Raw genomic sequence first — 144179 nt, 5'->3', positions numbered from 1 at the left:
TTTTGTCTGGCGATCACATATGACGACTACACAATTCTTATATACTTGCCTCGCTATTACAGGATCACCAACTGGAGTGAATACCTCGAAAGGTTTAATTGGCTCGGGTTTCAGCCCAATAAAATCAGTAACATACGGAGTAATATAAGAGAATGTAGAACCCGGATCGATCAGAGCATATACATCACGGGAAAATATAGTCAATGTACCTGTAACATCTGGGGAGGACTCAAGATCCTGTCGCCCAGCCAAAGCATATACGCGGGGCTGAACAACACCTGAAGTAGATGCTCCCCCTCTGCCTCTACCTCTACCTGCTGAAGTCTGGGGAATTTGTGTTGTCGGGCGTACCGAAGAAGAACCCGCTGCCGAACCTGTGGGCTGAGTCCCAACTCTATCTCTCGCTGACGGACAGTCTCTCATCATGTGTCCCACCTGTCCACAAGCGCAAGCGTCCGAACCCTGGCGGCATTGTCCGGAATGTAACCTACCGCACTGGCTGCATCGCGATATGTCTGGCCTTGTCGGCCTATATTATGTATATCATGTACACCCCCTCTTGGCAAGACACCTTAGGCATTGAGCACTCTCTCGCTTCGATAAATGAACTCGAATCACGAGCACACATTTTACTCAGTTAACAACATCGGATCGCAGACTCTCACCTCTCTTTCACGCTCTCCGGGTAAGACCTCGAAGTCTACACTCTCTCACTTACCTTCATGTCCAACACAACTCACATCAAATTATTAGATGAATAAGAATGTATGCCATGTATGATATCAACATCGAAAGTGTCACGACCCGTCTAGGAGGCCACCATGATAACCCGGTGCTAGCCCACCCGGGCACCCCTTGGCTTACACTTATACTTACATCTAGGTGAGCCACATAATTAAACATACATTTCTATTCATCATCCATGCTAGCCCCATTGGACGACAATGCTTTTATATCATTATTGGCATTTATGCCACATCCATGTACATGAGCCGACAAGGCTACAAAAATGATATACATAATATAGGCCGACAAGGCCAGACATATCTAACCATATACACATGTCTACGAGCCTCTAAGGAGAGTATAACATATCACATAAGCAGTACAGGACCCCGCTATGCCCATAATTATGTACACAAAAGAATAAGTACCCAAAAGCTATAGCTCCGAATGAAGTGGAGCTCTGCTGTGTAGTCTCTGAGAAATGTGGCTATTGATCAAGCCTGTCTCCCTGTGCACCTGCGGGCATGACGCAGCGTCCACAAACAAAAGGACGTCAGTATGAAGAATGTACTGAGTATGTAAAGCATGATCAATATCAATATAGAAGCACAATAAGCAACATAACAAATAGCACAAGATGGGAGACGGTGTTATCATCGTCATAGGCACTTACTTGCCTTACATAGGACCTTTCCGTTTCTAATGCGTATTTACGTACATACATCCATATCCATATCCGTATCCATTCCATATCTGTACTCATATTCATATACATACCATTATTCACATTCATATACATAGCATTTACGTAACATACCCGACCATGCCGGATCGGTGTTTCATACATACTTGGCCAACCAAGGCTCAAGGTTACTCATACTTGGCCCTACCAAGGCGTCAGGGTTACATCTACCTGGCCCTACCAAGGCATCAAGGTTACATCTACCTGGCCCTACCAAGGCATCAGGGTTACATCTACCTGGCCCTACCAAGGCATCAGGGTTATCCGTACCATCTGTAGAGGTGTGCGCACATTACGTAATCATATACATACTTACTTACATGTCTTACCCGGCCTCATAAGCTCGGGGCTCCATAATAGTCATACATAGATACATATACATAATAGCTCATAAGCATCTTTACTATTTACATCATTTTCATAATCGTCATCAACATCATTATACTATTATCGTCATTCATCACATTTAACTTTATAGGCTTACTCGTCATACGATGGATTTAGTACAATCGTAGCGTACCAAGAATCGTGAGCTTACTAGCTCGGAAGATCAAATCATTTGAAGGATATCATAGTCTCATAGAAGATTTAGATATTTGACCAAAGAACCATGCCTTATGAAAAAAGGGTTAGCCTTACATACCTTTTTCGTTCACTATTTTTACACTTGCGCGTTCTCCTCCAATGCTAGCATTTCTACCTTCATTAAAGTCATACTATCATTAGAATCGATAGCTAGCATATATGACTAAAACTAGAGAAAATCAGACAGCATCTCCTTTATTTATACGACATTCCTCCGTAACGTATATCAACTCCCAAACGTCAATAATACATTCACAATACCATAGCAATAGTCATTATTCATCTGCATTATCCACATTTCTTAATTTGCTTTCAATTACTCATATCCATGGCTATAACTCATGACTAATCCCATTCACGTACATTGCTCATCTCATGTTCTCAACATCATTTATAACATATTTACATCATAATACAGCAAGACTCGTAACTCAATTCAAACTATTTCTCAAAATGGCACTATTCCACATTCATGACCTATTTTGCCATACCTTTCTACAATCCAAGTATTTCAACTCTTAAATACCTTAAACACATAGAAATATCATAAATCTTACCTTAGATGTTGTAGGAACAATCCTTGGTTGATAATACTCCACTTGAGTAAAACCCTAGTTTTATCTCCAATGAGATTTCTTGACTTGAATGATCTTCGATGGTTTTTCTTACACTTGATTCACTTTGTTTATGTTGTTGATCACTAATAACTCTTGAATCCTTATGGAATAAATGTAGAGAGATATTTTAGAGAGAAGGGGTGTCATGTGGAAATGAAATAATAAACTCGGTCCCCTTTTTAATAACCCAAAACCTGATCTGAAATGAACAGTCAATGAAGATGTATCATGACCTCAGATGCTTGTATTGGTGGGATGGCATGAAGAAAGATATAGCAGAGTTTGTTGCTCAGTGTCCGAATTGTCAACAGGTTAAGGTCGAGCATCAAAAGCTCGGTGGATTATTGCAGGAGATAGAGATTCCGACTTGGAAATGGGAGGTAATTAATATGGACTTCATCACAGGTTTACCTCACACTCTGCGAAAATATGACTCTATTTGGGTTATCATTGATAAATTGACAAAATCAACCCATTTTATTCCAGTCAGGACTACTTAGTTAGCTGAGGACTATGCCAGGTTATACCTCAAGGAGATAGTGAGACTTCACGGGGTTCCCACAGCTATTATCTCCGATAGAGGAGCCCAGTTTACAGTTAACTTCTGGAGATCCTTCCAGGAGGGATTGGGGACACAAGTGAGTCTTAGCACAGCATTCCATCCTCAGACTGACGGACAAGCTGAGCGTACTATTAGACACTACAAGATATGTTACGGGCCTGTATTATTGATTTCAAGGGTAGCTGGGATGATCATTTGCCACTTATTGAATTTGCCTATAATAACAGTTATCATTAGAGTATTCAGATGGCACCGTATGAGGCCTTGTATGGGAAGAAGTGCAGGTCACCTATTGGCTGGTTTGATGTTGGTGAGACTAAGTTAATATGCCCAGATATGGTTCAGCAGGCTGTTGATAAAGTGAAGCTCATTCAGGAAAGGTTACTGGCAGCCCAGAGTCGACAGAAATCATATGCAGATAATCGACGTCGACACTTAGAATTTCAGGTTGGTGATTGGGTGTTCTTGAAGGTGTCACCCATGAAGGGTGTCATGAGATTCGGCAAGAAAGGAAATTTAAGCCCGAGGTACATTGGGCCTTATCAGATTATTCGTAGGGTAGGACGGGTTGCCTACGAGTTGGACTTACCATCTGATTTAGAAGCAGTACATCCAGTCTTTCACGTGTCAATGCTTCGCAAATGTATAGGCAACCCTTCCAGAGTATTTCCCATAGACGATATCCAGGTGACAGAGGAGTTATCCTATGAGGAGCAGCCTATAGCCATACTTGATCGGCAGGTCAGGAGGTTGCGAACCAAGGACGTGGTTTCCGTCAAAGTGTTATGGCGAAACAACAATAGACAAGATATGATCTGGGAAGCCGAGGAGGAGGTGAAGAATAAGTACCCTTACCTGTTCCGTACGCCTACAGGTAACTTAAGCTCCTCACTTGATTATATTGATCAACCGATGAAACTATATGTTATAACGATAAGGGAGACTTCCCCAAAATTCTTATAAGACCTTACGGGACCAATTCGACATTCGAGGACGAATGTTCTAAAGGGGGGAAGGATGTTATATTGTTATGTCCCGTGTTTTCGTACAATTGGAAATCGAGAAATAATTATGACTTGGGTGTTAGAATGGTATAAATTAATTTGTGAGAATATGACTATGTTGGTTGTGAAATCTTTAATGCTAAGACCTCGGGGAAGGCCGAGGATAAATTTGGAATTTCGGAAATTAGTTTCGGGAATTACAAAACGGGACTTTTCTCGAATTGGGCCAAGGAAATAAAATGACACAAGGTTAGGCCCAAAGGACTTGGGGTGGCCGGCCATATACATGGCCCAAGCCCCTTGTTTAATGATCATGTGCTATGCACATGATCAATATTGTGGATACATACTAGGAGGACTTAACAAATTCTAGATCAAAAAAATAAAAATCAAGAACTCACCACAAAAAGGGGTTTCGGCCGAGTGCAAAGGAGGAAAGAAAGAAAAGATTCCAAGCTTGTGTGTGATCCAAAAATCTTGGCTTCCACATAATTAAGAAGTACTCAAGACGCTCTCCGACGTGGTATAATTGGTTTGGCACGAGGATTTCGTTTGCGACAAGTCGGAAAGTTAGTAAAAGGTAAGAATCTTGCCCCTCTAATGTTATAGAATTGCTATGAATGTGTTAAGGATTGGAAGTAGACGAGAATCCCGTAGTTTGGACATAAATGGAAACGTGTGGGTGTGTGTTTGTAGTGAGTTTGGCCGTGAGCCATAGATAGGGAGATTGGTGTGAATTGATCTTGGTTAAGTTGGTATAATGTGTTGTGGTGATCCTTATATTGTAAATGATTAATTGGTGAATGAAATTGGCGTCGAGAAAATGATTTTGAGTATTATCGGAAAGCGTATACCTTCGGTATTTTTATGTATATCAATGTATATCTTGGGTGTTATAGACTTTAGATATGAATCTATATCAATGTTGATGAATTCGGAATGAAACGACGTTAGTTAGAATGTTCGTTGTGAATTTTAGCGTTTGAAGAATTATGGAAATAAATCGATTTTGGTGCAATTTCGTGTATGGCTTAGATTGAATTTGGAATGTGTTTGACTAGTGTTGGATGGTTAAATGAATACAATTATGTGAATATAGAATCGGGATTTTGAACGTTTGAATGGAAAGTTGCCAACTTTAGAAGTCATGTAGAACTTTAAGCTAGAATGGTTTGATTGTTGTTTGGTTTGGTTGTTGATGTGTGGGCTGTTGTAGTTGGTTAATTTGAGCCGAGCTACGCCTCGGGGATGTTAGATTTATAGGGGAAATGCTGCCGAAATTTCGGTAGGCAAATATGGAGTTAAAGGCATTTTTCTAAGCCTAAGGATCTCATTTGGTAACTTTGACCATTTGCAGATTTTTGACGAAACGGGACGAGGCATTTGGAGGAGCTTACGACGTCTGTGAGGTATGTAAAGCCTCCCACTCTTTCATTTGGCATATCTTAGTGTGTCAGTCGAATATGAGACCTTCCGGAGCATTTCTGCTCCTCGAAACCCGATCCACAGAAAAGTTACTATTCATTTAATTCTAGTGAAGCCTAAAGGCTCCAATTTGGCTAGAATGCCACTATTCGTCCGAAACCTATCGAAATGTGGTCGGGTAACCTAGAAATGATTATGTATGACCCTTGGCATATAAATGCTCGTAAAAATATGCTCGCCACCTCACTTCGACTCGAGGTGGGTCCGCTACCCCAAAATGCCCGATTTGCCCTTCGGGCCATCTTTGATAATAAAGTTGTAAATATTACTTCGGATCCTTGAGACATCTTCCTACGGGGTAGGTTTGGACAATTCGATACGCTAACCTATGTTTTGAATTATATGGACCATTTTGGAAACGTTTTGCGAAATGAAATTTTATGTCGACTAAGTATTCGACTATTTTGTAATAGGATATGATTTATGAGTTTACTTTGTTTTGAAACACTATTTTGAAATACGATTTGCATTTGTTTGCTCACGACTCCGCTCGTGCCTTATTATGACTTCGTTCACCGGTTCCCGGGCCGGTTTTGATTCGTGCGCATTATGACAATTCGGACGTATGCTGTGTTACGGTTCCCGAGGCTTCGCCATAGGGCCGGGTTCCGTTTGGAGTTATGCTGTGATATGGCTCGTGATGCGATACGCTCACCGATGATTATGATTATGTTCAGGGATGTAAGGAGATTTGAAACCTTCTGGTGTTATGCTGTGTGTGGCGCCAGCGTCGGAGTGGCGACCACGTTCTTAAGCGTCTGCATGATTTGTTTGCATAAAATACATGTATATTATTTCGACCCAGATTTTGACATACCAGTTTGTACCCCACTTTGACATTTGATTTGCTTTCGGTTTTGATCCATAATTCTGTACTCCGTGCTTTACATACTCAGTACATATTTCGTACTGACCTCCCTCTCTCCGGGGGCTGCGTTTTATGCCCGCAGGTGCAGACATCGGTGATCCTCCGCAGTAGGCTTCACTTCTTGCTTTTCGGAGTACTCTTACTGGGTCCGGAGTCCACTCTTGGTACAGACTCCTCTACTCTGTATATCCTTTGTATATTTGACAGTTTGGGTACGGCGGGGCCCTGTCTCGCCATATGTTATGTTTTGAATTCGTAGAGGCCTGTAGTCATATTTGTGGGGCGAGGGTCCTATGTGTATGTTGTCTGATTTTGCTTTCGGGTCTTGAAGCGGTCTGTTTGATATGATGGCCCCAAATGGCCCTTCTGTATATATTTGTATTTTGACCGGCGATGCCTATTCCGCCGCTTTGTTTGAGTTTGATTTGATATGACAGCTTAAGACATACTTTCGATATAAATTATGTATGATATAACTTCTTGAAAATTCTGAAATAAGTTTGGATTCGGAAATGAATATGCGATTTGGTCTGGGTACCCAGGTAGGGTGCCAGTCGCGGCCCACGGGGCTGGGTCGTGACAAAAGTGGTATCAGAGCAGTTTGTCCTCGGAATGTCTACAGGCCGTGTCTCGTAGAGTCTTGTTTATCGATGTGTTGTGCACCACGTCTATAAGCAGGAAGCTACAGGGCATTTAGGATGTTACTTTCTTTGTAATCTTAGATCGTGCGATAGAGCTGTGCTATTAAGATGATTTTGATCTGACTCGCCTTCGTGTTTGCAGTGATGCCTCCGAAGAAGGCAACGGCAGCCCAGAAGGGCAAGGCGAGGATTGGGGAGACTAGCCAGGCACAGCGAGCTACCCGGGCTCGTGTTTATGATTTGCCTGAGGATGTGCCACAGTCTGAGGGGTCTGCTACACCCCCACTAGTACAGCCTGGAGCAGGACCATCGGCAGCTCCAGAGGTCCGTGTACCCGCACCTGAGACTCCAGCTCCTCAGCCAGGGGCGGAGGACCGGACCCTGAGAGAGGCTGTGCAGTTGCTGACTACGTTGGTAGCAGGGCAGGCTCGCAGACGCGGGCGGAGGGATGATGATGATGATGACAGGCGGGACAGCCTGCGAGTTCGGGAGTTTCTGCTATGTGGCCCTCCAGAGTTCTTCGGGTCTAAGCCCGACGAGGACCCCCATGACTTTATTCGGGGGATGCGACGCTCGCTGGATTTGGTCAGGGCTTCTGAGACCGAGTCAGTTGAGCTGGCTTCACACAGGCTCCGAGATGTGGCTACTCATTGGTACGAGACTTGGGAACTGTCTAGGGGAGTGGGAGCCCCTCCATCCACTTGGGATCAGTTTGTGACAGCATTCACCCGCCACTTTTTGCCACCAGAGTTACGGCGGGCACGGGCTGATCGGTTTTTATGTCTGCAGCAGAGGGGTCGGAGTGTTCGCGAGTATAGCCTTGAGTTTGATTCTCTGGCCCGATATGCACCGGCCGTGGTAGCAGATATGTCCGATCGGATGCACCGCTATGTTATGGGATTGGACCGGTATTTGGTAGACAGCTGTATGGCCGTATCACTGCAGGCGGACATGGATATTTCCCGGCTTCAGGCCTATGCGATGGGTATGGAGGACCGTCGCAGATCTTATCCTGCTGGCAGAGATAGAGACAGGAGGCCGCCCAAGAGGGCTAGATCCGCGGGTTATTCAGGGGATTCTAGAGGCGGACAGCCTCAGCAGCAGCAGCAGTCTGACAGATATTTTCCTTCTTTCGGCCGGGGTACTCAGTCAGGCAGCCGGAGATTCGACAGTACGGGACCGTCTGGGGCCGGTCAGAGCTCCAGAGTGGCAGGTTCGCAGGTATCTAGGGGTCCCAGTCAGGCCAGACCACCTAGACCCCGTTGTCCACACTGCGGGAAGTCTCATCCCGGGGAGTGTTACCGAGCGACGGGAGCTTGTTTTACTTGTGGTGGTCAGGGCCACTTTATGAGAGACTGCCCATTGGCCAGTGGTTCGGGTAATGCGGCTCAGCAGACAGGGTCAGCCGCCGGTTCTTCCTCTGTTCCATCTGTTGCACGCCCTGGAGGGCGGGGTATTTCAGCACCGGCAGGGCGCGGTCGAGGCCGCGGTGGCGCTTCAGGTTCTAGCGGTCCCTCGAACCGCATATATGCTTTGGCCAGCCGCCAAGATCAGGAGGCTTCGCCAAACGTTGTCACAGGTACATTGCTGGTTTTCTCCAGATCTGTATATGCATTGATTGACCCTGGTTCTACTTTATCGTATATTTCCCCGCTCGTTGCTAGTAAAATTGGGATAGTGTCTGAGCCTATAGAACCGTTTGAGGTAGCTACGCCAGTTGGGGATTTTATTGTAGCGAGACAGATTTATAAGGATTGTTCTGTGACCATTTATGATCGTAGCACTAAGGCTGATTTGGTAGAGTTAGACATGCTCGAGTTTGATGTCATTATGGGCATGGACTGGTTGTCTTCCTGTTATGCTAATGTCGACTGCCAGAAAAAGGTAGTCCGTTTTCAGTTTCCAGGGGAACCAGTCATAGAGTGGTTCGGATCTACTGCATCGCCGAGGGGTAAGTTTATTTCATACCTCAAGGCTAAGAAGATGATCCAGAAGGGTTATATTTATCATTTGGTTCGTGTGCACGATACTGCCGCGGAGGTACCTACCCTTCAGTCTGTTCCGGTCGTCAGTGAGTTTCCAGATGTTTTTCCTGACGAGCTCCCTGGCCTTCCGCCTGAGCGGGAGATTGATTTCTCTATTGAGTTGATGCCGGATACGCAGCCTATATCTATTCCTCCCTATAGGATGGCACCAGCTGAGTTGAAGGAGTTGAAGGAGCAGCTGAAAGATTTGCTGGATAAGGGTTTTATCAGGCCCAGCACATCACCCTGGGGAGCGCCGGTATTGTTTGTTAGAAAGAAGGATGGGTCGTTGCGGATGTGTATTGACTACCGGCAGCTGAATAAGGTGACTATTAAGAATAAATATCCCCTTCCCCGGATTGATGACTTGTTTGATCAGCTGCAGGGTGCTAGACACTTCTCCAAGATAGATCTGCGCTCAGGCTATCACCAGGTGCGAGTACGGGAGTCTGATATCCCGAAGACTGCTTTCAGGACCCGGTACGGGCATTATGAGTTCAGAGTTATGTCTTTCGGGCTGACTAATGCTCCAGCGGTGTTTATGGATCTGATGAACCGGGTATTTCGGCCTTTTCTGGATATGTTTGTTATTGTATTTATTGATGATATCCTGATTTACTCGCGATCAGCCGAGGAGCATTCAGATCATTTGAGGACGGTACTTGGCATCCTCCGTCAGCAGAAGTTATATGCTAAATTCTCTAAGTGTGAGTTCTGGTTGACTTCTGTGGCATTCTTGGGCCATATTGTCGGCGCAGATGGTATTCGGGTTGACACGCAGAAGATTGAGGCTGTGCAGAATTGGCCCAGGCCTACTACACCGACAGAGGTGCGTAGTTTTCTTGGATTGGCTGGGTATTACCGCAGGTTCGTGGAGGATTTCTCTTCTATTTCAGCACCACTGACGAGGCTTACCCAGAAAGCAGCAAAATTCCAGTGGACAGATGCTTGCGAGCGCAGCTTTCAGATGCTGAAGGAGAGATTGATTACAGCACCAGTTTTGGCTCTTCCAGAGGGAGCTGACGGGTATGTTGTCTATTGTGACGCCTCTGGTATTGGGATAGGATGTGTATTGATGCAGCACGGTCGAGTCATAGCCTATGCTTCCCGGCAGCTCAGACCGCACGAGAAAAACTATCCCACTCATGATCTTGAGTTGGCCGCGGTGATTCATGCTCTGAAGATTTGGCGGCATTATTTATATGGGGTCCATGTTGATATCTATACGGACCATAAAAGTCTCCAGTATATTTTCAGACAGAAGGAACTAAATTTGCGGCAGCGGAGGTGGCTTGAGTTACTAAAGGACTACGACGTTGATATTTTGTACCATCCAGGGAAAGCCAATGTGGTAGCTGATGCGCTTAGCCGCAAGTCCGTGGGCAGTCTGGCTGATGTTCCATCTGATAAGAGAGATTTGGTTTGTGATATTCATCAGCTGGCCAGCCTCGGAGTTCGTTTGGTGGATTCTGGAGATTCTGGGATTTCTGTTCGTCCAGTTGCTGAGTCATCTATTATTCAGGAGGTAAAGCAGCGCCAGTTTGAGGATCCTCTTTTGATTCAGTACAGAGATGTGGCCCTTAGTAAATCAAAGACTCAGTTTGAGATCTCGCCTGACGGAGTATTATTATATGACGGCAGATTCTGTGTACCGGACGTTGCGGGCTTACGGCGGCAGATTATGGGCGAGGCCCATAATGCACGGTATTCTGTTCATCCTGGTTCCACTAAAATGTATCGGGACCTCAGGTGTTTGTATTGGTGGGACGGCATGAAGAAAGATATTGCTGAGTTTGTTAGTCAGTGCCCGAACTGCCGGCAAGTTAAGATCGAGCATCAGAAGCCCGGTGGATTATTACAGGAGATGGAAATTCCAGCCTGGAAATGGGAGATGATTAATATGGATTTTGTTGTTGGATTACCGCGCACTCCACGCAGGTACGACTCTATCTGGGTTGTTGTTGACAGGCTGACGAAATCAGCCCATTTCCTTCCGGTTCGGACTACTTATTCGGCTGAGGACTATGCCAGATTGTATATCAGAGAGATAGTCAGACTTCACGGAGTCCCGATGTCTATTATTACTGACCGAGGTACCCAGTTTACAGCAAATTTCTGGAGGTCATTTCAGGAGGGATTAGGGACTCAGGTGAGTCTCAGTACAGCTTTCCACCCTCAGTCCGACGGGCAGGCCGAGCGCACTATTCAGACGCTCGAAGATATGTTGCGGGCCTGCGTTATTGATTTCAGGGGCAGCTGGGACGATCATTTGCCGCTTATTGAGTTTGCCTATAATAACAGTTATCACTCCAGCATTCAGATGGCTCCGTACGAGGCCCTTTATGGCAGGAGATGCAGGTCTCCTATTGGCTGGTTTGACGTGGGCGAGACTAAGTTGATTGGGCCAGATGTAATCCAGGAGGCTGTAGATAAGGTAAAGCTTATTCGAGAACGATTATTAGCTGCTCAGAGTCGACAGAAAGCTTATGCAGATAGACGACGTCGACCGTTAGAGTTCCGGATTGGCGACTGGGTATTCCTGAAGGTGTCGCCCATGAAGGGTGTCATGAGATTCGGTAAAAAGGGTAAGTTGAGCCCCCGGTACATTGGACCGTATCAGATCGTGCGAAAGATAGGCGAGGTCGCCTATGAGCTAGACTTACCATCCGACTTGGAGGCCGTACACCCGGTGTTTCATGTGTCTATGTTGCGGAAATGCATTGGTGATCCTGCCAGGATATTCCCAGTTGACGACATTCAGGTGACGGAGCGGTTATCTTATGACGAGCAGCCTATATCTATTCTGGATCGACAGGTGCGGAGACTACGCACTAAAGAGGTGCCCTCCGTCAAAGTCCTGTGGCGCAACAATAATCGGGAGGAGATGACTTGGGAGGCGGAGGACGAGATGAAGAAGAAATATCCCCACTTGTTTCCGACATCCGCAGGTAATCTAATTTCTTTTTCAGTTTGTTGTGTTGATTGATAAAATGAATTATGTATGTCATCATTAAAAAGGGACACTCCTGCCTTGATCATAAGACCTTATAAGACTAATCTAACATTCGGGGACGAATGTTCTTAAGGGGGGGAGAATGTTATGTCCCGTGTTTTCGTACAATTGGAAATCGAGAAATAATTATCACTTGGGTGTTAGAATCGTATAAATTAATTTGTGAGAATATGACTATGTTGGTTGTGAAATCTTTAATGCTAAGACCTCGGGGAAGGCCGAGGATAAATTTGGAATTTCGGAAATTAGTTTCGGGAATTACAAAACGGGACTTTTCTCGAATTGGGCCAAGGAAATAAAATGACACAAGGTTAGGCCCAAAGGACTTGGGGTGGCCGGCCATATACATGGCCCAAGCCCCTTGTTTAATGATCATGTGCTATGCACATGATCAATATTGTGGATACATACTAGGAGGACTTAACAAATTCTAGATCAAAAAAATAAAAATCAAGAACTCACCACAAAAAGGGGTTTCGGCCGAGTGCAAAGGAGGAAAGAAAGAAAAGATTCCAAGCTTGTGTGTGATCCAAAAATCTTGGCTTCCACATAATTAAGAAGTACTCAAGACGCTCTCCGACGTGGTATAATTGGTTTGGCACGAGGATTTCGTTTGCGACAAGTCGGAAAGTTAGTAAAAGGTAAGAATCTTGCCCCTCTAATGTTATAGAATTGCTATGAATGTGTTAAGGATTGGAAGTAGACGAGAATCCCGTAGTTTGGACATAAATGGAAACGTGTGGGTGTGTGTTTGTAGTGAGTTTGGCCGTGAGCCATAGATAGGGAGATTGGTGTGAATTGATCTTGGTTAAGTTGGTATAATGTGTTGTGGTGATCCTTATATTGTAAATGATTAATTGGTGAATGAAATTGGCGTCGAGAAAATGATTTTGAGTATTATCGGAAAGCGTATACCTTCGGTATTTTTATGTATATCAATGTATATCTTGGGTGTTATAGACTTTAGATATGAATCTATATCAATGTTGATGAATTCGGAATGAAACGACGTTAGTTAGAATGTTCGTTGTGAATTTTAGCGTTTGAAGAATTATGGAAATAAATCGATTTTGGTGCAATTTCGTGTATGGCTTAGATTGAATTTGGAATGTGTTTGACTAGTGTTGGATGGTTAAATGAATACAATTATGTGAATATAGAATCGGGATTTTGAACGTTTGAATGGAAAGTTGCCAACTTTAGAAGTCATGTAGAACTTTAAGCTAGAATGGTTTGATTGTTGTTTGGTTTGGTTGTTGATGTGTGGGCTGTTGTAGTTGGTTAATTTGAGCCGAGCTACGCCTCGGGGATGTTAGATTTATAGGGGAAATGCTGCCGAAATTTCGGTAGGCAAATATGGAGTTAAAGGCATTTTTCTTAGCCTAAGGATCTCATTTGGTAACTTTGACCATTTGCAGATTTTTGACGAAACGGGACGAGGCATTTGGAGGAGCTTACGACGTCTGTGAGGTATGTAAAGCCTCCCACTCTTTCATTTGGCATATCTTAGTGTGTCAGTCGAATATGAGACCTTCCGGAGCATTTCTGCTCCTCGAAACCCGATCCACAGAAAAGTTACTATTCATTTAATTCTAGTGAAGCCTAAAGGCTCCAATTTGGCTAGAATGCCACTATTCGTCCGAAACCTATCGAAATGTGGTCGGGTAACCTAGAAATGATTATGTATGACCCTTGGCATATAAATGCTCGTAAAAATATGCTCGCCACCTCACTTCGACTCGAGGTGGGTCCGCTACCCCAAAATGCCCGATTTGCCCTTCGGGCCATCTTTGATAATAAAGTTGTAAATATTACTTCGGATCCTTGAGACATCTTCCTACGGGGTAGGTTTGGACAATTCGATACGCTAACCTATGTTTTGAATTATATGGACCATTTTGGAAACGTTTTGCGAAATGAAATTTTATGTCGACTAAGTATTCGACTATTTTGTAATAGGATATGATTTATGAGTTTACTTTGTTTTGAAACACTATTTTGAAATACGATTTGCATTTGTTTGCTCACGACTCCGCTCGTGCCTTATTATGACTTCGTTCACCGGTTCCCGGGCCGGTTTTGATTCGTGCGCATTATGACAATTCGGACGTATGCTGTGTTACGGTTCCCGAGGCTTCGCCATAGGGCCGGGTTCCGTTTGGAGTTATGCTGTGATATGGCTCGTGATGCGATACGCTCACCGATGATTATGATTATGTTCGGGGATGTAAGGAGATTTGAAACCTTCTGGTGTTATGCTGTGTGTGGCGCCAGCGTCGGAGTGGCGACCACGTTCTTAAGCGTCTGCATGATTTGTTTGCATAAAATACATGTATATTATTTCGACCCAGATTTTGACATACCAGTTTGTACCCCACTTTGACATTTGATTTGCTTTCGGTTTTGATCCATAATTCTGTACTCCGTGCTTTACATACTCAGTACATATTTCGTACTGACCCCCCTCTCTCCGGGGGCTGCGTTTTATGCCCGCAGGTGCAGACATCGGTGATCCTCCGCAGTAGGCTTCACTTCTTGCTTTTCGGAGTACTCTTACTGGGTCCGGAGTCCACTCTTGGTACAGACTCCTCTACTCTGTATATCCTTTGTATATTTGACAGTTTGGGCACGGCGGGGCCCTGTCTCGCCATATGTTATGTTTTGAATTCGTAGAGGCCTGTAGTCATATTTGTGGGGCGAGGGTCCTATGTGTATGTTGTCTGATTTTGCTTTCGGGTCTTGAAGCGGTCTGTTTGATATGATGGCCCCAAATGGCCCTTCTGTATATATTTGTATTTTGACCGGCGATGCCTATTCCGCCGCTTTGTTTGAGTTTGATTTGATATGACCGCTTAAGACATACTTTCGATATAAATTATGTATGATATAACTTCTTGAAAATTCTGAAATAAGTTTGGATTCGGAAATGAATATGCGATTTGGTCTGGGTACCCAAGTAGGGTGCCAGTCGCGGCCCACGGGGCTGGGTCGTGACATATATCCCGTATTTTTATACGTCGAGTTATTCGCAAGAGAATTGACTCAAGTTAAAGACGGGATCATTCGGATACGAAATAGGAATTTTTAATTTTCAATTTTAATTAGAACACAATTGTTTATAAATTTTATTTAGTGAAGAAATATTATTAGAGATTAGGGACTAATTAATTATGATTATATTATTAAGTGAAGATTAGTGATTAATTAAGATTAATTAAGTTAGCCAATTATAAAATTAGTGGGCCCCACTCGATAATTATTTTAAAAAAAAATTAAAATCAACACAATGACTCACCTTGAGGGGCATGTGGAAGGCTTAGGGGCAGCAAATAAAATCATGCTTTGATGAACAATTGATTCATCACAAATTCATTTCATTCCAAGTAGTTAAGTTAGAAAGAGAAAGAGGCAAAGTTAGAGAGGGAGAGAGAGGCTTTCGGCCATGGCATTTCTAGCCGAGAATGAGCATGAAGAAGAGAGGAATTAAAGTGTTAAGGTGTTGTAAACATCCAAGTGATTAGCAAGGTTAAGGAGCTAAGCTTATTAAGGTAAGATTTAATCTTTTTTTTACATGTTTTGGAGGTGATTTAAATGTGTATAAATTGGTAGGTGTGTGATGAATGTAAGGAGTTGTGTATGTTGATGTAATGTGTAAAGTGAGCCGTGTAGGGGGCTGTTCTAATTAGGCGTGGAGAATTGATTTTTTAAGTAGCATTATGGTTGTTGTTATTATGGATGTATGGGAAAAATGAAGGGATTAAATGATTAAAATTGAAGTTGTGTTGTTTGGTGGACAGGTTGTTATCCTTGTTGAATTGAAGGTTTGATTATGTTCATATATTGTTGTTGGTATTTTTGTGATAACAGGAGGCTAAATGAAAATTTGGGTTAGGCGAATATAGGGAAAATGCTGCCTGATTTTCGTTAAGTCCTTAGATAATGAAAAACCCTTAACGAGAAAGTATTAGGTAAACAATAAGTTCTATAAGCGATGGACTACAGATTTAAGAATTAGAAAATATAGTTACTAATGATAGCGTTAGTTTTATATTAAATAGGCTAAAGGGGCGACGAAGCGAACGGGTTTGCGATCAATCGTTAACAGGTATGTAAAGTTAACCCTTCTTTCTTTTGGCATGATCTTTATGAAACAAACAGACGACGTATATCTATGATTTCAAGGAAGCTCCTATTCTTAGAGCCACTAGGATGGCTAATGTTCTTGACTCCCAGAAGCTATTTCATTATGCCTTGATACGTGTGTATGATTCCAAAAGTTCTATTTTGATATAATCCATAGTGATATTCAAAAGGTACTTGATACGACTATTGCCTCGATTTTCAAATGATAGATCGTTTTGATTATTCTATCGAGTCTCAGATGTGTTTTAACTTGCATATGGTTTCTCACTACTCTGCTCGTGCATGCCTTAATATATGTTTCACTGAGTCCCGGGCCAGGACACGTTTTCGTGCACAGTTTCACTGCATTGTTCACCGAGTCCCTCACTAGCGGTCCGGGACACGTTATATATATATATACATATATATATATATATATATATATATATATATATATATATATATATATATATATATGATGATGTGATGATATGATGATATGATGATATGGTGATTTGATTATGGCCCCACGGATGACTTTATTCACAGAGGGCCGGGACACGTTACATATATATACATGAAGATAATATAATTATGTCACCGAGTCCCATAACGGGTCGGGTATGATCTATGATATTGACATGCATGATTTATGTTTCAAAAGGCAAGTGTTTTGGTATTCTGGATGTTATCCTTGTCTCCTGTACTCCCTACTTCAATATGATCCTCTTTACTGTATTTCATGCTTTACATACTTAGTACATATCTCGTACTAACCCCCCTTTCTTCGGGGGGGCTGCGTATCATGCCCGCAGGTACATATACTCGCTTTGGTGATCCGCCAGCTTAGCATTCCCTTTCTGCTGCCTTGGAGAGCTCCGTTATTCCGGAGCCTAGCTTTTGGTACAAACTTTCTGATATATATATCTATATATATATGTTTGTTTAGGGGTACGACGGGGCCCTGTCCCGTCATATTTCACGGTTGATACTCTTAGAGGTCTGTAGACATATATGTGGGTTGTATTGAGATTTGATCAGGTGTGTCTATATGGTTATAGTGGATGTTCTGTCGTTGTAGCAGCCTTGCTGGCTTGCATATATTATCGTTTTGTAGTGGCAGCCTTGTCGGCTTGCGTAATATAATGATATGTACTGGCAGCCTTGTCGGCTTGCGTAATATACTGATATGTAGTGGCAGCCTTGTCGGCTTTCGTAGTATAATGATATATACAGTGGCAGCCCCGTCGGCTTGCGTATGTTATTACGATATGATTAATTGAGGACCTATAGTATCAGTCCGATTAAGTCTGACAGGTACATATGGGTGTCCAGCTCGGGCACTGGCCATGGCCCACGAGGAGGGGTCGTGACAAAAACTGGTATCAGAGCAGTTCATTCTTAGAGTGTCTACACACTGTGTCTAGTAGAGTCTTGTTTATCGGTGTGTTGTGCACCACATCTATAAACAGGAAGCTACAGGACATTTAGGATGTCATCTTTCCTTCTTATCCTAGATCGTGCGATAGAGCTATATTATCAGGATAATCCCTTCCTAATAGACTATTATGTTTACAGCTATGCCTCCAAAGAAAGCGACAGCTGCCCAGAAGAGCAAATCAGTAGCAGGGGATACTAGTCAGACTCGGAGAGTTACTGGGGCTCGTGCCCAGTTTATGCCTGAGATTGTGTTCCAGTCCGCGAGTTCTACTACACCGCCATTTTCGGAGGAACCTAGGGCAGTGGCAGCTCTGGGCCAGGGGGAGGCTCCACCGCCAGCTCCCGAGGTTCCAGCACCTGAGCCTCCAGCTCCTCAGCCAGGGGCGGAGGATAGAGGAATGAGAGATGCAGTTCAGTTGCTCACCAGATTAGTGGCAGGACAGGCTCGCAAGCATGGACTAAGGGTTGACCAGACGGATAGACATGACAGTTTGAGAGCCCATGACTTTCTAAGTTGTAATCCTCCAGAGTTGTTCAGGTCGAAGCCCGAGGATGACCCGCAGAATTTCGTTTGGCAGATGCAGCGTACATTGCGGATAATTGAGGCTTCAGAGACTGAGTCTGTTAAGTTAGCTTCGTATCGATTGCGGGATGTAGCTGTCAATTGGTATGAGTCATGGGAGTTGTCTAGGGGCGAGGATATTCCTCCAGCAGTATGGGAGGAGTTTGTGGAAGCCTTCCTTGGCCACTTCCTGCCTCCAGAGATGCGGCGAGCTAGAGTTGATAGATTCTTACAGTTGAGGCAGAGGGGCAGGAGTGTTCGAGAGTATAGCCTTGAGTTTGACTCGTTGGCTAGATATACACCTACTATCGTAGTTGATATGGCTGATAGAGTGCATCGCTATATGATGGGGTTAGATCGTTATTTGGTTGATGGTTGTATGGCAGTGGCTCTTCAGTCAGGTATGGATATTGCTCGGGTACAAGCATATGCACAGGGGGTGGAGGATCGACACAGAGGACGCCAGCCAGATAGAGATTATGATAGAGGTCAGCATAAGAGGGCCAGATCAGCTGGCTATCCTGGCGAGTTTCGAGGCGGGCAGCCTCAGTAGCATATTAGATATCCGTCCCAGCCAGCACAGAGTGCACCTCCACAGTTCACCAGTAGGAGGTTTGACAGCACAGGATATTCAGGATCCGATCAGAGCTCCGAGGCTTCGGGTTCGCAGTCGAACAGAGGTTTGAGCCAGTCGAGGCCATCTATGCCTCGGTGTTCTCAGTGTAGAAGGCTCCATCCTGGGTAATGTCGCCTCGTTACAGGTGCTTGCTTTTCTTGTGGCCATCAAGGCCATATTATGAGAGAGTGTCCGTAGAGCGGTGGTTCAGGCGGTGTGGTTCAGCCCACTGGGTCGGTTGCTGGTTCATCTTCTTCTGTAGCTATGCGCCTTATGGGGCAGGGTGTTCAGGTACCAGCAGGCCGTGGTGGAGGTCGTGGCGGAGCTTCCAGTTCTAGCGGTCCTTCGAACCGCATATATGCTTTGGCTAGTAGACAGGATCAGGAGACATCACCAAATGTGGTTACAGGTATACTATCGATTTTCTCCCAAGCCGTATATGCATTGATAGACCCAGGCTCCACTTTATCGTATATTTCTCCCTTCGTTGCTACTAGAATTGGGATAAAACCTGAACCGATAAAACCATTTGAGGTAGCTACACCGGTAGGAGATTCTGTTATAGCAAGGCAAGTATATAGAGATTGTTCGGTAATTATATATCGTCGTTGCACCAAAGCAGATCTGATAGAGTTAGATATGACTGAGTTCGATGTTATTATGGGTATGGATTGGCTAGCTTCTTGTTATGCCAACGTTGATTGTTGAGGAAAGGTGGTTCGTTTTCAATTTCCAGGAGAGTCAACTAGAGTGGATGGGAAGTACAGCATCGCCGAGGGGTAAGTTTATTTCATACCTCATGGCAAGGAAGATGGTTAGAAAGGGGTATATATATCATCTGGTTCGGGTGTATGACCTGAAGGCAGAAGCGTAGACTCTTCAGTCAGTGCCGATAGTTAGGGAATTTCCAGATGTATTCCCAGATGAACTTCCAGGCCTTCCTCCCGAGCGGGAGGTAGAGTTTATTATAGATGTGCTGCCAGATACGCAGCCCATATCTATTCCTCCCTATAGATATGGAGGAATTGAGAGATTTATTAGAAAAGGGCTTCATCAGGCCCAGTACATTACCTTGGGGAGCACCGGTACTGTTCGTGAGAAAGAAAGAAGGATCGCTGCGAATGTGTATTGATTATAGGTAGCTGAACAAGGTGACAATAAAGAATAGATATCCCCTCCCCAGAATTGATGATCTATTTGACCAGTTGCAGGGTTGTAAGTGTTTCTCAAAGATAGACTTACGGTCAGGCTACCACCAGGTGCGAGTAAGGGAGGCAGATATTCTGAAGACTGCATTCAGGACCCGATACGGACATTATGAGTTTAGAGTAATGTCTTTTGGGCTGACCAATGCCCCAGTAGTATTTATGGATCTAATGAACCGAGTGTTCAAGCCATTTCTAGATATGTTCGTGAGTGTATTCATTGACGATATTCTAGTCTATTCACGATCAGAAGAAGAGCATGCAGACCATCTGAGGGCGGTACTTAGAGTGCTCCAGCACCAGAAGCTGTATGCTAAATTTTCTAAATGTGAATTCTGGCTGACTTCGGTAGCATTCTTGGGGCACATTATTGGAGGTGATGGCATTCGGGTAGACTCACAGAAGATTGAGGCGGTAAAGACTTGGCCTAGACCTACGACGCCTACCGAGTTACGAAGTTTTCTGGGGCTAGCAGGGTATTACAGGAGGTTTGTAGAGAAGTTTGCCTCAATTTCAGCGCCTTTAACAAGGCTAACACAGAAGGCAGCTAAGTTTCAATGGACCGATGTCTGTGAGCGAAGCTTCCAATTATTGAAGGACAAGTTGACTACGACTCCAGTTCTAACACTTCCCGAGGGGCCAGATGGCTATGTTATTTATTGTGATGCCTCAGGCGTCGGGTTAGGTTGTGTGTTGATGCAGCATGGCAGAGTTATAGCCTATGCCTCCCGACAGCTCAGAAAGCACGAAAGAAATTATCCCAGCCATGATCTGGAGTTAGCAATGGTGATTCATGCCTTGAAGATATGGAGACATTATTTATACGGTGTGCATGTTAATATTTATACAAATCATAAGAGTCTCCAATATATTTTTAAGCAGAAGGAGCTAAATTTGCGACAGAGGCGGTGGCTAGAGTTGCTGAAGGACTATGATGTTGACATTCTATACCATCCAGGGAAAGAAAATGTTGTAGCAGATGCTCTTAGCCGTAAATCTATGGGTAGTTTGGCTGATGTACAACCAGAACGGAAGGAGATAGTCCGGGCGATTTGCTAGTTAGCTAACCTTGGAGTCCGGTTGGCTGATTCTGATAATGGCGGACTTTTTGTTCGGGGAGTTGCTGAGTCCTCTATCATAGAAGAGATAAAGAGATGCCAGTACGAGGACCATATTCTTGTACATTACAGAGATGCATCTCTTCAAAAGGAGGAGACCCCATTTGAAGTTGCACCTAATGGAGTGCTACGATACAGAGGCAGATTATGTATACCTGAGGTTGCAGGGTTGCGGCAACAGGTTATGGGAGAGGCACACTATGCTCGTTATTCAGTTCATCCAGGGTCAACGAAGATGTATCATGACCTCAGATGCTTGTATTGGTGGGATGGCATGAAGAAAGATATAGCAGAGTTTGTTGCTCAGTGCCTGAATTGTCAACGGGTTAAGGTCAAGCATCAAAAGCCCGGTGGATTATTGCAGGAGTTAGAGATTCCGACTTGGAAATGGGAGGTAATTAATATGGGCTTTGTCACAGGTTTACCTCGCACTCTGCGAAAATATGACTCTATTTGGGTTATCGTTGATAGATTAACAAAATCAGCCCACTTTCTTCCAGTCAGGACTACTTATTCAACTGAGGACTATGCCAGGTTATACCTCAAGGAGATTGTGAGACTTCACGGGGTTCCCACAGCTATTATCTCCGATAGAGGAGCCCAGTTTACAGCTAACTTCTGGAGATCCTTCCAGGAGGGATTGGGGACACAAGTGAGTCTTAGCACAACATTCCATCCTCATACTGACGGACAGGCTGAGCGTACTATTCAGACACTACAAGATATGTTACGGGCCTGTATTATTGATTTCAGGGGTAGCTGGGATGATCATTTGCCACTTATTGAATTTGCCTATAATAACAGTTACCATTCAAGTATTCAGATGGCACCGTATGAGGCCTTGTATGGGAAGAAGTGCAGGTCACCTATTGGCTGGTTTGATATTGGTGATAGGCCCGGATATGGTTCAGCAGGCTGTTGATAAAGTGAAGCTCATTCAGGAGAGGTTACTGGCAGACCAGAGTCGACAATAGGCCCGGATATGGTTTAGCAGGCTGTTGATAAAGTGAAGCTCATTCAGGAGAGGTTACTGGCAGACCAGAGTCGACAGAAATCATATGCAGATAATCGACGTCGACACTTAGAATTTCAGATTGGTGATTGGGTGTTCTTGAAGGTGTCACCCATGAAGGGTGTCATGAGATTCGGAAAGAAAGGGAAGCTAAGCCCGAGGTACATTGGGCCTTATCAGATTATTCGTAGGGTAGGCCGTGTTTCCTACGAGTTGGACTTACCGTCTGATTTGGAAGCAGCACATCCAGTCTTTCACGTGTCAATGCTTCGCAAATGTATAAGCGACCCTTCCAGAGTATTTCCCGTAGACGATATCCAGGTGATAGAGGAGTTATCCAATGAGGAGCAGCCTATAGCCATACTTGATCGGCAGGTCAGGAGGTTGCGAACCAAGGACGTGGTTTCCGTCAAAGTGTTATGGCGAAACAACAATAGACAAGAGATGACCTGGGAAGCCGAGGAGGAGGTAAAGAATAAGTAACCTTACTTGTTCCCTACGCCTACAGGTAAGTTAAACTCCTCACTTGATTATATTGATCGACTGATGAAACTATATGTTATAACGATAAGGGAGACTTCCCCAAAATTCTTATAAGACCTTACGGGACCAATTCTACATTCGAGGACGAATGTTCTAAAGGGGGGAAGGATGTTATATCCCGTATTTTTATACGTCGATTTATTCACAAGAGAATTGACTCAAGTTAAAGACGAGATCATTTTCGGATACGAAATAGGAATTTTTAATTAGAACACAATTGTTTATAAATTTTATTTAGTGTAGAAATATTATTAGAGATTAGAGACTGATTAATTATGATTATATTATTAAGTGAAGATTAGTGATTAATTAAGATTAATTAAGTTAGCCAATTATAAAATTAGTGGACCCCACCCGATTATTATTTAAAAAAAAAATTACAATCAACACAATGACTCACCTTGAGGGGCACGTGGAAGGCTGAGGGGAAGCATATAAAACCATGCTTTGATGAACAATTGATTCATCACAAATTCATTTCATTCCAAGTAGTTAAGTTAGAAAGAGAAAGAGGCAAAGTTAGAGAGGGAGAGAGAGGCTTTCGGCCATGGCATTTCTAGCCGAGAATGAGCATGAAGAAGAGAGGAATTAAAGTGTTAAGGTGTTGTAAACATCCAAGTGATTATCAAGGTTAAGGAGCCAAGCTTATTAAGGTAAGATTTAATCTTTTTTTTTACATGTTTTGGAGGTGATTTAAACGTGTATAAATTAGTAGGTGTGTGATGAATGTAAGAAGTTGTGTATGTTGATGTAATGTGTAAATTGAGCCGTGTAGGGGGGCTGTTCTAATTAGGCCTGGAGAATTGAATTTTTAAGTAGCATTATGGTTGTTGTTATTATGGATTGTATGGTAAAAATGAAGGGATTAAATGATTAAAATTGAAGTTGTGTTGTTTGGTGGACATGTTGTTATCCTTTTTTAATTGAAGGTATGATTATGTTCATATATTGTTGTTGGTATTTTTGTGATAACAGGAGGCTAATTGAAAATTTGGGTTAGGTGAATATATAGGGAAAATGCTGCCCGATTTTCGTTAAGTCCTTAGATAATGAAAAACCCTTAACGAGAAAGTATTAGTTAAAGAATAAGTTCTATAAGCGATGGACTACAGATTTACGAACTGGAAAATATAGTTACTAACGATAGCGTTACTTTTATATTAAATAGGCTATAGGGGCGACGAAGCGAATGGGTTTGCGATCAATCGTTAACAAGTATGTAAAGTTAACCCTTCTTTCTTTTGGCATGATCTTTATGAAACAAACAGACGACGTATATGTATGATTTCAAAGAAGCTCCTATTCTTAGAGCCACTAGGATGGCTAATGTTCTTGACTCCCAGAAGCTATTTCATTATGCCTTGATACGTGTGTATGATTCCAAAAGTTCTATATTCATATAATCCATAGTGATATTCAAAAGGTACTTGATACGACTATTTCGTTTTAACTTGCATATGGTTTCTCACTACTCTGCTCGTGCATGCCTCAATATATCTTTCACTGAGTCCCGGGCCAGGACACGTTTTAGTACACAGTTTCACTTCATTGTTCACCGAGTCCCTCACTAGAGGGCCGGGACACGTTATATATATAAATGAAGATGATATGATTATGTCACCGAGTCCCATAACGGGCCAGGTATGATCTATGATATTGACATGCATGATTTATGTTTCAAAAGCCAAGTGTTTTGGTATTCTGGATGTTATCCTTGTCTCCTGTACTCCCTACTTCAGTATGATCCTCTTTACTGTATTTCATTCTTTACATACTCAACACATATCTCGTACTGACCCCCCTATCTTCGGGGGGGGGGGGGGGCAGGAAGGGGCAGGGGGGGCTGCGTTTCATGCCCACAGGTACAGATACTCGCTTTGGTGATCCGCCAACATAGGATTCCCTTTCTGCTGTCTTGGAGAGCTCCGTTGTTCTAGAGCCTAGCTTTTGGTACAGAATTTCTGATGTATATATATATATATATATATATATGTGTGTGTGTGTGTGTGTGTGTGTGTGTGTGTGTGTGTGTGTGTGTTTGTTTAGGGGTACGACGGGGCCCTGTCCCTTCATATTTGACGGTTGATACTCTTAGAGGTCTGTAGACATGTATGTGGGTTGTATTCAGATTTGATCAGTTGTGTCTATATGGTTATTGTGGATGTTCTGTCGTTGTAGCAGCCTTGCCGGCTTGCATATATTATCGTGTCGTAGTTGCAGCCTTGTCGGATTGCGTAATATACAAATATGTAGTGGCAGCCTTGTCGGCTTGCGTAATATACTGATATTTAGTGGCAGCCTTGTCGGCTTGCGTAGTATAATGATATATACCGTGGCAGCCCCGTCGGCTTGCATATGTTATTAATATGTGATTAATTGAGGACCTATAGTATCAGTCCGATTATGTCTGACAGGTACATATGGGTGTCCAGCTCGGGCACTAGTTATGGCCCACGGGGCGGGGTCGTGACATGTCCGAATTCTAGAAAGAGCTCCCACCATCAGGGATAAAATAGGATAAAGGAGTTTAAAATACCAATTTTAATTGACTAGATACCAATTTGAATGAAGTAGTACGAAGGGAATAAAGGGATGGTAGTTTCCCAAATGTCTTATAGCCTCTCGCAGATAAGTACAGAGCACTTCGTACTGTCCACAAGACTCTACTAGATAATGCTCTTGTAATTCTAAGACAGGTAACTTAGGGCTCTGGTACTAACTTTGTCACGACCGTACTCATGGGTCGAGCAGGCACCATGTTAACCCCCGCGATACCATATAACCTACACTGTATATCTACGAGCCTCTACTGGAGTGCTAGACATTAGAACGGGACAAGACCCCGTCATGCCCAAAATATACATGTACACAAAAGAATAATCATAAGCACTTCCGAACAATGGAGTGCTCTCAAATCATCTGCAGGCTCCTATGAGTCTGGATCAGGATCACCTCCCTGTCTACCTGTGGGCATGAACACAACGTCCAAAGAAAACGGACGTCAGTACGAACATTGTACTGAGTATGAGAGGCATAAACAATGAAAATACGTGAATGAGATAAAGGAAGCATCAATAAGGTGCAATTTTATATGACTGTCACTTATAAAAGAAATGACACAAAGCACTTACTCATAACCATCATCATATCATTTATGCAATAATGTATAAGCTGCCTGTCCATATAGGTACGGTGTGATAATGTATAACCTGTGTCCAGGCCTCCCGCGTCCGGGGTATAAGCTGCCCACTATAGTGGTGTGTATGTCTGCCCGTTCATATAGGTACGGTGTAATATCATCCACATATACTCATCATAATTCATGTATAATAACTCCAAGATAGCTATGCTTTATCGAGGTGACATAAGGTCGTGAACCCCCGATTCCATTATGGACATCTATAAGCTTCCTGCATCACCTTGAAAGAAATAGTATATAAGGTGAGTGTATACAATATCTGACATCATTAACTTAATAGTATCCTGCCTCACCTTGAAGGAAATAGTATGTAAGGTGAGTGTATTCATTAAACAACATCATTATTCAACTCATAACATATCTCTTATCTCATATAGCTATTCATGATCATAGACTTTTGACTTTCCGGAATATAGAGAATTCATGGAGAAGAAGGAGAAATCATGCCATCGGATTCGTGCCATAGAAAGAAAGGACAAGCCTCACATACCTTTGTCGTTTACTACTCTATTACTTGCTCGTTCTCCCTTAATGCTCACGTCTTTACCTTTGAAAGAATTCGCATTACATTAGCTAAGCGATTATAATAAAGTACTTACTAAAGCTAGAGAAAATTGGGCAGCATTTCCTTTGTTTATACCACTTTTCCCATATTCTATATCAACTCCCAAACATCCATAACATCATTCCTGATATCATAAATAACCACCATCATTTATCTACATTATCCACATTTCACAATTTCACTTCAATTCCCCCATAATCATGGTCATAACTCACTATTGCGTTCTTTTACGTTTAATGCTCATTTCATGTTCGAAATGTCATTCATAATCTATTTACAATCACAACATATCCATATTCATGATCCATCCCAAACTACTACTCAACACTAGCACTATTCCCACATTTATGACTCATTTTCTATATTCTTCAACAATCCAAGTGTTTCAACTTCACAATATCTCAAACATCATGAAAATATCATAAAACTTACCTTAGATATTGTGGGAACAAGCCTTGAGTGATATTTCCCTTCTTACACCAAAACCCTAGTTCACTTTTCTTGAAATTGCTTGGCTTAGATGACTTTAACGTGCTTCACACTCTTGATTTTGGTTGGTTTGATGAAGTTGATCATCAATTTCCTTTGGTTTCTTGTGGATGAAGAGTGGAGAATATTCTAGAGAGTTCTTGACTTATGGAGAATGAAAAATGAAAATGAAATAAATGAACTTGGGTCTCTTATTTAAAACTTGAAATCTGTCCCGCCGTCATTATACGGACAATTATACGGTCCTTATAAATTTATATGGTCCGTATAATTGACCGTAAAACTGCTCCAGTGACCATCCCACTCTGTGTCAATTTGACGGCACATTATACGGGCCATAGAATTTTATACGGTCCGTATAAGTGACCGTGAAATTAACCCTTCAGAACCTTTATTCTGTGACACTTCTACGGTCCATTGTACGGTTTGTATAATCGATCGTATAACCCACCTTTTCACTGATCTTTCTCTTGTCACTTCATTTGATCTCCGATCCTTATGGAATATTCTTGACACTTGTTTAGCACTTCATTAACAATCTTAGGGTCGTTATAACTCTTCTCCAAAACGTTTTTAAACTCTCATTAATTCGATACTCGAAATTCTTGCCCGACACACAACATACAACCTGCTTTCCTTAACAACTTTCTTCCCTTACCTTAAATGTCTTTGAAATCTCGATTAGGGTCATAAAATGCTATTTCATACTTATCCAAACATCTTATACGTCATACCCTTCGTTGGCCTATTCACTGTATACTGAGGGGAAATTTTCCGAGGTGTAACAAATTATCACGAATTTAACCTAAAAAATTCAATAATCTAGGTTTCATGCAATTTTGACGCGAATTGATTTGGTTAATATGTGACGCATATATTTCTAGCAAAATCATATAATCAATTGTCATTTTCATTGAAAATTTGGTTAGAATTTTAAGGAAAACTCGCTAGGGTTTGTTTAGTGCCAAACCCATCAATTTTTAATTCTATGGGATGATCTTTGAACGGTTTTACTTTGATTTGATGGTTTAAATCAGTACTAAACACGTTTGGATGTAAACTAGTGATTTAAATGAATAAAATCTGTCGAAAAACATGGTTATGGTGAGAAGACCAGCCGACCCCTCAGAGAAAAAGAGTAGCCAGATTTTTTCAAATGTTTGCACCTCTTTTGATGATTTTTCGAGCAATTGATGCTTGACATCAATTCTAAAACATATTTGGGACAAAGCTTTGTGTTTTAATTGTAACCAAATAGCCAAAAGATGAAGAAAAATGAGTTGGGTCTTGCAAAAACCCCTTTGTTGCACCTGAGTTGCGCCTAACCCATTCCATGGAGAAAAGGGTGATCTGTTGGCCTGGACGAACCCCACTCTCGAATGAAACACGTTTCCGGAGAGTGTGGCTCACCCTAATCTCCGCTTTTGATGATTCTTTTTTGTTTTGCTCAAAATTAAATTTTTGATTTTTTAATATTTTGTAAATAATTTCCGGGTATTGATTTTTTTTAAAATTAATATCATTTTGAGAATGTTTATTACATATGTGGTATTTCTCAAAAATAAAAAAATATGAAAAATTATTATATGATACAAAGAACATGTATAAGCGACTCACTCTCCTTAGAAATCTATCGAAAATAATTTTTTATTTATAAGTGAATTAGGTATAAATATTGATTTTCTCCTTGATTCGTTCTTGGAAACATATGGAAATTAGGAGCTCTTATGCACAGTGTGTAAGGTATTGGAAGGGTGACCTGATATATGACGAAACCTAGGAGATTCATCAGACAACAAACACGGAAGTGCAGAAGCTAAAGCCATTTAGGAAGCATATAGATTCTGTTAAGGAAAGCTTTGTGTCAAGTAGTAATACGTACAAACTCTTTAATACTTCAGAAGGTGATACAAGGAGAGTGGAAGCCACCATGGATCATTGTGAGGTGGATAGCTGAAATTCAAAACATCATGGCTAGCTGAAATACAAAACATCATGAATCATTTGTATTTTCTATTTAGTGTATATAATTATGAGTATATACCATATGTTTAATTGAGAAATAAAAATGTTTATTGAAATATTTTTATTAACATTTTTATTTGGTGTCTTAGCTTGAGTTGATATAGTTAATCTACATTTAGCATCTATCCTTAGACGATGATTGAGTAGTAAGCGTTTGACTCTAGAATTTTTATTTGTGTTTATTAGCCTTGTCAATTTTCTAAAGTTATTTATGTGTATGCAAAAATACTAAACATGCATGCGTTTAGTCTATTTGCTAAACTCTAGTGTTGTCATAAACCCATATGCGAAGTTTTGATGATTGACAAAGCAAAAACTCAGAACAAGAAAGCAGATGAAAAATGATAGTAATGTTCCAAGAACGAAAGCACAGTGAATTAATCAGGTCCCTTACACACAATTGAACAAAGCTAGACAGTTGGTTGAGAAAAAGCAGAGGCTTCAATAATGTAAAAGGTCTGAAAAGGCAAGCAACATAGGATGGTTAGAACAAGTCCATAGACATGTTCCATTGCACAAGAGCATACACATGAACCTACAATGCAAGCATGTGGGTTAATACACTGACAAGTGCAATGAAGGAGACCAGAGATAGAATGAATGGTCCACATACATGATCTATCACATAGACAGATATAGAGAAAGAAGGAGATGAATACAGACTCAGTCACAGAGCAGTTCAATGAAAGATTAGAACGGGTATAAAAACATGTTGTATATCAAAGAGTCATCAGGTGTAGAGGAGGAATAATTAAAGGGGTAGACATCGAGCAAAGAGGTGGAGTGACCAGTGATATGAAGACCAGTTGAAGATAGAGCTACACAGACGAATAAAAAAAATTTGTCAACATGTTCCAGCCAATATCTCAAACACAGAGCTACACAAATGAATGAAACAGGTCTGTCAACATATTCTAGCCAAAATCTCAGAAGTAGTTCAAAGGCAGATGCAGAATGAAAGAGATTGGTGGAACATGTATATGAACATGTCCAGCTCATACAGATGGAGATGGAGGAGATGGAGGAACCATGTGGATGAAACAGGTTCATGAACATGTTCCATGTAAGTTCTGCAGCAACAAGGATTTGTAGAAGAATTATGGCAAAGACTTCGCAGTCAAGTATAAAAGATTCCTTACCATATTTATCTAGATTAGTAAGCCTTCTACAAGGAAAAAAAGATGACTCAACAAGGCAATAATCCATGTACAACATAAAACCTTATTGAGTGTTATGGTCTAATAAGGAGAAGGTTTTGTGACCGACCTACTGTTCTTGAATTGTTATAAATATCCAAGTATTACCAAAAAGAATTTTGCACACCCACAAAGAGAGAATTCAGAATATTGAGCGAAGAGAAGATTTATCAAGAATATTCAAGAATCCAGGGTTGCGTCCCTAGAGAAAGAAGAAGGATTGAAGGAACTGTTTTATAGTATAATAATGTTCTCCAGTTCACAAGTCTAGATATCTTGTATTAGGTTTGTTCTATCGAGTTGTATCTTTATCAGTTTATTAAGAAGCACAAAACATAGATACAAAACATTGTAAATTCAAGTAGGAGCTTACTATTTGAAGATACCTTGGTAGTCAGAGTTTGGGTAGCAAGGCTGAAGTAGGAATTAGGTTGCAGAGTTTGTAACTTAATTTGTAATTGGCTCACAGTTATACTGGAGTTTGGGGTAAATCCTGCAGGTTTGTAGGTCATGGTTTTTATCGCCCTTGTGAGCCGGGTGGTTTCCATGTAAATATCGTGTGTCCTTTACTCACCCATTGATTAAATTCCGCAAAACATTAGCATAGAACATGTAGAGTAATGTGTTCCATGCTATAAGCGAAAATCGAATATGGCATAGGATAGGAAGTAGGTTGTGCAACCTAACAAGTGGTATCAGAGCAGGTTCTCCTCAAAGGGTTAACACCATTGAAAAGATGAAGACAAGTGATGCACTACCTACAGAACATGAGACAAAGATCAGCACGGTTGGAGGATCCACTCGTCAGCCCCCGCCTCACCTCTTTGTGATGGCCATAGAGGATTCAGCCACTAACGTTAGGGAATGCACACTTAACCGTAAGAGGCTGGATAGCATCCCTAAAAACGTTCTCAAGGAATTGGTGGTAAATGTAAGTGATGAATGTTGAAGAATAAGCGACGAACAAATGTAACGACTCAACATCATCGCCTGCCTGAAGAATGAGTCCAAGAATGATGAAGTTAGAAGATACAATACTAAAAGGCAAAAATGCATCCTGATGGAACAAATAGCTCAACCTAGTACTTTTCTACTAGCTTTCAAGCAGAAGTGCCACGCCCCGAACTATGGCCTGGGCGGGACATGGCACTCAGTGCATTACTACATGTGACCGAGCTAACCACAAGGCTGGCTGAATCATTATGAGGCGTATCATAAGTGGAATATAATGTATTTGCATGAAGAGCCTTTATAAAACATAATAAGTCATAATACTTAATAAAATACTTGTTTAGACATGAGTACGGAAATAACATCAACGAGCCAAAGATGGCTATACGACTCTGAATATCTGACATGACATAACTGACTAGTCTAATGTATGAAACCTCTATCATGTGTCTAAAATGGAAAGACATAATTGCCAGGACAAGGCCCCCAACATACCTTTAATGCATAACTACTATAGGATAAATGACTGACTAAACCCCGAAGGAGATGGGGCTCACCAATAGGCTATACGAGCAAATCCTGCTGAGCAGATGGGTCATCCTGTAAATCTGTACTTGCAACATGAAATGCAGGCCCCCGGGCAATAAAATGGGACGTCAACACATTGAATGTACTAATATGTATAGCAACTGAATGAAATAGACATGGCACATGAAATAACATGGTAGGATTGAAACTGAAACTGAAGTCTGGTCATGAACATGAATATGTATAGATATAATATGAGTAAAAACATTATAAGTAGGGAGAGCATAAATATAACCGACAACATGGTTCTGCTACTTGCCCTATACCAGAAGAGTTCCCATACCTTGTCAGGGATATGACATATAAATATAACATGAAAGGATCCAATCATTATTAAGGAATCATCCCAAACATGGGCGGAGCGATCCTCATCCTACGGTGGCTGACGTAGTTTTAGGATGCTTGAAGCCTTCTCGGTAATCTGTGCAACTCCCAAAAACATGAACATGGAAAATAGGTGGCACTTGAGCCCATGGTTCTCATAAATCATAATTTGCATATACATAGATATCACTTCATAGTATTCTTGAATGAAAACGTGTAAAGCATGTAGAGTATTTTCTTTAAAATAAACATAATAAAGTATAACTTACATGTAAGAACCCATGGAATGCAAAATATGAGTTTTCATGGATTACAGACAGATTCTCAATAATCATAATGAAATATCAAGAACTCAATAATGGATTAATAATACTTCAATACTTAGTATAGCATGGTACATGGATCTAGGGTTATCATGAGCATGGTTAAAAACCATAGTTTTCGTATAACTTCATACTTTATGGAAGAAGTGGCGTGGGGAAGAACAAAGTTGTTCTCACACGTAGATAGTAACCCTACATACTTGATAATGCTCCAAACTCATAACAAAAATCTAAACTTTGTAGAAGAATTCCAAAAGATTAAACCTTGAGCCTTGAGATAGGTTTTCTTGAAAACCCTAGGTTAAGAATGATGAACTCTTATTTAGAAATCATGGATACATGTTACAATTCGCTTGGAATGGTTGGAATAGGCTTACCTTATTATTTTGGATTATTAGGAGAAGAAAACCTTCGTGCTAGGGCTTAGAGAATGTGAAAAGTGAAAAAAAAAACTGAACATGACGTATTTATACTTAACTGAGTCAAAACTTTATATGGTCAAGTTATACGGACCGTATAACTTTATACGGTCCGTAAAACTTGACCGTATTAGACAATGATTAAAATTCCAGAAACTGGAATTTCCCAAATGAGATTCACGGACTGAATATACGGTCCGTATAATATTATACAGTCTGTATAATATTATATGGTCCGTATAACCTTATACGGTCCGTATCGAAGTTTTTCAAAAACTTGGCAGAAACTTATAATTTGCACCTGTGTTACACGGACTGGTTATACTGTCCGTATAATAATACATGGTCCGTATAACTAGTCGTATAAATGAGATTTTGCTGAATTGAGACGAATTTATTTGCCACACATCTCATCTAGTCTTCTAAGTCTCAAATCATGAATGTAACCTAGTTTAAAGGTACGCGGTGTTACAAGAAGTTCTAAAGATGACCAGGTATGTCCACATATTCTGAAACAAACTAAGCAAGGAAAGTTGGGAACGACATATTGGAAAGACAAGTGCAAAGCAAGCACAGGATACCGAATAAGAAAACGGACAATCACAGTTCAAAACGCCACGAGAAAGGGTCGAACAAGAAAAAAATTGGACCCAAGCTTGATCGGGCTTCCACTCCTAACCTCTAAGTCTGTCAGCTAGAAAGAGTGACAGAAGGCAATGAGCATAACAAGAATGGAAAACCAGTCACAAAAGGAGTAAATATCAGGAAATCCAAAGACTGTACCAGTATCTCCAAGATGACAATAATGAGAAAGCATCATAGTGAGAATGTGAATGTCTCATCAGAAGACAGGTATGCACATCTATCCAGCTGTTTTAAATACACATTTAGGTTAATAAGATAGACTAGAATACTTATCATACTTATCCAGTTCAAATCAACACAACTCAACTCCGTGTGATACCCATAAAATAAGTAGAGGTGTGCTAAGACAATCTGATAATATAGTCCTGATGGCCATCATGACCTGATCTTGAAAACACACATCTATCATGTCAATGCCTTCCAGAGATACATATGGACCATAACTCCTTGAAACAAGCAACTCCACCATATCTAAATACACGATTCCTCCTCCACCTCCCCTATTTAATTCAAAAAATTGGCTCACACCTCCTTTCATCTTCCTCAATGTCTCTCCAAAAGACACCTCTTGTTACACCTCAAACTTTTTAGAGCATGAGCACACCACGTATTTCACCATATTAATAGAGTATCGGAGATGTCCCATGAAGTTTTGAAAGGTACAAGCCATGGGAAGTACGTAACAATGAAGTAAAGGAAGAATTATGATCTTGCAAGTCGTAACCGGGAAGGAAAACCTTGAAACCAAAGGACATGACCCTTATACAGTATAATTAATGATAAATATCATGCATGGAATGTTTTGAAAGATCCGGGATCGAGGAAAATCAAAGAAAATAAGTTTGTCGAAAATTTAGAAAAAAATTGGCAGAATTTTGGATAGAACTTTGGGTCAACTTCAGAAAGGAATATCTCCTAGTATATCAGGAGTTTTGAGGTGTTTCAAGATCCTAGAGTGAAGTTCGTCGAGTCTAGTTTCCAACGCAACAAACTGTTCATCGACATGACATCGGAGTAGGGAGTTATGGGAATTTTAAAACGGACTGCTTGAAGCCCGCGAACCTACGCGGCAATTCTAGAAACCTCTTAAAAAGTGCACTAATTTCGTCCCACCAGCCTAACTCGAATTGGACTACTATATATATACCCCTTTAAGTCATCTAAATCACCTAATTTCTCACCATTTCTCATCTCCACACTTCTCTAGAGCCTTCCACACTTATCTCCCCATTATAAGAGAGTTATTGAGAATTCTTGAAGGTTCTACAACATCCCACAACCTTCCATACCATTGAAAGGGAAGATCAAACATCAAAACCTTAAGATAATCCATGGAAGATGATTATTCTTGCTTCTCTTCAATGTTGTGATGAACTTAAGCTTGGGAGAAGTTGAGTGAGGTGAAGTTCTTCCATTATAAGGTATGATCCCCATCTAAGTCGGAGCAAGATGAATAGTTCTGGTCCAAGTAGGAGCAAAATTGACACAAACGGGAAAAATATGAAATTATATGTATCTTAGTGAAGATATAGTGTTCCAACAAGATTAAAATGTGCCAAAAATTTACATAAGCTCTTTTATTCTCCTCGAAGGATAAAATGAATAAATCTAATGGAAGAACAAATGAATTCTGGGAGAATCAACCAAGTTTAGGAACTAATTGATCTCCCAAAAGAAAAAAACTATTGGAACCGAATGGGTTCTCAAAGTTAAGCGCATGGATTGTGGCACATGTGAGAAATACAAGGCTCGACTTGTTGTTAAGAGGTATACACAATAGGAAGGTATTGACTACGACAAGTCTTTCTTACCTATTATGCGAAATCACCTCTACTTATCTAATGGCTATTGTTGCTAGCTTAGATTAATAATTGCATCAAACAGATGTCAAAGTTGTCTTCTTTGACGGAGAATTAAGTGAAATTTTCATCCAAGGGGCCACAAACATATGGTTTTTAGACATTTATAGTCTTGTTATAGCCATGAACAATCCTCAAGGCAGTGGTATATATGTTTTTTTTAGTGTGGTCAATTTTAGTAACTTCAGAATGATTTAAGAGAGATCATTGTTCTTATACTAAAAGATCTGAGAGCAACTTTCTACTTATGTCATTAAATGTTGATGACATATTGATAGCTAAAAAATAATTTGGAGTATATAGACAAGGTAAAGGCCTTGTTATCATTTCACTTCGAGATAAAAGATATGGGTAGAGATGCATATATTGTCAAAATAATGATTTTAAGAAAACGTTTAAAGAATTTTTTCTCTAAATGATTAAACTTGCTAAATTGTGGCCCTTCAAAACTCCTGTCAACTAAGGAAATGCCTTGTATGCTAGATTGTGTTCTAAGACACCAAAATAAGATAAACAAATAAGTAAAGTTCTTTATGCCAAGTACAGTTGGTAGTTTAATGCGTATGTCTGCTAGACTTAATAGTTGTTTTGCAATTGGATTGTAAACAAATATGAAACCAACTTAAATTCATCACATTTAAAATACAGTTAAAAATGATCATGAGGTACCATGTAGGATCTTCTGATTATGCGCTTTGCCATAAGGGCAAGATATGGAACTGAGGGGGTACACTGATGTTGTGGAGGAGATATGGACAAGAGTAGGTCTAGCTCCGAATGTATTCTATGCTTTATAATGAAAACATATCATAGAGTATTGAAAAACAATCACGTGTAGCTTCATCCATAATGAGATTTGAGCTTGTGACTCTCTCCTAAGTAGCAATCTATTGTTTGGTTAAAAGGTTCTTGGATCATGTGTTAATACGACAATTAGTACTGAACTAATGACAGTTTTTGTGACTGTCAAGCTACTATTTTGAGCACCGAGAATTCTAATTGTCATCGCAAAGCCATTCAATTTTGTGATGACATGATTTCATGATAGTAACTTAACGTAAAGCAATGTATTAACTCATCCAGATTCTAGAGATGTGTGTATTTGTTCATGCAAAATCTCAAGGACTGTGGGCTTTAATATAAAATCAGTGGTCTTGATTTTTTTTATGTTCTTGTTTTAATAAGAATATCAATATAAGTTTGATTTCCATACACCTATTATTTAAATGTTTATGTACACTCTTACTGTGAATGGTTATTGTACATTCATATAATGGAATGCTTCTGGTGCATTCTTTGATATAATTGGAAAGTATGTCATGTAGACAGAGATCAACTTTCTCACACAAGTGGCTGCCTCTATCAACTTAGTGTTGATGGGACATGAGATAATATCCCAAGGAAATATCATCAGGATAATTTGAGAGTGCATGGCTTAAAGATCTTTCGCGTCATAGAAGTAATGATAAAAGGTTATTACAGTGTTTTAATGGTGGAAATAAGTTTCACCTAGTCTACTTCAAGAGTCCAGATGTGAGTTCATGTTTATTGAGTAGACTAAGGAACTCAGTTCAGACGCATATGATTTCTGAATATCATATGTACAATATTATCTTATGAGATAAAGACATACACTCCATGGGATAGGAGAAAACATTATTGCACATAGTTCATACCATGTGTGCAAATGTTGACCAAAAGGGTTAACATAAGTTTTATTTCAAATTATTATTGTGTGACACCTTATTGAGTACCCTCACAACTCCAATCAGTGGTTCAAAGCTTTATTTGACGTCTGCTATCTTAGTAAGTTACCAAATGACCATGAGAGTTTCAGTTTGGCAGAACATGACTAGAAAGGCTAGTTGGATACAAGTTAAAGACTCGTGAGAAGAGAGAGATCATTAGTGGAATCTCATTTAGTTTGTGTTTGCTGGTATTGGTTATGGCTTATGGGTCATAATTGTGAACACCAGGAACAATGATACATGAGATCAAAGTGTGATGTATCAATTTGATCTAGTGCACTGAGAATACTTCTTATGATCTACTTCATGATGTCGATGAGAAACTCTATATTCGTAATAGATGTATAGAAAAGTGGTCTCACGGTATGCCGGTCGCACGACCTATTTATCCTGCATGAAATGAAGCAAGAGAATTTAAAGGAGAATATGTTTTCCTAAACATCATGGAGCTTGAGCAATCCCTTATGTGTGAGTGGGAGATGTTGGAAATAGGTATTGGGTCAGCTCCACCAATTAGGGTTGCTAATTATCCTTAGGCCATTAGCTTGTTCTCCTCCTAAACCCTATATAAGTACACCATTATGGGTGTAGTAAAAAAGATTGATTTTTCACATTAGTTGACAGATAGGGTTTATAATAGAGAAAAATGTTCTACATCCCCTAAGGGATATCTAGGCTGTGGACAACGGAAGCTCATCCCCCTTCTGAAAATTCCCAATGATCGGTGAAACGAGTTGTGGTTGCTGTAATCCGCTTTCGTTATGAAGAAACCCATAAGTTCCCTGACTAGTACTTTATGATTCAGCTATGACACTTTCACTCTCATAGATTAATTTTCTGACATTGGATCTTTCAATATTGAGTGTGAAATATTTGAAAGATCTTTCTTTAAACCCCACATTTTATAAAATAATAAAAATTGAAAGTAAAAGAAGAGAACTAGATACGAAACATATAGAGAGATTTTTATTCTTCCTCTTTCATGGTGTATTGTGAAGGTCATGAATGACCTTATTTATATGAATCCAGTTCCTGTTACAAGAATTTTAAAATCTAAATCATGGTTATAAAACTTTTCAAATCTTATTATGGGTACAAACTCAACTCAAGTGGATTCAAAACTTGCTGACATCCGCAATGAAATGGCTTGCTTAATCTGCTAGGGACTAAGCTTCCACTCTTTGCAACACTATAGGCATCTAGGTTGTATTGAACTTGTAAAAGGATATGTCCACTAATATGTGTAAGGACCTGGTTCTTGCTCAGGACATTATTTTTTCCTTTCTTATATCTCCCCGTCTAGTGCCTTCTAGGAGAACTAAGTTCTTTTATGTTACACCCCGTATCTTCGAAAAAACACTTATCAAATTTGAAACATAAGTACGTTGAGTTATGGTTAAGTAAAACTACTTTGGAATATATGCAAGCATTATTAAATATATTTAAAGAGTGACGGATGTATATAAGGTATACTGGAAGGTTTTATAAGGAAATGAGTGGAAGAAATCGAGTAGTACGACTTTGGAGAAAGGATGGGTAAAGTTTTGTATGGAACTTTTGGTCCAAATTGAGGGAAAAATATCTCTTAGCATATGAAGTGTTTTAAGGTGTTTTAAAAGCCTAAAATGAAGTTCGTCGAGTCTAGTCTCGAACGCAACAAACTGCTCATCGATAGAACATTGGAGTAGAGAATTATGGACGTTACAAGTCAGGCTGACAGAGCAGAAACGCGTGCTACAGTAACTACTACAGTGCCGACGTGCTATAGTACTGCTACAATACTGGGTGTCAACAGTAAAAATCAGAAAATTTAAAAACGAAAATCTGATTTTTTTTTTCTCATTTTCTACCACCTTCTCTCTCTAAATTCTCTCTACACTTCCCCAAAACTCTTTCTACTAAATTCATGGAGGTCTAAGATGAAATTCAAGTGATTATATTCAAAATTCAACCTCAAAAGTTAACCTTAGTAAGGAAGAACACCTCTATAGCACTGTTTGAAAGTTGAATCAATTGCAGATTTCAAATGGTATTTACTGTTTAAGGTATGTTTAACATCACCTTGGTTGTGCTTAAGCTTAATTCCATGTTGGTGAGATTGTTTATAGCAAAATACTACAAGATAGCATTGAAATAGCCTAAGATATGGCTACTGTTTCGTTGAGCTGTTTTGAGGTGATAAATATGATTTTTGATGGTTGAAAATTATGGAATACAACATGATTGTGATATGGTCTCTATTGTTATTTCTATTTATATGTTTATCAAGTGAATTGGTGAAAGAAACATATGAAATTTGAGATTGAAAGTGAAGATTGAAATGTTAGGCGTGTGGGCTGTTTTATGGAACATGTTGGTGTTGAAAGTGATGTTGTTAATGTAGTTATTGATATTGTTGTTGTTGGTTGCTGAATTACGATTTCGGGCTAGGCATATAAGAAGAGGAGATGCTGCCGAAATTTTGGCAGATTCTAGAAAGATTTATTTGAAGGCTTAGGATAAGTATATAACAATGGGCCTAATCATAGTATGAATGGTCTTATATGTAGACTTGCAGGCTCGGACGGATAAGCGTAGGTAGTTAGAGGCTGAACAGGTATGTTAAGTCTGGTCCCTTTCTTTTAAAGGCATGATTCTTATGTTATGATCTCGTACATGTTTCCATAACCACCTTGTTTCAAAGAGCTAGAAGTTTATGACTCTTAATGCTTCTTATGATGTTAAAGATGAGAATGTTTTTATGAGGATTACGATGATGATTATTTTATGTTTAAAAGTTTCAAGTTATGATTTTAACAATGATATGAAGATGTTGAGCTACTTTATGATTTTCTCGATTCTATTCATTGTTGTTGATCTCACCTTATGAATTGTTCCTTCGAGGTGAGATATAGCGATAATGGTTGTTCCATAATATGAATCGGAGGTTACCGACCTTACTTCACTCCGATAAAGTTGTAGCTTTCATATGAGCTTTCTTGCATACTATTTACATTATGTATATGAACATAGTATATATGGATTGGACCGTACGTTCCTTGGCACTAACTTATATGGATCGGGCCGTACGTTCCTCGGCACTTATATGGATCGGGCCGTACGTTCCTCGGCACTAACTTATATGGATCGGGTCGTACGTTCCTCGGTACTAACTTATATGGATCGGGTCGTACGTTCCTCGACATTAACTTATATGGATCGGGCCGTACATTCCTCGGCACTAACTTCTTTGGATCGGGCCGTACGTTCCTCGGCACTAACTTGTATGGATAGGGCCATACGTTCCTCGGCACTAACTTGTATGGATCGGGCCGTACGTTCCTCGGCACTAACATATGATCATTATTGATCGGGCTGTACATTCCACAACACTAACATTTATGGATCAGGTTGCACGTTCCGCAACACTAATATTTATATTATATGTGTATATATATTTATATATAGGTGCTTGTGTACATATGATTTAAGATGTACAAGTTATCTGTCCCATTCCATGTTACCTTTCATATACATATATGTTGTTATTTATGCTTTACATACTCAATATATTATTCGTACTGACCCCCTTTATTCGGGGGCTGTGTTTCATGCCCGCAGGTACAGATTCTCAGTTTGGTGATCCTCCGGCTTAGGACTTCTGCTCAGCTGCTTGGAGAGCTCCATTATTCTGGAGCATGAGTCATTTTGGTACAGATCCCTTTGACATAGACTTTTTTATACTCTTAGTGGTCTGTAGACACATGTGGGTTGTGTATATATGGTTTGGTCGGATATACAGATGTAGTTCGGTTTGGATATTCCCGCGTATAGTGGCAGCCTTGTCGGCTTGCATATTTTGTGATATTTGGTTAACTGTGACTCCTCAGGAGACAGGTTCATTATGATATATGGCAGTATGAGTCTACAACATGCTTTTACAGATTTCCACGTTATCCTTAGTATCAGTCTGGTTATATCTAACAGGTTCGTGTACGAGTGTCCAACTCGGGCACTAGTCATGACCTATCGGTTTGGGTCGTGACCTTTTATAAATAAGAACACATTCCTTTACAATGAATCCTAATTGGCAACTGGATATATGTGCAACTTTCAATCATTAACATTTTGAACCATTTTTAATCTCTATATGGTCATGCATTGTCTGTGCCTGATATATGTGATGTTGGCACATGATCTAAATGAATGTGCACTGAATCTCCCCTCTTTTGACATCATCAAAAAGTAAGTGTGTTAACAAGATCTAGTGTACTCGATCAATATCAAACTCATGGTCACTCGGACTGCATTATCTTGAAACATAGTACAAGAGCTCTAACAACATAATCTAGTTAAAACCTTAGAAGGAATATTCATTCACCACTTTAAGTCATAAGACCCAAACCAAAGAATTGCTGCATATCAATCCATACTGCCAGGAAAGATATGGAATATAAGTCAATAGTTAGTAGGTTTAGGCTTGGTATAGACTGTGAGGGGATAGGGACCAAGTTCTCTGTTTAAGTAAGTCCCAATGTAAGGTGAGTATATATATCCCCTTTTTGTACTCTTGTTATTCTATGAAGTTCCCCTCTCAGTCATCCTCATCTTCTTCTTTCTTCATACATACTGATTTACTTGGAGTTAGCCTTTTTTTTGTATTTTTTAATTCCAGGTTGAGAACTTCCCTCTTGCTACTCCCTTTACCCCCTAGACACTACTCTTCCAATGTGTTACACCTCGGAAATTTCCCCGTGAACGCATCACGAATAGACTAATGAAGAATACGGGCATATTGTGTTTTAATCAGAAGGGAATGACGTTTGACGACCCTAAGTAAGATTTCAAAGGCAATGGGAATAAGAGATAAGGTTATGCTCCACAATGACTAATTATAGGTTCTGAAGACATGGAAGTTGCAGATTTGCACTTTGGCCCAATTGGTCATAAAATGAAATACGGACCGTAAAGTAGTATACGACCCGTAAACCACCATGTCGTATTTCAACTCACAAAACTTCAACTTTCTGTCAAATGGTTAAATACGACTTGGAAAACGGACCGTAAATTGAAATACGGCCCGTAAACTGCGATTGTAAATCACCATGATCCTCAGCATACCTTTCTGGTTTTGATATGCTTAAATACGACCACGATATGGGGCCCGTAAACTGGGTTTACGACCACTGTGCACTTCAGTCACTTTTCATTCCGGATTAGATTTCAAGTCATTAAAAGGAGACCTAAGCTCTTCAATTCATTTCATTTCCATGATATTTCTCTCTAGAAACCTCTAGAATGCTCTCTACTCTTCATCACAAGAAAACCAAAGGAAATCCATGATCAATAGCACCAAATCCATGAAATAAAGTGTATGAAACCTAGCTAAAGTTCATCTCTCTCAAGAAAACCCAAAGGAAGTGAAGAAGGGTTTTGATGCTAGAGGAGTGATTCCATTCAAGGATTGTTCAACAATCATCTAAGGTAAGTTTCATGACTAAACAATGTTGTTTAAGGTATTGGAAAGTTAAGATACTTGAATTGTAGAAAGACATAAGAAATGGGTCATTAATGAGTAAATAGTGCCATGTTCGGATGGTAGTTAGATTGAATCATAATTGTTGGGGTGTTGTGAGTATGAGTACGTCATAAATGATATTTAGGTCATGGAATAAGTGTGATACATGAGAAAAGGCGATAGTAAGCTATAATCATAAATGTGGAGAAATTGAAGAGAAATTGTGGATTGTGGTCAATGTATATGAATGATGATTGTGGATGGCATTATTGTGAATGTTGTTGTGAGCGTTTGGTAGTTGATATAGAATATGGGAAAGTAGTATAAACCAAGGAAGCACTGTCCAATTTTCCCTAGAAATAGTAGCGTGTCCTTATAGTCGAATTAACTAACGTTAGTGCGAATTCTCTCTTGAAGGTAGAAACGTGATATCGAAGGAGAACAAGCAAGTGATAGCTTAGTTAAACGTCAAAGGTATGTAAGGCTTATCCCTTCCTTCAAAGGAATGAATCTTTAAAACTTTCCATGATCCTCCTATATGATGGAACTTATGAGTTCTTAAATATACTAAACTACATACTTGCATGATAATGATGATAATGAGTTAAAGTATAGAGATTCGATAGTTCATGATATGATGATCCCATAACGCTAATGGTGTCATTATTGTTAACACTCACCTTATGCACTATTTCCTTCAAGGTGAGGCAAAATACTCATAAACGTTCATAATATAATCAGGGGTTTACGACCTTATGTCACCCCGACATGGCCATGGTTGTATTTAAAGTCTAATGTGTGCTCCTAATGCTAAATGTGAAATAATGCTAAATAATGATATGTTTATAAGACGATTAATGATGCTAGCTTATAATATGCCCATGTTATGTATAAAATTGCCAAGCTATGAGAAGATTATGATACGTTCATGAAATGTGCTATAGTGATTGGTTATGATGGATTTTGTGATGATGAGATTCCACCGTGCCTAGATGGCCAGGCATGTCACCCCTAAGGCGGGCTGCATATGATTCCACCGTGCCTAGATGGCCGGGCATGTCACCGCTAAGGCGGGCTGCGATGTTACACCAAGCCTAGGGGGCCGGGCATGATCACCACTAGTGGGCGGCATATGATGGTTACCCGGACGCGGGATAACGACGAGATATGTGATGTGACGAGATATGTAATGTGGCGAGATATGTGATGTGATGACATATGTACCATGATTATGTAAAATATGATATATGTACAAAATGTATTTGCTTATGACACTCTTGCAGGTTATATCTTCCTCTCATGGCTCATGATCCTCCTATTATATTTATTTCATTCTTGTCTTACATACTCAGTACAATATTCGTACTGACGTCCATTTTCTTTGGACGCTGTGTTCATGCCCACAGGTAGACAGGGAGGCGAGCTTGAGCCAGACTCGTAGAAGCTGTTAGCCAATTGAAAGCACTCCTTTGTTCCGGAGGTGCTTGATTATTATTTTGTGTATATTTGTATATGTTGGGCTCGACGGGGTCCTGTCCCGTCTATGCGTTTTGTACTTCAGTAGAGGCTCGTAGATACACAGTGTGGGTTATGTGGTCTGACAGGGTCAATATGGTATAATTTTATATATTATTTTGATAGCCTAAAGCGCTTATGTATATGAAACTATTTATGTTTACAAATGACAGATGACTTTCTTATGATTTGAGCGTAAAATCTATAAAAGAGTAGTTAATGGGCATAATGAGTAGTAGAGCGAGCAGTGCTCGGTGGTTAGCCCCGAGTACCCGTCGCGGCCCCTAGCTGGGTCATGACAAAAGTTGTATCAGAGCGGTTCATTCCTAGGATGTGTCTACGAGCCGTGTCTAGTAGAGTCTTGTTTATGGTGTGTTGCTCACCACATCAATAAATAAAAGGCTACAGGGCATTTAGGAAAAATGACCATCTTTCTTCTCTTGAGATTGTGCGATAGAGCCGTGTATAAGATTTTATCCTCCCTAATAGTGTGCTATGATTTCAGAATGCCGCCAAAGGGGAAGACTACAGCCGCCCAGAAGGGCAAGACAACGGCAAAGAGGTGGGTAGAAAGAGAGCCTCCGATGAATATAGAAGAAGGCGAATCACATAATGAGGCCTTGTCTAATACTTCTTCTACCCTGCCTAATGTGAGAGAACAAGAAGGAGCACCAGCTCCAATTCCTCCACCGGTTGCTTCGGGTCAACAAGTGACTTAGGCCATTCAGTTATTGACACAATTGGTCACCCCACAGGCACAACGACAAAACGCGAGCCCAAGTGATCGGGCAGCAAGTACCAAAGCCCGTGCTTTTATGAGTCTAAATCCTCCGGAATTCTTCAGGTCAAAGCCGGATGAAGACCCGCAAAGTTTCATAGATGAGATGTTGAGGACATTGAAGATTGTCCATGCCTCCGAAACTGAATCCGTGGAGTTGGCATCTTATAGACTCCGGGATGTGGCAGTTTTATGGTACAACAACTGGGTATCATCAAGAGGAGAGAATGCGCCTCCTCCGGTTTGGCAAGAATTCGTGGATGCATTTATTCGCCACTATTTGCCACCCGAGGTCCGCCGAGCTAGAGCGGATAGATTTCTACATCTGAGGCAAGGAAATATGAGTGCCCGGGAGTATAGCATGCAATTTAATTCTTTGGCTAGATATGTTCCGACTATGGTGGCCGACATGGGAGATCGGGTACATAGATTTGTGAGTGGTTTGGGACCACATTTCTTCAAGGATTGCTTGACGGCCTCTTTGCAAGAAAGGATGGATATTTCCCGAATACAAGCCCATGCCCAGAACTTAGAGGGACGACAACAACCATAAAGGGGTGATCGCGACAGTGATAGAAGACAAAGCAAAAGGGCTAGATCTATGGGCACAGGCAGTGATTATAGAGGGGGATCGAGGCAGACCTATTCCCGACATTCTGGCCAGTCAGCGACTAGTGCTCCTCCATGATTTGCGGATAGGAGATTTGATCGCTCTTTTCCTTCGGGACAGGGTCAGAGTTCGAGAGCTTCGGGTTCTCAGTTTGGAGGTGATTACAGTCAGAGGAGACCACCAGTTCCACGATGTAGCCGGTGCCGGAAGTTGCACTCAGGGCCATGTCGTCAGGTTACGGATGCTTGTTATGTTTGTGGATAGACTGGACATTTGATGCGAGATTGTCCCTCGCGGTATGGTAGAGGTGGGTTTCAGCCCACAGGTTCAGCAGCTGGTTCTTCCTCAGCGCGCCCGGCAGGGAAGACTCCCCAAATGTCAGCAGGTCGAGGTAGAGGCAGAGGGACAACATCTACTCCAAGTGCTACTCAACCCCGTGTTTACGCTTTAGCTGGACGACAGGATCTCGGGTCCTCTCTGATTGTGGTTACAGGTATATTGTCTATATTCTCCCGTGATGTGTATGCATTGATAGATCCGGGTTCTACATTCTCTTATATTACTCCATATGTTGCTGGTTGTATTAGGGTGAAACCTGAACCAATCAAACCCTTCGAGGTGACTACTCCGGTTGGTGATCCTGTGATAGCAAAGCAAGTGTATAAAAATTGTGTAGTTGTGATATGTGATCGCCAGACTACGGCTGAATTTATTGAGTTATAAATGCTAGATTTTGATGTAATTATGGGTATGGATTGGTTGACCTCGTGCTATGCTAATGTTGATTGCCGATTGAAAGTGGTTCGATTCCAATTTCCGGGAGAGCCCGTGCTTGAATGGAAGGGTAATGCAGCATCTCCGAAGGGTAGGTTTATTTCCTACCTTAAGGCAAGAAAGATGATAGCCAAAGGCTATATTTATCATCTAGTTCGGGTTCATGACACTGAGGCAAAGTCACCAACTTTCGAATCCGTTCCGGTAGTGAATGAATTCCCGGATGTGTTTCCAGACGAACTTCCTGGTCTCCCTCTAGAAGGAGAGATTGACTTCGCCATTGATGTGTTACCGGACACCAAGCCTATTTCTATTCCTGTTCATCACCATAGGGAGCACTAGTCTTGTTCGTGAGAAAGAAAGACAGATCTTTACGAATGTGCATCGACTACAGGCAATTGAACAAAGTGACGATAAAGAATAAATATCCTCTCCTAAGGATTGATGACTTATTCGATCAATTTCAAGGTGCCAAATGGGTTTCAAAAATAGATTTGAGGTCGGGTTATCATCAAGTGAGAGTTAGAGAAGCGGATATTCCCAAGACAGCCTTCAGAACGAGATATGGCCACTATGAATTCCGAGTGATGTTGTTTGGGCTGACTAGTGCTCTGGCCGCGTTTATGAATTTGATGAACAATTTTTGGACTTATTTGTGATAGTATTTATTGACGATATTCTGGTGTATTCTCGCACGAAATCAGAACATGCAGATCATGTGCGAATTGTTCTTGGTATCCTTCGAGCCCGAGAATTGTATGCAAAATTTCCAAAGTGCTAGTTCTGGCTATATTATGTGACATTTCTGGGCCATGTTATATCAGATTATGGCATTCAAGTCAACACTCTGAAAATTGAAGCTGTGAAGTCTTGGCCAAGGCCTACGACGCCTACAGAAGTCCGTAGTTTTCTGGGTTTGGCGGGATATTATAGAAGATTCGTTGAGGGTTTTTCATCCATTTCAGCCCCATTGACTCAGCCAACCCAGAAGTCAGCCAAATTTCAGTGGAATGATGCTTGTGAGCGCAGTTTCCAAGAGTTGAAGGGCAGATTGACCTCAACTCCGATCTTAATACTTCCAGAAGGATCAGATGGATATGCGGTGTATTGTGATGCTTCCGGTGTCGGATTAGGATGCGTATTGATGCAGCACGGTAAAGTTATTGCATATGCTTCGAGACAATTACGGAAACATGAAAGGAATTATCCAACTCATGATCTCGAATTGGCTGCGGTTATTCATGCCTTAAAAATATGGAGGCATTATTTGTATGGTGTGTATGTTGACATCTATACGGATCACAAAAGTATTCAATACATTTTCAAGCAAAAGGAGTTGAACCTACGGCAGAGGCGGTGGTTAGAGTTGTTAAAAGATTATGATGTGCATATTTTGTACCACCCTGGAAAAGCGAATGTAATAGCCGATGCGCTTAGCCACCGATCAATGGGTAGTTTATGTGAAGTCCCACCGGAAAAGAAAGAGATGATTCATGAGCTCCGCCAACTAGCTAACCTTGGAGTGCGTGTGATTGATTCAGGTAATATAGAGATTGGCAGTAATGATCCCACAGTCTCGTCCTTGAACATGGATGTGAAAGAGCACCAGTATGAAGATCCTAAACTGTGCCATTGCAGAGACATATCCTATGGAAAAGAGAATTCCTTATTTGAAGTTTCTATGGTTGGGATTCTTAGATACCGAGGCAGGTTATGTGTGCCGAATATAGCAGAATTGCACCGACGTATTCAAGAAGAAGCGCATTGTTCCCGGTATTCTATTCACCCGGGTGCAACCAAAATGTATCGTGATCTCAAGATGATATATTGGTGGGATGGCATGAAGAGAGACATAGCCGAATTTGTAGCACAGTGTCCAAATTGCCAACAAGTAAAAGTTGAACATCAAAAGCCAGGAGGCTTATTGCAAGTAATGGAAATCCCTACTTGGAAATAGGAAGTGATCAACATGGATTACCTCGTTCTCGTGGCAAGTATGATTCTATATGGGTGACCGTGGATAGATTGACAAAAGTAGCCAATTTTCTTCCCATTAGAACTACCTACTCAGCAGAAGACTACGCGAGCTTGTATCTCAAGGAAATAGTGCGACTTCATGGTATTCCATTATCTATTATTACAGATAGAGGGGCACAGTTTACAGCCAAGTTTTGGAGGTCCTTCCAAGAAGGTCTAGGCACTCAAGTGAAGCTTAGCACGACATTTCATCCGCAGACTGATGGACAAGCCGAGCGTACTAGTCAGACCTTGGAAGATATGCTACGAACCTGTGTGATGGATTTCGGTGGAAGTTAGGATGACCATTTACTGTTAATCTAAATTGCGTATAACAATAGCTATCGTTCCAGTATTCAAATGGCTCCATATGAAGCTTTATATGGAAGGAAATGTAGATCTCCAATCGGATGGTCTGAAATAGGAAAAGTACAGCTAGTAGGCCCTGAATTAATTCAACAAGCGCTGGAAAAAGTTAAGGTGATCCGAGATCAATTATTAACAGCCCAAAGTGGCCAAAAGTCTTATGTAGACAATCGCAGACGAGACTTGGAATTTCAAGTTGATTATTGGGTATTTTTGAAAGTATCGCCAATGAAATGGGTGATGAGATTTGATAAGAAAGGGAAGCTAAGTCCTAGGTACATTGGACCCTATAGAATCACCCGCAAGGTAGGTCATGTAACCTATGAATTGGACTTGCCCTCGGAGCTTGAATCAGTCCATCCAGTCTTCCATGTTTCTGTTATATCCCGTATTTCGTACGTTCGGATATCCCAAAGTAGTCGTGACGAAGTAAAGGGAATGACCATTTTCAAAAATTTATTATAATGTATAAGTTATTGTGAATATTATTTACGAACATTAGTAGTATGGAAATATTGCGAAGGACTAAGGGCAAAATGGGAATTTCACAAAAAAAAAATATCAAGAATGTTCTTGAAGGGCCCTTGGCCGTGTGGCATGCCCCTATATGTCCACATTTTTATTAATTAATAAGGGCTAATGGTAAATTATAACAACATAAGGGGCAAAGCTTGCCAAAGAAGACATTAGTCTTCTTTGTTAAAATTTCAAGAAAACTCTAGAAAAAAAAAAATGACAAATAAGTCATCTTTGCCACCAAATTAAGAAGAATCTAGAGATGGATAGGTGGCCACATAAGATTGGAGGAGACTATATATATATATATATATATATATATATATATAAAAGGAGAGGACTAATTCATCAATTTGGAGAGTTGAAGAAACAAAAAAAAAAAAGACACTTTGGGAGAAAAACAAAGGGCCAATTTCGGCCAAGCTTGGAGGAAACAAGAACCTTTGAAAAAATTTCTCAAAAATTACTCTCTACTAATTGGAAGGTCCCTAGCAAGGAGAAGAGGTCATTGGAACAAGTAGAACATTTATTGTTGCAAGATCAACATTCTAGCCAAGTGGGAAATTGAAGAAAAAGGGTAAGAACTTAATCTTCTTTTATATGTTATGTATGGTTGTGTATGTTGTGGTGTGTGGGAGTGAATGGAACTCATGAAGATTATGAAAATATGGATATTGAATAGTTGTCCGTGTATATGTAGTTGTGGCCGTGTGGTCATAGTGTGATTTGGAAGAGAATGGATTAATTCTATGTAGTATGTTAGTTGTTGTTGCAATGTATGGAAAAGGATGGAAATTCATGAAAATAGGGGTATAGTTGTTGTGGCCGAGAATGTTATTGTGTGGTAAGCTATGATGAATTGATTTCATGTAATATTCTAGTCGATGTCGTTGCGGATTCTATGATATTATATGAAGGATTAAAGGGTTGGAACGAAATGGAAATTGGTTGTAGATTGGTGGAGAAGTTAATGTAATATTAGTATGCTTCTTTATATTTGTATGAATATGATGTTAGCAACGCATGGTTTTAATGTGGGTTATGAATCTAGAATAAAAATGTGTGGTTACACTTTTGTTGAAGTTTTCGGGTAGCATTAAATCATTGTGAATATTGTGAATGTTGTCGGACTATGTAGGAAGAGCGCTTAATGTTAGAATGTATTCTTGAATTGATTATTGACGTTATAGCTTGGTTGTTGGTTGGGTTGCTGTTGAATTAGGCCGAGCCATATTCTCGGGGGTGGCATATTTATAGGGGAAATGCTGCCGAAATTTCGGCTGACAAAGTGTTACTTTAAAGAATCAACTTCTAAAGACTCTAATCAAGTTTTGGTAAACATGACCAATTTGTAGATTTTGGCGGATTTGGAACGTGAATTTGGAGTCGCATAAGAAGCAGAAAAGGTATGTAAGGCTTCACCCTTCTTTCTATGGCATGTCTTAGACGGAATATGTTGGATATGAGCCTCGGGAATAACTCTACCCTCCGGAATCCGCGCCTAAAGTTTTCTCTTTTTCAATCAGTAGAATTGAACTAAAAACTGTACAAAATGTTGGAAGAATTTCCTAAACCTCTAGAACTCGCATAAATAGGACCCGACTACCCTAAAACCCTCACAAGTAACGCCAAGACATGTAACATATGTAAATTTGGTATGCCGCCTCATTTGACCCGAGGTGGGCCCATGGTCCTCGGATTTTCCTTATTGTTCCGTTTGATTTATTTTGAAGCAGAATCCAAAGAAACCCTTGATCCGTATTCCGTTCACCGAATGACAAGTACTGTAACTATGCTAACGAAGATACTCCTATGATGACAATGATAATGATGATGTTGAGAAAGAGAATATGCCTACGATAAGTACGACAAGAATGATTCCATGACTAAGAGTCTTGAGCTAAGAATCCTATGTGAATATGAAAGTGTTATACTAGTTCTTGAACCTCAATTCTATTCCTTAGCTATGACACTAGTTTCTAAAAGACTTCAAAGCATATTAGTTGGCGGTTATAATGTCCATGATTTCATTCTATGCTCTCTCTTAAGGCTATTTTCCGTTAGTAGTCTCGCCTTAAAATACTCGTTCCTTCAAGGTGAGACAAAGTGACCATGATTATTCCATAATGTAATCGGAGGTCACCGACCTTACGTCACTCCAATGGACACATGACTTTCTTTGGGCTCTCATGCATGCCAATTGTATGACATATGTATATGAATGTGAATATGTATATGTATATGTATATGAGGAAAAGGGGAAGGGCCACTGTTACATCACCACCTGATTCAGCTGGATTTCGTCCCGGATGCGGGATGCCCGGACGCGGGATATGGGAGAGCCGGATACGGCGTCTGTATATGTTATATATATTTATATATGATATGTTGGGACACTGTTGGGGAGGGGGTGGGAGAGCCGATGTACTCGGCGTCTGTAAATGTGAATAAAGGATACCGTTTTCTGAAACGTTCTGTTTTCTGTACATGTAAATAAGAAGTACTATTTTCTGAAAGAAAGACGAAGCATGCATGGCATCTGCCTGAAAGGCATTCATATGTACAGGTTACTTCTGTCCCAAGATAAGCTCCATATGTTTATTCCGTTATTATTCATATTGTATATTCCTTTATTATGTCACTATTCATGCCTTACATACTCAGTACATTACTCGTACTGACCCCTCTTCTTCGGGGGCTGCGTTCATGCCGCGCAGGTACACCAGCTGAGCCACAGTTATCATAGAAGATGTTCCAGCGGAGTTGGCGGGCTCCACTTGTTCTGGAGTGCTGCCGAGTCAGAGTATATGAGCTATAGTGTTTGTTCAATGTTAGAGACTTTGCAGACAGAGTCATGAGTATAGAGTGTCAGCTTGGTAGACGGCTTCAACCATCACAATGTTATTACGTTTCATGTCGCGGGTCCCATATGATGATAGACATTACTTATGAAAAAAAAATATTGGAGGGCTTACCATGTATTTATTTCTTAATTGATACAAGAGTTTATCTATGTAATAAGAGTCAGCGGGTTCGCTCGGCTCCAGATATGGGGTCGGGTGCCCATCACACCCTAGTAAAGTCGGGGTGTGACAAAGTGGTATCAGAGCAGGTCGGTCTAAGGGGTTGTCTGCAAAGTCGTGTCCGGTAGAGTCCTGTTTATGGGTGTGAAGCCGGCCACATTTATAAACAGGAGGCTGCGGGGCATTTAGGAAATGTTGACCTTCTTTCTGTCTTAGATCGTGCGATAGAGCCAAGTCATAGAAAATAAGATTCCTTCTACTAACCGTCGATGTTCGCAGACGCCTAGTGGCGACGAAAGAAGACAAGTGACGAGATGGCAAGTTACAAAGGTAAGCCTGAATAATTGTTCTGTTATCTGAACTGGGAGTACTGGATGGCGGGGATGTGCCATATAGTCGTACGTTCTGTAAGGCATTTATGACATTGGCCGTATACAGATTTTGAATAGTAGGAACGGTAAAGGAGGTCCTGCCAGGACGGGTACGCCCCACAGGAGGAAGCATGGAAAAGAAATACTATAAATAGGCAATAAGTGAAATGCGTTGGTTCAGAAAGGTTATGGATTTGGATGTGGCGACGAAGGTGGGGTCGCTATCATCGGGAATCTGGAAGTCCAGGACAGGAGGTAGCCATACACACGGGCAAAAGATGAACATCGGGAACCAAAAGGGAAAAACCGTAATTGCGAAAGAATGACGCGTTATGAAAGTGCCTTGGAGCCTGTGAAGCCTCGACTCGCTCCAAAACATGTAATAAAGGTCAGGTGAAGAAACGGACGCGAAAATATCGGCCTTAAGGCACCGGATTTCAGTGAAGCTTTTAGGTTAAGCGTGCTCAGGTGGGAGCAATTTCATGATGGGTGACCCCCTGGGAAGTTGGCAAGAAATTCTATAAATTGAGACATAAGGGACAAATGAAAAGCTAGGGTAGTCTAAGGAAAACTAGGATATACGGGATGGGTGGAGACCATAGGAAGTCGCGCAGGACGAGGCAGACTAGCTCGGTAAAGAGACAGAAAATGCATCATAGCTTTGGAATTAGGCTAGGCTTGAACAGCGTTTGGAAGTAAGTTGTGGGCAAGTTGATAGTAAAAAAAAAATATATATATATATATGTATAAAGGTGTAGCGTGTCCCATATATGATTGTATCGGTGGGCATGTGAGTTCTAGCAACCGAAGATACGGTATAAAAGGCGTTAATAGAGTAAAGGAATCGAAGCCCGAGCGATAGCGAGAGTAAATGGTACAAGTGCTGCGAGTGAGCGGTTATTATTTTACTATAGGTTGAGGTTGGAAATTCTAGTATAACGATACTCGGAAAAGAAAGAGAGTGAGTAAATGAAAGATAGAAAGCTTAAATATTGGAAAAGGTGAAAGTTAATAAAACCTTAGTGGGTGAAACCCCCGCGAGAAATTGATGGTAAAAGTACGAGACCATTAGGATGAAAATTCAAGTAGGCATGTGAGAGGAGAATAGAGTGAGGTAAAAGGAAACAAGGAGAAATGTGGGGAGGTTGAGAGTCGATTTCAACAAGTAGGTCTAAGAGAATGGTGACCAGGGTAGAGGAATGTGAAGTAAGAGAAGGAATGCTCCGGAAGGTGATGGTGTTACGGTGAAAGATCTGTAAAAAAAAAAAAAAAAAAAAAAAGACAAGTATGTAGCTATAGTAATATGCCTAGAGGTTGGATAGAAAAGGATAGGGAGAGTGAAAGTTGTAAGGGTTCTGTGCTGAGAGCAAAAGTAGCAGAACGCTTAAGAAATATGGACGCACAGCTACAATACGAACACATAGTCAAGGAAGAATTACGAGCAAGAGAGCTAAGCAAGTGAAAGGACTATTGGCATATAAGGAACCCCTTAAAGGGGGGGGGGGGGGGGGGGAGGCCATATCAGGCTTACAAGGAATGACGATAAATGAAACGAGCACCAACACATGAAGTCAAAGACAAGTATACTTGTATTGAGAGATACGAAAAGAGACTAAAGAATAGTTGTAGTAAGAATCTGAAGGTGTGGCTTTTGTTAAGATATGGTCACGAAATAGTAACAGAAAAGAGATGATTTGAGAAAGACAAGGATAATACGTTGGCCCAACAAAGTAGAAAACCCACGACACGGGAAGAAGATTCATGTAAAAATCGAGAAGTTCGATTATAAAAGGAATGAGGTAAAGGATAAGGAGTGAGCATGAAGGAAAGGACGACTACAAAGGGATCCTCCCGAAATATTATGACACCCCATAAGACCAGTTGAACATTCGAGGACGAATGTTCTAAATGGGGGGAGGATGTTATATCCCGTATTTCGTACGTTCGGATATCCCAAAGTAGTCGTGACGAAGTAAAGGGAATGATCATTTTCAAAAATTTATTATAATGTATAACTTGTTGTGAATATTATTTACGAACATTGGTAGTATGGAAATATTGCGAAGGACTAAGGGAAAAATGGGAATTGCACAAAAAAAATATATCAAGAATGTTCTTGAAGGGCCCTTGGCCGTGTGGCATGCCCCTATATGTCCACATTTTTATTAATTAATAAGGGCTAATGATAAATTATAACAACATAAGGGGCAAAGCTTGCCAAAGAAGACATTAGTCTTCTTTGTTAAAATTTCAAGAAAACTCTAGAAAAAAAAATGACAAATAAGTCATCTTTGCCACCAAATTAAGAAGAATCTAGAGATGGATAGGTGGCCACATAAGATTGGAGGAGACTATATATATATATAAAAGGAGAGGACTAATTCATCAATTTGGAGAGTTGAAGAAACAAAAAAAAAGAAGACACTTTGGGAGAAAAACAAAGGGCCAATTTCGGCCAAGCTTGGAGGAAACAAGAACCTTGGAAAAAATTTCTCAAAAATTACTCTCTACTAATTGGAAGGTCCCTAGCAAGGAGAATAGGTCATTGGAACAAGTAGAACATTTATTGTTGCAAGATCAACATTCTAGCCAAGTGGGAAATTGAAGAAAAAGGGTAAGAACTTAATCTTCTTTTATATGTTATGTATGGTTGTGTATGTTGTGGTGTGTGGGAGTGAATGGAACTCATGAAGATTATGAAAATATGGATGTTGAATAGTTGTCCGTGTATATGTAGTTGTGGCCGTGTGGTCATAGTGTGATTTGGAAGAGAATGGATTAATTCTATATAGTATGTTAGTTGTTGTTGCAATGTATGGAAAATGATGGAAATTCATGAAAATAGGGGTGTAGTTGTTGTGGCCGAGAATGTTATTGTGTGGTAAGCTATGATGAATTGATTTCATGTAATATTCTAGTCGATGTCGTTGCGGATTCTATGATATTATATGAAGGATTAAAGGGTTGGAACGAAATGGAAATTGGTTGTAGATTGGTGGAGAAGTTAATGTAATATTAGTATGCTTCTTTATATTTGTATGAATATGATGTTAGCAATGCATGGTCTTAATGTGGGTTATGAATCTAGAATAAAAATGTGTGGTTACACTTTTGTTGAAGTTTTCGGGTAGCATTAAATCATTGTGAATATTGTGAATGTTGTCGGACTATGTAGGAAGAGCGCTTAATGTAAGAATGTATTCTTGAATTGATTATTGACGTTATAGCTTGGTTGTTGGTTGGGTTGCTGTTGAATTGGGCCGAGCCATATTCTCGGGGGTGGCATATTTACAGGGGAAATGCGGCCGAAATATCGGCAGACAAAGTGTTACTTTAAAGAATCAACTTCTAAAGGCTCTAATCAAGTTTTGGTAAACATGACCAATTTGTAGATTTTGACGGATTAGGAACGTGAATTTGGAGTCGCATAAGAAGCAGAAAAGGTATGTAAGGCTTCACCCTTCTTTCTATGGCATGTCTTAGACGGAATATGTTGGATATGAGCCTCGGGAATAACTCTACCCTCCGGAATCCGCGCCTAAAGTTTTCTCTTTTTCAATCAGTAGAATTCAACTAAAAACTGTACAAAATGTTGGAAGAATTTCCTAAACCTCTAGAACTCGCATAAATAGGACCCGACTACCCTAAAACCCTCACAAGTAACGCCATGACATGTAACATATGTAAATTTGGTACGCCGCCTTATTTGACCCGAGGTGGGCCCATGGTCCCCGGATTTTCCTTATTGTTCCGTTTGATTTATTTTGAAGCAGAATCCAAAGAAACCCTTGATCCGTATTCCGTTCACCGAATGACAAGTACTGTAACTATGCTAGCGAAGATACTCCTATGATGACAATGATAATGATGATGTTGAGAAAGTGAATATGCCTACGATAAGTACGACAAGAATGATTCCATGACTAAGAGTCTTGAGCTAAGAATCCTATGTGAATATGAAAGTGTTATACTAGTTCTTGAACCTCAATTCTATTCCTTAGCTATGACACTAGTTTCTAAAAGACTTCAAAGCATATTAGTTGGCGGTTATAATGTCCATGATTTCATTCTATGCTCTCTCTTAAGGCTATTTTCCGTTGGTAGTCTCGCCTTAAAATACTCGTTCCTTCAAGGTGAGACAAAGTGACCATGATTATTCCATAATGTAATCGGAGGTCACCGACCTTACGTCACTCCGATGGACACATGACTTTCTTTGGGCTCTCATGCATGCCAATTGTATGACATATGTATATGAATGTGAATATGTATGTGTATATGTATATGAGGAAAAGGGGAAGGGCCACTGTTATATCACCACCTGATTCAGCTGGATTTCGTCCCGGACGCGGGATGCCCGGACGCGGGATATGGGAGAGCCGGATACGGCGTCTGTATATGTTATATATATTTATATATGATATGTTGGGACACTGTTGGGGAGGGGGGTGGGAGAGCCGATGTACTCGGCGTCTGTAAATGTGAATAAAGGATACCGTTTTCTGAAACGTTCTGTTTTCTGTACATGTAAATAAGAAGTACTGTTTTCTGAAAAAAAGACGAAGCATGCACGGCATCTGCCTGAAAGGCATTCATATGTACAGGTTACTTATGTCCCAAGATAAGCTCCATATGTCTATTCCGTTATTACTCATATTGTATATTCCTTTATTATGTCACTATTCATGCCTTACATACTCAGTACATTACTCGTACTGACCCCTCTTCTTCGGGAGCTGCGTTCATGCTGCGCAGGTACACCAGCTGAGCCACAGTTATCATAGAAGATGTTCCAGCGGAGTTGGCGGGCTCCACTAGTTCGGAAGTGCTGCCGAGTCAGAGTATATGAGGTATGGTGTTTGTTCAATGTTAGAGACTTTGCAGACAGAGTCATGAGTATAGAGTGTCAGCTTGGTAGACGGCTTCAACCGGCACAATGTTATTACGTTTCATGTCGCGGGTCCCATATGATAATAGACATTACTTATGAAAAAACAATATTGGAGGGCTTACCATGTATTTATTTCTTAATTGATACAAGAGTTTATCTATGTAATAAGAGTCAGCGGGTTCGCTCGGCTCCAGATATGGGGTCGGGTGCCCATCACACCCTAGTAAAGTCGGGGTGTTACAGTTTCGATGCTCCGCAAGTGTATTAGAGATCCACAAAGATTGTCCCGATAGATGATGTGCAAGTGACAGAAAAGCTAACCTATGAAGAGGTGCCTACTGCTATTCTAGACAGGCAAGTATGAAGACTCCGAAGAGAGTATGAAGTCCAAGTACCCGTATTTATTTCAACCCCCAGGGGAGATTCAAGATGAAGCGCCAACGATATAAGGTATGCTTACTTTTCCTGCTTTTAGTCGTGTGTGGCCATAGACATGTTGATATTGTGATATAGCCCTGTGAGGTAGTGATTATGGGTTGTTGTGACAGGATGGTAGTGCCGTAATACAGGGGAAACTCTGGCGAAATTTTCGTAGAATCCCGAGTGTTTAACATTCGAGAACGAATGTTCCAAAAGCGGGGCGGGGGGGGGGGGGGGGGGGGAAAGTGTTACACCTCGAAAATTTTCCCGTGAACGCACCACGAATAGACTAATGAAGAATATGGGCATATGGTGTTTTAATCAGAAGGGAATGACGTTTGATGACCCTAAGTAAGATTTCAAAGGCAATGGGAATAAGAGATAAGGTTATGCTCCATAATGACTAATTATAGGTTCTGAAGACGTGGAAGTTGCAGATTTGCACTTTGGCCCAGTTGGTCGTAAAATGAAATACGGACCGTAAAGTAGTATACGACCCGTAAACCACCATGTCATATTTCAACTCACAAAACTTCAACTTTCTGTCAAATGGTTAAATACGACTTGGAAAACGGACCGTAAATTGAAATACGGCCCGTAAACTGCGATTGTAAATCACCGTGATCCTCATCATACCTTTCTGGTTTTGATATGCTTAAATGCGACCACGATATGCGGCCCGTAAACTGGGTTTACGACCACTGTGCACTTCAGTCACTGTTCATTCCGGATTAGGTTTCAAGTCATTAAAAGGAGACCTAAGCTCTTCAATTCATTTCATTTCCACGATATTTCTCTCTATAAACCTCTAGAATGCTCTCTACTCTTCATCACAAGAAAACCAAAGGAAATCCATGATCAATAGCACCAAATCCATGAAATAAAGTGTATGAAACCTAGCTAAAGTTCATCTCTCTCAAGAAAACCCAAAGGAAGTGAAGAAGGGTTTTGATGCTAGAGGAGTGATTCCATTCAAGGCTTGTTCAACAATCATCTAAGGTAAGTTTCATGACTAAAAAATGTTGTTTAAGGTATTGGAAGGTTAAGATACTTGAATTGTAGAAAGACATAAGAAATGGGTCATTAATGAGTGAATAGTGCCATGTTTGGATGGTAGTTGGATTGAATCATAATTGTTGGGGTGTTGTGAGTATGAGTACGTCATAAATGATATTTAGGTCATGGAATAAGTGTGATACGTGAGAAAAGGCGATAGTAAGCTATAACCATAAATGTGGAGAAATTGAAGAGAAATTGTGGATTGTGGTCAATGTATATGAATGATGATTGTGGATGGCATTATTGTGAATGCTGTTGTGAGCGTTTGGTAGTTGATATAGAATATGGGAAAGTAGTATAAACCAAAGAAGCACTGTCCAATTTTCCCTAGAAATAGTAGCGTGTCCTTATAGTCGAATTAACTAACGTTAGTGCGAATTCTCGCTTGAAGGTAGAAACGTGATATCGAAGGAGAACAAGCAAGTGATAGCTTAGTTAAACGTCAAAGGTATGTAAGGCTTATCCCTTCCTTCAAAGGCATGAATCTTTCAAACTTTCATGATCCTCCTATATGATGGAACTTATGAGTTCTTAGATATACTAAACTACATACGAGCATGATAATGATGATAATTATTTAAAGTATAGAGATTCGATAGTTCATGATATGATGATCCCATAACGCTGATGGTGTCAGTCATTATTGTTAACACTCACCTTATGCACTATTTCCTTCATGGTGAGGCAAAATACTCATAAACGTTCATAATATAATCAGGGGTTTACGACCTTACGTCACCCCGACATAGCCATGGTTGTCTTCAAAGTCTAATGTGTGCTCTTAATGCAAAATGTGAAATAATGCTAAATCATGATATGTTTATAAGACGATTAATTATGCTAGCTTATAATATGCCCATGTTATGTATGAAATTGCCAAGCTATGATAAGATTATGATACGTTCATGAAATGTCCTATAGTGATGGGTTATGATGGATTTTGTGACGATGAGATTCCACCGTGCCTAGATGGCCGGGCATGTCACCACTAAGGCGGGCTGCATATGATTCCACCGTGCCTATATGGCCGGGCATGTCACCGCTAAGGCGGGCTGCGATGTTACATCGAGCCTAGAGGGTCGGGCATGATCACCACTAGTGGGCGGCATATGATGGTTACCCGGACGCGGGATAACGACGAGATATGTGATGTGACGAGATATGTAATATGGCGAGATATGTGATGTTGTTACACCTCGGAAAATTTCCCGTTGATACGCAAGTAAATGAACTAATGATGTGTGCGAGGAGTGCGAGTGTATAATGTTTCATGGGAAATGTATGAAAAGGGATGTGGATGATTAGAATGAAAAGTCGAGAAATGAGAAAAATTGAAAGTTGGCAAAACTGCCCAGTGGTCGTATATTTCAAAATACGGACCGTAAAGTGCAATACGGTCCGTAAACTGGCAGTCGTAAACTACCATGCAAAAGCTTCATCTTTCTGCCAGTGGTCGTAAAGTGCAAATACGGACCGTAAACTGGTATACGGTCCGTAAACTGCCAGGTCGTAAACTGGCATGCCAAACTTCAACTTTCTGCCAGCCGAGGAAATGCTTAAATACGACCTAGTGGACGGATCGTAAAGTGATTTACGGCCCGTAAACCATGGTCGTAAACCACCATGAAGGCAGTCCAGCTTCTGGTTCTGGAAATGGCTAAATACGCCCATGGAGGATGAGCCGTATAGTGTAATACAGTCCGTAAACCTCCATGGACGACCACTGTTCACCCATCACATATTTTCCAATTCATTAAATATGAGGATCAAGACTTATTTTATTTCATTACAACATTACACCACTTATCTCTAGAACTTCTCTCTACATTTATTATATGAGTTTTCAAGGATTATAAGCCATCAATAACATTAAGACAAGTGAATCAAGGATAAGGAAATCATCAACGATCATCCAAGTCAAGAAATCCAAATGGGGAAAAACTAGGGTTTTGCTCAAAGAGGAGTATTATCAACCAAAGCTTGTTCCTAAAACTTCTAAGGTAAGATTCATGATTTTTACAAGATGTTTAGGGTATTGGAGAATTAAAATACATGGATTATAGAAAATGTGGTCAACTAGGTCATGAAAGATGAATAGTGACATTTTGAGAAATAGTTTGAATTGAGTTATGAATGTTGTTGTGTTGTGATATGAATGTGTCATAAATGGTATTAAGATTATGAACTAAACACTTTAGACGAATGGACGAAGATGGGTGTTATGACCATGAATGTGGGTGAATTAGAGGCAAATTGAGGAATCTAGATAATGTGGATAATGTGAATGACTAATGGCCATTGTTATGATATTAGTGAAGGTATAAACGCTAGCATTGGAAGGGAACGTGCAAGTGTAGAATAGTTCGACGGAAAGGTATGTAAGGCTAACCCTTCTTTCATAAGGCATGGTTCTTGGCCAAATTCCTAATTCCTCTATATGAGTATGTTGTCTTCACATGGTTGACATTCCGAGCTCATAAGCTCACGACCCTTGATATGTACTATGATTATACTACGTTCCTCGTATGACGATTAAGTCAATAATGTAGATGTAACGATAACGATGAGGATAGTAATGATAATGATATCAAAAATGATGCAAAAGGTGCCTACGGGCTATTATACTTATATGTGCCTATGAAGGGCTATAATGAACCCCGAGCTTATAACGCCGGGTAGAATATATGTATATGAATACGTATGAAGTATGTATACGATTACGAAACGCGCGCGCACGTCTGCAGATGGTACGGATAACCCTGAAGCCTTGGTAGGGCCAAGTAGAAATAACATTGAGCCTTGGTTGGCCAAGTATGTATGAAACACCGAACCTTATGGTCGGGTACGCTATGTATGTATATAAGTGTATGGCTATGTATATAATATGAATATGAATGTGATAAAACTATGTATAAGAATACGAATAAGGACATGTATACGAATATGAGCACAATTATGGTACGAGTATTATTATGGGATACAAATGATGATGTATGCAAGTAAGCGACATGATTATGGGTGTGTTGCGCGCCACACTTATAAACGAGAAGCTGCGGACATTTTAGGAATATATGACCTTCTTTCTTCATAAGAATCGTGCGATAGATCTATGATGTAAGAAATTATTGTACCTAAATCCTGTGTTGTGTATTTCAGAGATGCCTAAAAAGAAAAAGGCTACAGCAGCCCAAAAGGGCAAGACGGTGGCAGAAAAGCGGGCTGAAAGAGCACCGCCACCGGTAGTAGAGGAAGATGAGTCCCAGAGTGCGGCTCAATCTCAGTCCTCCCAGACAGTGCCTATTACTGAGGAGCACGTGGGAGCCTCAGCCCCAGCTCCAGCTCCTCCACCGAATGCTTCGGGCCAAGACGTGAGAGAGGCCATTAATTTGTTGACTCAGTTGGTTGCGGCCTAGACTCAGAGGCCAAGCGCAGGGCAAGGTGACAAGGTTGTTAGTGCAAGGGCCCGTGACTTCATTGCTTTGAAACCCCCGGAATTCTTTGGGTCGAAACTGGAGGAGGATCCCCAGGACTTTATTGACGGTATGTTGAGGACGCTCCGGTTGATACATGCTTCAGACACCGAATTGGTGGAGCTAGCGTCATATAGATTGAGGGATGTCTCAATCCAGTGGTATACGGTTTGGATGGCTTCGCGGGGAGCCAATGCACCTCCACCGGTATGGCAATAGTTTGTTGATGCTTTTCTCCGTCATTATATGCCTCCAGAAGTTCGGCGCGCTAGGGCCGATAAATTCTTAAATTTGAGGCAAGGCAGTATGAGCGCCCAGGAGTATAGTCTCCGTTTCAATTCCTTGGCTAGGTATGCTTCGGCCATGGTAACGGATATGGGCGATCGAGTGCACCGGTTTGTGAAAGGCCTAGGGCCACACTTGATGGATAAATGTTTAACTGCGTCCCTTCAGGATGGCATGGATATTGCACGCATTCAGGCACATGCTCAGGAATTAGAGGAACACCTACAGCAGCGGAGAAATGAACGTGAGCAGGATAGGGGCCATAACAAGAGGGTCAGACCTTCGGGTTCGAGGAGCGAGTCCAGGGGCGGACACAGACAACAGTTTCCCAGCCATTCAGGCTATTCTATGACCAGTACACCTCCACAGTTCACGGGGCAGAGATTTGACAGATCTACTCATTCCGAGCCGAGTCAGGGTTATTCGGGGTCTCAGTTTAGAGGTGATTCAGGCAAGTCAAGGCCACCTGTACCACGATGTTCCCAGTGTGGGAAGTTGCATTGGGGTCAATGCCGATTGGGCTCGGATGGTTGCTATTCATGTGGTCAACCAGGCCATATCATGCGTGATTGCCCCTCAGTACAGGGTAGAGGTAGGACCCAGCCAGCAAGGTCGGCAGCCGGATCATCAGCATCTGTACGCCCTACGAGGCTAGGTTCACATGCGCCAGTCGGCCATGGTATAGGTAGAGGCAGAGCTCCCAGTACTAGCGGTCCTCAGCACCGTATTTATGCTTTGGCTGGACGCCAAGATCTTGAGTCTTCTCCTGATGTGGTCACATGTATATTATCGGTATTCTCTCATGATATATATGCTTTGATTGATCCGGGCTCCACATTATCATATGTTACTCCATATATTGCGGGTCGATTTATAATTGAGCCGGAGTCTATCAAACCTTTCGAGGTGTCTACACCCGTGGGTGAATCGGTAATAGCTAGCCGAGTATTTAGAAATTGTGTGATTGTGATTTGTGATCGTCGTAACATGATTGATTTCCATGAGCTAGAAATGGTAGATTTTGACGTTATTATGGGCATAGATTGGTTGGCTTCTTGTTATGCCAATGTTGATTGCCGAATGAAGATGGTTCGTTTCTAGTTTCCGGGAGAACCAGTCTTAGAATGGAAAGGGAATGTGGCATCACCAAAAGGTAGGTTTATTTCCTATCTAAAGGCAAGGAAAATGATCACGAAAGGGTGCATTTATAACCTAGTACGAGTTCAAGATGTAGAAGTTGAGTTGCCGACTCTTCAGTAAGTTCCGGTAGTGAACGAATTTCTGGATGTGTTCCCGGAAGAGCCTCCAGGCCTTCCTCCCGAGCAAGAGATCGATTTTGCGATTGATGTGCTGCCAGACACTAATCCCATATCTATTCCTCCCTATAGGATGGCACCCGCAGAGTTGAAAGAGTTGAAGGAGCAATTAAAACACTTGCTTGAAAACGGCTTCATTAGGTCTAGTTCATCCCCGTGGGGAGCACCCGTATTGTTCGTTCGGAAGAAGGATGGCTCCTTGAGAATGTGCATTGATTATCGGCAATTGAATAAAGTGAAAATTAAGAACAAGTATCCCCTCCCGAGTATTGATGATTTATTTGATCAATTGCAAGGTGCCAAATGGTTTTCAAAGATTGATTTGAGGTTTGGGTATCACCAAGTAAGAGTTAGGGAGAAAGATATCCCTAAGACAGCTTTCAGAACAAGATACAGTCATTTTGAGTTCCGAGTGATGTCGTTTGGGCTAACTAATGCACCGGCAGTGTTTATGGACTTAATGAACAATGTATTCAGGCCTTTTCTGGATCGATTCGTGATTGTATTCATCGATGACATCGTAGTGTATTCTAGATCCAAGGCAGAACATGTGGATCATTTGCGAATTTTCCTTGGAGTTCTTCGAGCTCGAGAGTTATTCGCGAAGTTTTCCAAATGCAAGTTTTTGTTGAACTCAGTGGCATTTCTGGGCCACATTGTTGCAGCTGACGGTATTCGAGTGGATAGCCAAAAGATTGAGGCAGTGAAGACTTGGCCAAGGCCCACGACCCCTACGGAGGTTCGTAGCTTTTTGTGCTTAGCCGGTTATTACAGAAGATTTGTTGAGGGTTTCTCTTCTATTTCTGCACCGCTCACTAAGTTGACTCAGAAGTCAGCTAAGTTTCAATGGACAAATGCTTGTGAGCGTAGTTTCCAAGAGTTGAAAGACCGACTGACTTCAGCCCCAGTCTTGACACTTCTAGAGGGATTGGAAGGATATGTTATTTATTGTGATGCTTCAGGCGTCGGGCTAGGCTGTGTATTGATGCAAAATGGTAAGGTGATTGCGTATGCTTCTAGACAATTACGGAAACATGAGCAGAATTATCCTACCCATGACATAGAATTGGCCGCGGTGGTCCATGCTTTAAAGATATGGAGACATTACTTATATGGTGTCCACGTGGATATTTATACAGATCATAAGAGTCTCCAGTACATCTTCAAGCAGAAAGAGTTGAATTTGCGGCAACGACGATGGCTAGAGTTGCTAAAGACTATGATGTTGAAATCCTGTACCACCCCGGAAAGGCAAATGTTGTGGCTGATGCTCTTAGCCTTAGGTCGATGGGAAGTCTAAGTGATGTACGACCAGAAAAGAAAGAGATGGCCCGTGATCTTCAGTAGTTAGCTAGCCTAGGAGTCCGAGTGGTGGACTCAGGTAGCAGCGGAGCTACTATTCAGAATTCAGCAATTTCATCGTTAGTAGCGGAAGTAAAAGAGCGACAATATGAGGATCCCATGCTAATGCAGTACACAGATACACTCCCTCAGAAGGAGGAGGAGTCATTTGACATTTCGGAAGACGGAGTTCTCCGATGTCGAGGCAGGTTATGTGTTCCCGATGTGGCAGGTCTACGCCATCAAATTTTGAGAGAAGCTCATTGTTCCCGTTACTCCGTTCACCCCGGAGCGACGAAAATGTATCATGATCTTAAGACTATATATTGGTGGAATGGGATGAAGAAAGACGTAGCGGAATTCATAGCTCAGTGTCCTAATTGCCAACAAGTGAAGATAGAACACCACAAGCCGGGTGGCTTATTGCAAGCTATAGAAATCCCAACTTGGAAGTGGGAAGTGATTAATATGGATTTCATTACAGTGTTACCCCATTCTCGACGTAAATATGATTCTATATGGGTGATCGTGGATAGGCTCACAAAGTCAGCGCATTTCTTACCGGTCAGAACGACCTATATGGCAGAAGATTATGCCAAGCTTTATCTTAAAAAGATAGTGAGACTCCATGGCGTTCCGGTATCTATTATCTCCGATAGAGGGACTCAGTTTACAGCCAAGTTTTGGGGGTCTTTCCAAGAAGGTTTAGGGACCCAAGTGCGCCTAAGCACGGCGTTTCAACCACAGACCGATGGGCAAGCTGAACGTACTATTCAGACTCTTGAAGATATGTTACGGGCATGTATGATAGATTTTGGAGGAAATTGGGATGACCATTTGCCACTCATTGAGTTTGCTTACAATAACAGTTATCATTCTAGCATTCAAATGGCACCGTATGAGGCTCTATATGGGCGAAAGTGTAGATCCCCAGTTGGGTGGTTTGAAACCGGAGAAGCTAAGTTGATAGGGCCAGACTTGGTCCAGCAAGCAATAGAGAAAGTTAAGCTCATACAAGATCGGTTGCTAGCGGCTCAAAGTCGTCAGAAGTCCTATGCGGATAATCGTCGAAGAGACTTAGAGTTCGAAGTGCAAGATTGGGTATTCTTGAAAGTGTCGCCGATGAAGGGCGTGATGAGATTTGGCAAAAAAGGGAAGCTCAGTCCCCGGTATATTGGGACATACGAAATTGTGCACAAAATAGGCAAAGTGGCCTATGAGCTAGATCTACCTCCAGATTTAGAGTCAGTCCATCCAGTATTTCATGTCTCGATGCTTCGGAAGTGTGTTGGAGATCCTACGAGGATCGTCCTAGTGAATGATATTCAAGTGACAGAAAAGTTAACTTATGATGAAATACCCATTGCCATATTAGATAGGCAAGTACGGAGGCTTAGAAACAAAGAAGTGGCCTCAATTAAGGTTCTGTGGAGAAATGACAATCGAGAGGAAATGACATGGGAAGCAGAAGAGAATATGCGATCCAAATACCCACATTTATTTCAGCCCTTGGAAGAAGTCCAAGATAAGACGTCAAAATCATAAGGTATGCATGTTTTCCTTTTATACATTTGGGTCGTGTGTGGCCAAATTTCTAGTGTTGTTGTATTATTGCCCTGTGAGGCATTGTTATTGTGGGTTTTTGTGGCAGGGTGGTAGTGCCACATTACAGAGGAAACTCTGGCGAAATTTTTATAGAATTCCCCAAGCCTTTAACATTCGAGGACGAATGTTCCTAAGGGGGGTAGAATGTTACACCTCGGAAAATTTCCCGTTGGTATGCAAGTAAATGAACTAATGATGTGTGCGAGGAGTGCGAGTGTATAATGTTTTAGCAGGTTATATCTTTCTCTTATGGCTCACTGTCCTCCTATTATAATTATTTCATTCTTTCCTTACATACTCAGTACAATGTTCGTACTGACGTCCATTTTCTTTGGACGATGTGTTCATGCCCACAGGTAGACAGGGTGGAGAGCTTGAGCCAGAGTCGTAGGAGCTGTTAGCTGATTGAAACCACTCCTTTGTTCCGGAGGTGCTTAATTATTCTTTTGTGTATATTTGTATATGTTGGGCTTGACGGGGTCCTGTCCCGTCTATGTGTCTTGTACTCCAGTAGAGGCTCGTAGATACTCAATGTGGGTTATGTGGTCGGATAAAGTAACTGTGGTATAATTGTATATATATATTATTTTTGATAGCCTAAAGAGGCTTATGTATATGAAACAATTTATGTTTACAAATGAAATATAACTTTCTTATGATTTGAGTGTAAAACCGATAAAAGAGTAGTTAATGAGCATGATGAGTAGTGGAGCGAGCGGTGCTCGGTGGTTAGCCCCGGGTACCCGTCGCGGCCCCTAGCTAGGTCGTGACAAAAGTTGTATCAGAGCAGGTCAGTCCTGGAAAGTGTCTACGAGCCGTGTCTAGTAGAGTCTTATTTATGGTGTGTTGCGCGCCACATCAATAAACAAGAGGCTACAGGACATTTTGGAAAAATGACAATCTTTCTTCTCATGAGATTGTGCGATAGAGCCATGTTTAAGATTTTATCCTCCCTAATAGTGTGTTATGATTTCAGAATGCCGCGTAAGGGAAAGGCTACAGCTGCCCAGAAGGGCAAGACTACGGCAAAAAGGTAGGTAGAAAGAGAGCTCCCGTGAATGTAGAAGAAGGAGAATCACATAATGAAGCATTGTCCAATACTTCTTCTACCCCGCCTAATGTGGAAGAACAAGGAGGAGCCCCAGCTCCAATTCCTCCACCGGTTGCTTCGAGTCAACAAATGACCAAGGCCATCTAGTTATTGACACAATTGGTCGCCGCACAGGCACAACGACAAAATGTGGGTTCAAGTGATCGGGCAGCAAGCACCAAGGCCCGTGATTTTATGAGTCTAAATCCTCCAGAATTTTTTGGGTCTAAGCTGGATGAAGATCCGCAAAGTTTCGTAGATGAGATGTTGAGGACCTTGAAGATTGTCCATGCCTCCGAGACCGAATCCATGGAGTTGGCGTCTTATAGACTCCGGGATGTGGCTGTTTTATGGTACAACAACAGGGTATTATCAAGGGGAGAGAATGCGCCTCCTCCGGTTTGGAAAGAATTCGTGGATGCATTTATTCATCACTATTTTCCACCTGAGGTGTGCTGAGCTAGAGCGTATAGATTTCTACATTTGAGGGACGGAAATATGAGTGCCCGGGAGTATAGCATGCAAGTTAATTCCTTGGCTAGGTATGCTCCGACTATGGTGGCCGACATGGGAGATCATGTACACCAATTTGTGAGTGGCTTGGGGCCACATTTGTTTAAGGACTACTTGACGGCCTCTTTGCAAGAAGGGATGGATATTTCTCGAATATAAGCCCATACCCAGAACTTAGAGAGACGACAACAACCACAAAGGGGTGATCGTGACAGTGATAGAAGACAAAGCAAAAGGGCTAGATCTATGGGCACAGGCAGTGATTATAAAGGGGGATCTAGGGAAACCTATTCCCAACACTCAGGTCAGTCAGCGACTAGTGCGCCTCAACGATTCGGGGATAGGGGATTTGATCGCTCTTTTCCTTCAGGGCAAGGTCAGAGCTCGAGAGCTTCGGGTTCTCAGTTTAGGGGTGATTACAGTCAGAAGAGACCACCAGTTCCACGATGTAGCCGGTGCCAGAAGTTACATTCAGGGCCACGTCATCAGGACATGGATGCTTGTTATGTTTGTGGACAGACAGGGCATTTGATGCGAGATTGTCCCTCGCGGAATGGTAGAGGTGGGGTTCAGCCCACAGGCTCAGCAGCTGGTTTCTCATCAGTACGCCTGGCAGGGCAGACTCCCCAGATGTCAGCAGGTCGAGGTAGAGACAGAGGGGCAGCATCTACTTCAGGTGCTACTCAGCCCCGTGTTTACGCTTTAGCGGGACGATAGGATCTCGAGTTTTCTGCGAATGTGGTTACAGGTATATTGTCTATATTCTCCAGTGAAGTGTATGCATTGATAGATCCGGGTTCTATATTCTTTTATATTACTCCATATGTTGCTGGTTGTATTGGGGTGAAACCTGAGCCAATCAAACCTTTTGAGGTGTCTACTCCGGTTGGTGATCCCGTGATAGCAAAGCAAGTGTACAAAAATTGTGTAGTTGTGATATGTGATCGCCAGACCACGACTGATTTGATTGAGTTAGAAATGTTAGATTTCGATGAAATTATGGGCATGGATTGGTTTGCATCGTGCTATGCTAATGTTGATTGCCGATTGAAAGTGGTTCCATTTCAACTTCCGGGAGAGCCCGTGCATGAATGGAAGGGTAATGCAGCATCACCAAAAGGTAGGTTTATTCCCTATCTTAAGGAAAGAAAGATGATAGCCAAGGGCTATATATATCACTTAGTTCGGGTCCATGACACCGAGGCAAAGTTACCAACTTTCGGATCCGTTCTGGTAGTGAATGAATTCCCAGATGTATTTCCTGATGAGCTTCCAGGACTTCCTCTAGAAAGAGAGATCGACTTCGCTATTGATGTGTTGCCGGACACCAAGCCTATTTCTATTCCTCCGTATCGAATGGCTCCGGCCGAGTTGAAAGAGTTAAAGGCACAATTTAAAGATTTGCTTTAAAAGGGGTTTATTAGACCTAGTTCATCACCGTGGGGAGCACCGGTTTTGTTCATGAGAAAGAAAGAAGGTTCTCTACGAATGTGTATCGATTATAGGCAATTGAACAAGGTGACGATAAAGAACAAATATCCTCTTCCAAGGATTGATGACTTATTCGATTAATTGCAAGGTGCCAAGTGGTTTTCTAAAATAGATTTGAGGACGGGTTATCATCAAGTGAGGGTCAGAGAAGAAGATATTCCCAAGACAGCTTTCAGAATGAGATATGTTCATTATGAATTTAGAGTGATGTCATTTGGGTTGACTAATGCTCCAGCCGTGTTTATGAATTTGAGGAACAACGTATTCAGGCCTCTTTTGGAACTATTTGTGATAGTATTTATTTATGATATTCTGGTATATTTTCGCACAGAATCAGAACATGCAGATCATTTGCGAATAGTTCTTGGCATTCTTTGTGCCCGGGAGTTATATGCAAAATTTTCAAAGTGCGAGTTTTGGTTAAATTTCTGTAACATTTCTGGGCCATGTTATTTCAAATGATGGCATTCGAGTCGACACTCAGAAAATCAAAGATGTGAAGACTTGGCCAAGGCCAACGATGCCTACAGAAGTTAGTAGTTTTCTGGGTTTGGTAGGTTATTATAGAAGGTTCATAGAGGGCATCTCATCTATTTCAGCCCCATTGACGAAGCTAACACAGAAGTCAGCCAAATTTCAATGGAATGATGCTTGTGAGCGCAGTTTCCAAGAGTTGAAAGGCAGATTGACCTCAGCCCCGGTCTTAACACTTGCAGAAGGGCCAGATGGCTATGTTGTGTATTGTGGCGCTTCCGGTGTTGGACTAGGATGTGTACTGATGCAGCATGGAAAAGTGATTGCATATGCTTCGAGACAATTACGGAAACATGAAAAGAATTACCCAACTCATGATCTCGAATTGGCTGCGGTTATTCATGCATTAAAAAATGGAGGCATTATTTGTATTGTGTGCATGTTGATATCTATACAGATCACAAAAGTCTTCAATACATTTTCAAGCAAAAAGAATTGAACCTGCGGAAGAGGCGATGGTTAGAATTGTTAAAAGATTATGATGTGAACATATTGTATCACCCCGAAAAAGCCAATGTAGTAGCCGATGCGCTTAGCCGCCGATCGATGGGCAGTTTATGTGAAATCCCTCCGGAAAAGAAAGAGACGGTTCATAAGCTCCGCCAACTAGCTAGTCTTGGAGTACGTGTAATCGATTCGGGTAATGTGGGGATTAGCATCAATAATCCCACAATTTCGTCCTTGGATATGGAGGTGAAAGAACGGCAATATGAAGTTCCTCAATTATGTCGTTATAGCGACACATCTTATGGGAAAGAGAAGTCTTCATATGAAGTTCCTTTGGATGGATTTCTTAGATACCGAGGCAGGCTATGTATGCCGAATGTAGCAGAATTGCGCCGATGAATTTTAGAAGAGGCACATTGTTCTCGATATTCTATTCACCCAGGTGCAACCAAAATGTATCATGATCTCAAGTTAATATATTGGTGTGATGGCGTGAAGAGAGATATAGCAGAATTTGTAGCATAGTGCCCAAATTGCCAACAAGTAAAAGTTGAACATCAGAAGCCAGGAGGCTTATTGCAAGCAATAGAAATCCCTACTTGGAAATGGGAAGTGATCAACATCGATTTCATCATGGGGTTACCTCGTTCTCGAGGTAGGTATGATTCTATATGGGTGGTCGTGGACAGATTAACAAAGGCAACTCATTTTCTTCCAGTCAGAACTACCTACTCAGCAGAAGACTATGCGAGGTTGTATCTCAAAGAAATTGTGCGACTCCATGGGATACCATTATCTATTGTTACAGATAGAGGAGCACAGTTTACAGCCAAGTTTTGGAAGTCCTTTCAATAAGGTCTAGGAATTCAAGTGAAGCTTAGCACGGCATTTCACCCGCAGACTGACGGACAAGACGAGCGTACTATTCAGACCTTGGAAGATATGCTTCGGGCATGTGTGCTGGATTTTGGTGGAAGTTGGGATGACCATTTGCCGCTAATCGAATTCGCATACAATAATAGTTACCATTCCAGCATTCAAATGGCTCCTTATGAAGCTCTATATGGAAGGAAGTGTAGATCCCCAATCGGATGGTTAGAAATAGGAGAAGCACAATTAATAGGCCCCGAATTGGTTCAGTAGGCGATAGAAAAAGTTAAGGTGATCCGAGATCGTTTATTGACAGCCCAAAGCCTCCAAAAGTCTTATGCAGACAATTGCCGACGAGACTTGGAATTCCAGGTTAATGATTGGGTATTTTTGAAAGCATCGCCAATGAAAGGGGTGATGAGATTTGGCAAGAGGGGAAAGCTAAGTCCTAGATACATTGGACCCTATAGAGTTATCCGCAAGGTGGGTCATGTGGCCTATGAATTGGACTTCCCTTCGGAGCTTGAATCAATTCATCCAGTTTTCCATGTTTCGATGCTGCGCAAGTGTGTTGGAGATCCCACAAATATTGTCCCGATAGATGATGTGCAAGTGACAGAAAGGCTAACCTATGAAGAGGTGCCTATTGCTATTCTAGACAGGAAAGTGCGAAGACTTCGAAATAAAGAGGTAGCTTCAGTAAAAGTCGTATGGCGAAACAACAATCGGGAAGAAATGACTTGGGAAGCGGAAGAGAAGATGAAGTCCGAGTACCTGCCCTTATTTCGACCCTCAGAGGAGATACAAGATGAAACGCCAATGATATAAGGTATGTACGCTTTATCTTTATGCTCTTGGTCGTGTGTGACCATAGATATGTCGATATTGTGATGCAGCCCTATGAGGCGATGATATTATCGGTTGTTGTGATAGGTTAGTAGTGCCAAGTTACAGGGGAAACTCTGGCGAAATTTTTGTAGAATCCCGAGTGTTTAACATTCGAGGACGAATGTTCGAAAAGGGGGGAAGAATGTTACACCTTGGAAAATCCCTTGTATATGTACAGTGAATAGGCTAACAAAGGACATAGTGTACGTGATGTTTTGATGAGCAAAAAATAGTATTTGATGACCCTCGATGAGATTCCAAAGGCATATAACGCAAGGAAAGAAAATTGCCAAGGAAAGCGAACCATACGTTGTGTATCGGATAAGAAATTCGAGGAACGAGTCAATGATGGCATAATGATGTCTTGGATACAAGTAATAACGTCCCTTAGATTCGTATTGAGATGTTAAACAAGGGCCAAGAAGGTTCCATAAGGATTGGAGATCAAACGAGTCGACGAAAGCAAGTTCCGGAGAACTGCACAATATACTGCCAGACATACTGGCCGTATAATATTCACGGAACATATGTCCAGTCCGTAGATCCAGTCCATAATAACATGGCGCACTGGACCAAATATACGATCCCAACATACGGTTAGTAAAAATTATACGGACCGTATGTTGGTCTGTATAAAGTGGTTCGGCCAGCCTTGTGTTTTTAATATAAGGGACCCTTCTTATTTCATTTTTATTCCATCCTCCAATCCACAAGACAAGAACACTCTAGAATACTCTCCAACATCCATCCACAAGAAAATCAAAGGAAATCATTGATCAACAACACCAAATCTAAGAATCAAAGTGTATGAAACCCAAGTAAAGTTAGTCTTCCTCAAAGAAAACCAAAAGAGGTGAAGTAAGGTTTTGGTGCTAGAGGGGAAACTCCACTCAAAACTTGTTCAACCATCATCTAAGGTACATTTCATGACTAAACCACGTTGTTTAAGGTAATGGAAGATTAAGATACTTGAATTGTAGAAAGACATAGGAAATGGGTCATTAATGAGTGAATAGTGCCATGTTTGGATGGTAGTTGGATTGAATCATAAATGTTGGTGTGTTGTGAGTATGAATACGTCATAAATGACATTTAGGCCATGGAATACGTATTATATACAAGAAAATGCGATAGTAAGCTAAAACCATGAATGTGGAGAAATGAAGAGAAATGGTGGATTATGGTCATTGTATATGAATGATGATTGTTGATTGCTATATTGTGAGTGTTGGGAGTTGATATAGAATATGGGGAGAGTAGTATAAACAAAGGAAGTGCTGTCCAATTTTTCCTAGCTTTAGAAAGCCCGTTCTTATAATTTCTTAGCTAATGACTATATAAATTCTCTTGAAGGTAGAACGTGTGCATTAAAGGAGAACACGCAAGCGATAGCTTAGTTAAACGTCAAAGGTATGTAAGGTTTATCCCTTCCTTCAAAGGCATGAAGCTTTCAAGCATTCCATGATCCTCCTATATGATGGAACTTATGAGTCCTTAAATATACTAAATTACATACGAGCATGATGATGATGATGATGAGTTAAAGTATAGAGATTCGATAGTTCATGATATGATGATCCCATGACGCTAGTGATGTCATTGTTGTTAATACACACCTTATGCACTATTTCCTTCAAGGTGAGGAAAAGTACTCAGAAATGTTCATAATATATTCGGGGGTTTACGACCTTACGTCACCCCGACATAACTATGGTTGTTTTCAAATCCTAATGTATACTCCTAATGCTAAACGTGAAATAATGCTAAGTCGTGATATGTCTATAAGATGATTAATGATCTTAGCTTATAATATGCCTATGCTATGTGTGAATATGCCAAGCTATGATAACAATATGATACATTCATGGAATGTGTAATAGTGATGGGTAATGATTGATTTTGTGACGATGAGATTCCACCGTGCATAGATGGCCGGGCATGTCACCGCTAAGGCGGGCTGCGATGTTACACCGAGCGTAGAGGGCCGGGCACGATCACCACTAGTGGGCGGCATAAGGATGAGATATGTTATGTGATGTGATGAGATGTGTGATATGACGAGACATGTGATGTGATGAGATATGTGATGTGATGACTTACGTACCATGATCATGTAAAATGTTATATATGTACAAAATGTAATTACTTGTGACACTCTTGCAGGTTATATCTTTCTCTTATGGCTCACTGTCCTTCTATTATAATTATTTCAATCTTGCCTTACATACTCAGTACAATGTTCGTACTGACGTCCGTTTTCTTTGGACGATGTGTTCATGCCCACAGGTAGACAGGGACGAGAGCTTGAGCCAGAGTCGTAGGAGCTGTTAGCCGATTGAAAGAACTCCTTTGTTCCGGAGGTGCTTAATTATTCTTTTGTGTATATTTGTATATATTGGGCTTGACGGGGTCCTGTCCCGTCTATGTGTCTTGTACTCCAGTAGAGGCTCGTAGATACTCAATGTGGGATATGTGGTCGGATAAAGTCACTATGGTATAATTGCATATATATATTATTTTTGGTAGCCTAAAGAGGCTTATGTATATGAAACTATTTATGTTTACAAATGAAATATAACTTTCTTATGATTTGAGTGTAAAACCGATAAAAAAGTAGTTAATGAGCATGATGAGTAGTGGAGCGAGCGGTGCTCGGTGGTTAACCCTGGGTACCCGTCATGGCCCCTAGATGGGTCGTGACAAAAGTGGTATCAGAGCAGGTCAGTCCTGCAAAGTGTCTACGAGCCGTGTCTAGTAGAGTCTTATTTAAGATGTGTTACGCGCCACATCAATAAACATGAAGCTACAGGGCATTTAGGAAAAATGACCATCTTTCGTCTCATGAGATCGTGCGATAGAGCCATGTTTAAGATTTTATCCTCCCTAATAGTGTGTTATGATTTCAGAATGCCGCCAAAGGTAAAGCCTACAGCCGCCCAGAAGGGAAAGATTACGGCAAAGAGGCGGGTAGAAAGAGAGCTCCCGATGAATGTAGAAGAAGTCGAATCACATAATGAGGCCTTATCCAATACTTCTTCTACCCCGCATAATGTGGAAGAACAAGGAGGAGCCCCAGCTCCAATTCCTCCACTAGTTGCTTCGGGTCAACAAATGACCGAGGCCATCCAGTTATTGACACAATTGGTCGCCGCACAGGCACAACCTCGGGAAGCAAGCACCAAGGCCCGTGATTTTATGAGTCTAAATCCTCCGAAATTTTTCGGGTCTAAGCCGGATGAAGATCCGCAAAGTTTCGTAGATGAGATGTTGAGGACCTTGAAGATTGACCATGCCTCCGAGATCGAATCCATGGAGTTGGCATCTTATAGACTCCGGGATGTGGCAGTTTTATGGTACAACAACAGGGTATTCTCAAGGGGAGAAAATGCGTCTCGTCCGGTTTGGCAAGAATTCGTGGATGCATTTATTCGTCACTATTTGCCACCCGAGGTCCGCCGAGCTAGAGCGGATAGATTTCTATATTTGAGGCAAGGAAATATGAGTGCCCGGGAGTATAGCATGCAATTTAATTCCTTGGCTAGGTATGCTCCGACTACGGTTGCCTACATGGGAGATCGTGTACAACGATTTGTGAGTGGCTTGGGGCCACATTTGTTTAAGGACTGCTTGACGGCCTGTTGGCAAGAAGGGATGGATATTTCTCGAATACAAGCCCATGCCCAGAACTTAGAGGGACGACAAAAACCACAAAGGGGTGATCATGACAGTGATAGAAGACAAAGCAAAAGGGATAGATCTATGGGCACAGGTAGTGATTATAGAGGGGGGTCGAGGCAGAGCTATTCCCGACACTCAGGTCAGTCAGCGACTAGTGCACCTCCACGATTCGCGGATAGGGGATTTTATCGCCTTTTTCCTTCAGGACAAGGTCAGAGTTCGAGAGCTTCGGGTTCTCAGTTTTGGGGTGATTACAGTCAGAGGAGACCACCAGTTCCACGATGTAGCCAGTGCTGGAAGTTACACTCAGGGCCATGTCGTCAGGACACGGATGCTTGTGGACAGACTGGGAATTTGATGCAAGATTGTCCCTCGCGGTATGGTAGAGGTGGGGTTCAGCCCACAGGCTCAGCAATTGGTTCCTCATCAGTACGGCGGGTAGGACAGACTCCCCAGATGTCAGCAGGTCGAGGTAGAGGCAGAGGGGCAGCATCTACTTCAGGTGCCAGAAGTTACACTCAGGGCCATGTCGTCAGGACATGGATGCTTGTTATGTTTGTGGACAGACAGGGCATTTGATGCGAGATTGTCCCTCGCGGAATGGTATAGGTGGGGTTCAGCCCACAGGCTCAGTAGCTAGTTTCTCATCAGTACGCCTGGCAGGGCAGACTCCCCAGATGTTAGCAGGTCGAGGTAGAGACAGAGGGGCAGCATCTACTTCAGGTGCCACTCAGCCCTGTGTTTACGCTTTAGCGGGACGATAGGATCTCGAGTTTTCTGCGAATGTGGTTACAGGTATATTGTCTATATTCTCCAGTGAAGTGTATGCATTGATAGATCCGGGTTCTATATTCTTTTATATTACTCCATATGTTGCTGGTTGTATTGGGGTGAAACCTGAGCCAATCAAACCTTTTGACTTGTCTACTCCGGTTGGTGATCCCGTGATAGCAAAGCAAGTGTACAAAAATTGTGTAGTTGTGATATGTGATCGCCAGACCACGACTGATTTGATTGAGTTAGAAATGTTAGATTTCGATGAAATTATGGGCATGGATTGGTTTGCATCGTGCTATGCTAATGTTGATTGCCGATTGAAAGTGGTTCCATTTCAACTTCCGGGAGAGCCCGTGCATGAATGGAAGGGTAATGCAGCATCACCAAAAGGTAGGTTTATTCCCTATCTTAAGGCAAGAAAGATGATAGCCAAGGGCTATATATATCACTTAGTTCGGGTCCATGACACCGAGGCAAAGTTACCAACTTTCGGATCCGTTCTGGTAGTGAATGAATTCCCAGATGTATTTCCTGATGAGCTTCCAGGACTTCCTCTAGAAAGAGAGATCGACTTCGCTATTGATGTGTTGCCGGACACCAAGCCTATTTCTATTCCTCCGTATCGAACGGCTCCGGCAGAGTTGAAAGAGTTAAAGGCACAATTTAAAGATTTGCTTTAAAAGGAGTTTATTAGACCTAGTTCATCACCGTGGGGAGCACCGGTTTTGTTCATGAGAAAGAAAGACGGTTCTCTACGAATGTGTATCGATTATAGGCAATTGAACAAGGTGACGATAAAGAACAAATATCCTCTTCCAAGGATTGATGACTTATTCGATCAATTGCAAGGTGCCAAGTGGTTTTCTAAAATAGATTTGAGGACGGGTTATCATCAAGTGAGGGTCAGAGAAGAAGATATTCCCAAGACAGCTTTCAGAACGAGATATGTTCATTATGAATTTAGAGTGATGTCATTTGGGTTGACTAATGCTCCAGCCGTGTTTATGAATTTGATGAACAACGTATTCAGGCCTCTTTTGGATCTATTTGTGATAGTATTTATTTATGATATTCTGGTATATTCTCGCACAGAATCAGAACATGCAGATCATTTGCGAATTGTTCTTGGCATTCTTTGAGCCCGGGAGTTATATGCAAAATTTTCAAAGTGCGAGTTTTGGTTAAATTTCTGTAACATTTCTGGGCCATGTTATTTCAAATGATGGCATTCGAGTCGACACTCAGAAAATCAAAGATGTGAAGACTTGGCCAAGGCCAACGATGCCTACAGAAGTTAGTAGTTTTCTGGGTTTGGTAGGTTATTATAGAAGGTTCATAGAGGGCATCTCATCTATTTCAGCCCCATTGACGAAGCTAACACAGAAGTCAGCCAAATTTCAATGGAATGATGCTTGTGAGCGCAGTTTCCACGAGTTGAAAGGCAGATTGACCTCAGCCCCGGTCTTAACACTTGTAGAAGGGCCAGATGGCTATGTTGTGTATTGTGGCGCTTCCGGTGTTGGACTAGGATGTGTACTGATGCAGCATGGAAAAGTGATTGCATATGCTTCGAGACAATTACGGAAACATGAAAAGAATTACCCAACTCATGATCTCGAATTGGCTGCGGTTATTCATGCATTAAAAAATGGAGGCATTATTTGTATTGTGTGCATGTTGATATCTATACAGATCACAAAAGTCTTCAATAGATTTTCAAGCAAAAAGAATTGAACCTGCGGAAGAGGCGATGGTTAGAATTGTTAAAAGATTATGATGTGAACATATTGTATCACCCCGAAAAAGCGAATGTAGTAGCCGATGCGCTTAGCCGCCAATCGATGGGCAGTTTATGTGAAATCCCTCCGGAAAAGAAAGAGACGGTTCATAAGCTCCGCCAACTAGCTAGTCTTGGAGTACGTGTAATCGATTCGGGTAATGTGGGGATTAGCATCAATAATCCCACAATTTCGTCCTTGGATATGGAGGTGAAAGAACGGCAATATGAAGTTCCTCAATTATGTCGTTATAGCGACACATCTTATGGGAAAGAGAAGTCTTCATATGAATTTCCTTTGGATGGATTTCTTAGATACCGAGGCAGGCTATGTATGCCGAATGTAGCAGAATTGCGCCGACGAATTTTAGAAGAGGCACATTGTTCTCGATATTCTATTCACCCAGGTGCAACCAAAATGTATCATGATCTCAAGTTAATATATTGGTGTGATGGCGTGAAGAGAGATATAGCAGAATTTGTAGCGTAGTGCCCAAATTGCCAACAACTAAAAGTTGAACATCAGAAGCCAGGAGGCTTATTGCAAGCAATAGAAATCCCTACTTGGAAATGGGAAGTGATCAACATGGATTTCATCATGGGGTTACCTCGTTCTCGAGGTAGGTATGATTCTATATGGGTGGTCGTGGACAGATTAACAAAGGCAACTCATTTTCTTCCAGTCAGAACTACCTACTCAGCAGAAGACTATGCGAGGTTGTATCTCAAAGAAATTGTACGACTCCATGGGATACCATTATCTATTATTACAGATAGAGGAGCACAGTTTACAGCCAAGTTTTGGAAGTCCTTTCAATAAGGTCTAGGAATTCAAGTGAAGCTTAGCACGGCATTTCACCCGCAGACTGACGGACAAGACGAGTGTACTATTCAGACCTTGGAAGATATGCTTCGGGCATGTGTGCTGGATTTTGGTGGAAGTTGGGATGACCATTTGCCGCTAATCGAATTCACATACAATAATAGTTACCATTCCAGCATTCAAATGGCTCCTTATGAAGCTCTATATGGAAGGAAGTGTAGATCCCCAATCGGATGGTTTGAAATAGGAGAAGCACAATTAATAGGCCCCGAATTGGTTCAGTAGGCGATAGAAAAAGTTAAGGTGATCCGAGATCGTTTATTGACAGCCCAAAGCCGCCAAAAGTCTTATGCAGACAATTGCCGACGAGACTTGGAATTCCAGGTTAATGATTGGGTATTTTTGAAAGCATCGCCAATGAAAGGGGTGATGAGATTTGGCAAGAGGGGAAAGCTAAGTCCTAGATACATTGGACCCTATAGAGTTATCCGCAAGGTGGGTCATGTGGCCTATGAATTGGACTTTCCTTCGGAACTTGAATCAATTCATCCAGTTTTCCATGTTTCGATGCTGCGCAAGTGTGTTGGAGATCCCACAAATATTGTCCCGATAGATGATGTGCAAGTGACAGAAAGGCTAACCTATGAAGAGGTGCCTATTGCTATTCTAGACAGGAAAGTGCGAAGACTTCGAAATAAAGAGGTAGCTTCAGTAAACGTCGTATGGCGAAACAACAATCGGGAAGAAATGACTTGGGAAGTGGAAGAGAAGATGAAGTCCGAGTACCTGCACTTATTTCGACCCCCAGAGGAGATACAAGATGAAACGCCAATGATATAAGGTATGTACGCTTTATCTTTATGCTCTTGGTCGTGTGTGACCATAGATATGTCGATATTGTGATGCAGCCCTATGAGGCGATGATATTATCGGTTGTTGTGATAGGTTAGTAGTGCCAAGTTACAGGGGAAACTCAGGCGAAACTTTTGTAGAATCCCGAGTGTTTAACATTCGAGGACGAATGTTCGAAAAGGGGGGAAGAATGTTACACCTCGGAAAATCCATTGTATATGTACAGTGAATAGGCTAACAAAGGACATAGCGTACGTGATGTTTTGATGAGCAAAAAATAGTATTTGATGATCCTCGATGAGATTCCAAAGGCATATAACGCAAGGAAAGAAAGTTGCCAAGGAAAGCGAACCATAAGTTGTGTATCGGATAAGAAATTCGAGGAACGAGTCAATGATGGCATAATGATGTCTTGGAGACAAGTAATAACTTCCCTTAGATTCGTATTGAGATGTTAAACAAGGGCCAAGAAGGTTCCATAAGGATTGGAGATCAAACGAGTCGACGAAAGCAAGTTCCGGAGAACTGGACAACATACTGCCAGACATACTGGCCGTATAATATTCATGGAACATATGTCCAGTCCGTAGATCCAGTCCATAATAACATGGCGCACTGGACCAAATATACGATCCCAACATACGGTTAGTAAAAATTATACGGACCGTATGTTGGTCTGTATAAAGTGGTTCGGCCAGCCTTGTGTTTTTAATATAAGGGACCCTTCTTATTTCATTTTTATTCCATCCTCCACTCCACAAGACAAGAACACTCTAGAATACTCTCCAAGATCCATCCACAAGAAAATCAAAGGAAATCATTGATCAACAACACCAAATCTAAGAATCAAAGTGTATGAAACCCAAGTAATGTTAGTCTTCCTTAAAGAAAACCAAAAGAGGTGAAGTAAGGTTTTGGTGCTAGAGGGGAAACTCCACTCAAAACTTGTTCAACCATCATCTAAGGTACGTTTCATGACTAAACCACGTTGTTTAAGGTAATGGAAGATTAAGATACTTGAATTGTAGAAAGACATAGGAAATGGGTCATTAATGAGTGAATAGTGCCATGTTTGGATAGTAGTTGGATTGAATCATAAATGTTGGTGTGTTGTGAGTATGAATACGTCATAAATGACATTTAGGCCATGGAATACGTATTATATACAAGAAAATGCGATAGTAAGCTAAAACCATGAATGTGGAGAAATGAAGAGAAATGGTGGATTATGGTCATTGTATATGAATGATGATTGTTGATTGCTATATTGTGAGTGTTGGGAGTTGATATAGAATATGGGGAGAGTAGTATAAACAAAGGAAGTGTTGTCCAATTTTTCCTAGCTTTAGAAAGCCCGTTCTTATAATTTCTTAGCTAATGACTATATAAATTCTCTTGAAGGTAGAACGAGTGCATTAAAGGAGAACACGCAAGCGATAGCTTAGTTAAACGTCAAAGGTATGTAAGGTTTATCCCTTCCTTCAAAGGCATGAATCTTTCAAGCATTCCATGATCCTCCTATATGATGGAACTTATGAGTCCTTAAATATACTAAATTACATACGAGCATGATGATGATGATGATGAGTTAAAGTATAGAGATTCGATAGTTCATGATATGATGATCCCATGACGCTAGTGATGTCATTGTTGTTAATACTCACCTTATGCACTATTTCCTTCAAGTTGAGGAAAAGTACTCAGAAATGTTCATAATATATTCGGGGGTTTACGACCTTACGTCACCCCGACATAACTATGGTTGTTTTCAAAGACTAATGTATACTCCTAATGCTAAACGTGAAATAATGCTAAGTCGTGATATGTCTATAAGATGATTAATGATCTTAGCTTATAATATGCCTATGCTATGTGTGAATATGCCAAGCTATGATAACAATATGATACGTTCATGGAATGTGTAATAGTGACGGGTAATGATTGATTTTGTGACGATGAGATTCCACCGTGCCTAGATGGCCGGGCATGTCACCGCTAAGGCGGGCTGCGATGTTACACCGAGCGTAGAGGGCCGGGCATGATCACCACTAGTGGGCGGCATACGATAGTTACCCGGACGCGGCATAAGGATGTGATATGTTATGTGATGTGATGAGATGTGTGATATGACGAGACATGTGATGTGATGAGATATGTGATGTGATGACTTACGTACCATGATCATGTAAAATGTTATATATGTACAAAATGTAATTACTTGTGACACTCTTGCAGGTTATATCTTTCTCTTATGGCTCACTGTCCTTCTATTATAATTATTTCAATCTTGCCTTACATACTCAGTACAATGTTCGTACTGACGTCCGTTTTCTTTGGACGATGTGTTCGTGCCCACAGGTAGACAGGGACGAGAGCTTGAGCCAGAGTCGTAGGAGCTGTTAGCCGATTGAAAGAACTCCTTTGTTCCGGAGGTGCTTAATTATTCTTTTGTGTATATTTGTATATATTGGGCTTGACGGGGTCCTGTCCCGTCTATGTGTCTTGTACTCCAGTAGAGGCTCGTAGATACTCAATGTGGGATATGTGGTCGGATAAAGTCACTATGGTATAATTGTATATATATATTATTTTTGATAGCCTAAAGAGGCTTATGTATATGAAACTATTTATGTTTACAAATGAAATATAACTTTCTTATGATTTGACTGTAAAACCGATAAAAAAGTAGTTAATGAGCATGATGAGTAGTGGAGCGAGCGGTGCTCGGTAGTTAACCCTGGGTACCCGTCGTGGCCCCTAGATGGGTCGTGACAAATGTGGTATCAGAGTAGGTCAGTCCTGCAAAGTGTCTACGAGCCGTGTCTTGTAGAGTCTTATTTAAGGTGTGTTACGCGCCACATCAATAAACATGAAGCTACAGGGCATTTAGGAAAAATGACCATCTTTCGTCTCATGAGATCGTGCGATAGAGCCATGTTTAAGATTTTATCCTCCCTAATAGTGTGTTATGATTTCAGAATGCCGCCAAAGGTAAAGCCTACAGCCGCCCAGAAGGGAAAGATTACGGCAAAGAGGCGGGTAGAAAGAGAGCTCCCGATGAATGTAGAAGAAGTCGAATCACATAATGAGGCCTTATCCAATACTTCTTCTACCCCGCATAATGTGGAAGAACAAGGAGGAGCCCCAGCTCCAATTCCTCCACTAGTTGCTTCGGGTCAACAAATGACCGAGGCCATCCAGTTATTGACACAATTGGTCGCCGTACAGGCACAACCTCGGGAAGCAAGCACCAAGGCCCGTGATTTTATGAGTCTAAATCCTCCGAAATTTTTCGGGTCTAAGCCGGATGAAGATCGGCAAAGTTTTGTAGATGAGATGTTGAGGACCTTGAAGATTGTCCATGCCTCCGAGATCGAATCCATGGAGTTGGCATCTTATAGACTCCGGGATGTGGAAGTTTTATGGTACAACAACTGGGTATTCTCAAGGGGACAAAATGCGTCTCCTCCGGTTTGGCAAGAATTCGTGGATGCATTTATTCGTCACTATTTGCCACCCGAGGTCCGCCGAGCTAGAGCGGATAGATTTCGACATTTGAGGCAAGGAAATATGAGTGCCCGGGAGTATAACATGCAATTTAATTCATTGGCTAGGTATGCTCCGACTACGGTTGCCTACATGGGAGATCGTGTACAACGATTTGTGAGTGGCTTGGGGCCACATTTGTTTAAGGACTGCTTGACGGCCTGTTGGCAAGAAGGGATGGATATTTCTCGAATACAAGCCCATGCCCAGAACTTAGAGGGACGACAACAACCACAAAGGGGTGATCATGACAGTGATAGAAGACAAAGCAAAAGGGCTAGATCTATGGGCACAGGTAGTGATTATAGAGGGGGGTCGAGGTAGACCTATTCCCGACACTCAGGTCAGTCAGCGACTAGTGCACCTCCACGATTCGCGGATAGGGGATTTTATCGCTCTTTTCCTTCAGGACAAGGTCAGAGTTCAAGAGCTTCGGGTTCTCAGTTTTGGGGTGATTACAGTCAGAGGAGACCACCAGTTGCACGATGTAGCCAGTGCTGGAAGTTACACTCAGGGCCATGTCGTCAGGACACGGATGCTTGTGGACAGACTGGGAATTTGATGCGAGATTGTCCCTCGCGGTATAGTAGAGGTGGGGTTCAGCCCAAAGGCTCAGCAATTGGTTCCTCATCAGTACGGCGGGTAGGACAGACTCCCCAGATGTCAGCAGGTCGAGGTAGAGGCAGAGGGGCAGCATCTACTTCAGGTGCCACTGAGCCCCGTGTTTACGCTTTAGCGGGATGACAGGATCTCGAGTCTTCTCCGAATGTGGTTACCAGTATATTGTCTATATTCTCCCCTGATGTGTATGCAATGATAGATCCATGTTCTACATTCTTTTATATTACTTCATATGTTGCTGGTTGTATTGGGGTGAAACTTGGGCCTATCAAACCTTTTGAGGTGTCTACTCCGGTTGGTGATCCCGTGATAATGTTAGATTGTGATGTTATTATGGGCATGGATTGGTTGGCATCGTGCTATGCTAATGTTGATTGCCGATTGAAAGCGGTTCGATTTCAATTTCCGGGAGAGCCCGTGCTTGAATGGAAGGGTAATGCAGCATCACCAAAAGGTAGGTTTATTTCCTATCTTAAGGCAAGAAAGGTGATATCCAAGGGCTATATTTATCACTTAGTTCGGGTTCATGACACCGAGGTAAAGTTACCAACTTTCGGATCCGTTCCAGTAGTGAATGAATTCCCAGATGTATTTCCTGATGAGCTTCCAGGACTTCCTCCAGAAAGAGAGATCGACTTCGCTATGGATGTGTTGCCGGACACCAAGCCTATTTCTATTCCTCCGCATCGAATGGCACCGGTAGAGTTGAAAGAGTTAAAGGCATAGTTGAAAGATTTGCTTGAAAAGGGGTTTATTAGACCCAGTTCATCACCGCGGGGAGCACCGGTTTTGTTCATGAGAAATAATGACGGTTCTCTACGAATGTGTATCGATTATAGGCAATTGAACAAGGTGATGATAAAGAACAAATATCCTCTACCCAGGATTGATGACTTATTCGATCAATTGCAAGGTGCCAAGTGGTTTTATAAAATAGATTTGAGGTCGGGTTATCATCAAGTGAGGGTTAGAGAAGAAGATATTCCCAAGACAGCTTTCAGAACGAGATATGGTCATTATGAATTTAGAGTGATGTCATTTGGGTTTACTAATGCTCCGGCCGTGTTTATGAATTTGATGACCAACGTATTCAGGCCTCTTTTGGATCTATTTGTGATAGTATTTATTGATGATATTCTGGTATATTCTCGCACGAAATCAGAACATGCAGATCATTTGCGAATTGTTCTTGGCATTCTTCGAGCCCGGGAGTTATATGCAAAATTTTCAAAGTGCGAGTTTTGGTTAAATTCTGTGACATTTCTGGGCCATGTTATTTCAAATAATGGCATTCGAGTCAACACTCAGAAAATCGAAGCTGTGAAGACTTGTCCAAGGCCTACGACGCCTATAGAAGTTCGTAGTTTTCTGGGTTTTGCAGGTTATTATAGAAGGTTCGTAGAGGGCTTCTCATCTATTTCAGCCCCATTGACGAAGCTAACCCAGAAGTCAGCCATATTTCAATGGAATGATGCTTGTGACCGTAGTTTCCAAGAGTTGAAAGGCAGATTGACCTCAGCCCCGGTCGTAACACTTCCAGAAGGGCCAGATGGCTATGTTGTGTTTTATGGCGCTTCCGGTGTTGGACTAGGATGTGTACTGATGCAGCATGGAAAAGTGATTGCATATGCTTCGAGACAATTACGGAAACATGAAAAGTATTACCGAACTCATGATCTCAAATTGGCTACGGTTATTCGTGCATTAAAAATATGGAGGCATTATTTGTATTATGTGCATGTTGGTATCTATATAGATCACAAAAGTCTTCAATACATTTTCAAGCAAAAGGAGTTGAACCTGCGGCAGAGGCGATAGTTAGTATTGTTAAAAGATTATGATGTGAACATATTGTATCTCCCCGGAAAAGCGAATGTAGTAGCCGATGCGCTTAGCCGCCGATCGATGGGCAGTTTATGTGAAATCCTTCCGGACAAGAAAGAGATGGTTCATGAGCTCCGCCAACTAGCTAGTCTTGGAATACGTGTAATCGATTCGGAAAATATGGGGATTAGCATCAATAATCCCACAATTTCGTCCTTGGATATGGAGGTGAAAGAACGACAATATGAAGTTCCTCAATTATGTCGTTATAGAGACACATCTTATGGGAAAGAGAAGTCTTCATTTGAAGTTCCTATGGATGGAATTCTTATATACCGAGGCAGGCTATGTGTGCCGAATGTAGTAGAATTGCGCCGATGAATTTTAGAAGAGGCACATTGTTCTCGATATTCTATTCACCCAAGTGCAACCAAAATGTATCATGATCTCAAGTTAATATATTGGTGTGATGGCGTGAAGAGAGATATAGCAGAATTTGTAGCGCAATGCCCAAATTGCCAACAAGTAAAAGTTGAACATCAGAAGCCAGGAGGCTTATTGCAAGCAATAGAAATCCCTACTTGGAAATGGGAAGTGATCAACATGGATTTCATCGTGGGGTTACCTCGTTCTCGAGGTAGGTATGATTCTATATGGGTGGTCGTGGACAGATTAACAAAGGCAGCTCATTTTCTTCCAGTCAGAACTACCTACTCAGCAGAAGACTATGCGAGGTTGTATCTCAAAGAAATTGTGCTACTCCATGGGATACCATTATCTATTATTACAGATAGAGGAGCACAGTTTACAGCTAAGTTTTGGAAGTCCTTTCAAGAAGGCCTAGGAATTCAAGTGAAGCTTAGCACGACATTTCACCCGTAGACTGACGGACAAGCCGAGCGTACTATTAAGACCTTGGAAGATATGCTACGGGCATGTGTGCTGGATTTTGGTGGAAGTTGGTGATCTTTGTTTTCCTTTGATTTCTCTTGTAGTGGAAGAGTGGAGAGTTTTCTAGATGGTTCTTGAAGTGTGGAGAGTGGAAGATGAAATAAGATGGAATGGAAAAATGATCCCTTAAGTGATTTAAAAAGCTGGCCGACCAACATTATACGCACCAACATATGGTCCGTGCTATTTATACGGACCGTATGTATGGGCGTAAATTTGGTCCAGTGGGTGGTGGCCTTCTTGGCTAATTATACGGTCCAATCTACGGCTGGTATAAATTATACGGTCCGTAGATTGGGCCGTATAATGCCCAGTGAATCCGTTTTCGTTCTCGTTTCCTCGTTTGATCTCCGATCCTTATGGAACCTTCTTGGCACTTGTTTAACATATCAACATCAACCTAAAGGGCGTTATTACACTTCTCTAAGACACCATTATGCCATCACAAAATCGTTGCTCGTTATTCTTACCCGATACACCACATATGGTTTGTCTTTCTTAGCAACTATCTTTCCTTATCTCCTATGCTTTTAAATTCTCGTTTAGGGTCATCGAATACTACTTCTTACTCATCAAAACACCGTATACGTCCTGACCTTCATTTTACTATTCACAGTACATGTAAGGGGAATTTTTCGAGGTGTAACATCCTACCCCCCATTTGGAACATTCGTCCTCGAATGTTAAACACTCGGGATTCTACGAATATTTCGCCAGGGTTTGCCCTGTAATTGGGCACTACCAACCCGTCACAACAACCCATAATATCATCGCCTCACAGGGCTGCATCATAATATCAACATATCTATGGCCACACACGACCAACAGTATAAAATGAAGCATACGTACCTCATCTCGTCGACGTTGCATCTTGAATCTCCTCTGGGGGTTGGAATAAATGCGGATATTTGGTTTTCATATTCTCTTCTGGTTCGCAAGTCATTTCTTCCCTATTGTTATTCCGCCATAGAACCATGACTGAAGCAACCTCTTTGTTCCGAAGTCTTCGCACTTGTCTATCTAAAATAGCAACCGACACTTCTTCATATGTCAATTTCTCTGTCACTTGAATGTCACCAACCAGAACTATTCTTGTTGGGTCTCCAATGCACTTGCGGAGCATCGAAACATGAAAAACTGGATGTATGGACTCAAGCTCTGAAGGCAGGTCTAGTTTGTAGGTTACACGACCCACCTTACTAACGACTCGATAGGGTCCAATGTACCTCGGGCTCAACTTCCCCTTTCTACCAAATCTCATTACCCCTTTCATTGGCGATACCTTCAAAAATACCCAATCATTGGCCTGGAATTCCAAGTCTCGTCGGCAATTGTCCGCATAAGACTTTTGGCGACTTTGGGCTATCAATAATCGATATCGTATGACCTTGACTTTTTCGACTGCTTGTTGAATCAAGTCGGGGCCTATTAATTGTGTCTCTCCGGTCTCAATCCATCCAATTGGAGATCTACATTTGCTTCCATACAAAGCTTCATATGGAGCCATTCGAATACCGTAATGGTAGCTATTGTTGTATGCGAATTCTATAAGGGGTAAATGCTCATCCCAACTACCGCCAAAATCCAACACACACGCTCGTAGCATATCCTCCAAGGTCTGAATAGTACGTTCATCTTGTCCATCCGTCTGTGGATGAAACACCGTACTAAGCTTGACTTGGGTACCTAGACCTTCCTGGAAGGACTTCCAAAACATAGCTGTAAACTGTGCCCCTCTATTTGTAATAATAGCCAAAGGAATTCCATGAAGTCGCACAATTTCTTTCAAGTACAACCTAGCATAATCTTCCACTGAATATGTGGTCCTGACTTGAAGAAAGTGAGTTGCTTTGGTTAATCTATCCACGATCACCCATATAGAATCGTATTTGCCTCGGGAGCGAGGTAATCCTACAATGAAATCCATATTAATTTCTTCCCATTTCCATGTAGGAATCTCCATTGCCTGTAATAAGCCCCCTGGCTTCTGATGTTAGGCCTTTACTTGTTGACAATTTGGACATTGAGCTACAAATTCCGCTATGTCCCGTTTCATGCCATCCCACCAATACAGTGATTTGAAGTCATGATACATCTTGGTCGCACCCGGATGAATAGAATACCTAGAATAGTGTGCTTCCTCTAAAATTCGTTGGCGTAAATTTTCCACATCCGGTACGCATAGCCTGCCCTGTTATCTAAGGACCCCATATATGGAAACTTGAAATGGAGACTTCTTTTTTTCATGAGATAGGTCTCGGTAATGGCTTAACTGAGAATCTTCATATTGTCGTTCCTTCACTTCTATACTCAAAGAGGACACTGTGGGGTCATTGATGCTAATACTTGTGCTACCTGAATCAATTGCACGTACTCCGAGATTTGCTAGCCGATGGAGCTCACGAACCATTTCTTGTTTTTCTGAAGGAACTTCACACAAACTACCCATTGATAGACGGCTAAGCGCATCGGCTACCACATTCACTTTTCCGGGATGATATAGAATATTCACATCGTAATCCTTCAGTAATTCTAACCATCGCCTTTGCCGCAGATTTAACTCCTTCTGTTTGAAAATATGCTGGAGACTCTTGTGATCTGTATAAATATCGACATGCACACCATACAAATAGTGTCTCCATATCTTCAAGGCATGAATAACCGCAGCCAATTCGAGATCATGAGTTGGATAATTCTTTTCATGTTTCTGCAATTGTCTCGAGGAATATGCAATAACTTTGCCATGCTGCATCAATACACATCCTAGTCCCACACCGGAAGCGTCACAATATACAACATAGCCTTCTGGCCCTTCTGGAAGTGTTAACACTGGGCTGAAGTCAATCTGTCTTTCAACTCTTGGAAACTACGCTCACAAACATCGTTCCACTGAAATTTCGCCGACTTCTGGGTTAGCTTCGTTAATGGAACTGAAATAGACGAGAAGCCCTCTACAAATCTTCTATAATATCCCGCCAAACCCAGGAAACTACGAACTTCCATAGGCGTTGTAGGCCTTGTCCAAGTCTTCACAACTTCTATTTTCTGAGTGTCGACTCGGATGTCATCATCTGAAATAAAATGACCTAGAAATGCCACAGAATTTAGCCAGAACTCGCACTTTGAAAATTTTGCATATAATTCGCGAGCTCGGAGAATGCCAAGGACAATTCTTAGATGATCTGCATGTTCTGATTCTGTGTGAGAATACACCAGAATATCATAGATAAATACTATCACGAAGAGATCCAAGAATGGCCTGAACACATTATTCATTAAATTCATGAACACCGCCGGGGCATTTGTCAACCCAAACGACATCACTCGGAACTCGTAGTGGCCATACCTCGTTCTGAAGGCTGTTTTGGGAATATCCTCTTCTCTAATTCTCACTTGATGATAACCAGATCTCAGATCTATCTTGGAGAACCACTTAGCACCATGTAATTGATCAAACAAATCGTCAATTCTTGGGAGGGGATACTTGTTCTTTATTGTTACCTTGTTCAGCAGTCTGTAATCGATGGACATCCGTAGAGATCCGTCCTTCTTTATCACAAACAAGACTGGCGCTCCCCACGGTGATGAACTGGTCCTTATAAACCCCTTTTCAAGCAAGTCCTTCAACTGTGCCTTCACCTCTTTCAATTCTGCCGGAGCCATTCGATAGGGAGGAATAGAAATAGGCTCAGTGTCCGGTAACACATTAATAGTGAAATCAATTTCCCTTTCAGGAGGAATACCTGAAAGTTCGTCTAGAAATACGTCGGGGAATTCATTCACCACCGGAAGAGATTGGAAAGCTGGCGACTTTACCTCGATGTCATGAACCCGAACTAGATGATAAATATAACCTTTAGCTATCATCTTTCTTGCCTTGAGGTAGGAAATAAACCTACCCTTTGGGGATGCTGTGTTACCCTTCCATTCAAGTACGGGCTCTCCCAGAAATTAAAATCGAACCATTTTTGTTCGGCAATCAACATTAGCATAACATGAGGCCAACCAATCCATACCCATAATTATATCGAAATCTATCATTTCAAGCTCAATCAAATCGGCTTTAGTCTGGCGATCACATATCACAATGACGCAATTTTTGTACACTTTGCTCGCTATTATCGGATCACCCACCAGAGTGAATACTTCAAAAGGTTTAAATGGCTCAGATTTCACCCCAATACAATCAGAAACATACGGAGTGACATAAGAGAAAGTAGAACCTGGATCGATCAAAGCATATACATCACGGGAAAATATAGTCAATGTACCTATGACAACATCTGGGGAAGACTCAAGATCCTGTCGCCCAGCTAAAGCATATACGCGGGGCTGAACAGCACCTGAAGTAGATGTTCCCCCTCTACCTACTGTAGTCTGAGAAGTCTGTGCTGTCGGGCGTACTGAACAAGACCCAGCTGCTGATCCTGTAGGCTGAGTCCCAACTCTACCTCTCGCGGAAGGACAATCTCTCATCATATGGCCAACTTGCCCGCAGGCATAACATGCATCCGAACCCTGACGACACTGCCCAGAATGCAATCTACCGCACTGGTTACACCGCGGTACTGGAGGTCTCCGCTGACTTTAATCTCCCCTGAACTGAGAATCTGAGGACCTCGAACTTTGGCCCTGTCCTGACTGAAAAGAACGATCAAACCTCCTATCTGAGAATCTGGGAGGCGCACTAGTCGCTGACTGACCTGAGTGTCTAGAGTGCATCTGTCTCGGTCCCCCTCTATATTCACTGCTCGCTCCCATAGATCTAGCCCTCTTACCTTGTCTTCTGTCACTATCACGATCACTTCTTTGCAGCTGTTGTCGTTCCTCGAGATTCTGAGCATGGGCCCTTATTCGGGAAATATCCATCCCTTTCTTACAAAGAGGCCATCAGACAATCTCTAAACAAATGTGGCCCCAACCTACTCACAAATCTATGGACCCGATCTCCCATGTCGGCCACCATAGTAGGAGCATATCTAGCCAAGGAATTGAATTGCATACTATACTTTCAGGCACACAAGTTTCCTTGCTTTAAATTCAAGAACCTGTCCGCTCTAGCTCGGCGGGTCTCGGGTGGCAAGTAATGACGAATAAAGGCAACCACAAATTCCTGCCAAACCGGAGGAGGCGCATTCTCTCCTCTTGATGCCATCCAATTGTTGTACCATAATACCGCCACGTCGTGGAGTCTATAAGAGGCCAACTCCACGGATTCGGTCTCAGAAGCATGAATAATCGTCAAGGTCCTCAACATTTCATCAATGAATTTTTGCGGATCTTCATCCGGCTTCGACCCAAAGAACTCCAGAGGATTTAGAGTCATAAAATCACGGGCTCTCATACTAGCATAACAATCGCTCGGGCCTGCATTCTATCGTTGTGCCTGAGCGGCAACCAATTGTGTCAATAAATGTATGGCCTCGGTCACTTGTTGACCCGAAGCACCCGCTGGAGGAATCGGAGCCGAGGCCCCTCCTTGCTCTTTCTACATTGGGCGGGGCCTCATTTTATGATTCGTCACCTTCTACATTCATCAGAGGCACTCTTTCCGCCCGCCTTGTTGTCATAGCTTTACCCTTCTGGGCGGCTGTAGCTTTTCGCTTTGGCGGCATTCTGAAAGCACAACACACTTTTAGGAAAAATAAAGTCTTATGTATGGCTCTATCGCACGATCTAATAAGAAGAAAGATGGTCATATTCCTAAATACCTTGTAGCCTCTTGTTTATTAGTATGGGGCGCAACATACCATAAACAAGACTCTACTAGACACGGCTCGTAGACACTTCCTAGGATGAACTGCTCTGATACCACTTTTGTCACGACCCAGCTAGGGCCGCGACGGGTACCCGGGGCTAACCACCGAGTGGCTCATGCTATCACTCATCTTGCTCGTTTAATGCTCTTTTATTACTTTTATAATCAAAACATGGGAAAGTCATATTTCATATGAGAACATAAATACTTTTATATAGATGTGCCCCTCGGCCATCAAAATACAATATACATAACACATGAAAAATGTGAGACCATACTACCCACACTGCGCATCTACGAGCCTCTACTGACATACTATACATCTAGACGGGACAAGGCTCCGTCATGCCCGAAATATACATATGCACCAAAAGAGTAATCATAAGCACCTCCGAACGATGGAGTGCTCTCTATCAGCTGACAGCTACTAAGAATCTGGATCGAGCTCACCTCCCTGTCTACCTGTGGGCATGAACATAGCGTCAAAAGAAAACGGACGTCAGTACGAATGTTGTACTGAGTATGAGAGGCATGAACAATAACAATACATCAAAGAAAAAAGAGAAGTATCAAATATGGAGCAACTGTATCTGACTGTGAATCATATAGGAAGTAATGCATGCTGACTTACTTTATGCTCATCATCATCTCATGTATGCATAATATGTATATGTGCAAGTAAACTGCCCGACCATATAGGTGCGGTGTGATAATTAATAACATTAGCCTGCGTCCAGGCCTCCCGCGTCCGGGGTACCATCTCATGCTGCCCACTAGTGGTGTCTGCCCATGCCATTTGGCCATGGTGTATAACATAGCTGCCCGCCTTAGCGGTGACTGCCCGACCAACTAGGCACGGTGTAATATGATAATGACATGCTCATCATAAAATACTTATAATAACATGCTTATCATAATATGCTTATCATCGTACATGCATGAGGACTCTAGAACAACTGTATGTTATCGAGGTGACATAAGGTTGTGGACCCTCGATTCCATTATGAACATTCACGAGCATTCTTGTTACATCTGGCATTTTTGCATGTTCAAAAAAAAAAATTGAGATAACTTGACTTGTAATGAATAAGGCCATATTAGGTGTCTTGTAATGCTTGTTGTTGTTATTGATGTTGTTTCTGGGTTGCTGTGTTGATAAATTGAGCCGAGCTGAGTCTCGGGGATGATATATATATACGGGAAATGCTGCCGAAATTTCGGTAGGCAAGTACGTAATAAGTTTGGATTATTGAAAAGCTTGAATTTGACATTTGGCAAACTTGACCATTTGTAGATTCTGGACGAAATTGGAATCGAAACCAAGCGAGCGTAAGACGCAATTGATGTATGTAAAGCCTTCCCCTTTATTCTTAGGCATGTTCTGAATGTAATAGGCTCGGCCGCGAGCCTTGAATACGACTCCGTTCCTCGGAATTCGAGAGGGAAATCCGCTCCAATATTTTCAGTACGATTGAAACCATTTCCTTATAACATGCCTTTAAAGAGAACTTTTGTACGAAACTTTTCTAAACGGAGTCGGAATACTTCCAAATGATTATGGATGACCTCATAAGGTCTATTATCAGTAATTTACGTATGTCGCCTCGGGTTGGTCCGAGGTGGGCCCACGGAGTCCCGATACCTCTTGTATGACCTAAATTGCCTTATTCCTGTACGTTTTTTTCAAAAGTAACATCTGGACTATTATTTTGATCATGATATGACTATTTTTATATAAATCCTACGAAATGGTTTTGATATCTGGAAATCTGATTTCGGCAATAATCTGTCGTGCCTTCCCAAGTAGAATATAGGCGCGTATTATTAACAGTATCTGAATACTCTGATTCGACTCGCCATATGGCCAACCTCAATTTGATTGGGTTTGTATAATGATTTGTATGTATGTATTTTCTCATTAATCAGTTCGTGCATGTGCTACGATTCCTTTCACCGGATCCCGGGCCGATTTATATCGTGCGGATGGGCCGCCGAGTCCCTTTGTCGGGGGCCGGGTCCCATGTATGAATCTCAAAGTATGATGTGTCCGGTTCCGGGGTACTGTGGTATATGTCCGTCCTCGGTTACCGTGTATATGAATTACGAAATATGATGTGTCCGGTTTCCCGACGTGTGATCTGTCCCCGGGGTTACCGTGGTTATGATATGATGTGTTATGTGATGGAGATGTTCGAAGATACGAAATCATCTGAAATACGATGTGCTGTGGCGCCAAAGGCAGGAGTGGCGACCACGTTTCTGTACCCTATGTATGATTCTGTCTGTCCGTATGGATTCTGATCCTGTCTGTTTGTATGACTTATGATTCTGGTTGTCCGTTCGGATTATGATTCTGTCCGGTATACTTCCGTCTATCTGTCAGAATTATGACTCTGTCCGGTATACCTCTGTCTGTCTATTGGATTATGATTCTGTTCGCTATATTTCTGTGCTTCTGATTCAGACTATGATTATGGTGTTATATTTTCGCTTTACATACTCGGTACATTTTTCGTACTGACCCCCGGTTCTTCGGGGGCTGCATTACATGCCCGCAGGTACGAACGCACCCGGTAATACGCCGCCAGTCTAGGGCACAGATTCTGCTATTTTGGAGAGCTTTCCTTTGATCCGGAGCGTGTTCTTTTGGTATATATATCTTTTGACATCTGTATATTCTGTACGTATGGTAACTCTGGGTATGGCGGGGCCCTGTCCCGTCATATGACTCTGTATGTCTGTTAGAGGCCTGTAGATATGTATGTGGGTTACGGGTTACATCTGTTCAGGTAGGTGCGTACGATTTTGTGACTCTGTCTGTTATGTTAGCCTCATTGGCTTATGCAAAAGTTTCAGTATGCATATGTATATATATTTTCGCGCGCGTCGTATCTGTATTGGCTTGAATCTGTAAACACCAATTTGAAATATTCTGTCTGGTACGCCGATTCTGTCAGGTAGGTACGTATGGGTATCCAGTTAGGATACCAGTCGCGGCCCACGGGGTTGAGTCGTGATAGAAGTGGTATCAGAGCGGTTAGTCCTCGGTATGTCTACAGGCCGTGTCTAGTAGAGTCTTGTTTATCGATGTGTTGTGCACTACATCTATAAACAGGAGGCTACAGGACATCTAGGATGTTACCCTTCTCTGGATCTTAGATCGTGCGATTGAACTGTATTAGTAGGATGATTCCCTCCTGACGATCTGTTATGTTTTCAGCGATGCCTCCGAGGAAAGCAACAGCTGCCCAGAAGGGCAAAACGGGGGTTGAGATAGGAGAAACCAGCCGGGCCCAGAGAGTTACCAAGGCCAGTGCGCGGCTTGCGCTTGAGGATGAACCGTCAGACGGATCTGTTACACCCCTCTTACCGGAGGAGATCGGAGCTGCAGAAGCTGCTGATCAGGGGACGGTCCACCGCGAGCTCCCAGGGTTCCAGTGACCGAGCCTCCAGCTCCACAGCCAGGGGCGGAGGACAGGGCTATGCGAGATGCGGTTCAGTTATTGACCACACTGATGACGGAGCAGGTTCGTAGGCATGGATTTGGGGGTGGTCGTTCGGACAGGTATGAAAGCTCCAGGGCTCGTGAGTTCTTGACATGTAATCCTCCAGAATTCTTCGGGACAAAACTCGAGGAGGACCCCCAGGAGTTTATCAGAAAGATAGAGAGCACGATACGGTTAATTAAGGCTTCGCCGACTGAGTCCGTCGAGTTGGCTTCGTATCGGTTATATGAGGTAGTGGCGAACTGGTACGAGTCCTGGCAGCTATCCAATGGTGACGGTGCTGCCCCAGCGGTATGGGTCGAGTTCACTCAGGCCTTTCTGGGTCATTTTCTACCTCCAGAGCTACGGAGAGCCAGGGTTGATCGATTCTTGCATCTGAAACAAAATGGTAGAAGTGTTCGAGAGTATAGCCTAGAGTTCGACTCACTGGCTAGGTATGCACCCGCTATAGTAGCGGATATGGCCGATAGGGTGCACCGATATGTGATGGGGCTGGATGACTATTTGATCGATAGCTGCCTGGCGGTGGCTTCTCAGCCAGGGATGCATATTGCCCAGGTGCAGGCGCACGCCCAGGGCATGGAGGACCGACGTAGGGAACGTCGGCCTGATAGGGGCCACGACAGGGGCCGACCTAAGAGAACCAGATCGGCCGGGTATTCAGGGGGATTTCAGAGTGAGTTTTCTCAGCGGCAGGGTAACAGGTATTCGTCCCAGCCAGCACACAGTACGCCCCCACAGTTCTCGGGACAGAACTCCATGGCTTCGAGTTCGCAAGTAAATAGGAGTTTCAGTCAGATGGGGCCATCCATACCTCGGTGTCCTTATTGCAGTAGGCGTCACCTTGGTGAGTGTTATCGTGCCACTGGTGCCTGCTTTTCTTGTGGCCGACAAGGCCATACGATGAGAGAGTGTCCGTATAGGGTGGTCCAGGTGGTTCAGCCCAGCTTACCAGGTCAATTGCTGGCTCATCTTCTCCTTCGGCAGCCATACGCCCCACAAGGCGAGGAGCACCAGCACCAGCGCCAGCCCCAGCGAGTCGTGGCCGAGGTCGAGGTGCAGCTTCTGGTTACAGCGGTCCTTCGAACCGCGTATTTGCTTTGACCGGCCGGCAGGACCCAGGAGCGTCTTCAAGCGCACACCCAGGTATGTCAGTGATCTTTTCTTGAGGGATATGTGTATGAATGGGCTATACTTTATCATATTATGTGATTTTCTTCTTCTGGGTATCAATAAGAGCAAGGTAATTTTTAACCTGATAGATATTGAGAATTCGGAAGAGCGATATGGTAATTGTATGGTTTAGCCCGGGGTGGGACCCACTATGTGAATTTTCCGAAAATTTATTAAGACCCCGATCTGCCCTGAATTATGTGACAAAGGTCGTGCGGGGCTGTCGACGAAATTATACCAGCCCTAACGCGTCAAAATGCATGAAAGTTTCGAGGTTAAGCGTGCTAAGGCCAGGGCAATTCTGGGATGGGTGACCCCCTGGGAAGTAATGCAAAAATTTTCACAAGTGTAAGTATGATAGATATAAATGGAAATTTGGGGTAACCTAAAGGAAAAGAGAATGTGTGGAGTAACTAGTGCCCTTACAGGAGTCGCGCAGACCGAGGCAGACTAAATGGGCGAAAAGAAAAGGTGCAATATCGCTCGGGAAAATGAGCAAATTTGAATAACGATCGGAGATGTTCGCAAGTAAGATATTAGTAAATGTATATGTATGTGTATGATTTTCGTCTGGTGACCATATAGATCAAGAGCTGAGTCCCGGCGACTAATGTTGTGATAGACGAAAGGTTTTACTAAACCGAATGCATGAAGCGAAGCGGAGGTAAGGATATGAATGTTGTTAAAAAAAATGGATAAACCCTGATTACCTTATAAGTTAGTCTAGTGCGGCGATATCTGGAAAAGAAGATAAGTGTGGATATTAGAAAAGATGAAGGATAAGAGATGCGATTTAGCAAAACTTTCGAAAGAGTCGACAAGCGACACGTAAGACGATTTGTATAACAATCTGACGAACAAGTTTGTGAATGAGTGAATAGATTTTGACGAGATAATCTGTGGTATAATTGTCAGGGTGAACAATGAAATATCGACAAAGGGAAATTTTCGTAAATCACTGGAGCCTTAATAGGGGTGGTTTGATGCTAATCAAAACTCTATCTGTTATATACTTCTGCACTTCTGACTTTGATAAGGTTCTGCCTAATACGCCCCTGTACTTCTGAGTCCGATTACGTTTCTGTCTGATACACCTCTGTCCGATTGACTCGGGATATGAATCTGTCTGATATAACTCTGTATGTCTGACTCTGATTACGGATCTGTTCGATACATCTCTGTATGTCTGATTCTGATAATGAATCTGTCTGATACATCTCTGTACGCCTGACTCTGATCTCGGATCTGTCTGATACCCTCCCATACATCTGACTTTGACTACGAATCTATCCGCCATGGTTTAATACGTTTGCCTCCGATTGCGAATCTGTCCGATATGCTTCTATGCGTCTGATCCCAATTATAAATCTGATTGGTATGACATGGGATTATGATAATGTGGTAAGGAACTGAGGAGTGTAACAAGAAGTGATATTGATTATGATGTCTGAAAAGCTTTGAAGGAAAGGGAGAAGGGACACAATGTCTGTGAACGAGCGAAAAGCATTCATCTGTTACTAGAATATAGTTCATGGCCCCGCGGCTGTGTGGGGTATGAGAATATACGTTATGAAAGCACATGAGTCAGTAACGTGAAGAATTACTCCATCATAATGGTAAAGAATCCATATTGGAAAGTCAACAAAGGACAATTGTAAAAACAACCCTCCCGAAGTAGTATGACGCCCCATGAGGTCAATTTAACATTCGAGGACGAATGTTTTAAAAGGGGGGGAGGATGTTACATCTGGCATTTTTGCATGTTCAAAAAAAAAATTGAGATAACTTGACTTGTAATGAATAAGGCCATATTAGGTGTCTTGTAATGCTTGTTGTTGTTATTGATGTTGTTTCTGGGTTGCTGTGTTGATAAATTGAGCCGAGCTGAGTCTCGGGGAAGATATATATATATACGGGAAATGCTGCCGAAATTTCGGTAGGCAAGTATGTAATAAGTTTGGATTATTGAAAAGCTTGAATTTGACATTTGGCAAACTTGACCATTTGTAGATTCTGGACGAAATTGGAATCGAAACCAAGCGAGCGTAAGACGTAATTGAGGTATGTAAAGCCTTCCCCTTTATTCTTAGGCATGTTCTGAATGTAATAGGCTCGGCCACGAGCCTTGAATACGACTCCGTTCCTCGGAATTCGAGATGGAAATCCGCTCCAATTCCTTCAGTACGATTGAAACCATTTCCTTATAACATGCCTTTAAAGAGAACTTTTGTACGAAACTTTTCTAAACGGAGTCGGAATACTTCCAAATGATTATGGATGACCTCATAAGTTCTATTATCAGTAATTTACGTATGTCGCCTCGGGTTGGTCCGAGGTGGGCCCACGGAGTCCCGATACCTCTTGTATGACCTAAATTGCCTTATTCCTGTCCGTTTTTTTTTTCAAAAGTAACATCTGGACTATTATTCTGATCATGATATGACTATTTTTATATAAATCCTACGAAATGGTTTTGATATCTGGAAATCTGATTTCGGCAATAATCTGTCGTGCCTTCCCAAGTAGAATATAGGCGCGTATTATGAACACTATCCAAATACTCTGATTCGACTCGCCATATGGCCTACCTCAATTTGATTGGGTTTGTATAATGATCTGTATGTATGTAGTTTCTCATTAATCAGTTCGTGCATGTGCTACGATTCCTTTCACCGAATCCCGGGCCGGTTTATATCGTCCGGATGGGCCGCCGAGTCCCTTTGTCGGGGGCCGGATCCCATGTATGAATCCCGAAGTATGATGTGTCCGGTTCCGGAGTACTGTGGTATATGTCCGTCCCCGGTTACCGTGTATATGAATTACGAAGTATGATGTGTCCGGTTTCTCGGCGTGTGATCTGTCCCCGGGGTTACCGTGGTTATGATATGATGTGTTATGTGATGGAGTTGTTCGAAGATATGAAATTATCTGAAATACGATGTGCTGTGGCGCCAAAGGCAGGAGTGGTGACCACGTTTCTGTACCCTATGTATGATTATGTCTGTCCGTATGGATTCTGATCTTGTTTGTCTGTATGACTTATGATTCCGGTTGTCCGTTCAAATTATGATTCTGTCCGGTATACTTCCGTCTGTCTGTCTGAATTATGACTCTCTCCGGTATACCTCTATCTGTCTGTTGGATTATGATTCTGTTCGCTATATTTCTGTACTTCTGATTCAGACTATGATTATGTTGTTATATTTTCGCTTTACATACTCGGTACATTTTTCATACTGACCCCCGGTTCTTCGGGGGCTGCGTTACATGCCCGCAGGTACAGACGCACCCGGTGATACGCCGCCAGTCTAGGGCACAGATTCTGCTATTTTGGAGAGCTCCTTTGATCCGGAACGTGTTCTTTTGGTATATATATCTTCTGACATATGTATATTCTGTACGTATGGTAACTCTGGGTACGGCGGGGCCCTGTCCCGTCATATGACTCTGTATGTCTGTTAGAGGCCTGTAGATATGTATGTGGGTTACGGGTTACATCTGTTCAGGTAGGTGCGTACGATTTTGTGACTCTGTCTGTTATGTTAGCCTCATCGGCTTATGCAAAAGTTTCAGTATGCATATGTATATATATTTTCGCGTGCGCCGTATCTGTATTGGCTTGAATCTGTAAACACCCATTTGAAATATTCTGTCCGGTACGCCGATTCTGTCAGGTAGGTACGTATGGGTATCCAGTTAGGATACCAGTCGCGGCCCACGGGGTTGGGTCGTGACAATTCTGCCTCACCTTGAAAGGATTAGTATATAAGGTGAGTGGATACACGGAATGACATCATTTACTTTATAAGGACGTCACATCATATCTTTTGACTCATATAGCTATTCATGATCTTAGGCTCTTGGCTTCCCGGAATATAGGAGGATCATGGAAAGGAAGAGAAATCATATCATGAGATTCATGCCATAGAAAGAAAGGGACTAGCCTCACATAACTTTGTCATTTAGCTAAGCTATCGTTCACTTGTTCTCCTCCGATTTCACGTCGTTACCTTCACGAGAGAATTTGGGATAACGTTAGTTAATCGACTACAAGAACGCATTGTGATTCCTAGGGAAAATTGGGCAGCATTTCCTTTATTTCTACTACTTTTCCCATATTCTATATCAACTCCCAACATTCTCAACAACATCCACGATATTGAGACCAACAATCATCATTTATATACATTAAGTAAAATCCACCATTTCTCTCCATTTTTTCCACATTTAATGGTTATAGCTCGTTATCACGTTTTCTCTTATATAATACTCATTTCATGGTCTAAACATCGTTTACAACATATTCATAACCATAACGCGTCAACATTCATGATTCCATTCCACTATCATTCAATTGTGACACTATTTACTCAGTAATGGCCCATTTTCTATATTCTTCTACATTCAAGTATCTAAGCCTTCCAATACCTTGAACAACATGGTATAGTCAAGAAACATACCTTATATGTTGGTTGAACAAGCCTTGAATGAGAATACTCCTCTAGCACTAAAACCCTTCTTCACATCTTTTGGAATTTCTTAAAGGAGATGACTTCCAATTAGGTTTCATACACTTGGTTCCATAGATTTTTTGTTGGTGATCTTTGTTTTCCTTTGATTTCTCTTGTAGTGGAAGAGTGGAGAGTTTTCTAGATGGTTCATGAAGTGTGGAGAGCGGAAGATGAAATAAGATGGAATGGAAAAATGATCCCTTAAGTGATTTAAAAAGCTGGCCGACCAACATTATACGGACCAACATACGGTCCGTACTATTTATACGGACCGTATGTATGGGCGTACATTTGGTCCAGTGGCTGGTGGACTTCTTGGCCAATTATACGGTCCAATCTACGGCTGGTATAAATTATACGATCCGTAGATTGGGCCGTATAATGCCCAGTGATTCCGTTTTCGTTCTCGTTGCCTCGTTTGATCTCCGATCCTTATGGAACCTTCTTGGCACTTGTTTAACATCTCAACATCAACCTAAAGGGCGTTATTACACTTCTCTAAGACACCATTATGCCATCACAAAATCGTTGCTCATTATTCTTACCCGATACACCATATATGATTTGCTTTTCTTAGCAACTATCTTTCCTTATCTCCCATGCTTTTAAATTCTCGTTTAGGGTTGTCGAATACTACTTCTTACTCATCAAAACACCGTATACGTTCTGACCTTCGTTGTCCTATTCACAGTACATGTAAGGGGAATTTTTCGAGGTGTAACAACCATAACGAGTCCTAACGATCGTCTTCGAAATATCCTCGACCCGAATCTTCAGCTGGTGATAGCCTGACCTCAAATCAATCTTGGAGAACACAGAAGCACCCAGAAGCTGGTCGAATAAGTCATCAATACGGGGAATAGGATACTTATTTTGAATGGTGACCTTGTTCAATTGGCGGTAATCAATAGACATCTTCATCGTCCCATCTTTCTTCTTCACATGTAGCATGGGAGCGCCCCGAGGGGAGACTCAGTCTGATGAAACCCTTACTTAGAAGATCTTGCAATTGCTCCTTTAACTCTCTCAACTCGGCCGGTGCCATCCTAATGGCGGAATAGAAATAGGGCGAGTGCCCGACTCTAGCTCGATACAGAAGTCAATCTAAAGGGAATACCTCTGCGAACTCGCTCACAACAGGCACAGACTCAAGCAACGTAGAATCAACACTAGTATCATGAATATGGGCCAAGTAGGCCAAACACCCTTTATTAACTAATTTCTTCGCTCGGAGATAGGAAATAATCTTCTTCGGGGCAGGACGAGGAGTACCCATCCACTCAAGTCAAGGAATACCTGGCATAGCTAAAGTGACTATCTTGGCGTGACAATCCAATATCGCATGGTAAGGGGACAACTAACGCATGCCCAAAATAATGTCAAAATCTACCATATCCAGAATCACTGAATCTACCCATGTGTCATAACCCATAAAGTAACTAAACGAGATAGTTATACTCGATCAACCAGTATCGAATCTCCAACAAGAGAAGACACGTGAATAGGTACATCAACTCAGTCAGAAGCTAATTCCTAACCCAAAGAATGATAAACAGACACTTAAGATAAAGTAGACCCTAGATCAAATAAGGGTGAAGCTACCAGATGACAAATAAAAATGGTACCTGTGATCACAACATCTGACGCCTCGACCACTAGCCTTTCTAGAAAAGCATAACAGTGGGCACCATCACGGTCACTCTGGCCGGATTGAGCTCCTCCTCTGGAGGCCTGAGATCCACCTTTACTAGACTGATATCCACCCCTAGAGGAATGTGACCACCGCGGCCTAACTGAGCACTGCCTCTACTTAAAGAACCACCTCGGTTAACAGAGCCCTGAGGTCTGGAATTTGGAACCCTGCTAGGCCCCACTTTGTCTCAATATGGAGCGATCTCAAGCAATATGCTTGGTATCTCCACATACAAATCAAGCTCTAGAGGGCTGAGGTGAAGCTGAGGAATTGGAGTAACCACCTCGGTTGGCTGGCCAAAAATAAGAGCCTCTAGAAACTTTCCCTGAACTATAACCACTCTGCCTTGAAGGGCCACCTGACGAAGTCTGTGGTGCTAACTGAATAGGGCAGGTGGAATGCGGCTGATATGGCCTGGCTGAATGGCCCCCACCTCTAGAACTCGACCCAATGTAACCACCATACTGACATGCCTTCTTCTCACTACCTCCACTAAAGGCTCGGGCCCTAGCTGACTCAACACTCACAACATGGTCTACTACGAGCTGAAATGAAGCATCAATGGCGACAAGCTGAAGATACGCCACATGCAAAGGGAGTACTAGTCCACCCACAAACCTCCTAACCCTCCCTGACTCTATAGGAATCAACTGCATAGTATAACGTGCCAAAGACAGAATTCGAGCCTCATACTCAACTACAGACATAACACTCTAGTGTTGGTCGATGAACTCATCTCTCCTCTGGTCCCTCAAAGTATGGGGGAAGTACTTATATAGAAAAGCCTGATGAAACTGCATCCAAGAGAGTGGAGCCACCCCAACGTGCCAGCTATCAATGAAGGACTTCTACCAACTCTTCGTGTCTCTACGCAACTGGTAGGACACGTAGTCAACCCCATGAGACTCAACAATCCCCATCATATACAATCTCTCATGCATATCCATCACAAACTTATAAGCATCCTCACTCGGCGTACCAAAGAATCTGGGCGACTCCATCTTCAGAAATCTACCAATCAGATCCTAATCTCAAAGGGTCATAACTAGGCTTGCAACGGGCCTAGGAGCACTAGCAGGGACTGGAATCCCATCAATTCGAGGGGCCATGGCAGGAGCAGGCTGCATCCCTGGAGTCTGTCCCTGCTCAGGAGTTTGCACTCTTGTTTGAGTCTTTGATCCCCCTGGAGTAGCGATACCACCCACGGTATATTGTCCATCAAGATGTAGCAAGTTACGATACATGGTATCCAAAGCACCGGAGTAGAAATCACCTCGAGATGGGTCTGGGTTGGTCCATACCCTCCCTCAACTGCATGCTCACGCGCAGGCTGGCGCTCTGGTTGACACTCTGGCTAGCGTTCTGGCTATGGCGATACTGATCTAGCGTACCTCTGTCCAACCACAGGGGCCCCGCCCAGGCTGGTTCGGTATCACGACATCCGGTAAGGGCGCAGCCTCTAGAGTGACCTTGTCCTCGTGCTGTAGCCTAACAGGAGGCTCGGGCGCCTCATCCCTAGCAATGGTAGCGCGCGTCCTTACTATCTGTGAGAGAATATAAGTGTCACGACCCAACCCCGTAGGCCGTGACTAGTGTCCGAACTGGGCACCCGAACACACTCATCAGATCCGAATCACATACAGATAGCGTATACGGGCTCAAATATCACACGCTGCCTCAAATTATATCAAACTCTCTCAGACACATTTCAAACACAACCATAAATGTACATATATATCAGAAGCCGACAAGGCTATCAAATGGCGCAACGGCCCAAAACATATACAAACGCACGCCGACAAGGCTGCCATGGGGAGTGGGATCATACGAACACACCCGTACAGAAGTAGGCACAAAACCCACATATACGTCTACAGACCTCTAAACAGACCAACCGAATCATATGGCGGGACAGGGCCCCGCCGTACCCCTGAACAAATATATACATATGCAACGAACGAAGATATATTAATAGGCTCCGAAATAAGAGGAGCAGTCCAAACAGCAGAAGAGGGTGTCCTAAACTGGTGGATCACCAAACTGTGCGTCTGCAACTGCGGGCATGAAACGCAGCCCCCCGAAGAAAGGGGGTCAGTACGAAATATGTACTGAGTATGCAAAGCAGAAGATACAGAAAACAAATCTGAGGCATAAACGAAATAGAAGTACAGAACATAAGTGCAAACCCAAAATACCAAAATGTTTACTCTCAAAATATAAGTCATGCATAGGGCACAGAGAATATGGTCGCCCGCCCGTCGATGGCGCCATAACACAGCATAACACCAGAAGGTTTCAAATCTCCGTTTCCCCGTCACCCATCATAACACAACATAACGCCATACACAGCATAACACCAAATATAAGTGGAACCCGGCCCTCTAGCGAGTGGCTCGGTGAACCATAAACACAGCATAACACCGGAGTATACAAAGTGCGCACGACAACAGAACCGGCCCGGGACTCGGCGAAAGATATAACAGAACGCACGAGCAGAGTCGTGAGTAACCATATGTATAAAATCATTATCATGGACTCAAATATAAGTAAAATGACCATACTTGAGAATCAAAATAATAGTCAGACCAAATTCTTTCAAAAGTCTTCCGAATTACATAAAGGAAAGTCGCGGGACCCACGGACGGGTACCGACCCGAGCCGGGCCCGCCTATGGAAAACATACTCACCATACGCCATGCAAACTCCTACGAAAATATCGAAGCAATCCGAGCCTTTCTGTGAAAGATACGGCGTCCAGAATTACGGAATTCTTTAAAACAAAACTTTTGTGCAATATTTGGAAATCAATTATTTCGAAGACATAAGGGTTCATATTTCATCACATCAAACATACGAGTGCCAAGAAGTATATAAGAGTCATAACGTGCTCGGATTGCGGATTTAGAATTTCCTCGAGGCTCGTGATATAACCTATTTATAACTAAGGCATGCCAAAAGAAGGAAGGTTTGAGCTTTACATACCTCGTACGCAGTCCAAGCTAGCCCAACTCAAGCTAATCCCAACCTACGCCTCGGGCTCCCAAAGGTCTACAAATACGTCAACGAATATCAAACATTAGACATAGGCACTTAGGCGATTTATTCCAAACTAACACTCAATTCTACAGATATTTGGGCAGCATTTCCCCTGTAAAAAGGCCAACCCCGAGAATGTAACTCGGCCAAATCAACAATCACAACAACAATAACCAACCTAACAACCCTAATGACCAATCCGAAAGGCAATATAACATTAATAGCTCTCTATTTCATCATTCAACAACATTCATAATATTCAATTCGACGGCTTACATTCAAGCCACATCATCGCTCATACATTCAATTTCCAACCCGAACCCATACCAACAATATTCAAGGACATTTTAAACAATTTGCACAATATTTCCAACAATCCAACAATCGCTCCAATTTTCCCGAAAACAGTCCCAAACCCGAGAACCTCGCTATACACACTTCCGACTTTCGAATCATGATTTGCACCAACAATCCACATTATAACAATGCTATTCTCATGAAAATAAAAGTTGCATTAATTGCACATAATTCTCCAAATCTGTCCGCAACACTTACCATATCAACTTGCGACATTAAACTCTTATTTCCAACATAAAAGTCATCACAACAACCACTAAAACATTAAGCGACATTAATGCGTTATTTGGCATATAGTATGACCCACATTCGGCTATCACCACACATGCATATATTAGTGATTCTTAGCCATCCTACACACTACAACAATCAAACATGCTACATAAGATCAATTCATCACCTTCACACCACACAACATACACACACCTCACACGGCTAACACACCAAGCACACGACCCACTCCCAACATACCCTATCTCATGATTTTCATCCATTTTAGCATACCACAACATGCATACAACATTTATAATGCATACAACATTTATAACACATAAAACAAGATCAAATCTTACCTTTCTTCTTCAACTCCACACTTTGCCTAGGGTTTGCGATCTACCAAACGGATGGCTTGATCGCTCCAAAAACACTTCCACGTTACTTAGGGACCTTCAATTAGTGGATTTGCACCAAAGAAATATTTTTGGGATGGCTAAAATTGGACTTGGTTTTTCATAGGCTTGGCCGAATGGTGTTGGTTGTTGTTCTTCATCTTCTTGATTGTTTTGCTAAGTTGTAATGAGAGAAGATGACTTAGAAGTCATCTTTTAAGTCCCAAGATGAACCCTCCAAGTTTCCATGGTCCACCCATGAGTTGGACCATTTAAAATTGGCCACAAAGTGTGTAGGACTACTTGCATGATTTTCAACTTCCAATTATGTGACATTTGGTCCCAACTTTTCCTAAGTGTTCCATGCCAACAATTTCATGAACAACTTATGTCTCAAAATAAAATCGAAGGTCAAAAGTCTCTACTTCAAGTCCCGGAATGGTCTTTGCCCTAACTTTTCATAGTTAATCCGGATCGTTCCAATGTATAAAATACGGGACATAACATCCTCCCCCCCTTAATAACATTCCTCCTCGAATGTTAGATTATCCTTATAGGGTCTCACAAATATTTCGGGGGAGTTTCTTTTTGAGTAGCATATATCAATTTCTTACCAATCAATGTAACGAATTTAGAAATTCAAATCACCTGTAAGTATAGGGAACAAGTGAGGATAATTCTTCTTCGTTTCGTCCTTTGCTTCCCAGGTCGTTTCTTACTTTTCACTTTTCTCACTTTTCTGACATTTTGATCTCCTTATCTTCCACTCAATTACTCTCTTTTCTTTCCAAATATCATTGTATTAGAATCTTCCAATCCAAACCAGTAGCAAAATCAATATCAGTTTATCTCGTAACATCTGTACCATACCTTTCACTTTATCTCGTGAATTCTGTCCACTTATTGTCTTCCATATATTACAACACTAGCTGTTAGGGTTCACCTATCGATCAACATAGTCATAAAAGGGAAGTCCCGCACACACATATATATTACTGTAAGGCCCTCTCCAACTGTCAACAGAAGGGAAACTAGAGTCCGACAAACATCGCAGAACTTCTTAGTACTTAATTCACATAATTACCTCCATATATGTATATGAGTTGTGAGCGAACCATTTGATTCCCGACTGTTTGTCATACGCTTTGTATTCTTCCAATAAGGTGAACTTAATCGCTGGACATTTTTGCCCCTCAACATAGGCTTCTCTAAAGCAAAATGTGGTCAGAACATATTTTGGTCCGTCTAAATGAATTGTAAATTTGCTGCTCAGATATGTTTTCTCGAAATAAAAATTTCCCACATAAGGACGGTGCTTCTTACGAATGACATGGAAGGTATCTCTTAAAATTTAATCCAACATAATAGATTTACCCTCTCGGCATCGACTTTCAAGACATGCTAAGAACTTACATCTCATTTTCCTTTTCATAATTCTGGAAAAATTTGGGCAGAGGTTCCTCGGTACTTCTTACTATCCCAACACCTGCACGCAGAAATACCAACAATGCCTCACAGGGCCAACATATATACGTACGTATCATATCGTATCATAGCCACACAAGGCTAATAATTTCAAGTAAAAGTATGAATATATTGAGACTTACCTCACATACATAACTCAGACGGCACCGGTGGCACTTTTCTATTTACTTTCCTTTTCGATTTTCAACTTTATATTTCAATCATACTTCAAATGATTTCCCCAACATACATCTTTCATACCATCTCTTACCCGTGTACTGTGTAGCTTCCAATATCATCAGTCACTGTCTTCTGTCGATACCGTTCTTCGGCTGAAATCAAGGGTTAGTAGATAAAGAATTCATTTCCTATGGCTGGCTCTATCGCACGATCTAAGATCCAAAGAAAGGTAAAACCCTAAATGTCCTGTAGCCTCCTGTTTATAGATGTGGTGCACAACACACCGATAAACAAGACTCTACGAGACACTGCCTGTAGACATTCCGAGGACAAACCGCTCTGATACCACTTCTGTCACGACCCAACCCCGTAGGACGTGACTAGTGCCCGAACTAGGCACCCGAACACACTCATCAGATCCGAATCACATACAGATAGCGTATACGGGCTCAAATATCACACGCTGCCTCAAATTATATCAAACTGTCTCAGACACATTTCAAACACAACCATAAATGTACATATATATCAGAAGCCGACAAGGCTATCAAAAGGCGCAACGGCCCAAAACATATACAAACGCACGCCGACAAGGCTGCCATGGGGAGTGGGATCATACGAACAGACCCGTACAGAAGTAGGCACAAAACCCACATATACGTCTACAGACCTCTAAACAGACCAACCGAATCATATGGCGGGACAGGGCCCCGCCGTACCCCTGAACAAATATATACATATGCAACGAACGAAGATATATTAATGGGCTCCGGAATAAGAGGAGCACTCCAAACAGCAGAAGAGGGTGTCCTAAACTGGTGGATCACCAAACTGTGCGTCTCCACCTGCGGGCATGAAACGCAGCCCCCCGAAGAAAGGGGGTCAGTACGAAATATGTACTGAGTATGCAAAGCAGAAGATACAGAAAACAAATCTGAGGCATAAACGAAATAGAAGTACAGAACGTAAGTGCAATCCCAAAATACCAAAATGTTTACTCTCAAAATATAAGTCATGCATAGGGCACAGAGAATATGATCGCCCGCCCGTCGATGCCGCCATAACACAACATAACACCAGAAGGTTTCAAACCTCCGTATCCCCGTCACACATCATAATACAGCATAACGCCATACACATCATAACACCAAATATAAGTGGAACCCGGCCCTCTAGCGAGTGGCTCGGTGAACCATAAACACAACATAACACCGGAGTATACAAAGTGCGCACGACAACAGAACCGGCCCGGGACTCGACGAAAGATATAACAGAACGCACGAGCAGAGTCGTGAGTAACCATATGCATAAAATCATTATCATGGACTCAAATATAAGTAAAATGACCATACTAGAGAATCAAAATAATAGTCAGACCAAATTCTTTCAAAAGTCTTCCGAATTACATAAAGGAAAGTCGCGGGACCCATGGACGGGTATCGACCCGAGCCGGGCCTGCCTATGGAAAACATACTCACCATACGCCATGCAAACGCCTACGAAAATATCGAAGCAATCCGAGCCTTTCTGTGAAAGATACGGCGTCCAGAATTACGGAATTCTTTAAAACAAAACTTTTGTGCAATATTTGGAAATCAATTATTTCGAAGACATAAAGGTTCATACTGTTATATCCCGTATTTTTGAACCTCGGAGCATCTGCTGGGGTGGGGCCCACATACCGAGATTTTTTTTGGAACATCTGAAAAGTCATATGAATCACATATGTAAAGTTAAACACAACTCATGAAGTACCTTTGGACCAAATCAAAGTGGAAACCCTCCAAACGAATATTTTTAAGAAAACGTTTTCGGGTGACCTGACTTTGGGGGGCAAAACCTGTATTGTAAGTTTGGAATTTCGAAAATACCTTGAAATAGAAGTTTTAGATAATTGAATTAGCTTTCCATCCATAGGTCGTGGGTTCCCAGGTGACGTCGGTACAAGGAGATATGAACGTTTTAAGGTCGCAAGGTCAGTGGGCTAGGCCCAACTCGGGACCAACCGAGTTGGCCCAAAAAAATGAAAAAAAAAAATTCAGGCCCAAGTGAGGAGCCATTCGGCCATGGTCCATAAAAAGGATCCAAGCCCATGGAATTAAGTCATGTGGTCAATGAATAAAAGACCACTTAATCATCCAAATTCCATAGAACTTTCAAGAGAAAGAATAGAAGGAAAAACAAGAGAAAAACAAGAACAAAAAGAGGGCATTTCGGGTTTGGCCAGAGAAAAATCACCCCTCAAAATCTTGCCTCTAAAATTATTTTCTTGTTGAATTCCTACTAAATTAAGTGTCCTCTACAACTTGGTGTAATTGTTTTGGAAGAAGGAGCACTTATTTCTTCAAGTTGACAACTTGTTCAAGTGAAGAAGTTTGTAGAAAAAGGTAAGAATCAATTCCTTTTTCTTATGTTATGAAGGTTTGTTTATGTTGTGGTATGTGGAAATGAGTAGAAATTATGGAAATAAGGAAGTTTGCAAAGTGGGTATGTGTATATATATGTACCCATGGGTGTATATATGTTGTATACATATATGAGTTGAATTTTATGTTGCATTCTAGTTGTGGTTATGATGGAAATTATATTGGGAATGAAAGTTGAATGAATTTTGGTTGAAGTTGGAATATAGATGATTATGTCACTTTAGAATAATTTTGTGATATTATGGAAATGAAGTTGTTAAGATGTGAATTATGATTATGGTTGATGAATTTGGAAGTTGGAAATTTGTTATGAAGTTGTATGCCGAAGATTTGATGTTTTGCATAAGTTATGATTTTGGCGGAAGATTGTATATCATGTATATCGAGTGTATATCTTAAGGAAAACGATATGAAATGTTTCTAGAACTATATGGTGATGATCATGATGGTTGTTGAATATGAAATTATTGATCTTAGTTGAAAGTTGGGTTGAATTGAAGATTATGTCAACTTGTGAGAAAAATGACTAGTTGAAGGATATTTGTGTTTTTAATGTTCATTGTTGATATTGTTGTTGTCGTTTGGGTTGTTGTTGATGATTTATAGCCGAGTTGAATTCTCGGGGTGTCATATGTATAGGGGAAGTGCTGCCGAAATTTCGGTAGCCAAATATGCTTAAAGTTGAAATAATGGCATTAATAATTCACAATTGGTAAACTTGACCAATTGCAGTTTTTCGACGAAACGGGAAGTGAGTTTGGAAAGGCTTAAGGAGCGCGAAAGGTATGTAAAGCAACCCCAATTCTTCCCTTGGCATGCCCCTAGTGTGTTAGGGTCGGATACGGGCCTCGAAGGACCTCTTGGCCCTCGGAATCCGCAAGACAAAATTTTAGTTTTTCCTTCAGTTGAATTGAACCATTTTGATACGCTTTTTCTGAAATTATGCAATTTTGCTCTAAATTATTCAGAAAGTCATAGAATGTTTGTATAACCTTTTTAGGTGATACTATATGCTTAGAGGGCACAATTTGAGCCCGCCGCCTTGTTTGTCCCAAGGCGGGCCCGCTATTTACGGTTTTGCCCCTAATGTGTTAAAGCTTCCTTTTTAAGCGATTTTTGAAAGAAATGTTTTAATTACCCTACTAATCGCTTAACGAATATTATTTTAAATATTCTGTTAAATATTATAAATTATTTTGACACTTGGAATGACTTCGGGAAAGTTATACTTCTGTAATTTATTATGATATCCGAAATACATTTATTATGATTCCGTCCGACCCCATTGGATTTGTTTGTCTTTGATACGCTTCATCGAGTCTTTGAAAACATTTATTATATTTTTAAATTGCATTAGTCTCTCACTACTCCATTCGTTGATGTCCCAATGTTTCCCACACTGAGCCCGGGCCAGGATATGTTGTCAAGCGTAATTCTCTACATTGTTCGCCGCGCCCCGATGTGAGGGGGCAGGTATACGCGTACATGGGTCTGTGGAGTATGATGTGCCATGTCCGCCTATTCTGATCTGATCTGTTATGGCCATTCTGATATGACATTTTATGATACGGGGCCACGCCCCTTTTTCTGATTCCTCTGTATAGTGGCACCGGCGTCGGGAGGGTGGCCACATTCTGTCTGCCGAGTCCCGTGTCAGGGACCGGATATGATATGATATGACATATGTTTCTGTACGCATTCTGTCTGTTTTGGAAATATGCATTTGACACTCTGGATTCTGTACTCATTTTTTGTAACCATTATGATTTGACTTCTGTGATTCCGCTTTACATATTCAGTACATATTTCGTACTGACCCCCTTTCTTCGGGGGCTGCGTTTTCATGCCGCGCAGGTACTGACGACAGGTTCGCTGATCCACACGTTTAGGATCCTATTTCTGCTATTTGGGGCGCTCTCTTCTACAGAGCCCATCTTTTGGTACAGTCTGTCACTGCTATCTGGATATGTACTTTGTTCAGGGTATGACGGGGCCCTGTCCCGTCTTATGATTATGATATGTTCTGTAGAGGTCTGTGGATACATCTGTGTGGGTTCTGTACATATGTTTGGGATATTCTGTTCTGTGATGGCCTTATCGGCCTATGTGTGCCAAGTCTGTTTTTCTGCTAAATTCTGTAGCGACCACTAATATTATTATTATATTATTATTCTGTTAATATGCTAATTTGGGGTATCGGGTACGTATAGGTGCCCAGCTCGGGCACTGGTCGCGGCCCACGGGGTTGGGTCGTGACAAAAGTGGTATCAGAGCAGTTCGTCCTTGGAATGTCCACAGACCGTGTCTAGTAGAGTCTTGTTTATCGGTGTGTTGTGCACCACGCCTATAAACAGGAGGCTACAGGGCATTTAGGATACTACCCTTCTTTCTGTCTTAGATCGTGCGATAGAGCTGTGTTATCAGGATGACCCCTTCCTAACGAGTGGCTATATTTGCAGATATGCCTCCAAAAAAGGCGACAGCGGCCCAAAAGGCCAAGTCAGTTGCCGTAGGAGAGACTAGCCGGGTCCAGAGGACTACCAGGGCCCAGGTATATATTGCTCCGGAGACTTTGCCCCAGACAGAGGGTTATTCTACACCGCCACTCGTGGAGGAGATTGGGGCAGCCGTAGCTGCAGATCGGGGGACGGCTCCACTGCCAGCTCCCGCAGTTCCAGTACCTGAGCCTCCAGCTCCACGGCCAGGCACTGAGGATCAGTCTATGTGGGAGGCAGTCCAGTTGCTGACTAGACTTGTGGCAGGGAAGGTTCAGGGGCATGGACTGGGAGGTGACCGGGCAGTCAGGCGTGATAGTTCGAGAGCCCGTGAGTTTTTGACTTGTAACCCTCCAGAGTTCTTCGGGACAAAGCCCGAGGAGGATCCTGAGGAGTTTATTAGGAAGATGCGACGCACTCTAGATTTGATTAATGCTTCCGAGACAGAGTCAGTCGCGTTAGCTTCGTACCGGTTATATGATGTGGCGGCAAACTGGTACGAGTCATGGGGGCTATCCAGGGGGGACGGCGCTCCTCCAGTAGTTTGGGGCGATTTTTCTCAGGCATTTCTTGGACACTTTCAGCCCCCAGAGTTGCGACGAGCCAGATCTGATAGATTCTTATTATTGAGGAAGAAGGGCCGCAGTATTCGGGACTATAGTTTGGAGTTTGATTCCTTGGCCCGATATGCACCTACTGTGGTGGCTACTATGGCGGACCGGATGCATAGATATATTATGGGGCTGGATCGGTATTTTGTTGATAGCTGCTTAGTATTGGCTGCTCAGCCCGGTATGGATATTGCCCGTATCCAGGCCCATGCCCAGGGCATGGATGATCGGGGCAGAGGAGGACACCAGCCTGACAGGGGCCAGGATCGGAGACAGCCCAAGAGGGCCAGGTCATCTGGAGATTTTCGGGGCAGACAGCCCCAACAGCCGCAGCAGCCTAGCAGATTTTCATCTCAGCCAGCGCAGAGCGCGCCTCCCCAGCCTACAGGTCGCAGGTTCGATAGCCCAGGGTATTCAGGAGCAGGCCAGAGCTCCAGGGCTTCAGGTTCGCGGACAGATAGGGGTTCTGGTCAGATGAGGCCACCCAGGGTTCAGTGTTCATTTTGCGGCAGATACCATACAGGAGAGTGCTACAGAGCCACCGGTGCATGCTTTTCTTGTGGCCGTCAGGGCCATTCTGTGAGAGATTGCCCGTATAAGGGTAGTTCGGGTGGTGCAGCGCAGCCTACCGGATCAGCCGCTGGGTCTTCATCGTCGTCAGTGGCTATGCGCCCTACGGGGCAGGGTTTTCTAGCACCAGCAGGTCGCGACAGAGGCCGTGGTGGAGCTTCTGGTATTAGCGGTCCTTCGAACCGTATTTATGCTTTGGCCAGCCGCTAGGATCAGGAGGCATCTCCTAATTCGTTACAGGTACTTTATTGGTCTTCTCTCGGTCTATGTATGCATTAATTGATCCAGGTTCGACTTTATCATATATTTCACCCCTTGTTGCCGGTAAAATTGGTATTATGTCTGAACCTATAGAGCCATTTGAGGTAGCCACGCCGATAGGGGATTTTGTTGTAGCGAAACAGGTTTATAAAGACTGTTCTGTGATCGTTTGTGACCGTGACACTAAGGCAGATCTGGTAGAGTTAGATATGACTGAATTTGATGTTATTATGGGTATGGATTGGCTAGCTTCCTGTTACGCTAATGTTGACTGCCAAAATAAGGTAGTTCGCTTCCAGTTTCCCGGGGAGCCAGTTATAAATTGGGCTGGTAATACAGCATCGCCGAAAGGTAAGTTTATTTCATACCTTAAGGCAAAGAAAATGATCAGAAAGGGTTATATCTATCATCTGGTTCGGGTGCAAGACTTGGATGCCGAGACGCCGACACTTCAGTCAGTCCCCGTGATTAATGAGTTTCCAGATGTTTTTCCCGACGAGCTTCCAGGTCTTCCTCCAGAGCGGGAGATAGATTTCTCTATTGACTTACTCCCAGACACTCAGCCTATCTCTATTCCTCCGTATAGAATGGCGCCTGCAGAATTAAAGGAGTTGAAGGAGCAGCTGAAAGATTTGTTGGATAAGGGCTTCATCAGACCTAGTACTTCGCCTTGGGGAGCCCCGGTATTATTTGTGCATAAGAAGGACGGGTCGCTGCGTATGTGTATTGATTATCGGCAGCTGAATAACGTAACTATAAAGAATAAATACCCCCTCCCCAGGATTGATGATTTGTTTGATCAGCTGCTGGGCGCTAAGTGTTTTTCGAAGATAGATCTTCGATCCGGTTACCACCAGGTGCGAGTACGAGAGGCCGATATCCCTAAGACAGCTTTCCGGACCCGATATGGGCATTACGAGTTCAGGGTTATGTATTTTGGGCTGACAAATGCTCCCGCAGTATTCATGGATTTGATGAACCGGGTATTCAGGCCATTCTTGGATATGTTTGTAATTGTATTCATTGATGATATCCTGGTTTATTCGCGGTCTGAGGCGGAGCACGCAGATCATCTGAGATCGGTATTAGGGGTACTCCGGCATCAGAAATTATATGCGAAATTTTCTAAGTGTGAATTCTGGCTGTCTTCAGTGGCTTTCTTGGGGCATGTTATTGCAGCTGATGGTGTCCGGGTGGACACACAGAAGATTGAGGCCGTGAACAATTGGCCCAGACCTACGACGCCCACAGAGGTACGCAGTTTCCTGGGGTTAGCAGGTTATTACAGGAGGTTTGTGGAGAAGTTTGCTTCGATTTCAGCGCCTTTGACAAGGCTGACTCAGAAGGGAGCTAAGTTCCTGTGGTCTGACGCTTGTGAACGGAGCTTCCAGTTGCTGAAGGAGAAGCTGACTACAGCCCCAGTTCTGACTCTTCCAGAGGGACCGGACGGGTATGTTATTTATTGTGACGCTTCTGGCATGGGGTTGGGCTGTGTATTGATGCAGCATGGCAGAGTTATAGCGTATGCTTCCCGGCAGCTCAAGCAGCATGAGAAGAATTATCCTACCCACGATCTGGAGCTCGCAGCGGTAATTCATGCTCTGAAGATATGGAGACACTATTTATATGGCGTTCATGTGGATATCTATACTGATCATAAGAGTCTCCAGTATATTTTCAGGCAGAGAGAGCTTAATTTGCGACAGCGGAGGTGGCTGGAGCTTCTGAAAGATTATGACGTGGATATTCTATATCATCCGGGTAAGGCTAATGTTGTTGCCGATGCGCTCAGTCGGAAGTCTATGGGCAGTTTGGCCGATTTACAGCCAGACAGGAGAGAGATAGCCCGTGATATTCAGCAGTTGGCTAGTCTCGGGGTTCGTCTGGCCGATTCTGGAGATACACGGATTTCTGTTCGAGGGGTTTTTGAGTCATCTATCAGGGACGATATTAAGCGACATCAGTTTGAGGATCCTGTCTTAGCTCGGTACAGGGACACAGCCTATGATAAGGAGAGGACTCCGTTCAAGTTTTCACCGGACGGCACTATGTTATACAGAGGCAGGTTGTGTGTACCTGATATTGCAGGCCTTCGGCAACAGGTTATGAGCGAGGCACATTATGCTCGCTATTCGGTCCATCCTGGGTCTACGAAGATGTACCATGATCTCCGATGCTTATACTGGTGGGACGGCATGAAGCGGGATATTGCAGAGTTCGTCGCCCAGTGCCCTAATTGTCAGCATGTCAAGATTGAGCATCAGAAGCCGGGTGGACTGTTGCAGGAGATGGAAATCCCGACTTGGAAGTGGGAGGTTATTAATATGGACTTCATTACAGGTTTGCCTCGCACTCCACGGAAGTATGATTCCATCTGGGTCGTTGTTGATAGGCTGACGAAATCAACCCATTTTCTTCCCGTCAGGACTACTTATTCCGCCGAGGATTATGCCAGGCTCTATATTAGAGAGATTGTGAAGCTTCACGGAGTTCCTATATCTATTATTTCTGACAGAGGCGCCCAGTTTACGGCGCATTTCTGGAGGTCGTTTCAGGAGGGTCTAGGGACTCAAGTGAGTCTGAGCACAGCCTTTCATCCTCAGAGCGACGGACAGGCCGAGCGCACTATACAGACGCTAGGGGATATGTTGCGGGCCTGCGTTATTGATTTCAGAGGCAGCTGGGATGATCACTTGCCATTGATTGAGTTTGCATATAATAACAGTTACCATTCCAGCATCCAGATGGCTCCGTACGAGGCTCTATATGGCAGGAAATGCAGATCGCCGATTGGCTGGTTTGATATTGGCGAGTCAGAGTTGATTGGCCCAGATATGGTCCAGCAGGCCGTCGACAAGGTAAAACTTATTCGGGAGCGACTGTTGGCAGCCCAGAGTCGACAGAAGTCATACGCGGATAAACGGCGTCGACCGTTGGAGTTTCAGGTAGGCGATTGGGTATTCCTGAAGGTATCGCCTATGAAAGGCGTGATGCGGTTCGGAAGAAAGGGTAAGCTCAGTCCGCGTTATATTGGGCCTTATCAGATTGTTCGAAAAACTGGAAATGTCGCCTATGAGCTAGATTTGCCATCTGATTTGGAAGCGGTACATCCGGTATTTCATGTCTCTATGCTTCGTAAATGCGTCGGTGACCCTTCTAGAATATTTCCTGCTGATGATATTCAGGTGACGGAGCAACTATCGTACGAGGAGCAGCCCGTATCTATTTTGGATCGTCAGGTAAGGAGGCTTCGGAATAAAGATGTAGCCTCTGTTAAGGTACTGTGGCGGAACGATAATAGGGAGGAAATGACATGGGAGGCCGAAGAGGAAATGAAGAAGAAATATCCTCATTTGTTCTCTATACCCACAGGTAACCTTAAATCTCTGCTTTAATTTATTCTAATATCAATCGTGTGTCATATGTGATGTCTGTAAACATGAACTCCCCCAAAGTATTTTCAAACCCTATGAGATTAATTTAACATTCGAGGACGAATGTTCTAAAGGGGGGGAGGATGTTATATCCCGTATTTTTGAACCTCGGAGCATCTGCTGGGGTGGGGCCCACATACCGAGATTTTTTTTGGAACATCTGAAAAGTCATATGAATCACATATGTAAAGTTAAACACAACTCATGAAGTACCTTTGGACCAAATCAAAGTGAAAACCCTCCAAACGAATATTTTTAAGAAAACGTTTTCGGGTGACCTGACTTTGGGGGGCAAAAACTGTATTGTAAGTTTGGAATTTCGAAACTACCTTGAAATAGAAGTTGTAGATAATTGAATTAGCTTTCCATCCATAGGTCGTGGGTTCCCAGGTGACGTCGGTACAAGGAGATATGAACGTTTTAAGGTCGAAAGGTCAGTGGGCTAGGCCCAACTCGGGACCAACCGAGTTGGCCCAGAAAAATGAAAAAAAAATTCAGGCCCAAGTGAGGAGCCATTCGGCCATGGTCCATAAAAAGGATCCAAGCCCATGGAATTAAGTCATGTGGTCAATGAATAAAAGACCACTTAATCATCCAAATTCCATAGAACTTTCAAGAGAAAGAATAGGAGGAAAAACAAGAGAAAAACAAGAACAAAAAGAGGGCATTTCGGGTTTGGCCATAGAAAAATCACCCCTCAAAATCTTGCCTCTAAAATTATTTTCTTGTTGAATTCCTACTAAATTAAGTGTCCTCTACAACTTGGTGTAATTGTTTTGGAAGAAGGAGCACTTATTTCTTCAAGTTGACAACTTGTTCAAGTGAAGAAGTTTATAGAAAAAGGTAAGAATCAATTCCTTTTTCTTATGTTATGAAGGTTTGTTTATGTTGTGGTATGTGGAAATGAGTAGAAATTATGGAAATAAGGAAGTTTGCAAAGTGGGTATGTGTATATATATGTACCCATGGGTGTATATATGTTGTATACATATATGAGTTGAATTTTATGTTGCATTCTAGTTGTGGTTATGATGGAAATTATATTGGGAATGAAAGTTGAATGAATTTTGGTTGAAGTTGGAATATAGATGATTATGTCACTTTAGAATAATTTTGTGATATTATGGAAATGAAGTTGTTAAGATGTGAATTATGATTATGGTTGATGAATTTGGAAGTTGGAAATTTGTTATGAAGTTGTATGCCAAAGATTTCATGTTTTGCATAAGTTATGATTTTGGCGGAAGATTGTATATCATGTATATCGAGTGTATATCTTAAGGAAAACGATATGAAATGTTTCTAGAACTATATGGTGATGATCATGATGGTTGTTGAATATGAAATTATTGATCTTAGTTGAAAGTTGGGTTGAATTGAAGATTATGTCAACTTGTGAGAAAAATGACTAGTTGAAGGATATTTGTGTTTTTAATGTTCATTGTTGATATTGTTGTTGTCGTTTGGGTTGTTGTTGATGATTTATAGCCGAGTTGAATTCTCGGGGTGTCATATGTATAGGGGAAGTGCTGCCGAAATTTCGGTAGCCAAATATGCTTAAAGTTGAAATAATGGCATTAATAATTCACAATTGGTAAACTTCACCAATTGCAGTTTTTCGACGAAACGGGAAGTGAGTTTGGAAAGGCTTAAGGAGCGCGAAAGGTATGTAAAGCAACCCCAATTCTTCCCTTGGCATGCCTCTAGTCTGTTAGGGTCAGATCCGGGCCTCGAAGGACCTCTTGGCCCTCGGAATCCGCAAGACAAAATTTCAGTTTTTCCTTCAGTAGAATTGAACCATTTTGATACGCTTTTTCTGAAATTATGCAATTTTGCTCTAAATTATTCAGAAAGTCATAGAATGTTTGTATAACCTTTTTAGGTGATACTATATGCTTAGAGGGTACAATTTGAGCCCACCGCCTTGTTTGTCCCAAGGCGGGCCCGCTATTTACGGTTTTGCCCCTAATGTGTTAAAGCTTCCTTTTTAAGCGATTTTTGAAAGAAATGTTTTAATTACCCTACTAATCGCTTAACGAATATTATTTTAAATATTCTGTTAAATATTATAAATTATTTTGACACTCGGAATGACTTCGGGAAAGTTATACTTCTGTAATTTATTATGATATCCGAAATACATTTATTATGATTCCGTCCGACCCTATTGGATTTGTTTGTCTTTGATACGCTTCATCGAGTCTTTGAAAACATTTATTATATTTTTAAATTGCATTAGTCTCTCACTACTCCATTCGTGGATGTCCCAATGTTTCCCACACTGAGCCCGGGCCAGGATATGTTGTCAAGCGTAATTCTCTGCATTGTTCGCCGCGCCCCGATGTGAGGGGGCAGGTATACGCGTACATGGGTCTGTGGAGTATGATGTGCCATGTCCGCCTATTCTGATCTGATCTGTTATGGCCATTCTGATATGACATTTTATGATACGGGGCCACGCCCTTTTTTCTGATTCCTCTGTATAGTGGCACCGACGTCGGGAGGGTGGCCACATTCTGTCTGCCGAGTCCCGTGTCAGGGACCGGATATGATATGATATGACATATGTTTCTGTACGCATTCTGTCTGTTTTGGAAATATGCATTTGACACTCTGGATTCTGTACTCATTTTCTGTAACCATTATGATTTGACTTCTGTGATTCCGCTTTACATATTCAGTACATATTTCGTACTGACCCCCTTTCTTCGGGGGCTGCGTTTTCATGCCGCGCAGGTACTGACGACAGGTTCGCTAATCCACACGTTTAGGATCCTATTTCTGCTATTTGGGGCGCTCTCTTCTACAGAGCCCATCTTTTGGTACAGTCTGTCACTGCTATCTGGATATGTACTTTGTTCAGGGTATGACGGGGCCCTGTCCCGTCTTATGATTATGACATGTTCTGTAGAGGTCTGTGGATACATCTGTGTGGGTTCTGTACATATGTTTGGGATATTCTGTTCTGTGATGGCCTTATCGGCCTATGTGTGCCAAGTCTGTTTTTCTGCTAAATTCTGTAGCGACCACTAATATTATTATTATATTATTATTCTGTTAATATGCTAATTTGGGGTATCGGGTACGTATAGGTGCCCAGCTCGGGCACTGGTCGCGGCCCACGGGGTTGGGTCGTGACACATATTTCATCACATCAAACATACGAGTGCCAAGAAGTATATAAGAGTCATAACGTGCTCGGATTGCGGATTTAGAATTTCCTTGAGGCTCGTGATATAACCTATTTATAACTAAGGCATGCCAAAAGAAGGAAGGTTTGAGCTTTACATACCTCGTACGCACTCCAAGCTAGCCCAACTCAAGCTAATCCCAACCTACGCCTCGGGCTCCCCAAGGTCTACAAATACGTCAACGAATATCAAACATTAGACATAGGCACTTAGGCTATTTATTCCAAACTAACACTCAATTCTACAGAAATTTGGGCAGCATTTCCCCTTTAAAAAGGCCAACCCCGAGAATTTAACTCGGCCAAATCAACAATCACAACAACAATAACCAACCTAACAACCCCAATGACCAATCCGAAAGTCAATATAACATTAATAGCTCTCTTTTTCATCATTCAACAACATTCATAATATTCAATTCGACGGCTTACATTCAAGCCACATCACCGCTCATACATTCAATTGCCAACCCGAACCCATACCAACAATATTCAAGGACATTTTAAACATTTTACACAATATTTCCAACAATCCAACAATCGCTCCAATTTTCCCGAAAACAGTCCCAAACCCGAGAACCTCGCTATACACACTTCCGACTTTCGAATCATGATTTGCACCAACAATCCACATTCTAACAATGCTATTCTCATGAAAATAAAAGTTGCATTAATTGCACATAATTATCCAAATCAGTCCGCAACACTTACCATATCAACTTGCGACATTAAACTCTTATTTCCAACATAAAAGTCATCACAACAACCACTAAAACATTAAGCGACATTAATGCGTTCTTTGGCATATAGTATAACCCACATTCGGCTATCACCACACATGCATATATTAGTGATTCTTAGCCATCCGACACACTACAACAATCAAACATGCTACATAAGATCAATTCATCACCTCCACACCACACAACATACACACACCTCACACGGCTAACACACCAAGCACACGACCCACTCCCAACATACCCTATCTCATGATTTTCATCCATTTTAGCATACCACAACATGCATACAACATTTATAACACATAAAACAAGATCAAATCTTACCTTTCTTCTTCAACTCCACACTTTGCCTAGGGTTTGCAATCTACTAAACGGATGGCTTGATCGCTCCAACAACACTTCCACGTTACTTAGGGACCTTCAATTAGTGGATTTGCACCAAAGAAATATTTTTGGGATGGCTAAAATTGGACTTGGTTTTTCTTTTAAGCTTGGCCGAATGGTGTTGGTTGTTGTTCTTCAACTTCTTGATTTTTTTGCTAAGTTGTAATGAGAGAAGATGACTTAGAAGTCATCTTTTAAGCCCCAAGATGAACCCTCCAAGTGTCCATGGTCCACCCATGAGTTGGACCATTTAAAATTGGCCACAAAGTGTGTGGGACTACTTGCATGATTTTCAACTTCCAATTATGTGACTTTTGGTCCCAACTTTTCCTAAGTGTTCCATGCCAACAATTTCATGAACAACTTATGTCTCAAAATAAAATCGAAGGTCAAAAGTCTCTACTTCAAGTCCCGGAATGGTCTTGGCCCTAACTTATCATAGTTAATCCGGATCGTCCCAATGTATAAAATACGGGACATAACAATAAGTGAATCAGACACCAATTCGAATATTCTAGATACCAACTTGAATAAAATACCACGAAAGAATGAAAGAATTTGAGGTTTACTAAATGCCCCATAACCTCTCGCAGATAAGTACGGAGCTTATCATACTGATCCGGAAGACTATACTTGACATGTTCTTGTACTTATAGAGCGGGTAACTATGGCTATGATACCAACTTGTCATGACCCAAATTACCGATTGGCCGGACACCTACTTTTCCCACCTGGTAGGTGAACCTGTCCCTTAACCATTTATCCAACACAACAAGAAAATAAATAAAAGCAATAGAAGTCTAAAATCATAGATATATGGTAGTGCGGCATCTAATTATAGGGGAAGAAAGTTGGCCAAGAGAAGGCAAGGCATACGATAGGTATCGGAAAGGAATTACGAGTAATGAGATAACGAAGATATAATGATGTCTTGGAGAAGAGTGATAACGTCCCTTAGATTGGCATTGAGGTGTTAAGCAAGTGCTAAGAAGGTTCCATAAGGATTGGAGATCAACGAGTCGACGAAAACGAGCTTCGAAATCACTGGGGATTATACGGCCAAACATACTGGCCGTATAAATTATACGGTCCGTATGTTGGGACCTTATAATCAGCCCAGAATGGCATACTTCTCTAGACCAGACATACGGCAAAACATACGGCCCGTATAAAATGTACGGACCGTATATCTGGTCGGGAACAGTTTTGTTCATTAAATAAGGGATTCAAGATTTATTTCATTTCATTCCTATATCACACCCCTTCTCTATAAAACCTCTCTCTACATTTATTCCACAAGAATTTAAGTGGTTTTAGTGATCAACAACATAAACTAAGTGAATCAAGTCTAAGAGAACCCATTAAAGATCATTCAAGTCAAGAAATCTCATTGGAGATGAACTAGGGTTTTTGCTCAAGTGAAGTATTACCAACCAAGGCTTGTTTCTACAACATCTAAGGTAAGATTTATGGTATTTCTATGTTGTTTAAGGTATTTGAGAGTTGAAATACTTGGATTGTAGAAAGGTATAGAAAAATGGGTCATGAACATGGAATAGTGCCATTTTGAGTAGTAGTTTGAATTGAGTCATGATTCTTAATGTGTTGCGATATAAATAGGTTACAAATGATGTTGAGAACATGGGATAGGCAATGTATGTGAATGAACATAGTCGTGTGTGATGACCATGTATATGGGTGATTTAAAGGGAATTGAGAAATGTGGATAATGTGGATGAATAAGGAATATTGTTATGATATTGTGAATGTATTATTGATGTTTGGGAGTTGATATACGATATGGAAGAATGTCGTATAAATAAAGGAGATGTTGTCCGATTTTCTCAAGTTTTAGTCGTGTATGCTAGCTATCGATCCTAATGATAGTACGACTTTAATGAAGGTGGAAACGTGAGCTTCGGAGGAGAACATGCAAGTGGTAAATAGTTGAATGGGAAGGTATGTAAGGCTAACCCTTCTTTCATAAGGCATGGTTCTTTGGCCACTCATCTAAATCTTCTATAAGATTATGATATCCTTCAAATGATTCTATCTTTCGAGCTATTGATCTCATGATCCTCGATATGTATTATGACGGTACTAAGTTCCTCATATGACGAGTAATCCTATAAGGATAGATGTAATGAATGACGATAATAGTGATAATGATATTGATGACGACTATAATGGTAATAGCGATGACGATAACGATGACGATGATGATAGTGATGATAATAGTAAAGACGCTTATGAGCTATTATGTTTATGTGTCTATGTATGACTATTATGGAACCCGGAGCTTATAAGGCCGGGTAGAATATGTTTGTATGTTTATGTAACGCGCGCGCACCACTACAGTTGGGTACGGACAACACTGAGCCATAGAAGGGCCAGGTATGTGTAACACTAAGCCTTGGTAGGGCCAGGTATGTGTAACACTGAGCCTTGGTTGGCCAGGTATGTATGATCACCGAGCCTAGCTATGGTCGGGTACGTGAAACACCAAACCTTTGTGGTCGGGTATGCTATGTAAATGATATGTGTATGACATCAATATGTATATTCTACGGGTAGGTATATGATATAGATACGAGTATGAATACGAATATGATACGATTACGAATAAGAATATGTACATGATATGAATATGAGTATGGATATGGAAACGGAGGTATGTACACAAATACGCATTAGAAATGGAAAGTTCCTATGAAAGGCAAGTAAGTGCTTATGACGATGATATTACTACCTCCCACCCTATGCTATTTCTTATGTTCTATATTATGCTTCTATGTTGATATTGAGCATGCTTTACATACTCAGTACATTCTTCGTACTGACGTCCTTTTGTTTGTGGACGCTGCGTCATACCGGCAGGTGCACAGGGAGACAGACTTGATCAATACCTACATTCTAAGAGACTACATAGCAGAGCTCCACTTCATTCGGAGCTATAGCTTTTAGGTACTTATTCTTTTGTGTACATACTTATGGGCATAGCGGGGTCCTGTCCAGCCTATATGTTATGACGTACTCTCCTTAGAGGCTCGTAGACATGTGTATATGGTTAGATATGATTGTCCTTGTCGGCCTATATTTTGGATTTTATTTTGTTAGCCTCGTCGGCTTATGTACATTGATATGGCCATAGATGTCAATGATGATATAAAGGTATTGTTGTCCAATGAGACTAGTATGATTGGTGAATAGCAATGTATGTTTAAATATTTGGCTCACTTAGATGTAAGTGTAAAGGTACTCTAAGGGGTGCCCGGGTGGGCTAGCACTGGGTGCTCGTCGCGGCCCCTAGTCGAGTCGTGACAAAAGTGGTATCAGAGCAGTTCTGTCCTACGGTGTGTCTACGAGCCTTGTCTAGTAGAGTCTTGGTTATGGTTTTGTTACGCACCACACTTATAAACAAGAAGTTTCGGGCATTTTTAGGAATAAATGACCTTCTTTCTTCATAAGAATCGTGCGATAGAGCTATGATATAAGAACTTCTTGTTCCTTAACCGTGTGTTGTGTAATTCAGAAATGCTTGTAAAGAGAATGGCTACAGTAGCCCAAAAGGGAAAGACGGTGGCAAAAAAGTGAGCTGAAAGAGCACCGCCACCGGTAGTAGAGGAAAGTGAGTCCCAGAGTGTGGCTTAATCTCAGTCCTCCCGTTCAGTACCTATATTAGAGGAGCATGAGGGAGCCTCAGCCCCAACTCTAACACCTCTGGCTCCTCCACCGGATGCTTCAGGCCAAGATGTAAAAGAGGCCATTCATTTGCTTACTCAATTTGTTGCGGCCTAGACTCAGCGGCAAAGTACAGGGCAAGGTGATAGGGCTGTTAGTGAAAGGGCCCGTGACTTCAGTAGCTTTAATCCTCCGGAATTCATTGGATCAAAGCCGGATGAGGACCCTCAAAATTTTATTGATGGTATGTTGAGGACGCTTCGGTTGATACATGCTTCAGATACCGAATCGATGGAGCTAGCGTCATATAGATTGAGGGATGTCTCAATCCATTGGTACACAGTTTGGATGGCTTCACGGGGAGCCAATGCACCTCCTCCGGTATGGCAAGAATTTGTTGATGATTTTCTCCGATATTATATGCCTCTAGAAGTTCGGCGAGCTAGAGCCGATAAGTTCTTAAATTCGAGGCAAGGTAGCATGAGTGCTTTAGAATATGGTCTCCGCTTCAATTCTTTGGATAGGTATGCTTCGGCCATGGTAGTGGATATGGGTGACCGAGTGCACCGATTTGTGAAGGGCCTAGGGCCACATTTGATGGATAGGTGCTTGACTGCGTCCCTTCAGGACAATATGGACATTGCACGCATTCAGGCCCATGCTCAGAACTTAGAAGAAAGCCTACAACAGCAAAGAAATGAACGCGAGCATGATAGGGGACATAGCAAGAGGGCCAGATCTTCGAGTCCGATGAGTGAGTTCAGAGGTTGGCACAAGCAGCAATTTTCTAGGCATTCGGGCTATTCTATGACCAGTGCACCTCTACGGTTTTCAGGCCAAAGATTTGATAGATCTACTCATTCCGGGCCGAGTCAGAGTTTTTCGGGGTCTCAGTTCAAAGGTGATTCGGGTCAGGCGAGGCCACCCATACCGCGATGTTCCGAGAGTGGGAAGTTACATTAGGGTCAGTGTCGATCGAGTTCAGAGGCTTGCTATTCATGTGGTCGGCCAGGCCATATTATGCGTGATTACCTCTCAATTCATGGTAGAGGTAGGACCCAGCCTTTGGGGTCGGTAGCTGGATCCTCATCATCTATACGCCCTATGGGGCTAGGTTTACATGAGCCAGTCGGCCATGGTAGAGGCAGAGGGAGAGTCCCCAGTTCTAGCGGTCCTCAGCACCGTATTTATGCTTTGGCTGGACGCCAAGATCTTGAGTCTTCTCCTGATGTGGTCACAGGTATATTATAAGTATTCTCTCATGATGTATATGCTTTGATTGATCCGGGCTCCACATTATCATATGTTACTCCATATATTGCGGGTCGATTTAGAGTCGAACCGAAGTCGATCAAACCTTTTGAGGTGTCTACACCCGTTGGTGAATCGGTAATAGCTAGCCGGGTATATAGAAACTGTATAGTTGTGATTTGTGACCGTCGTACTATGGTTGAATTGCATGAGCTAAAAATGATAGACTTTGATGTCATTATGGGCATGGATTGGTTGGCTTCTTGATATGCCAATGTTGATTGTAGAATTAAAATGGTTTGTTTCCAATTTCCGGGAGAACCAGTTTTATAATGGAAAGGGAATAGTGCATCACCAAAAGGTAGGATTATTTCCTATCTAAAGGCAAGGAAATGATCACAAAAGGATGTATCTATCATCTATTTCGGGTTTAAGATATATAAGCTGAATCGCCAACTCTCCAGTCAGTTCCCGTGGTGAATGAATTTCTGGATGTGTTCCCGGAAGAGCTTCCAAGCCTTCCTCCCGAGCGGGAGATTGATTTCGCTATTGATGTGTTACCGAACACCAAGCCTATATCTATTCCTCCATATAGAATGGCTCCCGCACTATTGAAAGAGTTGAAGGAGCAATTGAAAGACTTGCTTGAGAAAGGCTTTATTAGGCCTAGTTCATCCATGTGGGGAGCACCCGTATTGTTTGTCCGAAAGAAAGATGGCTCCTTGAGAATGTGCATTGACTATCGGCAATTGAATAAGGTGACAATTAAGAACAAATATCCTCTCCCGAGAATTGATGACTTATTTGATCAATTACAAGGCGCCAAATGGTTTTCAAAGATAGATTTGAGGTTCGGGTATCACCAAGTGAGAGTTAGGGAGGAAGATATCCCTAAGACAGCCTTCAGAACAAGATATGGCCATTTCGAGTTCAGGGTAATGTCATTTGGGCTAACTAATGCACTGGCAGTATTTATGGATTTAATGAACAATATGTTCAGGACCTTCCTAGATCTGTTTGTGATTGTATTTATCGACGATATCTTGGTGTATTCTAGATCCGAGGCCGAACATGTGAATCATTTGCGTACTGTCCTTAGAGTTCTTCAAACTCGAGAGTTGTTTGCAAAATTTTCTAAATGTGAGTTTTGGTTTAACTCAGTGACATTACTGGGGCACATTGTTGCAGCCGACGGTATTCGGGTAGATGGCCAAAAGATTGAGGCAGTGAAGACTTGGCCAAGGCCCACAACCCCTACGGAGGTTCGTAGCTTTCTGGGCTTAGCAGGTTATTACAAGAGATTTGTTGAGGGTTTTTCTTATATTTCTGCACCACTCACAAAGCTGACCCAGAAATCAGCAAAGTTTCAATGGACAGATGCTTTTGAACGTAGTTTCCAAGAGTTGAGATAGATTGACTTCTGCCCCAGTCCTGACACTTCCTGAGGGATTGGAGGGATACGTTGTTTATTGCGATGTTTCAAGCGTTGAGCTAGGCTGTGTATTGATGTAACATGGTAAGGATTGCGTATGCTTCAAGGCAATTATGGAAACATGAGAGGAATTATCCAACACATGATCTAGAATTGGCTGCAGTGGTTCAAGCATTAAAGATATGGAGACATTATCTATATGGTGTCCATGTGGATAATTATACCGACCATAAGAGTCTTCAGTATATCTTCAAGCAGAAAGAGTTGAATTTGCGGCAACGACGATGGCTGGAACTGCTAAAGGATTATGATGTTGATATCTTGTATCACCATGGAAAAGAGAATGTTGTGGCTGATGCTCTTAGCCGTAGATCGATGGGTAGTTTATGTGGTGTACGACCAGAGAAGAGAGAAATGGCTCGTGATCTCCAGCAGTTAGCTAGCCTAGGAGTTCGAGTAGTGGACTCAGGTAACAGGGGAACTACTATTCAAAATTCAGCAGCCTCGTCGCTAGTAGCGGAAGTGAGAGAGTGACAATATGAAGATTCCATGCTAATGCATTACAGAGACACACTCCCTCAGAAGGAGGAGTCATCATTTGAGCTTTCGGGAGACAGAGTTCTCCGATGCCAAGGCAGATTATGTGTCCCCGATGTGGCAGGTCTGCGGCACCAAATATTGAGAGAAGCTCAGTGTTCCCGTTATTCTATCCACCCCGGAGCAACGAAAATGTATCATGATCTTAAGTATATATACTGGTGGAATGGGATGAAGAAGGATATAGAAGAATTTGTAGCTCAATGTCCCAACTGTCAACAAGTAAAAATCGAGCACCAAAAGTCGGGCGGATTGTTGCAAGTTGTAGAAATCCCAACTTGGAAGTGGGAAGTGATTAACATGGACTTCATTACAGGCTTACCCTGCTCTCGACGTAAGTATGATTCCATATGGGTGATTGTGGATAGACTCACTAAGTCAGCTCATTCCTTATCAGTCAGAACGACGTATGCGGCAGAAGACTATGCAAAGCTCTATGTTAAAGAGATAGTGCGATTTTATGGTGTTCCAGTATCTATTATCTCTGATAGAGGAACTCAGTTTACAACCAATTTTTGAAAATCCTTTCAAGAGGGTTTAGGGACCCAAGTGAACCTTAGCACGACATTTCACCCGCAGACTGATGGACAAGCTGAACGTACCATTCAGACTCTTGAAGATATGTTGCGGGCTTGTATGATAGATTATGGAGGAAATTTGGATGATCACTTGCCACTCATTGAATTTTCTTATGACTATAGTTACCATTCTAGCATTCTAGAATTTGCTTATGAAAGTGTAGATCCCCAATTGGGTGGTTTGAAATAGGAGAGGCTAAATTGATAGGGCCAGACTTGGTCCATCAAGTCATAGAGAAGGTTAAGCTCATACAAGATCGGTTGTTAGCAGCCCAAAGTCGTCAAAATTCCTATGCAGATAATCGTCGAAGGGACTTAGAGTTCCAAGTTAAAGATTGGGTATTCCTGAAAGTGTCGCCAATGAAGGGCGTTATGAGATTTGGCAAAAAGGGGAAGCTTAGTCCCCGGTACATTGGACCTTATGAGATTGTGCGCAAAGTAGGCAAAGTGGCCTATGAATTAGATCTACCTCCTGATTTGGAGTCAGTTCATCCAGTTTTTCATGTCTCGATGCTTCATAAATATGTTGGAGATCCCTCTCGGATCGTCCCAGTAAATGATGTTCAAGTGACGAAGAAGTTGACTTATGAAGAGGTAACCATTGCCATACTAGATAGACAAGTACGAAGGCTCAGAAACAAAGAGGTGGCCTCAGTTAAGGTTTTATGGAGAAGCAATAAACGAGAATAAATGGCATGGGAAGCAGAAGAAATTATGCGATCCAAGTACCCGCACTTATTTCAGCACACGGAAGAGGGCCAAGATGAGAAATCAAGTTCACAAGGTATGTATCTTTTCCTTTTTATGCCTTTGGGTCGTGTGTGGCCATATTCCATTGCTACTATGTGAGGCATTGTTATTATGGGTTGTTGTGACAGGATGGTAGTGCCATATTATAGGGGAAACTCAGGCAAAATTTTCGTAGAATCCTCGAGTGCTTAACATTCGAGGACGAATGTTCTTAAGGGGGGAAGAATGTTACACCTCGGAAAGTTTTCCATTGATGCACAAGCGAACAGATTAGTGGAGAGTACGAGCATACGGTATTTCAATAGGTAAGAAACGACATTCGATGACCCTAGTTAAGATTTCAAGGATGTTTGAGATAGGTGAAGAAAGTTTGCCAAGAGAAGGCAAGGCATACGATAGGTATCGGAAAGGAATTACGAGTAACAAGATAACGAGGATTTAATGATGTCTTGGAGAAGAGTGATAAAGTCCCTTAGATTGGCATTGAGGTGTTAAGAAAGTGCTAAGAAGGTTCCATAAGGATTGGAAATCAACGAGTCGACGAAAACGAGCTTCGGAATCACTGGGGATTATACGGCCAAACATACTGGCCGTATAAATTATACGGTCCATATGTTGGGACCGTATAATCCGTCCAGAATGGCATAGTTCTCTAGACCAGACATACGGCCTGTATAAAATGTACGGACCGTATGTTGGTCCGTATATCTGGTCGGGGACAGTTTTGTTCATTAAATTAGGGATTCAAAATTTATTTCATTTCATTCCTATATCACACCCCTTCTCTCTAAAACCTCTCTATACATTTATTCCACAAGAATTTAAGAGGTTTTAGTGATCAACAACATAAACTAAGTGAATCAAGTGTAAGAGAACCCATTAAAGATCATTCAAGTCAAGAAATCTCATTGGAGATGAACTACGGTTTTTGCTCAAGTGCTGTAGTACCAACCAAGGCTTGTTCCTACAACATCTAAGGTAATATTTATGGTATTTATATGTTTTTTAAGGTATTTGAGAGTTGAAATACTTGGATTGTAGAAGGGTATAGAAAAATGGGTCATGAACATGGAATAGTGCCATTTTGAGTAATAGTTTGAATTGAGTCATGATTCTTAATGTGTTGTGATATAAATAGGTTACAAATGATGTTGAGAACATGGGAATATGCAATGTATGTGAATGAACGTAGTCGTGTGTTATGACCATGTATATGGGTGATTGAAAGGGAATTGAGAAATGTGGATAATGTGGATGAATAAGGAATATTATTATGATATTGTGAATGTATTATTGACGTTTGGGAGTTGATATACGATATGGAGGAATGTCGTATACATAAAGGTGATGTTGTCCGATTTTCTCTAGTTTTAGTCGTGTATGCTAGGTATCGATCCTAATGATAGTATGACTTTAATGAAGGTAGAAACGTGAGCTTCGGAGGAGAACGTGCAAGTGGAAAATGGTTGAACGGAGAGGTTTGTAAGGCTAACCCTTCTTTCATAAGGCATGGTTCTTTGGCCACTCATCTAAATCTTCTATAAGATTATGATATCCTTAAAATGATTCTATCTTTCGAGCTATTGAGCTCATGATCCTCGATATGTATTATGATTGTACTAAGTTCCTCATATGACGAGAAATCCTATAAGGATAGATGTAATGAATGACGATAATTGTGATAATGATATTGATGACGACTATAATGGTAATAGCGATGACGATAACGATGATGATGATGATAGTGATGATAAGAGTAAAGACGCTTATGAGCTATTATGTTTATGTGTCTATGTATGACTATTATGGAACCCCGAGCTTATAAGGCCGAGTAGAATATGTATGTATGTTTATGTAAGGCGCGCGCACCACTGCAGTTGGGTACGAAAAACATTGAGCCTTGGTAGGGCCAGGTATGTGTAACACTGAGCCTTGGCAGGGCCAGGTATGTGTAACACTAAGCCTTGGTTGGCCAGGTATGTATGATAACCGAGCCTAGCTATGGTCGGGTACGTAAAACACCGAACCTTTGTGGTCGGTATGCTATGTAAATGATATGTGTATGACATCAATATGTATATGCTATGGGTAGGTATATGATATAGATACGAGTATGAATACGAATATGATACGATTACGAATAAGAATATGTACATGATATGAATTTGAGTATGGATATGGAAACGGAGGTATGTACACAAATACGCATTAGAAATGGAAAGTTCCTATGAAAGGCAAGTAAGTGCTTATGACGATGATATTACTACCTCCCACCCTATGCTATTTCTTATGTTCTATATTATGCTTCTATGTTGATATTGAGCATGCTTTACATACTCAGTACATTCTTCGTACTGACGTCCTTTTGTTTGTGGACGCTGCGTCATGCCCGCAGGTGCACAGGGAGATAGACTTGATCCGTAGTTATATTCTCAAAGACTACATACTAGAGCTCCACTTCATTCGGAGCTATAGCTTTTGGGTACTTATTCTTTTGTGTACATAATTATGGGCATAGCGGGGTCCTATCCCGCCTATATGTTATGGCATACTCTCCTTAGAGGCTCGTAGACATGTGTATATGGTTAGATATGATTGGCCTTGTCGGCCTATATCTACTGCAGCGGAATACCGTCCGCTGTAGTAGTCTCCCTTGGAACTCACATTTCTTCGCCCGCGAACCAGGCTTCGCCGAGGTGGGTCTGCCAAGGCACATCCAATTTCGCTAGGGCGAGACATCAAACACTAATATTTTCCTGGTTTTTCACTAATTCCTTCCTAAATTTCGACAATCACCCGAACCCTCCCAGTTGCAAACTAGACACGTATACACACATAAAAACATGCTATAGACTCACTCGTGGTCTCAAAATTCTCATTGGAGGTCTATTTGACCGGGTCAACACCGAATGGTCCAAAACCAACTTTCTAACCAATAACCCACGATGCTCCCGAGTGCCTCGGGAACTGAATTGAACATCCCACCATGTCATAATTTACCCTCCGGACCTCATGGAATTGACAGATTTCTGAAAAATGTCCATCTACCCAAAAGTCAACTATCAGTCAATCGTTCTTTACTTTAAGGTTCTATCTCTCATAAGTCATCATAAGACTCGCTCGATTACCCCGGTAACAATGCCACCCATCCCCGCGGGTCAACATAGTACTAACAGGGCTCGGGGAAGGTTCAATTAGGGTAAATTGGTCAAAAGTACAATAATGGCCAAACGGGTCGTTACACTTTATTATTCTTTCTTGCCCTGACTTTGAATGTTCATAGGGATTTTTCTAATAAGTTCTTCTATGGAGGTCTTTCTATTCAGCTCCAAAAATATTGTATCCTTCTCTTTTAAGAATTAGGTTCCCAGTGATAATACTTGGGAAAGGTAGATCCTTAGTAATTCTTCTTTGCCATATGCTGAGTTGCTGCTTCTTTCTCCTTAGACCATTAGTTTTTTTGTGAAGTACCAAGTTCCTTGATTTCTTTTCTTCAATTTCAGCCTATTCTTTTGATTTATGATATATGCATCTGGAGTCTTGGCTCACTGGCACTTTTATTTCTTGCTTCTCACTCTGATATGTTTTTTAAAGAGGTCTTCATGTTTCTCTTATATGTATGGGGGAGTGACATCTTTGGAAATTGATGTTTCCCATACTCTCTTTTATAGGTTGTTGGTAGGAGGAGTGTTTTTCTTGATTGCAATGTTATATGCTGAGGCCTCTTCACATGATCTAATTTCCTCCTACCTTAATCTTTCATGTATTCTTTGGATATGTTTTAGGAACCCACTCAGAATTGGGTTCCGTTACGTGAGAGTCAGATTCCTGTTGTATCTGATATGAAGAGCTAGGATGTTCTTTTCTCCCTCGTTTGATAGACTGATGGTATCTCTGAATTTTCTGTTATATCCCGCATTTCGCGCATTCGGAAAAAAAAAATTCAAGACAATTGCGGGAGGTTGAGTGCAAGCCTACATTATAACCTTGATTAGCACACAAGTTGTTTATAAGAGTTATGGATGCGGAAATATCGAGGAAGATTAGGGGCAAAATTGGAATTTTGGAAAATGGTTTCATGAATTATAAGAATTAGTCACAAAATAAATTGGGCTTGGAAGAAGAAAAAAAAGGGGGGGGGGGGGGGGAGTGTGTGGCCGGCCCCTTAATGTGCCAAGGCCTATGTGGGGGTTTAAGTTGGGAATTAAAAAGTCATCTTTAACGCATAGAATCATCAAGAAGATTGGAGAAAAAAAAAAGAAGGGAAAGACCACCCCAACTTTCGGCCATGACCATGGAAATTTAGCTCTTTGAAATATTGTTCCAAAAATTATTTTCTTGTGGTATTCTTACTAATTCAAGGGTCCTCTACAACGTGGTGTAGTTGTTTCGGAAGATAGGTCGCTCGTTTCATCGATTTCTCACTTTAGCCAAGTGAAAAAGTTAGGAAGAAAAGGTACGATTTAATCCCTTTTTATATGTTATGAAGGGTTTGTTTATGTTGTAGTATGTAGAAATGGATAGAATTCATGAAAATATGGAAGTTTGCATGGTGGTTGTGTGTATATGCATGTGGCCGTGTGTATGTATATGTTGTGTAGGCAAGATGAATCAATTTTATGTAGCATTCTAGTTGTGGTTGTTGTGGATTCTATATTGAAAATGGAAGTTTGATGATTTTGGTTGAAGTTGTGAGTGTTGGATATGGGCCGTGTGTGTGTGTTGTGTGTAGGGAGGATGGAACAATTTCTATGTAGTAATTTGATTGTTGTAGATATGTATTCTATGATGGAAATGAGAATTTGATGATTCAAATTGATGTTTGAATTGTTATGGGCTGATTTGGAAGACAATATGATGTTAGTGTCGTTTCTTTATTTATGAGTATAATGTCGCTAATATGCGTGTTGTTGGGATAGTTGATGAGTTTGGAAGATAAAAATGTGTTGTGAATGCCCTTGTTAGAAATTGGGGGAAATTCGGGTGGAGTATGGTATTGGTGGAAATGTTAGAATATTGTGTAGATTGTTTAAAATATTCTTGAATCATGTTTGAACGATCTTGAATTAGTAACTGAATATGTATGCGTTGATATTGGTTCGAATGTACGTAGTTGAATTGAATATTGATGAACTATGTAGAAAAGAAGATTACTTATGTTAGAATGCATTTTGAATGGATGGTTGATGTTGTTAGTATGATACTTGGTATTGTTGTTGATGTTTTGGCCGAGTTAAATTCTCGGGGTTGGTGAAATTACAAGGGAGATGCTGCCCAAATTTCTGTAGACAAGTGTTATTGAAGATGGAATACCTAAATGCTTATGGTTAATGTTTGGTATTTGTGACCAATTGTAGATTTTGGGAAGTTCGGAACTTGAGTTTGGATTAGCGGAAGGAGCGAATAAGGTATGTAAAGCTCTACTTTTTCTTTTTTTGGCATGTCCTAGTTATGATAGGCTATGATACGAACCTCGGGGATAACTCTACTCCTTAAAATCCGAGCTTAATTTTGACCCTTATTCATTCAATGTAATTGAATTAGGTTTTGTTGGAAAAATATGTTTAAACACCTTTTTACTCCAAAAAGGGTCTTGCGTCAAAAAACGTTCATAACTTTCACAAAGAGCATCGGAATGCCCCGAAACTTTCGTTGACGCCTCCATAAGGCCTAAAGTCCGTAATTTATGCGCGCCATCTCGACTTGACCCGAGGTGGGCCCACAATTTCCGAAACCTTCTTGTATTGTTCTACTTGACCTATTTCCGTACTATGATTAAAAGAAACTTTTGGTTATTGTTCCGACTACTAAACGATAGTTGTTTTAACTATTCCATTGAATCCTTTGATATTTTGATATGTACAAATAATCTCAGCATTCTTACTTTGACATAATCCGTCGCAACATCCGAAAGGTACGTACTGTGACTGTCGTCTGATTCCCTTTCTAATGACCTATTGTTCTGACTATTCTATCGAGTCTTTCCAAATATTTTATGATGCATATAGTTTCTCACTACTCTACTCGTGGATGCCTCAATGCTTCCTTCTCTGAGCCCGGGCCAGGATATGTTATCACGCGTATTCGACTGCATTATTCGCCGTGCCTCGATGTGAGGGGGAAGGTATGACATGTACATGGGTTGTGGAGTATGCTGTGCCATGTACATATACTCTTATATTTGATGATATGATATGATATGGCCATCTGATATGTTATGATATGATACGGAGCTATTCCCTACTCTGGAGTATGATGTGTTGTGGCGCCAGTGATGGGCTGGTGACCACGTTCTGTTCACCGAGTCCCATAATGGGGCCGGATATGGCATATGTTCTGACATGCATTATCTATGTTTTATGAGTAAGCCTTTTTTTATACTCGGGTTATTGCACTTATTTTCGGTACTCCATGTTCAGATTATGATTCTGGTTGTTGTATCTCATGCTTTACATACTCAGTACATATGCCGTACTGACCCCCTTTCTTCGGGGGCTGCGTTTCATGTCGCGCAGGTACACCCAGGTGATGTGAAGTTATTATAGAGGATGTTCCAGCAGAGTTGCCAAGCTCCATTTGCTCCTGGAGTGCTGCCGAGTCAGAGTTTGTGTGTATGCTTTCTCTAGATCGATGTTAGAGACTTTGCAGACAGAGTCGTGGGTATAGTATGTCAGTTGTGTAAGCGGCTTCATCAGCCGATATGTCATTCTGTATTATATGTTAAATTCTATGTGTTCACAGATTCTGTCTGATTTGGAAAGCATCGAAAAGTAATATTTCGAGAGTTTATTATGTATTTTATCTTTGTTTAATTTAAAAGTCTATTAAGATTATGTGTGCCCTAAAAGGTCTGTGGGTTCACTCGGCTCCGGATGTGGGGCCGGGTGCCCATCACACCCTAGTGGAATTAGGGTGTGACAAAGTGGTATCAGAGCAGGTCTGTCCTAGGGGTTGTCTGCAAAGTCGTGTCCAGTAGAGTCCTGTTTATGGTGTGAAACGCGCCACATTTATAAGCAGGAGGCTACGGGGCATCTAGGAATTGTTGACCTTCTTGTTGTCCTAGATCGTGCGATAGAGCTAAGTCATAGGAAAATGGCATCCCTTATGTGAGCTCTACATACTACGGGAGAAGGTAAGGGATGACACGGAAGGTTATAAAGGTATTGTTGATATTTGTGGCGTGCAGATTCTGAATAATAAGAATGGTAAAGGAGACTTGGTCAGATTTTTCAAAACGTGGTCATTTAACTAGGTATACCTAACAGGAAAAAGCATGGAATGGAAACATCATAAATAGACGATAAGTGGAATGTGACATTTTAGAAAAGCTACAATTTGGGCACGACGTGAAAAACGATTGTAAGAAAGAAGGTTAACAGTCCGAAGAGTTAAAAGGGATAAAAATTTGAAGTTAGTAAGAACAAGGTTTGTTGGATGATTCAGAGAAAGTAAACAATCAGTTTTGCTGTAGATTAGTATGTACGGATGGTAAAAGGAAATCTGGACATACGGATACCTGAGTACATATAGGTAATGGCGACGAAGGCATGTCTGCCACCATTAGTAATCTGGAGGCCCAGGACAGGCAATAATCATATACATAAGTGAAAAGGGTAAAATAGTAATTGTACAAAGAAGGACGTAATACGAAAATGCCACGGAACCTGTAAGACCTCGACTGGCCTCAAATCATGTAATATAGGTCATATGAGAAAGCGGACATGATTATATCAGTATTAAGGCACCGGATTCCACCAAAGTTTTGAGGTTAAGCGTGCTAAGGTGGGAGCAATTTTAGGATGGGTGACCCCCTGTGAAGTATGCAAGAAATCCCAAGGATTTAGCCATAAGAGATAAATGAAAAGCTAGGATAGTCTGAGTGAAATTAGAGTATACGGGATGGTTGGAGACCAAGAAAGGCCACACAGCACGCGACAGACTAGACTAGAGGAGAGACAGAAAGTACGCCACAGCTCTGGAGTTAGGATAGGCTTGAATAGCATTGGAGGTATTTTGTGGGCTAGTTGGTAATAATTATATATGTATGTATGAATGCGTACGACATCCCATATGTGATCGTATCGGCAGATATGTACGTCCCAGCACCCGGCACTACGGAGTGGAAGACATTAATTGAGTAAGGGCACCGAAGCTTAAACGACAACAGAAATAAATGGTGCAAGTGCTATAAGGCAAGCTGTTATTATTTTCACTACAGGCTAAGACTGGAAAGGTTATAATGCAACGATATTTGAAAAAGAAAGAGAGTGAGTAAATGGAAGACAAAGAGACCAAAATGTCGGAAAAAGGTAAGAAATCCCGGTAAGGGAAGCCCGAGATAAATTATCGGCAAAGTACGAGATTATTTCAATAAAAATTCGAAGATAGGCATATGAAAAGGATAAGATGCGGTCATATGGAGCAAAAGAGGAATGTGTGAGGTTCGAGAATCAATTTCAAAATGTGGGACTAAAATAATAGTGACTACGACAATGAATGTGAAGCAACAAAAAGAACGATAAAGCCTTGTGACGATGACAGGGGATTTGGCATATAAAGGGGCAATATGCAGTCGCATTAATGTGATCACCTCGGACGTAAAAGTGTTCTCCTGAAAGGATGATTTAGAAATGAAACAAATTTGCGAACTTAAAGTGAAAATTTCGTAAACTTCAGAGTCGACGCCACAAATGGCAAAAATCAGAAAAGTGTTCGAGGAGGAAGGAACCCAAGGAAGGTTAAGGATGAAAATAGAAAAAGGTATACTAATGGGTTGATGGAAGGAAGAATGGAATGTGCGAGGTAAAATAATTAAAAACCTTTAGCCATAGAAGTAAGGGAGATGCCTTAACAATTAGCAAAAGGAACCCGATTACGCACCAAGGAAAGAATAAGGATGATGGGTCGACATCGTTGATTGGGAAATTAGTGGTATGGAATGAGAATTCATGCGAGGTTTGGGAGATTCGGTCTTGAAGGAATTAGGATAAAAAGGTTTAAACAATGTGTATGGAAGGCCGCTCGGTCATAGTGTCATAAGTATGGTCAGAAGCTCAATGAGTAAATATAGAGAGAGTGTAAACTGTATGGACTTTGTGCTTAGAGCAAAAGTAGTGGACGCTCAAAAAGTATGGATGCGCGGCTGCAGTACGAGCGTACAGTTAAGGGGACTTACGAGAAAATGAACTAAATGTGCGCGAGAACGAATAGTAGATAGGAAGGTAAAGGAATACTGACAAATGATGATATAGACAAAAAAAAAAATGAAAACCTATGGTAAGAAATTTTGATATGTTATGCACAGAATCGGAAACATAGACGAGGAATGAGGTAATTATCGTAGCCGAAAGTACTCGAAGACTGTTGACACACAAGGAGCCCCTTAAAGGGGGGGGGGGGAGAACGTATGATATTAGGCCAAAAAGGAATCATAACATTATCAAACGCCAGAAAGGGAAATTTATTAGCTCGGGACCAGAGTCCAAAATATGTCGGCGCATCAAAAGGATCATGGAAGGAGTAGAAATGAATTGATAATGGATGTACCGTGAAGCCGACATAAAGGGCAAAGAATGAAAAGAGTACCAAAGGAAACACTCAAGGTGGGCGTAACTAATTGGCTATGAGTTGGGGATATGGCGCGGTACGCTAAATATATTGGAAAAGAATCATATAAGTTTGAAAACTTTAAATGGAGACATAGAAGGGAATATAAATAGATAATGCTATGGGAACACCCTGAAGGAGGGATATGACAGGAGAATGATAACAAGTAATTTAAGAGGATGTTACAAAGCATAGCAATAGTATGTGGATTAAAGGCCAAGATGTTGGCTATGGAGTTATTCGTTAATGATAGTACGACTTATAAGTGACCAAGGAAAAAGGATACAACAAGATAGAACAAACGAACTTTGGTATGAACGGGATGTGTTAAACAGAATAAACCAGGAGATTGAAAGAATATGTCTGAGATCGAATACACTTTATACGAATATGCAAGAATGGTTATGCAACTTATGAATATTTGTACGTTAAGCAAGCCAAGTGAGTAAGCACTTGATAAGAAGAGTAAGGGTCCAATAACAACAATGTAGTTATGATATTCTGAAAACGATACAGAAAAGTTAAGAGTAAAATCGCAGAAGAAGAGCAATGGAAGAGTTTCAATTAAGGACAAAGGAGTGATACAAGGTAATATGTCTAAAGTATGACAGGTTAAATTGGGGAAATTATAGAATGGCTTAAGCAGGACGATCAGGACTATGTAAAGTTATACCTTCAGAAGGTAGTGAGATTTCACAAGGTTTTCATATCTATTATATCGGACAGAGGGCATAGTGTATAGTAATTTCTTGAAATCTTTTCAGAAGGAATTAAGGACACAAGTAAATCTTAGCACAGCATTAACTTTTAACTGACGGACAGGCTAAGTGTGTTATCCAGACGCTAGGAGGTAAGTTGTGAGCCGTGTCATTGCTTTTAGAGGCAGCAAGAATGGACACTTACCATTTGTTGAGTTTACTGGTAATAATAGCCGCCGTTCTAGAATTCAGAAGATACTGTATAAGGCTCTGTATGGCAAGAGGTGTGCACCATTACTTGGCTGATTTAATAGTGACAAGGCTAAGTTACTTGGCACGAATATAACTCGACGGACAGTTGACAAGGTGAAACTCATTCGGGAACGGCTAGTAGCAGCTCGAAGTTGACAGAAATTATACGGAGACGACCGACGTCGACATTTAGAGTCCAAGTCGGTGATTGGGTACTTCTAAAAGTATCTCATATGAAGGGCGTTACGAGATTCGGCAGGAAAAGAAAGCTCAGCCGAGGTATATGGGACCTCATCAAATCGTTCATAAGGTAGGAAAGATTGCCTATGAATTAGACCTACCATCTAACTTAAAGGCGGTACATTCAGTGCTCCACGTATCTATGCCTTGCAAATGCATTAGTGACCCTTCCAGAATTTTTCCCGTGGAAGACATCCAAGTGACAAAGGAATTGTCCTACGAGGTACAGCCAATAGCCATACCGGATCATCAGGTGAGGAGATTGTGTAATAAAGATGTGGCATCCGTTAAAGTACTATGACGGAACAATAATAAGAAGGAATTGAAGAAGAGACGAAGAAGAAATAACCCACCTATTTCCTATACCCATAGGTGCTCAAAATTCCTTAGTTGGCTGTGACGGTGAATGAATGAATTGTATGTGATAACCATAAAAAGAAACTCCCCCAAAATGCTCATAAGCCCCGATAAGGCTAGTTTGACATTCGAGGACGAATGTTCTAAAGGGGGGAAGATGTTATATCCCGCATTTCGCACATTCGGAAAAAACAAATTCAAGACAATTGCGGGAGGTTGAGTGCAAGCCTACATTTTAACCTTGATTAGCACACAAGTTGTTTATAAGAGTTATGGATGCGGAAATATCGAGGAAGGTTAGGGGAAAAATTGGAATTTTGGAAAATGGTTTCATGAATTATAAGAATTAGTCACAAAATAAATTGGGCTTGGAAGAAGAAAAAAAAAGGTGGGGGGGGGGGGGGGGGGCAAGTGTGTGGCCGGCCCCTTAATGGGCCAAGCCCTATGTGGGGGTTTAAGTTGGGAATTAAAAAGATGACTAAGTCATCTTTAACACATATAATCATCAAGAAGATTGGAGAAACAAAAAAGGGAAAGACCACCCCAACTTTCGGCCATGACCATGGAAATTTAGCTCTTTGAAATA

Source organism: Lycium barbarum, chromosome 10, assembly GCF_019175385.1.
Source record: "Lycium barbarum isolate Lr01 chromosome 10, ASM1917538v2, whole genome shotgun sequence".
Lineage (NCBI taxonomy): Eukaryota > Viridiplantae > Streptophyta > Magnoliopsida > Solanales > Solanaceae > Lycium > Lycium barbarum.
Note: the sequence above shows the minus strand (reverse complement) of the source record.